We start from the raw sequence: 144179 nt of genomic DNA on the forward strand, positions 1-144179 counted from the left end.
GGATGACTTGATTGAAGAACTGGAAAAAATCCAAAGAAAAGCAGCTCGATTTGTTCTGGGTGATTTCCGACAAAAGAGTAGCGTTACAAAAATGTTGCAAAGTTTGGGCTGAGAGGACTTGGGAGAAAGGAGACGAGCTGCTCGTCTAAGTGGTATGTTCCGAGCTGTCAGTGGAGAGATGGCGTGGAATGACATCAGTAAACGAAGAAGTTTGAGTGGTGTCTTTAAAAGTAGGAAAGATCACAATATGAAGATAAAGTTGGAATTCAAGAGGACAACTTGGGGAAAATATTCATTTGTAGGAAGGGGAGTTAGGGATTGGAGTAACCACGGGTGGTGTTGAATACATTTCCAATTTCTTTGCAATCATTTAAGAAAAGGTTAGGAAAGCAACCGATAGAAAATTTGCCACCTGGGTGACTGCCCTAAATACAGATCAGTAGTGATTAATTGACTGATTGATTGACAGATTGATTAAGGCCACGGCCGCTTCCTTCTCTCTTCCTTGTCTATCCCTTCCAATCTTCTCATCCCCCCCCGCCACAAGGCCGCTGTTCAGCATAGCATATGAGGCCGCCCGGGCTAGGTACTGCCCTCCTTCCCAGTTGTATCCCCGACTAAAAATCTCACGATCCAGGCGGACACTGCCCTTGAGACGGTAGAGGTGGGATCCCTCGCTGAGTCCGAGTGAAAAACCAACCCTGGAGGGTAAACGGATTAGGAAAAAATTATAATTACAATATTAAAATATAAACATATGATATACATTTCAAACCATACTTAGAGGTGTGGATTAAGATGGTGATTCAGATACTGTATTTGAATACAATAAATATTTTAATCTACCTAACATTTTTCCAGAAACTATCTGACTTTTCCTCATCCAGCACCTTGGGCATCTCCTTGACTCAAAGTTTTACCCATGTCTTTTCATTGCTGTATCCCTAGCTCGGTTATCAACTTCCCATGTCAATTTCATTTCAATTAATTCTCCATCACCATTCATTTACTATCATGCCTCAGGTGTGATTCGGAGCTCATCAGTTGGTAATTTATCACGATGATCGTTTGGGCTACATTACCTGACGCAGCGTTTAGAATTAGATGAAGGTGAAGTAGATTACTACATTGAGAGTGGGGAGAAATTCATACATACAATGATAAACACTGCATTGAGACAAATCACAGGCATCTTATCCCTGGATGTGAAGGTGCAAGACCATGTATGGTCAGAAACACGGAGAGGCCAAAGAAATCCCGCAGGGTCTTCTTCTTTATCGCTTCAACCTTACATGGTTGGTTGGCAGCATTTTCATCCTCTCCATTGAGCTAACTTCTATGCTTCCGTACGGTCGTCCATCCTTGATGTCCGTCATATATTCTTTTCTTGGCCTTCTTCTCCTTTTGGTCTTCATCCTTCTCTCCGTCAGATTGGTGCACCAGTTTGAATGTCTTAGTAGGGGACCTATGCAACTATTTCTCCTACTTTGTAATATGTTTAACTAACACTATCGCACTAAAGCCCTGAAGGGCCTTGGCTTACCAAGCAACCGCTGCTCAGCTCGAAGACCTACAGATTACGAAGTATTGTGTGGTCAGCACTACGAATCCTCTCGGCCGTTATTCTTGGCTTTCTAGATCGGGGCCGCTTTCTCAGCGTCAGTTAGATCCTCAATTCTAATCACGTAGGCTGAGTGGACCTCGAACCAGCCCTCAGTTCCAGGTAAAAATCCGTGACCTGACCGGAAGTCGAACCCGGGGCCTCCGCAGACACGCTACCCCTACACCTCGGGGCCGGCTTGTAATCTTTTTACCAGATGGTATTTTTCATTCAAACTTCTCAGCACTTCTTCACTGCAGGGTATTTTTAGAATGCCGCAGGGTAATAATATGAAAACCATAACTGTATAAATTTAGATTTTGGCATCTGTAAAGCATATACATTATTTGATCCAAAACACTTGTTGCCTTAAGAAAGAACAGTAATAATAATTAATAATTTCGTGTGGCTATTTCTAGCCGAGTGCAGCCCTTGTAATGCAGACCCTCCGATGAGGGTGGACGGCATCTGCCATGTGTAGGTAACTGCGTGTTATTGTGGTGGAGGATAGTGTTATGTGCGGTGTGTGAGTTACAGGGATGTTGGGGACAGCACAAACACCCAGCCCCCGGGCCATTGGAACCATTCGATTAATATATATACACTTCACAGCGGTATTAAAAGAAACGAGAAGGTTTCAACAGCTGAAATTGGTACAAGTTATAGAATGTCATTTCTTCATTACAAGAAAAATACACTGAACCTTTCACGACCAGAACTTTTGTACTTTTTTTTATCTTGAACTCAGTCCACTGCCACATTAGCATGTCAACCAACTACGGAACACTTGACAAGATCACATGTGGTACCAACAAAACATAACCACTTCAACGGCAAAACTACAACACGAGTCCTCATACTTAACTCGACAAATCAAATCAAATCAAATCAAATCAAATCAAATCAAATCAAATCAAATCAAATCAAATCAAATCAAATCAAATCAAATCAAATCAAATCAAATCAAATCAAATCAAATCAAATCAAATCAAATCAAATCAAATCAAATCAAATCAAATCAAATCAAATCAAATCAAATCAAATCAAATCAAATCAAATCAAATCAAATCAAATCAAATCAAATCAAATCAAATCAAATCAAATCAAATCAAATCAAATCAAATCAAATCAAATCAAATCAAATCAAATCAAATCAAATCAAATCAAATCAAATCAAATCAAATCAAATCAAATCAAATCAAATCAAATCAAATCAAATCAAATCAAATCAAATCAAATCAAATCAATACTGATCTGCATTTTGGGCAGTCGCCCAGGTGGCAGATTCCCTATCTGTTGTTTTCCTAGCCTTTTCTTAAATGATCGCAAAGAAATTGGAAAATTATTGAACATTTCCCTTGGTAAGTTATTCCAATCCCTAACTCTCCTTCCTATAAACGAATATTTGCCCCAATTTGTCCTCTTGAATTTCAACTTTATCTTCATATTTTAAAGACACCACTCAAACTTATTCGTCTACTGATGTCCTCCCACGCCATCTCTCCACTGACAGCTCGCTACATACCACTTAGTCGAGCAGCTCGTCTCCTTTCTCCCAAGTCTTCCCAGCCCACACTTTGCAACATTTTTGTAACGCTACTCTTTTGTCGGAAATCACCCAGAACAAATCGAGCTGCTTTTCTTTGGACTTTTCCAGTTCTTGAATCAAGTAATCCTGGTGAGGGTCCCGTACACTGGAACCATACTCTAGTTGGAGTCTTACCAGAGACGTATATGCCCTCTTCTTTACGTCCCTACTACAACCCCTAAATACCCTCATAACCATGTGCAGTGATCTATACCCTTTATTAACAATCATATTTATGTAATTACCCCAATGAAGGTCTTTTCTTATATTAACACCTAGGTACTTATTATGGTCCCCAAAAGGAACTTTCACCCCATCAACGCAGTAATTAAAACTGAGAGAACTTTTCCTTGTTTGTGAAACTCACAACCTGACTTTTAACCCCGTTTATCGTCATACCATTGCCCACCGTCCATCTCACAACACTATCGAGGTCACCCTCCAGCCGCTCACAATCTTGTAACTTATTTATTACTCTGTACAGAATAACATCATCTGCAAACAGCCTTATCTCTGATTCCACTTCTTTACACATATTGATATATATAAGGAAACATAAAGGTCCAATAATACTGCCTTGAGGAATTCCCCACTTAATATTATTACAGGGTCAGATAAAGCTTCGCCTACTCTAATTCTCTGAGTTTTTTTCTAGAAATATAGCCACCCATTCAGTCACTCTTTTTTCTAGTCCAATCGCACTCATTTTTACCAGTAGTCTACCATGATCTACCCTATCAAATGCCTTAGATAGGCCAATCGCAATACAGTCCATTTGGCCTCCTGAATACAGGATATGTGCTATATCTTGCTGAAATCCTACAAGCTGAGCTTCAGTGGAATAACCTTTTCTAAACCCAAACTGCCTTCTGTCAAACCAGTTATTAATTTCGCAAACATGTCTAATATAATCAGAAAGAATGCTTTCCCAAAGCTTACATGCAATGCATGTCAAACTGACTGACCTGTAATTCTCAGATTTATGTCTATCACCCGTTACTTTACATACGGGGGCTACTATAGCAACTCTCTATTCATTCGGTATAGCTCCTTCAACCAAACAATAATAAAATAAGTATTTCAGATATGGTACTATATCCCAACCCATTGCCTTTAGTATATCCGCAGAATTCTTATCAATTCCAGCTGCTTTTCTAGTTTTCAACTTTTGTATCTTACTGTAAATGCCATTGTTTTCATAGGTTAATTTTAATACTTCTTTAGTATTACTCACCTCCCCTATCGGGACATTACCTTGTAACCAACAATCTTTATATACTGCTGACTGAATACTTCTGCCTTTTGAATATCCTCGTATACACATTCCCCTTGTTCATTAATGATCCCTGGAATGTCCTTCTTTGAACCTGTTTCTGCCTTAAAGTATCTATACATAACCTTCCATTTTTCACTAAAATTTGTTTGACCACCAATTATGCTTGCCGTCACGTTATCCTTAGCTGACTTCTTTGCTAGATTCAATTTCCTAGTAAGTTACTTCAATTTCTCCTTACTTCCATAACCATTTCTAACTCTATTTCTTTCCAACCTGCACCTACTTCTTAGACTCTTTACTTCTCTGTTATAATATAGTGGATCTTTACCATTCCTTACCACCTTTAAAGGTACACATTCCTCAACAATTGCTTTAAACCCATCCCAGAGTCTGTTTAAATTTTTATTTACTATTTTCCAGCGAATATAGTTACTTTTTAAAAGCTTCCTCATGCCTGTTTTATCAGCCGTATAGTACTGCCTGATAGTCCTAATTTTAATACCTCCCTTTCTTTCACGTTTATTTTTAACTACGACAAAAACAGCTTCGTGATCACTAATACCATCTATTACTTCAGTTTCTCTATAGAGCTCATCTGGTTTTATCAGCACGACATCTAAAATATTCTTCCCTCTGGTTGGTTCCATCACTTTCTGAATCAGCTGCCCTTCCCATATTAACTTATTTGCCATTCGTTGTTCATGCTTCCTGTCGTTCGCATTACCTTCCCAATTGACATTTGGTAAAGTGAGATCACCCGCTACAATCACATTCCTTTCCATATCATTTCCAACATAGCTGATTATCTTATCAAATACTTCTGAATCTGCGTCAGCGCTACCCTTTCCCGGACTGTACACTCCAAAGTCATTAAGTTGCCTATTATCTTTAGAGAAGAGCCTTACACCCAGAATTTCATGTTTTTCATCCTTAACTTTTTCGTACTTTACAAATTCTTCTTTCACCAGAATAAATACTCTCCCTCCTACTATTCCTATCTCTACAATACACACTCCAGTTCGTGAGAATATTTATGCATCATTTATATCATATCTCAGCCATGATTCAACTCCTATTACAATATCTGGTAAGTATATATCTATTAAATTACTTAATTCGATTCCTTCGTTTACAATGTTTCTACAGTTGAGCGCTAACATTTTTATGTCATCCCTACTTGATTTCCAGTTTCCTGTTCGCTTGACACCGCTCCCAAGGCCACTCCGTTTCCCTGAATGTACCTGCCTATAACTCTTCTAAACAAGTTTCCTAACTTATATGTACCACTGCGGTTTAGGTGAAGGTCATCTGGGCACAGATCCCTGTCTCCTACCCACCCATTAGGATCTAGAAATCTCACTCCCAGTTTCCCACATACCCACTCCATAGTCTCATTTAAATCCCCATTCACCTTCCAGTCAGTATCCCTCCTGCACAGTATTCCACTGATAACAATCTCCGCTTCCTTAAACTTCATCGTGCTGCATTTACGAGATCCCACACATCCCCAACTATGTTTGTACTTGTATACTTCTTGTCTTAAGTTGTTAGCACCAACGTGAAACACTACCACCTTCTCCTTTCCCTCTTCCCTCTCTTCTACTGTCTCAACCTAATTCCTGGATAATACTCTACCCTGGTTCCCTTTTCTCCACACACTTTCCCCACATGTCTAACGATGGAATCCCCTATGACCAGAGACTCAACCCTACCAATCTCATTTGATCCCCTCCCCTCCTGGTCAGCGCTATCTTCTCTCACTGCTGCAGAAGCCACTTCCTCCTCCCTTTTCTCCCTCCCATGACCCTGTTCCACCTGTCTTTTCCTTTCCCATTCCTACCTTTTCCCTTCCTCCTACTTCCACACATCTCAGCAACAGTTCCCTGTTCCCTGTTCCTCATCTTCCTTCGGTTGTTCTACCTAAAGGACTAAGGACTGTCACTAACAACTCGACTAAACAACCCAAGACTGTCCTTTTATATACCTTGCTTGGCCAGGATTTCTGAAAAGTATGACAACAATCTTTCTCGTATCTTCTCGAGTCTCCAATAACCTATATACAAATGGATAGGACATTCTGTAAAACTCGAGTGACAACGGTGAGTTGTTCTAGATTCTTACCATGTGTTGCACAGCATGGCATTGGATTTACACATCATATTTACAGGTATAATAATAATAAAATTAATAATAATAATAATAATAATAATAATAATAATAATAATAATAATAATAATAATAATTTCGTGTGGCTGTTTCTAGCCGAGTGCAGCCCTTGTAAGTCAGACCCTCCAATGAGGGTGGGTGGCATCTGCCATGTGTAGGTAACTGCGTGTTATTATGGTGGAAGATAGTGTTATGTGTGGTGTGCGAGTTGTAGGGATGTTGGAGACAGCACGAACACCCAGCCCCCGAGCCACTGGAATTAACCTTTGGAGGTTAAAATCCCCGACGCGGCCGAGAATCGAACCCGGGATCCTCTGAACGGAAGGCCAGTACGCTGAACATATATTAACAGGTAATAACAAATTATATACAATTAATTACGTGTTCTTACATTAAATACAGTTGTATAAATAATCATACAGCAGAAGTATCGTGACATAACCTCACAAGTTCTGTTACACAAGACAGATCATACAACACACGAATAATAAATGATACGACCACGATTTATCTATATAAATAAAATTGTAGGGGGTCCGCTGTCTGTAATTTCTTTTGTTTTGCCAATTTTTCAGATATTTATCCGTTTTAGGTCAACTCAAGACCGAATCGGTGGTTTTTACGTTTCGTGTCTGTTTGTTTGTCTGTTTGTCTGTTTGTCTGTCTGTTTGTCTGTTCCACCATCACGTCGAAACGGATCCCCACCAAACTTCATATTTAGAGTATACTCATCCCGGGGGAGGTTTCGATATGCATATCATTTTAAAATCTTGAATAGACGGGGGGTTTATAGGAAAACCAGAATGGTTTATCCACCATCACGTCGAAACGGCTGGATATATCTCAGCTAAACTTCATATTTAGAGTATACTCATCCCGGGGAAGGTTTCGATATGCATATCATTTTAAAATCTTTGAATAGACGGGGGGTTTATAGGAAAACCAGAATGGTTTTTCCACCACCACGTCGAAACGGCTGGATAGATCCCCACCAAACTTCATATTTAGAGTATACTCAACCCGTGAAAGGTTTCGATATAAATATCATTTTAAAATCTTTGAATAGACGGGGGGTCCATAACTCACACTAGCATAATTTATTGAGGGGCATTTGATTTTCCAATACATTCACTTGGCATTTACATATTTGTCGTTATCCGGCTGTCCTCAGTTATAATCCATTTTCTATTACTTTCGACTTTCTTAACTGTATTATTTTCTTCCTTAATTACGCCGTATGTACGCGAGTGCTAGAAACTACTGGATGTATTTCCACCAAGATTCGTATTTAGAATACATCTGTCCTTGATAGGTTTTAGGGCAAATATTGTTTTTAAATCCCTGAACTAACTGGGGGTTTATACGAAACCGAAACAATGATTTTGCACTTCCACAAAATATACACAACCAAACTTAATGGAAATCTACCTACCTTGGTAGAAATTAATTTCTAAACCATTTTTCTCATGTGCATCATTTCGATACGAGGATTAATAAGGGAGACTTAACTCACGAGCGGGTGCGTGTAAAGCGTATTCCTTACAACTTGAAAAGTACTGAAGACATTCGAACCAAAATTTATATTTAGCATCCACCTGTCCAAAAATAGGTTTTAAACGTAAATAACATTTCATGTTCCGGAATGGACTGGCGGTTTATAGGGAACCGAAATGGTGATTTTACTCTTCCACAATATATACAGAACAAGACCAACCTGACTGGAAATCGACCAAACGTGATGGAATTCAACCTCTAAACCTTTTTTTTCATGTGCATTTTTTTCGTCAGGAGGATTAATAAGGGAGATATCATGAATGGTCAGTTTTGCAGGTTAAGTCCAGCGGACATAGCCCAAAAGGTGTTAAATCAAATCGTAACGACTGTGTGCCTCTACACTCACTATTTTGGCGAAATTTTCGTACAGCTTTCCGTTTAAGGGGTAATAATGACCATCTCCATAATTTTTGGTTTAGTTTCCTGAAATTCCTAATTTTTACCCGCCTCGCCCAAAATTCATATTGCGGTATAATCTGCCAGAAGGAAAAGAAGATAATTGAAATTTGACAAAATTATACGTTTTAGCCTGTAGCGAACGGAAAACATCCAAGATCATTAAATTTTTCACTTTTTATCCGCGAAGAATATCGAAATATGCAGGCAATTCTAATGATGGTGCAGACCTTCGGAAATTCCTATCACATAACGGATTGCACAATCTCCGTTCAATTTGGAATGATCTACAACCTTGGTCTTATTTCTTTTGCCGTATCTGTATCCCTTTTACGTTTGATTTTTCTCTATTAAGTCAATTTGGAATTTTCACATGCATAATTCATACTTTCAATTAATTACATCAAATACAGAATCATCAAACTCTTCACGAAAATTGGCCCACCCAGTAGCCATATGTGAGCCAAATGCTATGTATGTAGCTGTCACATAATTATCCGAAAAGTAATGTAATGTGAGATAATCTTACAAAACCTTTACCCTGTTCCACGTTTCTAACTCAATCTGACCAAAGAATAGATGACATATCATAGGACCAGCCATTTAGGACACTAAATCAGGCGTGTCTTATGGTATAATCCTTTGTCGATATGACGTACGTTTAGTAGCAGTTAATCTGTAAATGAAGGTCTTCAATATTGCAAACACGCATATACTTTCGTATGTCGATCTATATATATTCACTGATGTCGATTTGTAGCGATCGAGAAAGGGTGGGTCTGCTATTGTAATCAGTACTCCCCACACCGACTTCGACTGGCAGTAGGAAAGGGTTCCTTCTCCAACTCCTGTGTAACTGTCATTAGTAAGAAAGGCCTACAATTGTAATGAATAGTTCACTTCTCGATTTGACTTGCAGAAGGCAAGTGAGCATGCAGTTCTGTTTAAAACTCCCCTACCCGATTGTGTTTGGCAGTAGGCAAGGGTGCCCGCCATTATAAAGAAATGTCCTCATCTAAAATGTGACTGGCATTAGGCATAGTGGCATGCTATTTTGATGGAAACTCACCAACTTGGTGTGACTGGCAGTAAGCTGGCTGGCTGGCAGTAGGAAAATGGGCCTGGCATTATAATGATAACTGCACAACTCAATTTCGAGTGATAGTAGGGTAATTGCCTGCCATTATAATAGAAACTCCTCAACTGTAATCTGTCTGGAAGTAGGAAAGGGGCTGCCATTTTAACGAAAACTCCCCAAATCTATTCTGTCCGCGTAGTAGGCAATGGGGCCTGCAATTATAATGTAAACTTCCCAACTCGATTGTGAATGGTAGTAGGCAAGTGAGCCTGCCGTTATATCACAAATCCGTAACAAACACTTTACATTGGAAACAACGTACGGGGACCTCCTCATGCTCTTTCTCGGATAATGCTAAGAGACATGCAATTTTAAAACAATCTTATTTACTGCATGTACACTATTTACTTCGATATTCGAATACAATGTAGAATACCGTAGCGAAGCACGGTTACATTCGCTAGTAGCAAATAAAGTCCATACTTACAACCTGTCGTACATAACTACGTAGATAATACAGTAGACGTAAACAACTTCATAAATCGAAATACCGGCGTATATAGTCAGACCTGACAAATAATAATAATAATAATAATAATAATAATAATAATAATAATAATAATAATAATAATAATAATAATAATAATAATAATACGTAGTAATTGAGCTCGATATTTTCACTATTTACCCATGGGTTTAGAGAATTGTTTCCAAGTTGTACTAGTCCATTACACACTTTCATGAGGTACACAGCTGTATCAATAATAATGTTATTTGTTTTACGTCCCACTAACTAATCTTTTACGGTTTTCGGAGACGCCGAGGTGCCGAAATTTAGTCCCGCAGGAGTTCTTTTACGTGCCAGTAAATCTACCGACACGAGGCTGACGTATTTGAGCACCTTTAAATACCACCGGACTGAGCCAGGATCGAACCTGCCAAGTTGGGGTCAGAAGCCCAGCGCCTTTACCGTCTGAGCCACTCAGCTCGGCCACAGCTATATCTATCGGCATGAAATGGAAGTGCGTACACCGTGGCTTCTGTTACGTTCCACAGATATATTTGAGAGACTTTATGTGGTACCAGTTTTGGGTTGTCCGCCTCTGTGGTGTAGTGGTTAGTGTGATTAGCTGCCACCCCCGGAGGCCCGGGTTCGATTCCCGGCTCTGCCACGAAATTTGAAAATTGGTACGAGGGCTGGAACGGGATCCACTCAGACTCGGGAGGTGAACTGAGTAGAGGTAGGTTCGATTCCCACCTCAGCCATCCTGGAAGTGGTTTTCCGTCGTTTCCCTCTTCTCCTCCAGTCAAATGCCGGGATTGTACCTAACTTAAGGCCACGGCCGCGTCCTTCCCTCTTCCTTGCCTATCCCATCCAGTCTTCCCATCCCCCACCAAGGCCCCTGTTCAGCATAGCAGGTGAGGCCGCCTGGGCGAGGTACTGGTCATCCTCCCCAGTTGTATCCCCCGACCCAATGTCTCACGCTCCAGGACATTGCCCTTGAGGCGGTAGAGGTGGGATCCCTCGTTGAGTCCGAGGGAAAAACCAACCCTGGAGGATAAGCAGATTAAGACAGACAGACCAGTTCTGGGATACAAGAACAAGGCAATGATGGCTATACCTCAACTGTTTATTGAAAAATACTTTTAGTGAACTGAATGAAAATATTTTTTCCATTCTGGGCTTTAACTCTGTTAATAAGCATGGAGCAGAGGAGCCGAACTGGTGCTAATGGTCGCTAACGCGCGAATTCTACATGGCCTGACACTATGGTTAGAATGTTCCAGTCTGGTTTGTTAAAAATATTTTTACCATCATAATGTTGATCAGCAGAGTAGGGGAGGTGGTGTGTAATTTCTAATCACTACAATGTGTTCCAAAAGCCTGAATTAAATTCCAAATCTCTCCACGGTACTCATATGGAGTGAGAGCTGTTGATGGTGATTCGTTTTGGGCATTCGTATGTACCTTTTCAAGAGTACGCAGATCCATAGACATCAAAGTATAACTCCGAGCTACAAATCGCACTCAGTGTGGTTTGTAAGGAAATACTACAATATCGGTTTCGATTCCATTCGTATGCCGTATAAAACCTGGAAAGTGTAGCGTTTATTGATAAGATCTGTTAATGTCAGCCTCTGTGGTATTGTGGTTAGTGTGATTAACTGCCACCCCCGCAGGCCCGGGTTCGATTCCCGGCTCTGCCATGAAATTTGAAAAGTGGTACGAGGGCTGGAACGGGGTCCACTCAGACTCGGGAGGTCAACTGAGTAGAGGTGATTTCGATTCCCACTTCAGCCATCCCGGAAGTGGTTTTCCGTGGTTTCCCACTTCTCCTGCAGGCAAATACCGGGATGGCATCTAATTTAAGGCCATTGCCGCTTCGTACCCTCTTCCTTTTCTATCCTTTCCAATCTTCCCATCCCCACACAAGGCTCCTGTTGAGCATAGCAGGTGAGGCACATGGGCGAGGTACTGGCCATTCTCCCCAGTTGTATTCTCCGACCCAAAGTCTCAGCCTCCAGGACACTACCCTTGAGACGGTAGAGGCGGGATTCTCGCTGAGTTCGAAGGAGCAACCAACCCTGGAGGGTAAACAGATCACCGGGCGTGCGGTTAAGGACGCGCGGCTGTGAGCTTGCATCCGGGAGATAGTGGGTTCGAATCCAATTGTCGGCAGCCCTGAAGATGGTCTTCCGTGGTTTCCCATTTTCACACCAGGCAAATGCTGGAGCTGTACCTTAATTAAGGCCATTTCCGCTTCCTTCCAACTCCTAGGCCTCTCCTATCCCATCGTCGCCATAAGACCTATCTGTGTCGGTGCGACGTAAAGCCACTAAACAGATTAAGATACAAGATCTGTTAACAGTCCATTTAGAATTTCCAAATACTTAATAGTAATTTCGACTGTTGAAGGCAGGCTTATGTACTAATTCTCTATAAATATGTTTATCATCGTCTGTGAGCAATCTTACCAACAGTACAGTGGAAGTTTGAACTATAGAGATGGCTCACACTGATTTATCAAATATACTGATCGAACTATCTTTCACAATTTTATCGATATAATTTTATTTGCATCCCACATCTGTTGCTATATCTTGACAGAAGCATTGTTTCCTCATCTGTCTCTTGGTACGCGCCAGAGCAAAATGTAGAATCCACTGAAGTTTCAGTCTCATTTAAGCCTGTGAGAGTATGAAAGCTGCTCACAGCAAAATTCATGCTGGAATTTAATTAACTACACGAGTCCGAGTAATTTCTAATATAATCAAAGTTGAGAATATTTAAATAATAAATACAGCGCAAGGAGTACACCTTTTACTCAAGAAGCTATCAAAAATGTTTACAAAGCAGAAAAACAGAGAAAGAAGTAGTTGACATTCCCTTTACTTACTAACTGTGAGCATTTAGCACTCTTCACAAAGGGAGTCTGTATCCATACTGATAATTACAGCCCATGGAGGGGAGGATGTTAAAAGGTTCCACTGTACTTTCTCTTAGCACTTATTGGGGTGGTGTTATTATCTCCATGCCCGGCCACAATTGCCCACACTCATTGCCTTGTTTAAGGATGAATAAAAACTAGATACATATACCTCTCTGGATATTCCTAGATTACTCGAAAATCCACTAGAACTTGAACAAAAATCCTTTTGGCTAAACCACCCCACCACCGAGCTAGCGGGTTCGAACCCCACTGTCGGCAGCCCTGAAGATAGTTTTCCGTGGTTTCCCATTTTCACACCAGGCAAATGCTGGGGCTGTACCTTACTTAAGGCCACGGTCGCTTCCTTCCTAGTCCTAGCCCTTTCCTCTCCCATCGACGCCATAAGATCTATCTGTGTCGGTGCGACATAAAGCCAATAGTAACAAAAAACCACCCCAGCAGGCAAAGGTAAGGAGGTAGGTGCACTTTTGAGAGAAAATAAGTAGAACAAATAGAAATAGCACAGAAAACGCTGAGATTTGTGAACTGGACTCAGTATGGGATAATAATTCCTCCCTTGCGTGCGCTCATGGGGTGAATGAATGACCTATTTTCATTCGCCAACATTCTTTCTTCTTCCTCTTTCGTTTCACCTTCTTTGGGATACGCTGAATCAATCATTTCCCTGTGTGTTGTTCTTTTCTTAGTGCCCGGTATTTCTTCGTTCTTTTTGATCTTCGTTTCCTCTCGTCTGCCGAGATAATACAGCAGGTTTGGCTTTTAATGTAGATTTGTCTTGGAACCTTATATTTTCGTCTTTAGTTAATACTTTAGCTGTTCGACCGAATAGTGATTTTCCTGTCATTTTTAATTCTACTAGATCTTTTTCAGTTTTTTAAACCAACTCGGTTTTGTTTTACCGTTGCGGAAAAAGTCAAATATTTGTTTGGTTAATGTACTAGAGTTCATTTTGAGAAGTTGATCGTAACATTCATCCTTCTTTTTCACATACTATCTGAGAGTATTTGTATGTTCTTGTAGAGTGTTACATTCAAGATGCACAGTATCTCATTATCTTGAAATTAAGCTCCTATGATCTTTCTTAAAATTTTCCTTTCTTTTAGCTCAAGTTTCTACATTTGGCCTATGAAATTCATGTTTAGTGTTCCAGCTGCGTATAGTGCTTCAGGTTTAATCACTGTGTTATAATGTTTAATTTTCGACTCCCATGAAAGGGATTTCTTGTCGTAGGTATCTTTTATTACTCGGAAGGTCAGTTCAAGTTTATTTGTCCTGGATTTTATTGCTTTGCATTCTACAGCATTCAATCTACGTAATCCATTCTCTGAGATATTGGAATTATTTTACTATTTTAGTCTCTTGTTCTTGGACTTTGAGGTACTTATGTGGGTGTTTGTTATGATTTTGTTTTTTCGAACTCTAAAATTTGTGTTGAATATTTGAACTTAATTACTCATCTATAAACGGATGATTAACATTTATCTTTACGACTTCCGTTGAAAAGGGACCTCACTCTCATCTCTTTGACCTCTCCAATGGAGGTTATCTTCTTCTTCTTGGTGGGTCTGGTCAAGATCTCACATACTTTCTCCTGAGTTGACTCTTATTGGTTTGTTCGTATTTTTTGAGAAAAGATGCAGTACTTTTCCAGCAAAGATTTACTCACTTTCTCAATTCTTCTTTTCTTTCTGCAACGTGTTTTACATCACACCGACACAGATAGGTCTTATGGTGACGAAGGGATAGGAAAGGGTTAGGACAGGGAAGAAAGCAATCCTGTCCATATTTAAGGCACACCCAGCATTTGCTTGGTGTGAAACTGGGAAAGCGAAGAAAGCCAGCTTAAGATGTGCGGACAGTGGCGTTCGAACCCACTATCTTCTGACCGCAAGCTGACCCAAATCGCGCAGCCTATTATTTAAATGGGATATTTCTGCAATATTTTTCTTTCAGCCCTTAATGCGATGTTCCACAAAGACGCACATAAAATGCTGTCAGTCGTGTACCCTATTTTATTCACAAATTATATTCACATCTTCTACATACACGCACTAATAAGCTTCTATCATAACAAAGCACTACACGAAGAATCAGAAGAAGACTGCAACAGATGCATGTCAATTACCAACCCAACAAAACCAATTCACATACTTGACTTCAAACATTCGGTTAGCATGACTTTCACACAAGTCTCATTAAAACAACTTCACTCTACCATTAAAACTGCCTCTTTATATACGTTGCCAGGCCAGGCCAGGCTTCTAGAGGAATATGACAAAACATACTTTCTCGTAAATTCGAGAGTTTCCAATAGCCTAGTTACAATGTAAAGAACTTTCTACATACATCTAGTCACGAACTGCATTGTTATGGACTTATTACAGTGTATTGCAAAATGTTACATTGGATTATACATCATATACACAGGTAATAATAAATTATATACTATTAATTAGGCGTTATTACATTAAATAAGCTCATATTAATATATATACAGCAGATGTTTCATGCCATAACCTCACAAATAATACGATCATGATTATAAGGTTCGTACACAACTCTGTAAATAATAATAATAATAATAATAATAATAATAATAATAATAATAATAATAATAATAATAATAATAATAATAATAATAATAATAATGTTGTTGTTGTTTGAGTCATCAGTCCATAGACTTTTAATGCAGCTCTCCATGTCACCCTATCCTGTGCTAACCTTTTCATTTCTACGTAACTACTGCGTCCTACATCTGCTCTAATCTGCTTGTCATATTCATAACTTGGTCTACCCCTACGGTTCTTACCACTTACACTTCCTTCAAAAACCAACTGAAAAAGTCCTGGGTGTCTTAAGATGTGTCCTGTCATTCTATCTCTTCTTCTCGTCAAATTTAGCCAAATCGATCTCCTCTAGCCAATTCGATTCAGTATATCTTCATTTGTGATTCGATCTATCCATCTCACCTTCAGCATTCTTCTGTAACACCACATTTCAAAAGCTTCTATTCTATTTCTTTCTGAGCTAGTTATCGTCCATGTTTCACTTCCATACAATGCCACGCTCCACACGAAAGTCTTCAAAAACATCTTCCTAATTCCTATATCAATGTTTAAAGTGAGCAAATTTCTTTTCTTAAGAAAGCTCTTCCTTGCTTGTGCTAATCTTCACTTTATGTCCTTCTTACTTCTGCCATCGTTAGTTATTTTACTACCCAAGTAACAATATTAATCTATACTTCCTTTAAGACTTCATTTCCTGCATCACCTGCCTTCGTTCGACTGCACTCCATTACTTTAATTTTGGACTTATTTATTTTCATCTTGCACTCCTTACCCAAGACTTCGTCCATACCATTCAACAGCTTCTCGAGATCTTCTGCAGTCTCAGATAAAATAACAATATCATCGACAGATCTCAAGGTTTTGATTTCATCTCCTTGGATTGTAATTCCCTTTCCAAATTCCTCTTTGATTTCCTGTACTGCCTGTTCTATGTAAACATTGAAAAGGAGGGGACAAACTGCAGCCTTGCCTCACTCCTTTCTGGATTGCTGCTTCTTTTTCAAAGCCCTCGATTGTTATCACTGCAGACTGATTTTTATACAGATTGTAGATAATTCTTCGTTCTCGGTATCTGATCCCAATCACCTTCAGAATCTTAAATGGCTTGGTCCAATCAACATTATCGAATGCCTTTTTTTAGATCTACGAATGCCATGTACGTGCGCTTGTCCTTCTTGATTCGATCCTCTAAGATCAGACGTAAAGTCAGGATTGCTTCACGTGTTCCTACATTTCTTCTGAAGCCAAATTTATCTTCTCCCAACTCAGCTTCAACTTGTTTTTCCATTCTTCTGTAAACAATACGTGTTAAAATTTTGCAGGCATGAGATACTAAACTAATCGTGCGATGGTTTTCACACCTGTCAGCACCGCCTTTCTTGGGATTAGGTATAACAACATTCTGCCGAGGATCGGATGGGACTTCTCCTGTCTCATACATCTTACACACTAAATGTAATAACCTTACCATGCTGGTTTCTCCTAAGGCAGTCAGTAATTCAGAGGGAATGTCATCAATTCCAGGTGCCTTGTTCCTATTTAGGTCGCTCACAGCTCTGTCAAACTCTGACCTCAAAATTGGGTCTCCCATTTCATCAGCATCAACAGCCTTTTCTTGTTCCAGAACCAAATTATCTACATCTTCACCTTGATACAATAATAATAATAATAATAATAATAATAATAATAATAATAATAATAATAATAATAATAATAATAATAATAATAATAATAAATATTTGCATTATTTACTCATGGGTTAAATAATATTGTTTCCAAGTTATATTAGTCTATTGCACTTGCGTCAATATTAGTATTATGCTGTGCGTTACAATACACCAACATGTCAAAAGCATCACGACTTGTCTCTGTTAGTCTGTATTCTGTCCGTCTCCATGGCTAACAGGTCAGCATGCTGGCCTTCCGTTCAATGGGTGCTGGACGTGATTCCTGGCCGAGTCAGGGATTTTAATCTCCACTGGTTATTTTCTCTGGCTCGGGGACTGGGCGTCTGTGTCGTCTTCAACACTAGATTTCATCGTAGATAGGCCCTAATCCTCACAGACATGTGGGTCACTGATGGACGTAAACTCGAAAGAACTGCACTGGACCTCACCAGAGGTCACACGCCATTAATTAAACTCTGCATTCTGAGGAACTTGTGAGAGAAATAGTGCTGAGGGCTTTGCATACTCATAACTACGCTAACCGGACAAAAAAATAGTTACCCCTGGAGAAATCAGTTCAAGCATTATTTAATACTGTGTAATTCGGCCTATGGACTTGATAACCGCCTGGATTTGGTACGGAAGTTAGTCCGCAAGGTTATGCAGGTACGTTGCATCCAGGTTAAGCCGCTCGCTAAGGAGTTGATCGTGTAATTCCACCAAATTTCGGGGGTGCTGATGTCGGGGTTTTATCCGCTGTTCCAACATGTTCCACGGATTTTCAATGGGATTCAAGTCAGGTGATTTTGCAGGCCAATCGAGATGTAATAGGATGGGGGAGTGTTCATAAAACCAGTCACATATGCGTCCAGCCCGATGAACTTTGCTGTTATCATCTTGAAAAATCAATAGCGTACCCATCATGGTGATGTTGACTGAAAGGCAACGCCTGATCATCCAGAATGTTTAAATAAACATGCTAGTTCATGTTAGTGGTTACCTCAGTGAGCGGCTCCAATCCATGATATGAAAAACACCCCCAAAAGATCACAGACCCACCTCCGGCTTGAACCAAATCGTCGAGCTGGAATACTGTAGTGCGGCGAGCCACCGTGCTGTTTTTGACGAGCCTAAAGTCTGAACCACATAAGACTAGGATACTCCAGAAGGATTTATGTTCGAATTCCACTGGATGTTTGAGTAATTTAGCAGTACACAGGGAGGTACATGCACCTACTGTTCATCACTATCAACAGAGTGGATTGAAAACTGGAATACAGTAGAACTGGGTTCGATTACCTGTCACGAATTAGAGAAATTTAAAAACGAGATTTGGACTTCAGGAGAGGCATACAGCCCTGAGGTTCACACACCAAATATGAGTACCACATTAATTCCTGGGGATAAAGGCGGCCGGGCAAAGAACTAATCTCTATAAGCCATCTAGAGCCAAGGTTACGGATAGCGGAAACCTTTATCTTCAACTCTTCCAAAAGCTTTCGTTATCGATACGGAGATGGTTTTGGCTTTCCTAGGTAAGTGGCTCAAACGGAATAGAGTCCTGGATTTCTGAGTCTAAGCTGAACTTTATTTGAAGGTGCACAGATAAGTCAGCCTCGTTTTGGTAGATTTACCGGTATGTAAAAGACTTCTTTCCTTTTCATTCATTCATTCATTCATTCATTCATTCATTCATTCATTCATTCATTCTTTCTTTCTTTCTTTCTTTCTTTCTTTTTCTTTCTTTCTTTTTAAATCCGTTTACCTCCCAGGGTTGGATTTTCCCTCGAACTCAGTGTGATGGATCCCGCCTTTACCGCCTCAAGGGGAGTGTCCTGGAGCTTGAGGCACGGGGTCGGGGTATGAAAATGGGGAGGAGGACCAGTACCTCGCCTAGAGGGGCTTCTTGAGGGGGGGGGAATGGAAGGATTGTACAAGAAAGAGGGAAGGGAGCAGTCGTGGCCTTAAGTTAGGTACCATCCCGGCATTTGTCTGGAGAGGAAGTGGGAAACAACGGAAAACCACTTCAAGGATGGTTGAGGTGGGATTCGAACACCCCTCTACTCAGTTGACCTCCCGAGGCTGAGTGGACCCCGATTCTATAGCAGAGCGGGGGGTCGAACCTGAGAATCCGGGGGTTGGCAACTAATTACACTAACCACTACACCACAGAGGTGGACCTATATAAAAGGCTCACAAATGTTGTTGTTCCACGCCCGCGGACATATTTTCCTCTCTCTGGTAACTGACTAGAGACCCCTGATCGAGAATATGTCATAATGGACGTTCAGTTTACATGTACAGACTGTCTGGCACTAAAGTGTAAATATTTGAGATTCTGAAAATAAAGGAAATACAGAAGATAAGTCCCACGATGTGAGGATATGTTCTGTCAAAACAACAAACAATATGTGGGAAAGATTCCAGAGGCTATCGCAAGAGCAGAGCGAGCCAAAGGTCTCCGTGTTCTCAACGTAGGGGTCAAGACCCAGGGCGGAGCACTAACACATTCAAGGCTTTACGCAACGCAGGGGTGGGAAAGGGCCAGGACTGTTAAGGAAGCGTCCAGGCCTTAATTAGGGTACAATACCATCATTTGTCTGGTTTGAAAATGGGAAATCATAGAAAACCATCTTCAGGGCTGCTGACGCTGGAATTCGAACGCACCATCTCCCGAATGCAAGCTTCGAGCCGCGCGACCAAAAAACCGCATGGTTAACTGACTCGGTGGACGGAACTCTGTGATTTCGACTGCCGAAACTGAGTTGACGACGTGAGTGCCAATTCCAACGTCTACTAACAGATTGCGGCATTGTAGTTGATTAGAGTAGGCAGATTATTTTGTCGAATGAATCCGTAACGTGTTGAGGCCTACGTATTTTGTTCGGATAATAATAATAATAATATTAATAATAATAATAATAATAATAATAATAATAATAATAATAATAATAATAATAATAATAATAATATACTCTTCAACTGTGTTCTTGAAAATATTGACGAACGGGCTAAACCGAGACGAGCAACCGAAGAGAAGACAGGGTGCCCCTTGGACAGAGGAGCGTAAGCAGGCCCACTCTCAAAGAATGAGGGAAATTTGGGCTCTAAAGAAGGCCAAGTTCAGTGTCAAATGCAACAAGACTTAACGTGGTCCTTGATGGCCCCAGCGAATTATATAATAATAATAATAATAATAATAATAATAATAATAATAATAATAATAATAATAATAATAATAATAATAATAATAATAATAATAATAATAATAATAATAATAATAATAATATACTCTTCAACTGTGTTCTTGAAAATATTGACGAACGGGCTAAACCGAGACGAGCAACCGAAGAGAAGACAGGGTGCCCCTTGGACAGAGGAGCGTAAGCAGGCTCACTCTCAAAGAATGAGGGAAATTTGGGCTCTAAAGAAGGCCAAGTTCAGTGTCAAATGCAACAAGACTTAACGTGGTCCTTGATGGCCCCAGCGAATTATATAATAATAATAATAATAATAATAATAATAATAATAATAATAATAATAATAATAATAATAATAATAATAATAATAATAATAATAATAATAATAATAATAATAATAATAATATACTCTTCAACTGTGTTCTTGAAAATATTGACGAACGGGCTAAACCGAGACGAGCAACCGAAGAGAAGACAGGGTGCCCCTTGGACAGAGGAGCGTAAGCAGGCCCACTCTCAAAGAATGAGGGAAATTTGGGCTCTAAAGAAGGCCAAGTTCAGTGTCAAATGCAACAAGACTTAACGTGGTCCTTGATGGCCCCAGCGAATTATATAATAATAATAATAATAATAATAATAATAATAATAATAATAATAATAATAATAATAATAATAATAATAATAATAATGTTCTTGGGTCATTGGTCCATGCACTGGTTTCATGCAGCTCGTCATGTCACCCTATCCTGTGCTCACCTTTTCATTGCTACGTAACTACTGCATCCTACATCTGTCTAATCTGCTTAGAGGGACTGGTTCCCAACGTCGACTGTCCTGAGAATGGTTTTCCGTGGTTTTCCATTCTTCTGCACTAAGACGAATGCCGGGACAGTTCCTAGTTTAGGGCACGGCCACCAACCCTCTCACCTTTTCCGTACATCTCCTTCACCGTAACAAACCTCCCGGCCTGAGAGACGGCGTCACCGTCTAGGAGGCCCGCCTCTCCCTTCAGGGGAGGAATGAAAATATTTCGTAGTAGTAGTTCTAATCCGCTTGTCACATTCATACCTCGGTCTACCTTTACCGTTCTTACCACCATCACTTCCCTCAAATACCAACTGAAAATCCTGGATGTCTTAAGATGTGTCCTATCATACTATTTCTTCTTCTTGTAAAATTTTGCCAAATCGATCACCTCTCAGCAATTCAATTCAGTACCTGTTCATTCGTGATTCGATCTACCCATCTTACCTTCAGCTTTCTTCTGTAACACCACATTTCAAAAGCTTCTGTTCTCTTTCTTTCTGAGCTAGTTATTGTCCATGTTTCACTTTCATACAATGCCACGCTCCAGACGAAAGTCCTCGAAAACATCTTTTTAATTCCTATATCAATTTTCTCTTAAGAAAGCTCTTCCTTGCTTGTGCTAGCCTGCATTTTATGTCCTCCTTACTTCTACCATCATTAGATATTTTACTACCAAATAATAATATCCGTGTACTTCCTCTGAGACTTCATTCCCTGGATCATCTGCTTTATTCGGCTGCAATAATAATAATAATAATAATAATAATAATAATAATAATAATAATAATAATAATAATAATAATAATAATAACAATAATAATTGTACGGGTGGTACACCCGCTCCGTACATTTAAGACTAGGGCCTTGTATAAGGCCCTCTGAAACATACTCGTTGAAACAACTAGTACACGACGTTTGACCATTTCTCAGCAGATGTCGCTACTATAAACTTAGGTTGTGCCCTCTGCGGTGAAGATGAACTATTAAAATTCAAGAGTAATTTTCTATGTTAAGATTTCCTTAACTGGAACGTTTAGTGTTCGTTTTTGATGTGTAAAATTTATCAACACTTCTATCTCTTGCCGCCAACTTAAGGCGTTGGCTAATCAGAAATTTAGTACATTTATTTATTCACCAATGTCAAAATTTTGATATTTATTGGATTATCCAGTGAGAATTGGGTGTGTGTCAGGGCCATGACCCAGAGTTTTCTGGAACCTTTCCCTCTGCTATAAAGCTGGTACATATTCGGACCAGGTTGTCTTAGTGATCGTTTCAGTCTAGAGTGTGTTCGTAGCGGAGACGGAGGCCGCCGTATCCATCTTCGGGAGGTCCACCAGCTCAAGGTAATGGCAGATCTGTGATAGTCTTTCAAAGCTAGCTCGAAGGGAATGTTTCAAATCTTTAGTTGTAAGAACTTAAGTGAAATCAGAGAATAGAGAGTGATGTATCTATAATTTCCTTTTCTTTTTCTATCTTGTAATTTCTGTAACTTAAATATGTTTTTCCATCTATTCACAACCGTAGTACAGGCTTAGCCTCTGTAACGTCGGGCCATAAGCCTAAATAGGGTTTTGTGCATTTAATATAAATTTTAAGGAGCGCAAGTGTTCGCCTGCTCACCATTTTGGTGTTTGGGCCAGTAAATTTAACCTTTTGTTTTTACCAAAGACCTTGTAGAATGGGTACTTGTAACTCGTGTTTCATTCTTTTCATGTTAAAGATACTAGGCTGTTGAGCGTATAAGACAATGAGGACTGTTTAATTTTGTTAAATGTAGGGTGTGCCTGGATAGGCCTGGAAAGTGTTAAGTTATAGAGCAAAGATGCTCTTCCTATTAATGTAAAGGTTGAATGGTGCCTACGGAAGGCTGGTATGGTATAATGTTTGGAGAGTAGTATCCTGGATAATTTTGTGGAGCAGAGGTGCTTTTGTAAGATAGCATATCGTCGCTGTCGGGACAAAACCTAATATGTGAAATATTTTAGCTTAGAACTTTGGCCGGTAATGTTCTGTCATCTAAGGTCAAATATTGTGTGAATATTGTCAAGGCATTCTCGCTCTTCATAATGTACAGTATGTACTGCGGGTCAGTATATCTCCAAAGATGTTATCACATAGGAGGTTTGTTCCCGGCAACGACGATATTTTGGATACTCTGTCTACTAGAGGCTCTTGTCACATTGGCAAGGTATGGGCTTCAAGCTCGTATTGTTCATTATTGTTATTTAATTACTGTAGGAATTCATAATATTACTTCTCGAGCTCATTGTTGTACCTGAAATTCTGTTATTCGCTGAGCGAATTGTTTGTTAAAATTTAACATCTGAAAAGAAATAAGGAATACCGGAGCGTTGTGGGCGGCAGGGTGGAGATGGAAAGATTGAAAGATTCGTGCAGTGTCCGGAATCGAACCCGGGCCTCCAGGGGTGGCAGCTAATCACACTAACCACTACATCACAGAGGCGATAATAATAATAATAATAATAATAATAATAATAATAATAATAATAATAACAATAATAATAATAATAATAATAATAATAATAATAATAATAATAATAATATCACCGGGATGAGTGGCTCAGATGGTTGATCCCAACTTGCCAGGTTCGATCCTAGTTCAGTCCGGTGGTATTTAAAGGCGCTCAAGTACTCCAGCCTCGTGTCGGTAGATTTACTAGCACGTTAAAGAACTCCTGTGGTACTAGATTCCGGCATTTCGGCGTCTCGGAAAACCGTAAAAGTTCTTAGTGGGACGTAGAAGACAATAATAATAATAATAATAATAATAATAATAATAATAATAATAATAATAATAATAATAATAATAATAATAATAATAATAATAATAATAATAATAATAATAATAATAATAATGTAGTCTTCATGCAATAAGTTCATGTGTAGATTTGGTACACAAAACATAGATCTGTTTGGAAGAAGCACGCTTCATTTATGATTTCAGGGGAGTAATTGTGACATTGTTTTGTATGATAATTATGTGTTAGTGTTGTCTGGTGAATCTATGACCTTTCAGGATCATATTTGTTATCAATTTTGTGCCCTATGTGGCAACCATCTTGTTTTGACTATAATTGTCCATAGATAATACTAACAAGAGGGGGTGTTTGATTGATTTATTTGTTTACATTCTTGCCCTAAGTGTCCGACATCTTGTTTCAATTTGCCTTTACTCTCATAGAAATCACAAAGAAGACTGGAAATCTACGCTCTCTCCACGATGTTGCCAAAATCACAGAGTATGCATTGTTCTTTTACTACTTTTGACGTAACTAAGACAGCCATCTTTAAAACGGGCAACATGCAGTCTTCGCATGGTATGCATAGGACACATGATCTACATTTTACTCAAACCTGGCGGCAGGTATAAAGCGTGACCCAGTTTTATGGAGATTATGATAAAGGAAGATAACCTCGGAAAACAGCCGCTGCCTGGGGATCGCCAGGGCACTCTTGGAACCACTGCAAGGAGTGACAGCATGCAAGCCAGTGGTGGTAGGATGGTGAGCAGACGGCCTCCTACCGGGAGGAATCCGAAATAAATTACAGTCGCCGAAACCAAGGAACACAGTGTTGCGCAACACCTCTTGACAACAACCACTGAAGGTGCTTTTCAGAAGATGCAACCACCAAAGTGCGAAAAGTCCGTATTCGAATGAAATGAGAAAATTCTGTCAATGAGTTTATAATGAGGGCTTACTATAGAGTTACCAGACTGGAAAAGGACATGACAGTTTATCGACAGAAGCTATACACGGTTTTCAAAGCACAGTATCCAAACACTCAGGTCTCAAAACAACGAACAGCAGACCAAAGACGTGCAGTTGTCATGAAGAACTTTATACCAGAAACAGTTCTCAGTAAGATTAAACAGGAAATTGAAACTGAGCTAATGGGTTCCTTGGAACCTTCAAGTGAGCATGAAAGAATTGCATATGAAACGAACAGAGCCACACCCTACACCAACACCATGGCCCCACAAAATCTCCAAGAAACTGAAGTTTACACATACCAACAGAATGCAGAAAATGAATGGCAAACTGAAATAGAAGATAAATTCCAAAGAACACTTATTGAGTTTGAAGGTACAGATGCCACGCTCATACCTATATTACCCAGACAGAAGCAAACCAAGAAATTCACACAAATAATTGAAAAACTGAATACCAGCATTCTACCAATATATTTGAACACACCAGACTTTCCTCCAGGTACATACCGCAATCTACTGTGTTGCAGTGGCAGCAATCAGGGCAAATGGGGGAAAAGTAAGATCTGCAAATAGGTCAATGAAACGAATACATAGAGAACCACCATGGCAGCGCCGACTCAAATCACGAGTGGAAGACCTACGAAAGAACATCAATCGACTTACTCAATACACCAATGGTCATCGAAGTCCTCGGCTTTGCAATCACGTAAGGAAAATACTGAGGAATACCAAAAACCACTCTACTAAGGATGCAGAAAACCCTCTCATTACCGAATATCTAGATACAATGAAGCAAAAACTAACTACCCTTGCTAAACGTCTCAAGCGCTATACTAAGGCAACAGAAATAAAGGCACAAAACTCTCTTTTTAATCGGAATGAGAAACTATTTTACAACAGACTTAGGACACCTGAGACAGCTAACATGTAAAATAGCAATGGGATAGCAACTGCAGGGAGCATAAGAGAATACTGGTCAACTATATGGGATGCGTCCATAGAAAATGGAGGGGCACATTGGATTAAAACTATCAAGAAGAAAGCTGAGAATATTGAAAGCATGACCCAAGCAGATTTCACATTAGAGGAGGTTGTAACAGCGATTAACAATTTACACAACTGGAAGACCCCAGGAATAGACCGCATACACAATTACTACTATAAGAAATTTACTCACCTACCACATACAAATTTTCATCAGTAAACCAGATGCCCTCCCACACTTTCTCACTACAGGAATCACGTACCTAAAATCTTTAAATAACAACACGGCAAATTCTGCTAACTACCGACCAATCACATGCCTTCCAACTTTATACAAAATTATAACATCACTCGTAGCAAATAGAAACCAGAATCATTGTAAGGTCAGTGACATCATCGCTGAGGAACCAAAGGGCTGCAAGCGGTTCACAAAAGGCTGTAAAGAACAATTAATGATTGATAGTATAATCATGGAACAACCGAAATTTTCACGCTTGTTTCATAGATTACAGAAAGGCATTTGACTCAGTGCCACATTCCTGTCTTGTTGAGGTCCTTAGAGTATATAAAGTTGATCCTAAAATAGTGACATTCCTAGCAACTACCATGCAGACTTGGAAAACTACTATTAACCTCCACAATGGGGAAGAATGTGTGATAACTGACCCCATAACAATTAAAAGAGGCATTTTCCAAGTGGATTCCCCCAGTCCGCTATGGTTTTGTCTTGCTCTGAACCCACTATCAGACTTACTGAGTTCAACAACATATGGATTCACTATAAAAATAAGCAAAGAACAATCTACAAAATCTCACATCTACTGTATATGATCTGAAACTATATGCTGCATCACAAAGACAACTTGAACACCTGGTTTCAATTACCCACAATTTCTCCACAGACATCTGCATGAAATTTGGGCTCGAAAAATGTGCTACTCAGACAATTAGGAGGGGCTCTTCCTCGGCACAGGGCATCCACTCTGAAGCAACAGATATCTCACCACTGACAACAAATGAAACATATCGATATCTTGGATATAACCAATCAGCAAGGATTCAACATAAGGACACAAAACAGGCATTGAGACTGGCATATATTGAACGAGTAAGACGAATCGCTCATCGTTAAGGCCATCAATACGTTTGCTATACCTGTTCTCACATACTAATTTGGAGTCATAAAGTGGACTACAACTGAGTTGAAGGATCTTCAAACGAAAGTGAATGTATTACTGACAAAACACAACATGCATCATCCAAAATCAGCCTCAGAAAGACTCACTCTGCCTCGTTCTGATTGTGGTCGTGGACTAATAGACCTTGAGAAATTACACAATGAACAAATTACACCATTAAAGTGCTACTTCAATCATAAATCAGAAACATATGCCCTATAGTGCAATGGTTGTAGCAGATAACGGGTTTACACCCCTCAATCTGAACACCCAGGCTTCACTTACAATGACATTCTCCACAAATGAAGAAAAGATCGTTCTGTGGAAAAAGAAACCTTCATGGACTGTATCCAAATGAGTTAAATCAGCCATATATCGACAAACAAGCGTCGCATGAGTGACTGACACACTCGGATATATACCCAGAAACAGAAGGCTTCATGTTCGCCATACAAGATCAAGTCATTGCCACAAGGAACTACAGAAATCATATACTGCATGATCCGTCTGTCTATTCAGATCTGTGCCGACGATGTAATACGTCTCCAGAAACCATCCAGCACATAACCTCAGGTTGTCAATTAATGGCGAACACAGACTACAAGTACAGACATGACCAAATTTCAATAATCATTCACCAGAAATTAACCCGACAAAATACCCTAATCCATTGTACCACAGCATATTGGAAGTACAAACCCCAATCAGTCTTGGAAAGTGAAAATTACTAAACTTACTTGGGTAGAAGTACCATTACTGATAAAACTATTACCTGAAATAGACCAGATATAACTTTTGTAGATAAAAACAAGAAAATCTGCTTCATAATTGACGTAGCATGCCCTAATACAACCTCCAATCAACACATACAGAGAAGATTTCCAAATACACAGATCTGGCCACAGAGATAAAAACCATGTGGAAACTCAACAATGTTATCATAATTCCAGTAGTGATTGGAGGTAATGGTATTATACCAAAGACACTACACAGGAGCATTGAAGCTCTTACTATCCACCCTCTCACTTACAGAGAATTACAAAAAGCAGCAATCCTTGCCACTTGCCATATAGTAAGGAAGTTTATTGGCATGAACCATCCACCATATACAGAGGACTAATGAAAATCGTCCACTAATAATTTCGAACATTTATGTATAGTAAATATCTCATAGTCCGCCTCTGTGGTGTAGTGGTTAGCGTGATTAGCTGCCACCCCCAGAGGTCCGGGTTCGATTCCCGGCTCTGCCACGAAATTTGAAAAGTGGTACGAGGGCTGGAACGGGGTCCACTCAGCCTCGGGAGGTCAACTGAGTAGAGGTGGGTTCGATTCCCACCTCAGCCATCCTGGAAGTGGTTTTCCGTGGTTTCCCACTTCTCCTCCAGGCGAATGCCGGGATGGTACCTAACTTAAGGCCACGGCCGCTTCCTTCCCTCTTCCTTGCCTATCCCTTCCAATCTTCCCATCCCTCCACAAGGCCCCTGTTCAGCATAGCAGGTGAGGCCGCCTGGGCGAGGTACTGGTCATACTCCCCAGTTGTATCCCCCGACCATGAGTCTGAAGCTCCAGGACACTGCCCCTGAGGCGGTAGAGGTGGGATCCCTCGCTAAGTCCGAGGGAAAAACCGAACCTGGAGGGTAAACAGATGATGATGATGATGAAATATCTCATAAATATCTGTCAAATTTACTTGTCAACAATGTAAGTATATACCGATATGTATGAAGCATATGTGCGTATGTACTAAATAATACTTCTTCCAAGTACATTGTACCGAAGAAGGTCATAAACTCAATTATAAAATTGTGAATTATATATAATAATAATAATAATAATAATAATAATAATAATAATAATAATAATAATAATACTTAACCAGGTTGAGATAGAGAAGAAAGACGTCAAAAATAAAAAAGATAAAATGCAGAGCTATATGTACTGTAATATTTTTGCTAGGAGCTTTACGTCGCACAGTCACTGATATGTCTTATTGCGACGATGGGATAGGGAAGGCCTAGGAGTTGGAAGGAAGCGGCCGTGGCCTTAATTAAGGTACAGCTCCAGCAAATGCCTGGTGTGAAAATGGAAAACCACGGAAATCCATCTTCAGGGCAGCCGACAGTGGGGTTCGAACCCACTATGTCCCGGATGCAAGCCCACAGCCGCGCGCCTCTAACCGCACGGCTAACTCGCCCGGTATACTCCAAATTTGTTAAGAGGAAGCACTATCTGATGTCATCTGTCACGATGTCTAATACGAGAAGATCTCGAAGAATTCTCGATCTTACTGAGTGAATATGCCGTGCAGTTTTGGTCACGCACCTGTGAGCTTGCATTTCGAGATGGTGGGTGTGAGTCCCACCGTCGGCTGCCCTGTACAGTAGATGGTTGTCGGTGGTTTCCTATTTTTACACCCGGCAAATGTTTGGACTGTATCTTAATTAAGGCCACGGCCGCTACCCACTGCCATCCCAATCCTTATCACTTTCACATTCTTGCGACGTCAAAAATCTTCGATTTGTTATTGCGATGTTAAAGCACTTGTAAAAGTAATTCTTGATTTTTGTATGACTTGGAAATGAACCATTCCTTAGGAAACTGTAGTGACCGGTTCTACTGAGACACTAACACTCTGGTGAAATTTTAAATCCCAGTACCAAGGAGGAGTTGTGCTAGACCAGGGCCTCTCAAACGCCCAAAATCTCACACGTGCAAACCGAGGCGTAGAGGTTCTGTGCACCGTGCATCGGACAGACAAGGTTCGGCCCAGATCAGCGTTTTGTCTTGGGGCGACTCGGCTAATCTCGGTTAAACTCGGCTCAACTCTGCTCGGGTGGTGGAGCGCTGCAGAGCAAGTGAAGAAGGGGGAGACAGGCGGAGCGAGCGAGACAGGCGTAGGGAAAGGGAGAGACAGTGATATTGCTTATAATCCAGGAGCGGGGCTCTGCACTCTGGTTAACTAGCGAAGTCGTCTTTTGCACCTTGCGCCGTGCAATACACCGGTGCATGCACTGTGAGGGGCCCTGTGCTAGACAAACGAAATTCGGCAGTTTTGTTTTGCAGATCTGAAACATGACGCCTATTGAAATTTGCGCGCTAGTAGCGCCAATACGACCTTGCAAAGCTCTAATTACGTTCTGTATACTTTGTGAGCGTTAGTCATCGTCCGGTGTTGACGTTCTCAAGCAGGTGTGAGTCAGACATGCCTTTAAGGAGACGAAGAAGGCAGTATATGCAGCTTGCTGAGTTTAAATGAGGCCGTGTAATAGGTCTACAAGAAGGTTGATGTCCTTTCCGCGATATTGCAAAAAGACTTGGCAGGAATGTATCCATTGTGTTGGCAATATTGGTCACGGGACTTGTCTTTCTTTGGCCGATAACAAATTCGCATCCGGGGATAGTGGGTTCGAATCCCACTGTCGGCAGCCCTGAAGATGGTTTTCCGTGGTTTCCCATTTTGATGATGATGATGATGATTGTTGTTTAAAGGGGCCTAACATCGAGGTCATCGGCCCCAAATGGTACGAAATAAAATAACAAAAAATTAAAATTCATCCACTGACCAAAATAAAATAAAAAATGGCATGAAGAATGAATGGATGGACATGAACCCTACAAAAAAACAAAAAACAAACAAACAAAAACAGTGGATCAGACTCAAAAAGAAGAGAGTTAATTAGAGTATTACTGACCAAGGGTCCATTTATAAAGCACAATGATGCTTGATGTCTGAAGGGGTGCTAAATTCACGTCTAAGGCCCCACAGAATGGTGCATGTCGCGAGTAAAGTAGAACCATGGTATTTGTCATTTTGGGGTACTGATCAAAAGTAGCGAAGACTCACGGTGGTCCACACAAGATGGTACTACTCACAAGTATTGCAATTCGTACAGGGAACGCAGACCTATGGTGTTTGTCACACAATGGCGCCACTCATAACCAACGCAAACCGGTTAGGTTCCTCACCTAGGTGTACTAGTCACAGGCGCCGGTATTCCCGTGATGTTCCTCACATAGTGGGTACCAATCATAGGCAACGCTGACCCACGGTGTCGCTCATATAGCGGTACAACTCACAGGCTACGCCCAGACCCGCGGTGTTGCTCACATGGGTACAACGTACGGGTACTTGAATCCAACAGGTCAGGCTTTTTACTGAAACTTATCACAAACTTATTTCGTACCAATTTAGTGATACTACTCGCAAGTACATGCAACCCATGGTGTGCCCCGCATGATGGTTCGAATCAAGAGTAGTTTCATGGTTCTAATTCAATCATCCCTTGGTCGCCCCTTGTAGTCGCCTCTTACGACAGGCAGGGGATACCGCGGGTGTATTCTACATGTGCGTCTCCCACCCGCAGGGGGTAGTGTGTTTGGTCCGCGAGAGGTATTTTATTTCCCTCAAGTCCGCCGGCAAGCCGGTTAGGACCCCCCTATCTGCCACCTGGGACGCGCCACGTTGGAGTATCACCTCTCCCCCTGCTACGCCTGCGTAGCAGGTTCGTGGGTTTCCCATTTTCACACCAGACAAATGCTGGGGCTGTACCTTAATTAAGGTCACGGCCGCTTCCTTCCAACTCCTAGGCCTATCCTATCCCATCATCGCCATAAGACCTATTTGTGTCGGTGCGACGAAAAGCCCCTAGAAAAAACTTCAAATTTTTCTCTCTGATTAGTGTTGATAGAGGATGGTTGTTCAGTTGTACTTCCTCCTAAAACAATAACCACTATCACTACTTGTCTGAAACATTTCATCTTAATTACAAGACGATCGACACATCGGATATTTAAGCAATTGTTTCATTGTTTATTCTTCTTTCTTTCTTTCTTTCTTAATCTGCTTACCCTCGAGGGGTGGGTTTTCCCGGAATAATTGGTCTTTCATGTTGTTACCTAGATTTTTCAGTAATTCTGCTGGGATGTCATCAACACCGTTTGCCTTTCCTAAAGAGGTAACGGGAATTGTTGAATTGTTGGATTAAAAAAAACCCCACACAACACGAAAACAATGGACTCAAGCAATACGCAGTTAATTAAACGTAAGTGCATTATCGCACCGACACAGATACAGTAGGTCTTATGGCGATCATGTTTAGGAAAGGGCTAGGTGTAGGAAGGAAGTGGCCATGGCCTTAATTAAGGCACAACCAGATGTGAAAATGGAAAACCATGCAAAATATAATATTTCGATTAGCATCAATCTGCAGGGAAAAATGAAGAGGAGAATGATCCGCAGAATGAGCACATAAATTAATTTCACAACCTTTTAACGACATCAAGTCGCAGATCACTTCTGTCTGCATAACTGATGAATGAATGCCGTCAGGGCTGCCCTGTATTTGGTTAGGAATGGAGGTTTGAGAATGTCTGTAGAAAAAAACAAACAAACTCGTTAAAAACATAAAAATCGTTCCAAATTTTTTGACAATACATGTTGGTCCAATAGAGAAAGTAAATAAAATCAAATACCAGGGAGAGAAAATTGAAGAAAATTGTTTAGAAAAATCTGCTCTTCAGTACAAGGAGGCTACACACGAAGGAAAGAGCGTATGGCGTCAGTAAGAATTTTTACAACTACGGTGAGTTTCTCTCATCAGTTGGCTTTTCTGCCTCCCGTTGACTCATCACTTCCCGTTACATAGCGCAGCGACAACACGGGAATGCTCGCACTTCGGAGTTCAGGTCCGTGGTTAGAACGTGTATTAAGTGTTGGTCTGTCGCTCCAATGTTCTCGAGTTGTGAAGTGTTATCTCGGCGTATAATTCTCACAATGCCTCCACGTGTGTACTCGGTAGAGAGAAGAGAATTTATGTACGATAATTATGTGAAAACAGAGTCTTGCAGGGAAGTCGTTAGGTGATTTGTAACATAATTCACAGGTGTAAGACCTTCACATAGAGAGACCGTGCGGAAACTCGTAAGCAAATTTAAATGAACTAGTTCTTTACTCAATAAGAAAGAAGTGTTAAAAACGTGTTCTTAACGAGGAAAAAGTAAATGAAATCGCAGAAAGATTAGAACATACGCCTACAAAATCCCTAAGACGACTTGGACAAGAAGGGTTTCGGAAAGCTCAGCATGGCGTGCTACGAAAATTTTAAAATAATGGAGAATATTTCCAACATCTCCTATCATAAGGTACGAGTTTATTTTCCTAATTCTTAATTACTAATTTTCTTAATTCTTATTTTCTTAATTTTAATTGTTATCTCATGTCAGGATCAGCCTCTGTGGCTCAGGTGGCAGCGCGCCGGCCTCTCACTGCTGGGTTCCGTGGTTCAAATCCCGGTCACTCCATGTGAGATTTATGCTGGACAAAGCGGAGATGGGACAGGTTTTTCTCTGGGTACTCCGGTTTTCCTTGTCATAATTCATTCCAGCAACACTCTCCAATATAATTTCATTTCATCTGTCATTCATTAATAATTGCCCCAGAGGAATGCGCTGCTAGATGGGGGTTTCATTCATTCCATCCCATTCCTGATCTGGTCGAATGACAGGAAACAGGCTGTGGATTTTCATTTTCATCTCATGTCAGGCACGGATAAAGTGAGAGAAGTGCTGTCCTGGTTGCTATGCCGCGGTGCGGGGAGTGATGAGTCAACAGGGGGCAGATAAGTTGGTGGTCGGTATATGCAGAGCGGGTCTCGGCCCATAGGTGGCCACTTCTTTTTACGGAGGGCCCCCGTAGCCCGCTCCCCCGCCGTGGCAATCGACTCAATCTACATTGCCTCTGACATGCTATTAGTTTCTAGGTAGAAAAGAGATAGCAGGGAAGAGTGGGAAGTGATACAAGGAGTATCTGCCGGTTTCCGAGTTAGACTCGCTACCACGGCAAGAGTTTGTATTGGTTAGGTGTGTTGAGGTGTGGTGTTGAAGGGTCAGGGAAAAACCACATAGGCAGAAAGAAGAAAGAGCCTACATGTAAAACCTGACATCTTTTGATAGCACATGCAAGTATGTGGGCTGGAAAATGACCAGAGGTTGTGTTGGTTAGGAATATGTGTCATGCAATCATAACCATTTCCTTGCCATTGTCTGTTATTATGGGGATCAGTCCTTCTTATCACTGCCGGGTCGGCTCTGGTCCGCTAGCGTCTGGGCTTTGGACCACAGGTTCGTCCCATTGTCCAGTACCAGCAGCCCCTAGTGCCAAGTCTCCGTTTGGAGAGGGGGATTAATAGCCAAGCCTTACTTGGTGCAGGGGGCTATCTTCTTCCGCCTGTTGATGTCTCTCTATGCGGTTTGTTGGAACACACTTGTCGTTGCAGATCTGCAACTATGCTAAGGTTATTGGTAACATATGTATATATACAGGCACTTATTGGAGTGTCGGCTTGCTTGCCGGTTCTCATGTCCGGTGTTCTACCTAAATAACAGTGAGATAACATAATAAATAAATAACTATAATAGGGCGCGGGATGTTGTTCCGCTTCCAAGTCTCTGTCGGGTGGGGGGGGGGGGGCGGAGGTGGATTGATTCGTCCTTTGGGCGTCTGGCTGCGTTGCCGTCGTCTTCTTAAGTTGTGCTTTTATCAATATTTTCTCGCCTGGTCCCTGGAGATAAATACAGCTGTAATCAAAGGAACATATTTGCATATTTACATAGGTACATGTTGACTGCAGTGTGTGGGTTTATATGGTATATAGGTGTCAGCTTGGGGAGGGGGCTGGCTATCGGCCCCCCGTCCCGCCAACCCTGTGGCTGAACAGAATGTGTTTCGATGTGGGGTACTTGGTGTAAAGATCGACGTCGTAGCGTCCGATCCCGCTTACTAGCGGGTTGATCTTATTACCCCATGACTTTGTGAACATTCTTAGAGTTTGTTTGCGTATGTGATGCCTTATCGAGCTAACTTTCGCAAGATCGCGTAGTTGGCGTATTGGTGTGTTGAAAGGGATTCTGGCTCCTGCTCGAATGCATTTATTTTGTATTCGTTCTAGCTTATCCAGGTTCGTCTTTGCAGTGAGCCCCCACGCTGGAGCTGCGTACAAGATTATTGGCCTAATTAAGACCTTATACATGTTTATGGCTGCGTTTGTGTTTATACTAGACTTTTTGTTCGGCTCTCCAGATAGGATGTGATTAGCCTTATATAGCCTGGGTGGAATTCGAGGTCTGTTAGTTTCGCTAGTAGGCCTTCGTGCCAGACTTTGTCAAATGCTTTCTGTATATCAAGAAAAACCGAACCTGTGACCCTTCGTTTATTGAAACCTATGATAGCTTGTTCTATGAATCGCGTGAGTAGTTGCGGGGCAGAATGTCCGTTCCTGAAGCCAAATTGCTCGTTGCGAATTATTCCTCTTTCCTTGATATGCCCTATTTAACCTTTTCAGTAGTATTTTCTCGAATACTTTACTGAGGGCGTCCAGGAGGCTGATAGGCCTGTAATTGTTTGGGTCTGACTTGTCTTTGCCTGGTTTTCCAAATACGAGTATCTAGCCCTTTTCGATTGTTCAGGGTAGTATTGGAATCTGAACGTTGCATTGATGATGCTAGAAGTGGCCACTGCTAGACCATGGTCCAACAACTCTGCACTCTGACTGGACAACCGAGCAGAGGAGGAGTGGCCACGACTGTACTGTGGCTCTACGCTTCTGTACATGGGAGACGGGACAGGGCTGGACCTCACGGCTGGCCCCAACCGTCTGTTGTCCTGAAAATGGTTTTCCGTGGTTTTCCATTCTCCTGCAGTAAGGTTAATGTCAGGACAGTTTCTAGTATAGGCCACGGTTGCCAACCCCCTCACCTTCTCCGAGCATCTCCTTCAACGTAACAAATCTGCCGGCCTGAGAGACGGAATCACCGTCTAAGAGGCCCGCCTCCTCTTTCAGGGGAGGAATGAAAACATTTCAGTAGTAGTAAGCTGGGCGCGCCCGCCGGGCAACAGATGAGAGAAACTCACTGTAGAAATGCTTACCTAAAAATCTTAAAATAAGGCAGTACAATAAGTAGTGAAACCAGAGTGTCTTTGAACTATAGTTTACACAAACTGGAAGTACTAGACAAAAGAATCATGAGAAAAATATTTGGACCAATGAAAATAACAGTACAATGGACAATAACACAATAATAAAGAAATATACCAGAGCGTGGAAAATATAACACACAAAAATGGAGATTTACACTTTTTGGACATATCTATAGAATAGATTATAACGGATTGATAAAACTGATATACAAGTACCTTTGGGGTCAAGAAAGATTCGGAAATAAATAAAATAAGAAAAGGGGGAGTCCGCTTCTGTGGTATAGATATTAGTGTGATTAGCTTCCACCCCAGGAGGCGCGGGTTCGATTCCCACTCTGTCACGAACGAAATTTGAAAAGTGGCGTGAAGGCTGGAACGGGGTCCACTCAGCCTCGGGAGGTCATCTGAGTAGAGTGGGTTCAATTCCCACTTCAGCCATCCTCGACGTGGTTTTCCGTGGTTTCCTGGTTCTCCTCCAGGCAAATGCTGGGCTGGTACCTGACTTAAGGCCACGACCACTATCCAATTCAACCTTCTCATCCCCCCTCACAAGGCCCCTGTTCAGCATAGCAGGTGTGGGCGCCTGGTTGAGGTACTGGTCCTCCTCCCCAGCTGTATCCCAGACCCAAAATCTTACGCTCCAGGACACTGCCCTTGAGGCGGTAGAGGTGAGGTCCCTCGCTGAGTCCGAGGGAAAAAAACCAACCCTGGAGGGTAAAGATTAAGGCCACGACCGCTCCCCTTCCTCTTCCTTGTCTCTCTTTTCCAGTCATCCTATCCCCGCAGAAGGCCCCTGTTCAGCACAGCAGGCGAGGACGCCTGGACGAAGTACTGGTCCTCCTTCCCAGTTGTTCCCTCGACCCCAAGTCTCACGCTCCGGGGCACTTTCCTTGAGGCGGTAGAGGCGGGATCGCTCGCTGATCCAAGGGAAAAACCAACCCTGAAGGGTAAACCGATTAAGAAAGGAAGAAGAATGGGCTTGAGAGTACCAAGGGAAGACAAAACCATTGCCAGGGGAGGGATTTGAACACGAACCTCCAGGGTGACAGGATCGCGCCGTACTAAGTAAGAACGTTGACACCGGCAAAATCGGCTGATTTCTCGGCATGGCTCTCAAGCCGGTATTAAGCCACTACCGGGCAAGTAGGCAGTGGGGCTAGGGACGCGCGCAGCTGTGAGCTTGCATCCGGGAGATAGTGGGTTCGAACCCCACTGTCGGCATCACAGAAGATGGTTTTCCGTGGTTTCCCATTTTCGCACCAGGCAAATGCTGGGGATGTACCTTAATTAAGGCAACGGCCGCTTCCTTTCAAAGGTGGAAAACCAACTGTGGATGTGTTGTGTCAAGACGGCTCCTTCAACATTTCCCGCATGGTGCTAGAATTTATTATTGACAAGGCTCTCTCTTTTGTGAGGGATCGTCGGCCAGTGAACTGTGTACACAAGATAATCTCTGCCCTTGTCCAAAATCTATATAAGGAGTAGTAAATATTCTTAGAGCATACACAACGCCATGGTGCCGACATTCATTGTACTCTTAGGACTGGCGGTCACCCTAGCCGCCGGCTCCGTCATCCCTGTAAAGGAGAGGAGAGTGGGTGAGTGCTACGCATTATTATTATTATTAATAATAATAATAATAATAATAATAATAATAATAATAATAATAATAATAATAATAATAATAATAATAAATTAGAACATTTAATTCTTGCAGTAAATTATTCACACGTTGCATATTGAAAATCTGACTCATATCGGGTAGATAAATATGCCTATTGAGTTATATTTGAATAGAATCCAGAAAAATGTTTTTATGTCCGCCTCTGTGGTGTAGTGGTTATTGTGATTAGCGGAGAGCCTCGGAGGCCAGGCTCTGCCACGAAATTTGAAAAGTGGTACGAGAGCTGGAACGGGGTCCACTCATCCTAGGGAGGTCAACTGAATAGAGGGGGTTCGATTTCCTCCTCAGCCATCCTCGAAGCGGTCTTCCGTGTTTTCCCCACTTCTCCAGGCAAATGCTGGGCTGGTACCTGACTTAAGGCCACGACCACTATCCAATTCAACCTTCTCATCCCCCCTACAAGGCCCCTGTTCAGCATAGCAGGTGAGTCCGCCTGGGTGAGGTACTGGTCCTCCTCTCCAGCTGTATCCCCGACCTAAAGTCTTAATATTCAGGACACTGCCCTTGAGGTGATAGAGGTGGGATTCTTCGCTGAGTCATAGGGAAAAACCAACGCTGGAGGGTAAACATATAAAGAAAGAAAGAAAGAAAGAAAGAAAGAAAGAAAGAAAGAAAGAAAGAAAGAAAGAAAGAAAGAAAGTATTATATTTGAATAGAATCCAGAAAATGTTTTTGGAAAGAATATATAAATGTAATCATTAATAGGAACAATACTTTTACAAAATGTTTATAACAGAAAATATATTGCAAGTCAGTAATAATAATAATAATAATAATAATAATAATAATAATAATAATAATAATAATAATAATAATAATAATGTTTGTTGTTTGAGTCATCAGTCCACAGACTGGTTTGATGCAGCCCTCCATGCCACCCTATCCTGTGCTAGTCTTATCATTTCTACATAACTGCTGCATCCTATATCTGCTCTAATGTTTTTGTCATATTCATACCTTGGTCTCTACCGCTACCGTTCTTACCACCTACACTTCCTTCAAAAACCAACAGAACAAGTCCTGGGTGTCTTAAGATGTGTCTTATCATTCTAACCCTTCTTCTCGTGAAATTTGGCCAAATCGTTTTCTTCTCACCAGTTCGTTTCAGTATCTCTTCATTCGTGATTCGATCTACTCATTTTACTTTTAGCATTCTTCTGTAACACCACATTTCAAAAGCTTCATTTCTGAACTAGTCATCGTCTGTGTTTCACTTACATACAATGCCACGCTCCACACGAAAGTCTTCAAAAATATCTTTCTAATTCCTATATGAATGTTCGAAGTGAGCAAATTTCTTTTCTTAAGTAAGACCTCCCTTGCTTGTGCTAGTCTGCATTTTATGTCCTCCTTACTTCTGCCATCATTGGTCATTTACTACCCAAGTTCCAATATTCATCTACTTCCTTTAAGATTTCTTTTCCTAATCTAGTATTTACCGGGCGAGTTGGCCGTGCGCGTAGAGGCGCGCGGCTGTGAGCTTGCATCCGGGAGATAGTAGGTTCGAATCCCACTATCGGCAGCTCTGAAAATGGTTTTTCGTGGTTTCCTATTTTCACACCAGGCAAATGCTGGGGCTGTACCTTTATTAAGGCCACGGCCGCTTCCTTCCAACTCCTAGGCCTTTCCTATCCCATCGTCGCCATAAGACCTATTTGTGTCGGTGCGACGTAAAGCCCCTAGCAAAAAAAATAAAAAATAAAATCTAATATTTCCTGCATCACCTCACTTTGTTCGACTGCACTGCGTGACTTTTGATCTGTACTTATTTATTTTCATCTTGTATTCCTTAGTCAAGATCTATTTTTTGCTACTTGCTTTACGTCGCACCGACACAGAAAGGTCTTATGGCGACGATGGGATAGGAAAGGCCTGAGAATTGGAAGGAAGCGGCCGTGGCCTCAATTAAGGTACAGCCCCGGCATTTGCCTGGCGTGAAAATGGTAAACCACGGAAAACCATCTTCAGGGCTGCCGACAGTGGGGTTCGAACCCACTATCTCCCGATTACTGAATACTGGCCGCACTTAAGCGACTGCAGCTATCGAGCTCGGTTTAGTCAAGATCAATAATAATAATAATAATAATAATAATAATAATAATAATAATCGTAGGCTGTATATCATTTTACAATTTATTTGCGGCTCACCGACACAGATAGGTCTTATGGCGACGATGGGATAGGAAAGGCCTAGGAGTTGGAAGGAAGCGGCCGTGGCCTTAATTAAGATACAGCCTCAGTATTTGTTTGGTGTAAAAATGGGAAACCACGGAAAACCATCTTCAGGTCTGCCGTCAGGGGTGTTCGAAACCATTATCTCCCGTTATGCAAGCCCATAGCTGCGCACCCGTAACCACACGGCCAATTCGCCTTATAATAATAATAATAATAATAATAATAATAATAATAATAATAATAATAATAATAATAATAATAATAATAATAATACAGTAGTGAAGCCAGAATGCCTATATGCAAGCGAGTGTCTGGCATTAAACTATAATTTAGATAAACTAGAAATACTGGAAAGGCGAATCATGAGGAAAATATTAGGCCCACAAAACACAGCAGAAGGTTGGAAATTACGAAGTAATGCTGAAATATATCAAAAAATAGAAAATATATCAGATGTAATGAGGAAAAGGAGACTTATGTTTCTTGGACATTTATATCGAATGCAAGATAGTACATTAACCAGTAAGATTTTCAGATATTTGTGGGGTAAGAAATCAACGACAAGCTGGGCCAATGAAGTAAGAAAGGATTTAGAAAAAAACAATATAACAACAGAAGAAATAAATAATAGAGAAGACTTTCGGGAAAAAGTATTGAAAATAGAAGGATTCCAAGGTACTAAAGTAAAAAAGACTGGTTCAAAGTGGTCTGAAGACAGAAAGAAGAAACATAGTGAACAGATGAAAGCGTACTGGAAGAAAAGGAAAGAACAAAGAAGAAGGAATTGTAATTGGCACGTTGTCCTCTGGTGGCCCATTCGAAAGAATAATAATAATAATAATAATAATAATAATAATAATAATAATAATAATAATAATAATTTGACATTGTGTCCTAACATTTTTACAGTTTGCGTGCTATAAATACAACATACAAATCCGTGAAACACCTATACAAATATTACTAAAATCTACTTGCGGCTTTGCGTGCTTGAGTGCCATACCGAGAAATGAGCATCAAACACTAACACTCCGGGGATTTCAGCCATTGCCACCGTGGCGTGCTTGCTGTGGGCTGAGCCTATCGGCAGGGTTCCTTTGTTCAAAACCTTCCCCTGAAGAAGTGTATTTCTTTCATTGGCGCCCTCAAGCCGGTCATAAGCCCCGTGCAGATTTAGCAACGCCGCCTCGCAAAGCCCACCTGAAGCGATCCGATTGGCTGATATCAGCAGCTGATAAAATTACAACGGCGCGATATATCGACTTTTATCTCAATTATTTATCAGCATGACCAACCCTCTAACGCTCATATACCCTGTTCACGTTGTTTCCGAACAACCTGTATATTTAATTTTGTCCAGCACCTGCCAATATATACCAGGGGGTCCACGAGCGCCGTACTTTCTACTTATAAATGTTTCGCATGCACTAATGATGAATGGGATGTCTACTAAGTGATTTTTACAGGAGCAGTACTGTCAGCAGGCAGGTTACGGCAGAATATGAAGAGATAACAACCGGACGGTCGCTCGCAGCATGTTCCTCAGCGCTACCCGTCTAATGCAACCCCTTACATTAGTAAGCCTCGCCTTGGACCGCATTGTACTAGGCTGCTGTATGGTACAACAGCACTACATTTGCTGTCTACATATCGGCAACGGCCAGTGTGTTCAGCAACGTCGAATACACAGACATCGTTTTAATCTATGGAAAATCTGGTCGGAATGCTGCCGAAGCTCGCAGGCGGTTAGCACAGGAGCTTTCAAACAGACTTCTGCTTTCTACACACGTATTTCGCCGAATACTGTTAGTTTCAGACAAATAACTCTTTTATAGAGTGGAATGTCTGCACGTGTATAAATAAGTAATTATTATTTTTTGTATCTTTAGCGTATTTACAAATGCACCCGTGTTATGGAACGTGTGCAGTGAAATGACTGCTATCTATTAGCACACCTTCGAAAATAAGTGATTAGGCATCCCATGCAGCACTATACTAAGCGGCACGAACGATGACGGGTGGCGCAGACAGAGACAAAAATAGAAGGATGATACTAACTACAACGTTGCCATGCGTGAGAGAAAGCAATAGCTGCCAGTAATCCTTAGCTGAATATCCTCAACGGCTAGAACTTCCAAACTAAACTTACGAGATGATTATATACAACTGAAACAAAACGAAACACAATCAATCAATCAATCAATCAATCAATCAATCAATCAATCAATCAATCAATCAATCAATCAATCAATCAATCAATCAATCAATCAATCAATCAATCAATCAATCAATCAATCAATCAATCAATCAATCAATCAATCAATCAATCAATCAATCAATCCTGATCTGCATTTAGGGCAGTCGCCCAAGTGGCAGATTCCCTATCTGTTGTTTTCCTAGCCTTTTCTTAAATGATTTCTAAGAAATTGGAAATTTATTGAACACCTCCCTTGGTAAGTTATTCCTATCCTTAACTCCCCTTCCTATAAACGAATATCTGCCCCGTTTGAAATTTGAAATATCAGTTTGTTTCTTACTGTTTGTACTTGGCGCTTTATCACTTATAACTGAGTGACTAGCATTATCCATTTGAAATTTCAATTTGAAATTGGGGCAAATATTCGTTTATAGGAAGGGGAGGGAGTTAGGGATTGATTATGTTCCGTTTTGTTTCAGTTGTATATAATCATCCCGTGAGTTTTGGTTTACTCGGCCGGGCTGAGTGGCTCAGACGGTTAAGGCGCTGGCCTTCTAACCCCAACTTGGCAGGTTCGATCCTGGCTCAGTCCGGTGGTATTTGAAGGTGCTCAAATACGACAGCCCCGTGTCGGTAGATTTACTGGCACGTAAAAGAACTCCTGCGGGACTAAATTCCGGTACCTCGGCGTCTCCGAAGACCTTAAAAAGTAGTTAGTGGGACGTAAAACAAATAACATTATTATTATTATTGGTTTACTCGGTCTGCCATCTAGTGGGCCTAGAGTAAAACGGAACGTCGAAATTGACGAGCAGATAGCCAGATGGCGTAAAATTGAAATGTCTGCACACGGTAGCTGAGGCCATACGATTATTATTATTATTATTATTATTATTATTATTATTATTATTATTATTACTTTGGAAGTTCTAGCCGTTGAGGATATTTAGCCACAAACCTCCAGTATACAAGATACTTTTAACATATAGGCTATTTTTATGGATTTGTATTCACACCAACGCATATTTGAACGAAGAACCAATGTGAAACCAATAACAAGGTAAACTCTGTAAATGATGGATTCTCGTGTCTCGATACATTGTGAGAAATTATAACTTCACCATATCTCATTTATTATTCAGTGTCTTCCTCTCCGTCCACCTCTGTGGTGTAGTAGTTAGTGTGATTAGCTGCCACCCCCGGAGGCCCGGGTTCGATTCCTGGCTCTGCCACGAAATTTGAAAAGTGGTACGACGGCTGGAACGGGGTCCACTCAGCCTCGGAAGATCAACTGAGTAGAGGTGGGTTCGATTCCCACCTCAGCCATCCTGGAAGCGGTTTTCCGTGGTTTCCCACTTCTCCTCCAGGCAAATGACGGGATGGTACCTAACTTAAGGACACGACCGCTTCCTTCCTTCATCCTTGTCTATCCCTTCCAATCTTCCCATCCCCCCGCAAGGCCCCTGTTCAGCATAGCAGGTGAGGCCGCCTGGGCGAGGTACTGGTCATCCTCCCAGTTGTATCCTCCAACCCAGAGTCTGAAGCTCCAGGACACTGCCTTTGAGGCGGTAGAGGTGGGATCCCTCACAGAGTCCAGGGTAAAAACCGACCCTGGAGGGTAAGCCCATTAAGAAAGAAAGAAAGAAAGAAAGAAGGAAAGAAAGAAAGAAAGAAAGAAAGAAAGAAAGCAAGAAAGAAAGAAAGAAGTCTTTCTCTTCATCACTCGTATCTGCATCCGATGAAGAATTTTTCAGGTTGATGATTACGGGTTCAAAGACGTTGTCTATAATAATCTCCCGTTTGAAGTCATCTTCTTGAATGGTTTCAGCACGCCGAACACAGTCCACCCGTGCCTTTGTCGTAATACTTTCAATAGCTTCGTGAACCAGTTTCACCGTGTCAGCAATTTTGAAAGTAGTGTTTCTTTCTGCCACGAATCCCTTAACCTGTGACCATACAAGTTCTATCGGATTGTACAGGCAAGGATACGGCGGCAAGCGCACATCCCTATGGCCTTGCTCACGAGCGACGGCGTCAAGTTCGTAATCTTTTTCGCGCGACTTATGCTTTTTAACCAGTTGCAACAACTCCATGCATGTCTGTGAAGCCGAGTGTGGAATTGACTTACTGGATAGCCATGCTACAATATCAGCCTTCTTACTGTTTGTACATCGAGCTCGATAGCTGCAGTCGCTTAATTGCGGCCAGTATCCCGTATTCGGGAGATAGTGGGTTCGAACTCCACTGTCGGCAGGCCTGAAGATGGTTTTCCGTGGTTTCCCATTTTCACACCAGGCAAATGCTGAGGCTGTACCTTAATTAAGGCCACGGCCGCTTACTTCCGACTCCTAGCTCCTTCCTGTCCCATCGTCGCCATAAGACCCGTCTGTGTCGGTGCGACTTAAAGCAACTTGCAAAAAAAAACAAAAAAAAACAAAACAAAAAAAAGAACTGTTTGTACTTGGCGCTTTATCCCTTATAAGTGAGTGATATCCATCACAATTACGGACGCTGGAGCTAGTTAGGGTAAAAACTGTACTTTGAACTACTAAGCAAACGTCACTGCATTCATTTCACTATGATAGTCACTCTTACTGTAATGTTTGGACCTAAACACTAATTTGCTTTGAGGAATTAATCCAGAAACAGCAGTACCAGCGTGAAAAATTATTAAACGACTGCCCTTACCAGTCGAAACTTTCAGACTCCCCAAGCCACATTCGATTTCCAGCAAGTACATCTGGTACTGTTCTGATTTACCCAAGTTTCATCTAAGTAATAAATTTGGGCCTTTCCTTCTAACCTAATCTGATGCATCGCCCTTGCAGCAGCGATATCAGAACGTTACATGAGGAACTTTCTTCCGTCATTACACTTCATGTGTCTGAAACCCATACACTTTAAAATACTTCCCTTGAATCGCACAGATTCGTCTTCCTTCACCAATTTCTTTGCCGTTGGAAATTCACCTGCAGCACATATGTCGCGTATTTTTCGCCTAAGAACGTCTTGATTAAAACCATCTAAATTCATCACAGACTTCACGTTTGTGATGTTTACCTGGTGACAGTAATAGTACGCTACGACTTGCTTCTAGTGAACAATTATTTTCCTGAATTATTCTCAATACAGTTCTATGGCTAATACAACACGCTTCAGCTGTTCGTTCCTGTGATTTGGCAACGTCGTGAATTGGCATGCCGGCATCTGATTCTCGCTTAAAGTACTTATATACATTAATCACTTGCTCTCTGGCTTGTTTATACAGAACCTTACGCAAATGCTGTTCATCTTCCATGATTTAACACATGGATTTACAGTTAATGTCGCGAAATAACAACGGTTAACTTCCTATAAACTTTACATTGAGTAGTTACCTTGCCATCACAAGCTCAAAACGGTAAGTCAGCTGATTGGCTTTCTGGGGAGTAATGACTTAACTGCGCAGAACCTCGCTAAACTGGGCGGGCATCGTTCATACCGCGCAGTATAGTGCATACGGGACATTTGTAAGTAGAACATACGGCGCTTTGTCAATATGTCAATATAAATGGTTCCTTAAAAGAAGCACGAACAGACGCACAGCTACTTCGGCAATCGTGGCTACGTACTACCCTTGAGAGAAAACCTCTTCCATAACTCGTCATTTTTTCCGGTAATGTATACAAAATATTTTGTTTTGATGTTACATGCGAAAGTGACACGTAAAGTTGTCCAAGTGAAAATCATTCTCCACGTGACCCTGTGATTTGTTTATTGTCACGTCAAAGGTGGCTCTTACCGGGAACTGGACTCGTTTAAAATCAAAAGGCAAATCTAAAGGAATCATAGGGTTTGTCGGTATGAAGACCGTTTCTGCTGCATCATAGCCAGTTAAAATAGCAGTTTTTCAAAATGTTCACTACCAATCACGTCCCACCGCATAACTTTGTCGGGTGTAGATTACGCAACAATATAATAGGCACCTTACTTTCAAAATCAGCTTGTGTGGTGGAAAGTAGGGTTGAGCACTATGTCCCTGTTTCGGCACACTGTGCCAGTGCACAGTTTCTTTCCGTTGTTCCGGAACACCGATTGTCAATTGTTTCGAAACATTCTCAAACGAGCCCGAGACAGTGTCTCGTCCCGTCAACAACGCCACTATGCACCGCCCTTCGCCTACTAGCTGCCTGTGCGCCACCACGTGCTGGAGTATTGTGTGTTCTGTGAGTCCCTGGCTTTCGGTACAAGCGAATCACTTACTGTGTTCTGCTTTGTTTTCAACAGTTCTGTAAGAGTGTTTTCATTGAAGCCTAGAAACATGCACTATACGTACAAGAGACGGTAAGCTTTGCAGAATGTCACACCGCAGTTCTGTTTGTGATATTTGCAAACACATCTACTGACGGAGTAATTGTGACAGGTGTATTTCAGAATGAATGAAAACATTCTTATCCTAAAAGCAACACTTAATCATGATTATTTTCGGGTACATATTTCAGAGTTCCGATTGATTTTTCCCATGTCTTGAAGCTTTATCCTGGCCCTAATTGCTCACAATGCAGGCCGATACATTTCAATCGGTGAAAGTATCTTTGGAATAGTTACTTTTAAACACCTGTACTGTCGCTGTAACCGTGGTATGTGTATTTCGTATTTACTGCAAAATCTTAACCTAAAATCAGCCTTTAAACGTGATTATTGGGCGCGAATTTCAGTGTTCCGACTGTTCCTTCACGTTCCGTGCAGCTTGACACTGGCCGTAACTATACAGCACGCCCGGTTCAGGCACTTTGCCACTGACTAGGAGCACGCCATGTTGCCTCACGAAGTGATCTCTTCACAGACATATAGATTTAGACTGGCAATGAACAGGAGGATTCTGAAGCCGGAAGCGTGCGGCTGCCGCCATCTTACGTCCCTACACTATTCCGTCCGACTTGTTGGCTGAATGGTCAGCGTACTGGCGTTCTATTCAGAAGGACCCGGGTTCGATTCCCGGCCGGGTTGGGGATTTTAACCTTCATTGGTTAATTCCACTGGCCCGGGGGCTGGGTGTTCGTGCTGTCCCCAACATCCCTGCAACTCACACACCACATATAACACTATCCTCCACCACAATAACAGTCAGTTACATACACATGGCAGATGACGCCCACCCTCATCGCAGGGTCTGCCTTACAAAGGCTGCACTCTGCTAGAAATAGCCACACGAAATTAATTAAACACTATCCCGATGCATTAATATAAAATAGTAGCCGAAACGGGAATATTGCACAGGAGTTAATTAAAATAATTAAAAGCATATCGAAATAATAACAATAATACTGATTAATTAGACCTATTAGCTCCTTTATTTTCCTGTTAAAACATTGGTACATCAATTTAGAAATGCTTAAAAATCGCCATCCTCTTAAGACCGATCTTTGATCAGATCTGTTTCCATTGAACTCTCTTACAGCATGATTCACATGTATTTTCAAGAACAGTGATGAAATTATGTTAATGAGGCAATAAACATGCGTGTCCATTGGGTTTAGATCTAAAGCATATGAGATTAACCTTGAAAAAAAAATTCTTTCATACAAATGAGCTGTGGCTTCATTGGGTGCGTTCCATTTTATGACTGAGCTTAAACTATTATATGTATTCTCTCCAAAATTCATCTAAGTTTTCACATATGAACAACATCTTTCGTAGGAACATAGAGATTACCCCTATCCTTCAAAGAAACGAATGGATTAGGATTTTCTTATTGTACAGCTGCTTCCTTACAAGTATCACACTTTAGAGAATTTACTAACATTTTTACCACAAATACTAAGAAATATTCAATAATATTTTGTGATAATGAACCTAACACCTATCGATTTATATAAGTTTACTAATCCTTCCACTCTGAATTTAACAGTAATTCTGACATCCTTACAACATATCCTTAAAGAATAGAAGAGACCAAGACCCACTATCATTTAATGACTAATATAAGCAAAACAAAAACTCAACCTATGACCACATGTTGCAGTAACATTATTATTATTATTATTATTATTATTATTATTATTATTATTATTATTATTATTTCATCCATTTAAAAAGGCTCGGGTTGTGCCGGTTACATAATGGGTTAACTCGGCCTAAGAATGGAGTTCCCCGTCTTGATTATGAAACTATTCAGATATCTACAAATATTTACAACGGATTATTATTATTATTATTATTATTATTATTATTATTATTATTATTATTATTATTATTATTATTACTCCGCACTTCATCACAATGGGGCTGACGCCAACAAATACACATCGGAAGGAAGTTATCTCTGTCTCCTACATAATTAGGCATCTTTAATAGTTAATAGCATTAATAACTAGACAAGCGTACATGAGCACATGTGAGCCACTTACCGGTGTATTGAGACTCCTGTTCCTTCGTTCGCGAATAGGAAAAACCTTACCCAGACACTACGCAGTAGTTTGCCGAAAGTAAAAGTGAAATGTGCATAAAAACAACACAAACCAAAACTGCACGTAACACAGTAGCATATATGTTTAGAGTGGATCTGTAGTGTCGTAAGATGGAGGCGGCCACAAGTTTGCGGCTTCACAAGCACCAATGCTATGGGATACAGCGCTGCCAGTCTATTTACTATATGTCTGTGAATCTCTTCAGTGCAGTTACAGTTCCGTGTGCCGGCACAGTGTACCGAAGAACTCCACCTCAAGCTCCTAATGTTTCGGAACAGCTGACTGTTCCGGTCTGCCCAACCCTAGTGGAAACCCGGAAGGATATAAAGAATTTAGAAATTCTGTACGATAATGAACAGCTTTTTCACTATCGACTGAGTAATAAACTTGAACCTGCGCAGTGAATTTGGAGAAATATGACTCCCTTTATCTTTGTGAAGTCGTTCTTTATATCTCCTGTGACATTCGAGAATCCCTTTGTTAGTCAGTTTCATTGTTACGTGATAAACCACTTTTTGGAATGGCTAGTTGCTTTACGTCGCACCGACACAGATAGGTCTTATGGCGACGATGGGACAAGGAAGGGCTAGGAGTGGGAAGGAAGCGGACGTGGCCTTAATTAAGGTACAGCCCCAGCATTTGCCTGGTGTGAAAATGGGAAACCACGGAAAACCATCTTCAGGGCTGCCGACAATGGGGTTCGAACCCACTATCTCCCGAATACTGAATACTGGCCGCACTTAAGCGATTGCAGTTATCGAGCTCGATCTTTTTGGAATGCAATGCACTATGACCTATACTCGCGTTCCGTCTCGGCAGGATTTTTTATACGACTAAAAAAGCAAAGCAAAGCAAAGCAAAGTCATCTCTGTACAGGCCATGAAGGCCCTGGGAGTGGTGGAAGGTAAAGGCTTCCACTATTCGTAACCTCGGCACTTGATGGGGTAGAGTGGTTAGCTCTACGCCCGGCCGCCTTTGCCCCCAGGAATTAACCTGGTACTCATTTTGATGTAGGCTGAGTGAACCTCTGGGCCATATGCACCTCCTGAAGTGGAAAACTAATTTCTTAAATTATGCGACTTCCTGACGGGGATTCGAACCCACGTCCTTCCGGGCGAACCGAGTACGCCTTTACCGGCTCGGCCAGGCAAACCCTTTTATGTACTAGTAGATAACGAAAAATCACTGGAAAACAATTAATTACTAGCTGTATCCCGCGGCTTCACACGCGCGGATTTCGTAATTTGATAATAGTAATCGTTTCTCGATACTACACTAAGACATCTCAAAATGCCTTAAGTATAGAAAATGATCGAAAAATTGAGTTTCATTTACCCCAGAACATTGTTGTAAACCACGTTTATGGCAATGCCTTTTGTGCCTTAGAGGACCAGGCTACTAGCAGTGCTAACTCTGGAACATGTAACAGAACTGTACATGTGAGAAACAGTCCTCTCTCAAGTCGAAAAAGAAAAGCGAATTTTCTTATTTTTAAAGGAGATTTCAAATACTCATTTCCACGTCTGACACATCTTCAGTTTTTCGTTATCCTAATAAAAGGAATTCAACTCCTTCACTAGTTTTCACCACCCTCCCCCATTGAGTGGACTTTCCGATTACAAAAGTACGTTTTTCTTAATTTTAAAAAGAGATTCCAGATAGAATTTTTCGCATCTGTAAGATCTTCAATTTTTGAGATATAAGTATCCTCATAAATAGAATTCAAACCCTTTTTCGGTCCTTTTCACCCCCTTAATTGATATTCCGGAAACAAAACAAAAATACATGTATGTAACATGTTAAGCTTTAGAGATATTGTACACTCATTTTAAAAATTCACCCTTTTTAACTCATTTTCACTTCATTAAATGTACGGCTTCATGGCTAAATGGTTAGCGTACTGGCCTTTGGTCCAGGGAGTCCCGGGTTCGATTCCCAACGGGGTCGGGGATTTTAACCTTAAATGTTTAATTCCGATGGCTCAGGGGCTGGGTGTGTGTGTGTGTGTGTGTGTGTTGTCTTCATCATTAGAAATCATCCTAGGTAGGGCCCCATCCTCACAGACGCGCAGGTTGCCTGTACCCTGTCAACTCGAAAGACCTGCACCAGGCCTCTCCGGAGGCCACATGCCATTATTATTATTATTATTATTATTATTATTATTATTATTATTACCCCATTAAATAGATTTTCCAAAAACGCAGTAGTAATTACATCCTTCCATATAGGGGTTGGTGTCAGGAAGGGCATCCGGCTGTTAAACAGGGTGAAATCCTTATGTGCGACAGTTCGCACCCGCGACCACACAGATGTGGGAAAAGCGGTAGGAAAATAAGAAGAGGAAGGAGAAATAGATTTCCCGAAAATAAAAAAAATACGTGTTTCTTTACTTTTAAGGAAAGTCCAAATACCAAGTTTCACGACTGTAACATCTTTAGTTTTTAAGATATAAGTATCCTCATGAAAAAGATTCAACCCTCTTTTCACCTATTTTTGCCCCTTTAAGTGGAGTTTCGAAAATAAAAAAAATACGTGTTTCTTTATTTTTAAAGGAGATTCCAAATACCAATTTTCAAGTCTTTAAACGATTAAGTTTTTGAAATATAGATATAGTCATTTTAAAAATTCAACCCCTCTCCCTTTTCACCCCCTTAGCGACCGAATATACAAATAACCCTTCCTTAATAAAGAGCTACACTGTAATTAAAATATATTCCCAACTTTTTATTTTCTTTGTGTCCAGAAGTTTTGGCTCTGCGATGATAAGTCAGTCAGTCAGTCAGTACATGTTATTTTATATTGTACTAGCAAATGTACCCGTGCTTCGCTACGGTACTCAATATTGTATACGGATATCGAAGTAAATTAGTGCACATTAAGTGAATAAGATTTTTAAATTGGGTTTGTCTTGGCTTTATCCGAGAATCAGTATTGTGAAAACCACAGACGTTGTTTCCAATGAAAGTGTGATTTGCGGAATTGCGATGATAACGGCAAGTCCACTTGTTTACTGCAATTCACAACGAAGAAAGTAACTTTCGTTTAACGGCAGACCCCATTGCCTAATGCGCGGCCAAAATCGATTTGGGGAGGTTTCATTACAATGGCAGACCCCAATTCATACTTTCAGATAGATTACAGTTGAGGAACTTTTATTTTATTTGCAACGACCTTCCTTACTGCCAGTCAAAAGTGAGTTGCGTTCTTATCTTTATAATGGCAGACGCATTTTCTAATGCCAGTCAGCTTCCTGCCAGTCACACCGAGTGGGTGAGATTGCATTATAATTAGCAGGCCACTATGCCTATCGTCAGTCACATTTTAGACGGGTCAATTTATTTAAAATGGAAGACACGCTACCTAGAGTTCTGCTAGTCGAATCGAGAAGGGATTTATGCATTAAAATAGTGCACAAGAGATGGAGAACGACCCCATTCTTATTGCCTGTCAAAGTCGATGTGGGGAGGACTGAAAACAATAGCAGAGAGTCACTATCGATCTGCAATGTATTTAATACCAATGGCAGACAAACCCTTTCTCGATTGCTACAAATCGACGTCAATGAAAGAATATAGTCGTCATACGGAAGTATAAGGATGTTAACCATCATTTACAGAATAACTGCTGCTAAATGGTACATCAAATCGAAAAACAGATTGTACGATAAGACGAACTTTCTGGCCATATCTTGGGGTCATCAGCTTACCCGTACCAAGTTTCACATTTCCGAGATTTCTGGAAGTGCCTCATTAATTCACGTCTTTTTTCATTTTTAAATATTTATATATACATCGCTCCAGCCCGACTTGCTTTTATATATATAGATGACGAATAAGCATGAGCACGTTGTAAAGTGCAGACTTCCACTTCGAGATTCATATCTCCTAAACGGTTTATGATATTAAGAAACGGTTTGCGCCATCAGACGCCTCATTTATCGCTCTAAATGTTTGTTTCTAAACCATATCCTCGTATCTCCCATATTAAGGGGGTAAATTGAGTTCAAATGTTGAATAGGGTGAAATTTGGGTGCATTTTTAACATTTTACATTAAATTTTGCCTACTTATGTATAAGCTAGAATCATGAAATTTGGTACACATATGTCCCTTAATCGTGACAATGTGCACACCTAACGCGATCATCCTATCATTCTTATAAGTGTGTCAAACATTGAAATTTACTTGTAAAAATCACCAAATTTACGAACAATCAAGAAATACGGCCAAATTTAACGTATAAGGGAGAGAGATACGACAAAATGTCACAGGACCAAAGTTGTAGATCACTCCGAATTGAAGGGACATTGTGCCATCCGTTTTGTGATACGACTTACCGTTTAGCCAAAAAATAGCTCAAAAGGAATGTCTGCACAGTCATTAAAATTGCCTCCATATTTCGATATCTTTGGGGGTAAAAAGTGAAAAATTTGAACATCTTGGAATTTTCCCGTCCGTTAGGGACCAAAAGCTATAATTTCACCAAATTTCAATTGTCTACCTCGTCTGGCAGGTTGTGCCGCCATCTTGATTTGGGGGGATAGGGGATAAAAATGAGGAAATTCCCGAAAATTTTTAAGCCCACGAAACCTATAGGTTATCGTTTTGGATATACTATACGACTGTGTTCTTATGCTGAGCCCAAAATTTGAGCCCCCCCAGCGTGCCCCCTTCAGGGAATTTTGAGAATTTCCGATTTTTCTAGGGATCCTGGGGTCATCAGTTTCCCTCGTACCAAGTTTCAAATTTCTGAGATTTCTGGAAGTGCCTCATTAATTCACGTCTTTTTTCATTTTTAAATATTTATATATACATCGCTCCAGCCCGACTTGCTTTTATATATATAGATTGTAGCATGTTCAACGAATGCTGGCCGAAGTCGTTGATAGCTCGCAGTCTTCTCGGTCGCTCTGAAGCTGGTCATTTACATTCCCATATTTCGGAATGGAGATTGCGCGGAAAAATGAAAACGACCTTATCTCCGGAAGTATAGACCAAAATAAAATTTGGTAAATTATATTTTCTTATACATTAGTTACTTGAGGGGAATGCATTTATTTTGATAAGGTAATTTATTTAAAATGCTTTTCTTTCCTGCAAACTGCCTGGCCGAGGCGGTAAAGGCGTACTCGGTTCGCCCGGAAGGATGTGGGTTCGAATCCCCGTCAGGAAGTCGTAAAAATTAAGAAATGAGATTTCCACTTCCGGAGGTGCATATGGCCCTGAGGTTCACTCAGCCTACAACAAAAATGAGTACCAGGTTAATTCCTGGGGGCAAAGGCGGCCGGGCGTAGAGCTAACCACTCTACCCCATCACGTGCCGAGGTTAACAATGGTGGAAGCCTTTACCTTCCACCACTCCCAGGGCCTTCATGGCCTGTACGGAGATGACTTTGACTTCTTTCCTGCAAAGTGTAGCATAAAGCAGTTATGTATTGAAGATAGATATGTGCTGTCGAGGACATTTTAATATTGAAAACATTAATTCTACGAAAAACGTAAAATTAAGCGATTTCCTTAATTATGCCGAAGGTTGAAGGGATAAAGGGCCTGAAAAGCTTTCAAAATGTGAGTCTTGGATAGCTCTATCAAACTAAAACAATATTCGAAAACGATTTCCGGCCTACATGCAATTCCAGAAAAAACAGCCTAAAATCGCTTGTTTCCTTTTTCTTTTTTTATTCAGATCCTGGACAAATTAACTTATTTACATAATTCTTTCTGTAATGTATTCCTTGGTTCAATATCTTCAGGAATTTTTTGATTTTTTGAAAAATGTTCAAATGGAATGTAGTTATAAGGGCTTAAGTGAATCTCTGCATTGACCCTCATTAACGCTCTTCGTGGTAGAAAAAGGCAAACTGCTAATCTAATCGACCGGATAACGATGATTAAGAAAAGGATTGTAATTCTTCTTCTTCTTAATCTATTTACCTTCCAGGGTTGTCCTTTCCCTCGGACTAAGCGAGGGATCCCACCTCTACCGCCTCAAGGGCAGTGTACTGGAACGTGAGCCATGGGGTTGGGGGATGAAACTGGGGAGAATGACCAGTACCTCGACCAGGCGGCCTCGCCTGCTATGCTGAACAGGGGCCTTGTAGGGGGATGGGAAGATCGGAAGGGGTAGACAAGGAAGAGGGAAGGAAGCGGCCGTGGCCTTAAGTTAGGTACCATCCCGGCATTTGCCTGGAGGATATGTGGGAAACCAGGGAAAACCACTTCCAGGATGGCTGAGGTGGGAATCGAACCCACCTCTACTCATTTGAGCTCCCGAGGCTGAGTGGACCCCTTTCCAGCCCTCGTACCACTTTTCAAATTTCGTGGCAGAGCCGGGAATCGAACCCGGACCTCCGGGGATGGCAGCTAATCACACTAACCACAACACCACAGATGCGGACAAAGTATTGTAATTTTTAGGATTAAATATAGAATATATTCTCATATACACTGACTGACAGAGCAAATGCAACACCAAGAAGGAGTGGTCAGAACTTTATGCCAATTGCAGGGTAGACTGACGTCACTGAGGTATGCTCATGATGTGAAATGCGCCGCTGTTCTGCGCACGTAGCGAACGATAAATGGGACACGGCGTTGGCGAATGGCCCACTTCGTACCGTGATTTCTCAGCCGACAGTCATTGTAGAACGTGTTGTCGTGTGCCACAGGACACGTGTGTAGCTAAGAATGCCAGGCCGCCGTCAACGGAGGCATTTCCAGCAGACAGACGACTTTACGAGAGGTATGGTGATCGGGCTGAGAAGGGCAGGTTGGTCGCTTCGTCAAATCGCAGCCGATACCCATAGGGATGTGTCCACGGTGCAGCGCCTGTGGCGAAGATGGTTGGCGCAGGGACATGTGGCACGTGCGAGGGGTCCAGGCGCAGCCCGAGTGACGTCAGCACGCGAGGATCGGCGCATCCGCCGCCAAGCGGTGGCAGCCCCGCACGCCACGTCAACCGCCATTCTTCAGCATGTGCAAGACACCCTGGCTGTTCCAATATCGACCAGAACAATTTCCCGTCGATTGGTTGAAGGAGGCCTGCACTCCCAGCGTCCGCTCAGAAGACTACCATTGACTCCACAGCATAGACGTGCACGCCTGGCATGGTGCCGGGCTAGAGCGACTTGGATGAGGGAATGGCGGAACGTCGTGTTCTCCGATGAGTCACGCTTCTGTTCTGTCAGTGATAGTCACCGCAGACGAGTGTGGCGTCGGCGTGGAGAAAGGTCAAATCCGGCAGTAACTGTGGAGCGCCCTACCGCTAGACAACGCGGCATCATGGTTTGGGGCGCTATTGCGTATGATTCCACGTCACCTCTAGTGCGTATTCAAGGCACGTTAAATGCCCACCGCTACGTGCAGCATGTGCTGCGGCCGGTGGCACTCCCGTACCTTCAGGGGCTGCCCAATGCTCTGTTTCAGCAGGACAATGCCCGCCCACACACTGCTCGCATCTCCCAACAGGTTCTACGAGGTGTACAGATGCTTCCGTGGCCAGCGTACTCTCCGGATCTCTCACCAATCGAACACGTGTGGGATCTCATTGGACGCCGTTTGCAAACTCTGCCCCAGCCTCGTACGGACGACCAACTGTGGCAAATGGTTGACAGAGAATGGAGAACCATCCCTCAGGACACCATCCGCACTCTTATTGACTCTGTACCTCGACGTGTTTCTGCGTGCATCACCGCTCGCGGTGGTCTTACATCCTACTGAGTCGATGCCGTGCGCATTGTGTAACCTGCATATCAGTTTGAAATAAACATCAATTATTCGTCCGTGCCGTCTCTGTTTTGTCCCCAACTTTCATCCCTTTCGAACCACTCGTTCTTGGTGTTGCATTTGCTCTGTCAGTCAGTGTATTTTATTTACTAAAATTCGTAGTTCTTATCCCTAGGATGCTTTCAACATTGAGTTTCTTGCCCGAAGGGCTAGAACTGTGGATTCTTGTAGAACTTTTTATACTAAGCAATTATTACTCTCACAGTACCGGGCGAGTTGGTCGTGCGGTTTGGGGCGCGGGGCTGTGAGCTTGCATCCGGGAGATAGTGGATTCGAATCCCACTGTTGGCAGCCCTGAAGATGGTTTTCCGTGGTTTCCCATGTTTTGCTAGTGCCTTTACGTCGCATCGATACAGATATTTCTTATGGCGACGATGGGATATGAAAGGGCTAGGAGTTGGAAGGAAGCGGCCGCGTCTACCTGTCACCCGGCGGCCCCGGGTTCGATTCCCGGCCGGGTCAGGGGTTTTTAATTGTAAATGATTAATATCCCTGGCCTGGGGACTGGGTGTTTGTGTAGTCCTAACGTTCCTGTCCTCACATTCAACACTTCCGCAATTTCCAAATACACGATGGTTCATAACATATGGTGCAAGTAGGGCAAAAGGTCTTTCTAGATCGACGCCCCGAATAAATAGCATTTAAAAAATGCACGTATCTTTTAACGCTGTAGCCAGGTTAAGGTAATAAGCGCATGAACGGCCATTTTTTCTACTTGTTTCACTATACCAGATGTATGCATACGTTTTTGCCGGTTTTGTGGTAAAGAAAACACGGTATTTTCAAGAGGAATTTAGTTTTTGTTTATTCAAAATATTGGCCTTCGGCTTCTACACACTTCGCCCATTTTTCAGGTAAGTTATGAATACCATGCCAGAAAAACTGCTTGTCTTTTGCGGCAAACAATTCGTCGAGCCATTTTCCAACTTCCTCGAAATTGTTGAAGTGCTGCTCTGCGAGCGCGCTCCCGATTGATGCGAAGAGGTGATAGTCAGATGGCGCCAGGTCGGGGCAGTACGGCGGGTGCGGAAGGATGTCCCATCCAAGCGATTTCAAGGTGTCTTCCACTGGTGTGTGAGACGGCGCATTGTCGTGTAGCAAAATTACTTTGTCATGTCTCCTGGCCCATTCCGGTCGTCTTTTGATCAATGCGTGATTTAAATTAATCAATTATTGGCGATAGTGTTGTGCATTAACGGTTTCGCTGGGCTTCAAGAGTTCAGAATACACAATACCGCTCTGGTCCCACCAAACACAAAGCATGGTTTCCTTGCCGAAGCGATTTGGCCTTGGTGTTGAAGGACCGGCTTCGCCAGGTGACAGCCATGATCTTTTCCGCTTCGGGTTTTGAAAATAAATCCATTTTTCGTCTCCCATCACAATTCGGTACAAAAATGATTTTCTTTCGTGGCGTTGAAGCAGCATTTCACAAGAGACTTTGCGATTTTCCATTTGCTGTTCATTCAAATCGTGTGGGACCCATTTACCGAGTTTATTGATCTTCCTCATTGCCCGTAAACGACTGCTGATTGTTTCTTGTGACACTTTTAATGCTTGTGGCAATTGCTGTTGCGTTTGAGTTGGGTCATCATCCAGTCCTTCACATTTAAATCACCACGTTTAAAAAGTCGAAACCATGTCTCACATGTTCTAAGCGACGGAGCGTGTTTACCACATGTTTCTACCAGCAAACGATGACTTTCCACAGTCTTTTCCTTTTGATTAAATAAGAAAAGCAATGCGTGCCGCAAAATGTTCGTTTTCAGGCACAAACGTCGACTGATCACTGAACGATACAGCACAGACGCTAGCGTTTGGCGGATTTAACTTGTGTGTGTTAGTAGGTTAATGTCAGGCGAAGAAACTGACGTATGTTTCAAATTCATACGCTGCGTACTGTTCGCTGGCGCCATCTCTTAGTGAAACCGGAAAGGACTTATGCATAAATCTGGTAATCGTTACTGTTCGGCTTCCTTTGGTCATAGATAAATTATTTATTTCGTTCGTTAAGGTCATCAATGAACCACATTTACACAGTTCACCACACTTCTATCTCTCAAACGTATTCCCTTTTCTTGGCACTCCTTCCAGATTTCTTAAGTCTTTTACTTCTCCTTTGTCGCTCTTTAACCGAGATGTTGCGTGACTTGGCGAGTTTCTCTAGTGAATCCCTCATTCCCGCAATTTTCTTCCTAAAGATTGTTCTTTCTTGTATATCTCCCTCCTGGATTCCCACTTCTTCCAAGTCCTTGTGAACCTCCAAGCCATAAAGGTTGTGTCTTCCACTTTTCTTTTAATCTAAGTATCCTGTGTGCCTGTCTCTTGGGATTCATCCTCTCAATGTGCCCATAAAACGATAGTCTTACTTTCCTCATAGTAGTTGTTATCTTTTCAAATTTTTCATTAAGTTCTCGATTCGGTCTCAATCGGAACATGGGTTGTGAATCTGGTGACTTCTTTTGACCTAATATTTTCCTAAGGAATCTCCTTTTTTTTTTTCATTGACTGAGTCCGTTACCCTCGTCATGGTTTTCGCCGCATATAGACACTGTGCTCTGGCCACTGTACGATAATGTTTTAATTGTGCTTGGATGGATGATTCTATATAAAAACTTTTCTCGAGAAATGCTTAATAGAATGGTGAAAATCGCATCAACATCCATCCATCCATCCATCCATCCATCCATCCATCCATCCATCCATCCATCCATCCATCCATCCATCCATCCATCCATCCATCCATCCATCCATCCATCCATCCATCCATCCATCCATCCATCCATCCATCCATCCATCCATCCATCCATCCATCCATCCATCCATCCATCCATCCATCCATCCATCCATCCATCCATCCATCCATCCATCCATCCATCCATCCATCCATCCATCCATCCATCCATCCATCCATCCATCCATCCATCCATCCATCCATCCATCCATCCATCCATCCATCCATCCATCCATCCATCCATCCATCCATCCATCCATCCATCCATCCATCCATCCATCCATCCATCCATCCATCCATCCATCCATCCATCCATCCATCCATCCATCCATCCATCCATCCATCCATCCATCCATCCATCCATCCATCCATCCATCCATCCATCCATCCATCCATCCATCCATCCATCCATCCATCCATCCATCCATCCATCCATCCATCCATCCATCCATCCATCCATCCATCCATCCATCCATCCATCCATCCATCCATCCATCCATCCATCCATCCATCCATCCATCCATCCATCCATCCATCCATCCATCCATCCATCCATCCATCCATCCATCCATCCATCCATCCATCCATCCATCCATCCATCCATCCATCCATCCATCCATCCATCCATCCATCCATCCATCCATCCATCCATCCATCCATCCATCCATCCATCCATCCATCCATCCATCCATCCATCCATCCATCCATCCATCCATCCATCCATCCATCCATCCATCCATCCATCCATCCATCCATCCATCCATCCATCCATCCATCCATCCATCCATCCATCCATCCATCCATCCATCCATCCATCCATCCATCCATCCATCCATCCATCCATCCATCCATCCATCCATCCATCCATCCATCCATCCATCCATCCATCCATCCATCCATCCATCCATCCATCCATCCATCCATCCATCCATCCATCCATCCATCCATCCATCCATCCATCCATCCATCCATCCATCCATCCATCCATCCATCCATCCATCCATCCATCCATCCATCCATCCATCCATCCATCCATCCATCCATCCATCCATCCATCCATCCATCCATCCATCCATCCATCCATCCATCCATCCATCCATCCATCCATCCATCCATCCATCCATCCATCCATCCATCCATCCATCCATCCATCCATCCATCCATCCATCCATCCATCCATCCATCCATCCATCCATCCATCCATCCATCCATCCATCCATCCATCCATCCATCCATCCATCCATCCATCCATCCATCCATCCATCCATCCATCCATCCATCCATCCATCCATCCATCCATCCATCCATCCATCCATCCATCCATCCATCCATCCATCCATCCATCCATCCATCCATCCATCCATCCATCCATCCATCCATCCATCCATCCATCCATCCGTCCATCCATCCATCCGTCCGTCCGTCCGTCCGTCCGTCCGTCCGTCCGTCCGTCCGTCCGTCCGTCCGTCCATCCATCCAGTGGTTCTTGAGATTGGCCGTCACAGACGGATAGGCAGATATAGAGACAGAATCGAAGACTTGATTTTATACTTAACAGAGATTGGTGAATAGAAGAAACCCAAACACCCACCAAGAGAGATGAATTGACCATGTGCAGTTAAAATCTTCGGCCTGGTCTGGAATCGAACGTGGGGTTCTCTGAACCGAAGACCAGTACGGTGACCATTCTGCCAAAGAAGCGGACGCTATAATAACATGTTAATAATTATTAAAACGGTCCGCCTCTGTGGTGTAGTGGTCAGTGTGATTAGCTGCCAACCCCAGAGGCTCGAGTTCGATTCCCGACCCTGCCTCGAAATTTTAAAAGTGGCACGGGGACTGGGACGGGGCCAACTCAGCCTCGGGAGGTCAATTGAGTAGAGGCGGGTTGGATTCCCACTTCAGCCATCCTTGATGTTGTTTTCCGTGGTTTCCCCCTTCTCATCCAGGCAAATGTCGGGATGGCATCTAACTTAAGGCCATAGCCGCTTCCTTCCCTCTTCTTTGTCTCTCCTTTCCATACTTCCCATCCCGACATAAAGCTCCTGTTGAGCATAGCATTGAGGCCACCTGTGCGAGGTATTGGTCCTCATGTCCAGTTGTATCCCCCGACCCAAAGTCTCAGGCTCCAGAACACAGCCCTTGAGGTGGTCGAGGTGGGATCCTTCTTTGAGTTTGAAGGAAAAACTAACCCTGGAGGGTAAAGAGATTAAGAAAGAAAAAAGAAAGAAAGAAAGAAAGAAAGCATTATTAAAACGAGTGAGATTTTAGAATAGCCTTTTTTTTTACAGTCGTGCTTTAAGTCGCACCGACACAGATAGGCTTATAGCGACGATGAGGTAGGAAAGGGCTACGAGTGGGAAGGAAGCCCAAGTATTTGCCTGATGTGAAAGTTGGAAACCACGGAAAACCATTTTCAGAGCTGCCGACAGTGGGTTTCGAGCCCATTATCTCCCCGATGCAAGCTCACAGCTGCGCGCCCCTAACCGTACGGCCATCTCGCTCGGTTTTAGAATTGTCAAGGAAACTGTTCTAATCCACTGAAATGAAAATGTTTCATGGAAATTTCAGCCAACCTTCACACGACGTATAAGGCAGACGACTTCCAGGGCTTCCTTTCTGAACGTAGCTGCAATCTAAGTCTTAAATGAATGATGGTACGAATATCTGGGTAACGAACCATGGTCGCACTTTTCCAGAAAGTGCCAACAATTCAAACTCTTGGCGGAACTTTGCGGAATTAAAATGATAATAGACTGGACAGAACATAAGACGAGAACATCCATCTCAATCAATGTAGTCTCCGCAGCAGCGAATGACCACACTAGACAACTAGCAGTTGTCGAAATAACGAGAGCAATGAACACTCAAAAGCACACCTCAGTCACCTTCCATTGTGTCAAAAGACACACTGAGATACAAGGAAATGAAAGGGCTGCTTATCTAGCCAAAACAGTTGCAAGCTATAGAAACACTGTTGATTACAACGAAATTTCAGTGAGCGCGGGAAAGTAGCTACTGAAGAATTACTATACAACAATCTGGAATTCAATGTGTATTAACTCTGGAGTTGCAGACGACACAAAATTATTCATATCCACTTTTTCCACAGACTCTCCCTAAAACTATGGCGAAACAATGTAGTTACTCCATTTTTAACAAATCATGGTAGTTTCCAATTCTGCCTACGTGGAATAAACAAGACTTCCTCATCAAATTCTGATTGTCCTGAACAAGCAGTACAAAAGGCACATCATCTCATGACGGAATGCACACTATTTTCTAGAGAAAGACCAGCAGATTTTTAGAAATTTCCCATTACATCAGGTGCTGAAATATCACATTAACACAGCCAAATTTACCAGCTTCCTGAAATCCATGGAATTGATTCAGGGCATGTCGTACAGACCGTCTATCTTGAAGATCTGATATTCCTAGTTCTTCAATGTCTTTCTCAGTTTCTATCAGGCAAGTGGTACTGATCTTCTTGTTCTGGCAGAAGATGAATAGGTGTTTGGTCAGTCTTTTGGGAGGTAGTCGTACTACATGGCCATAGAAAACTACTCACCTTTTTCTAGCAAAGAGCTTCTCTATATGCTCGTAAAGGTCGGAATTGTGTCGTCTGCGGAATTCCTCATCTTCCTTTACTGGACCTAATATCTTTCTGAGAATCCTCCTCTCCCTAACTTCCAGTTTCTCCATCAGACCTATTCGGTTCAATGAAAGACTTTCCATGGCACACAGAGCTTCTGGTCGTATGACTGACGTGTAGTACTTTGCGTGAAAGGCATTTGTTTTTATTTCTTTGTCAGTCGATAGGCCAGTGCCAACTTGTTGACTCTTATGGATAATGATGCCCTTTGTGATAAGTTTGGTTCAATCCATTCGCGGAGATTCTTAAATTCCTCAGTACTATTGATTTGAATAGTTTGTTATTGTACATTTGAGTGCTTTCTGGTTCACAGCTGACAAAGAATTTCTGATGAGGCAGAAGAATGTCATCCAGCTCCTCATCCGGCCACATCAGATGAACATGTTCGAGGAGCAGGCTGAAATTGGAAACTCGTACGAATTGGAAGCTAATCTCAAACACTACCGCAACCCTCAAGAGGTGAAGCGTTTCTTATCCCTTTACAAGCACGGACACATGCTGCCCCGAGGGGAGGTGTTTTCTGTTTTGTATAAGGAGCATGTGTACCAACTGGAGCGTGTCTTTGACTTGCTGTTTCTGGCAAAGGACTACGACACTTTCTTCAAGACAGCCTGCTGGGCTCGTGATCGTATCAATCACGGTATGTTCGTGCTCGCCTTCTCTGTAGCCGTGATCCAGCGTGATGACACTCGTGATATCATCCTCCCACCCCCCTATGAGGTGTACCCTGAGTTGTTCGTGGACACCACTGTCATCCAGCAGGCGTATGAAGCTCGTATGAGGAACCAGAAAGGCCCTGTCATAATCTATCACAATTTCACGAGCAACATCAACAACTACCACGACCTCCTCAACTACTTCACCGAGGATGTAGGACTGAGTACATACAACACCTACCTCAACTATGAGTACCCCATCTGGATGGACCTCCACAAGTACGGCATGACTGTACAGCGCCGTGGAGAGATCTTCTACTACACTCGTCAACAACTCCTGGCGCGGTACCAGATGGAGCGTCTGTCAAATGGACTGCCTGGTGTTGAGACCTTCCACGTTAACATACATAAACCAGTCATGGTAAGTTAAAGGATCACATATTATTCAATTTAAATTAAAGTTAGTAACGACATTGTAATGGAAGTAACAGGAATCATTTTCTATTACACATTTCAATTCCGGCTCAGCTCTATGGTGTTTGAAAGTGCTCAAATACGTCAACTTTGCGTCGGTAGATTTATCGGTACGTAAAATAAGTCCTCCGAGACAAAATTTTGGCACCTTGCCGTCTTCACAAACTGCAAAAGTAGTTAGTGAAAATAATCACATTTACTACTATAATACACATGTTCGGCGAGTGAAACGGGATAAAGCTGTAGAAATCTTGACGCGGAGCTCTTTCCAAGATATTTCGGAGGTAAAAGCTTGCTTGTTTGCTTAATCCATTTACCCTCCAGTGTTGGTTTCTCCGTCGGTCTCAGGGAGGTATCCCACCTCTACCGCCTCAAGGGCAATGTCATAGAGCGTGAGACCTTTGGTCGGGGATAAAACTTCTAAGAAGGACCAATATATCGTCCTGGTGGTCTCACCTGTTATGCTGAACATGGGCTTTGTGGGGGACAGGAAGATTGGAATGGATAGGCAATTAAGAGGGAAGGAATCGGCCGTGGGCATAAGTTAGGTACCACCCCGCATTTGCCTGGAGAGTAATAGGGAAACCACGGAAAACCACTTGGATGATGGCTGAGCTGGAATATACTCGGTTGACTTCACGAGGCTAAGTGGACCCCGTTCCAGTCCTGTACCACTTTTCAAATTTCGTGGCAGAGCAGGAATTTGAACCCGACCCTCCGGGAGTCGCAGCTAAACACGCTAACAACGCACAGGCGGCCGGAGATAAAAGCATGAATAAAATTCTATCAACATTTCTGGTCCAGATTTGAGCCATAAATTCATGAGATACGTGACTTTCAATTTCAGCACTTTGAACTTGGAATCTAATTGGTAATTACTGTCCAGAAGCTATGCAGTAACGAGTCTTTGCTTGGCGTGATGTCTCGTAGAGTTCTCTTTGGTAGCTGATAACTGTAATAGAATTATAATTATAATTCCATTTCACAGTCTCTTCAAAAAGAAGAATCATAAGATAGCTTCAGTTACCAAGTAGCAGACTTTCTGAAGTGGTGTCATCCACGCAGCCTGCCTACCAATTTCGACATTCCAATTGTGCTGCTATTTTATTTTCGACCGAGCTCGATAGCTGCAGTCACTTATTTGCGGCCAGTACCCAATATTCAGGAGACAGTGTGTTCGAACTCCGCTGTCGGCAGCCCTGAAGATGGTTTTCCATTTTCACACCAGGCAAATGCTGGGACTGTACCTTAATTAAGGGAACGGATGCTTCCTACCCATTCTTAGCCTTTCCTAACCCATCATCACCGTAACACCTATCTGTGTAGGTGCGACGTAAATCAACTTGTAATTAAATAAATAAATAAATAAATAAATAAATAAATAAATAAATAAATAAATAAAATAAATAAAATAAATTAAATAAATATTCTTTTCGAAAGGTTCTATTTTATCTACTAACACTGTGTATGCTACCGGATATGTCAACAATGACATGGAAAACCAACATTTATGACCCACTCCAAGACATCAAGTACCTCAGGCGGGATCGAATCCACGAACTTGGGATCATGAATCGGACAGTCCACTACTGATTCACCGAGGCAGCTATTTATGCAGAATTAGGTTAGAATGCAAAACCTATCGACCGAGTAGCAAGTATGGTCTAACCTACGTAGTGGTTCTGTAATGAAAGTCACATAAACGTTAGGGTACAGCCTTTGAGTTGCCTCCAGATACGATGTGTTAGTTTTTTATTTAGGGTTTTTGTAGGGGAAGTCCGTGTAATATGGACCGATAATATTTTTCGTATTTGCAAGTTTGGTCACCTCCTGTCTGAGACAAGGTCAGTAAGACAGCCGAGGTTAGCTTTCTTCCTGGAACTTGTGTTTCTAGTCCGCCTCTGTGGTGTAGTGGTTAGTGTAATTAGCTGCCACCCTCGGTGGCCCGAGTTCGATTCCCGGCTCTGCCACGAAATTTGAAAAATGGTACGAGGGCTGGAATGGGCTCCACTCAGTCTCGGGACGTCAACTAAGTAGAGAGGGGTTCGATTCCCTCCTCAACCATCTTCGAAGTGATTTTCCGTTGTTTCCCACTTCTCCTCCAGGCAAATGCCGGGATGGTACGGCCACTTCATTCCATCTTCCTTGCCTGTCCCTTCCAATCTTCCCATCCTCCGACAAGGCCCCTGTTCAGCATAGGAGGCGAGGCCACCTGGGCGAGGTACTGGTCATCCTCCAGAGTTGTATCCCTCGACCCAAAGTTTCACGCTCCAGGACACTGCCCTTGAGGTGGTAGAGGTGGGGAAAAAACCAACCCTGGAGGGTAAACAGATTAAAAAATAAATAAAGAAAGAAAGAAAGAAAGAAAGAAAGATAGAAATAAATAAATAAATAAAATAAGTTGTTTTTCTAATGGACTTAAGATTGAATGCTCACATTCCTTGTAAGCCTATACGGTGACAAGTATGTGTACTGTGAAGTAGTTATTTGAGCCAAGAGGGTGTTTAGCTTTTACAAGTACTGATGAAATATCTAAGTAAGTTTTAACATAGTTTCATTCATAAATTTTAAATACTTGATATATTATTCAGCTTTTTATTAAATCTTTGCATGTCGTGTAATTTGGACCGTCGAAACAATTGTATTAATTACGTTTTTTAGTACTTTTATTGGTGATTCTAGAAAAACTTTTTTATAACTTGAGGCTGGCCGCATGGTGTAGGTGTAGCTTGACTTCCTCTTAACAGAAGGCCCCGGTTTCGATTCCCGACCAGGTCAGGGATTTTTACCTGGATCTGAGGGCTGGTTCGCGGTCCACTCCGCCTACGTGATTACAATATTTTTTTTTGATAGTTGCTTTACGTCGCACCGACACAGACAGGTCTTATGGCGATGACGGGACAGGAAAGATCTAGGAATGGGAAGGAAGCGGCCGTGCCTTAATTAAGGTGCAGCCCCGGTATTTGCCTGGTGTTAAAATGGGAAACCACGGAAAACCATTTTCAGGGCTACCGGCAGTGGGGTTCGAACCCACTATCTCCAGGATGCGAGCTCACAGCTGTGCGCTCCTAACCGCACTGCCAACTCGCCCGGTTAGTGATTACAGTTGAGGAGCAATCTGACGGCATTGTATGTGACAAGTATTATGATGACTATTGGATTAACTGCAATGGTTACAAAACGTGGGCTTAAGGAAACTGCGCCAAAATTCAGGATGAATTATTTTATCATTGTCCTTCATGCCAAAAGTGATGACCACAATTCATAGTATCGTATTTTATTGCTTAGTATTTCATAATTAATTATTTAAATAACTATCTTTTTATATTTACCATTCCATATTATACGATCACCTGGTCCAAGTTACAGGATAATAAACTTTAGAATAAATATTACCTTTAACCAAATCCTACAGGTAATATTAACCTTTATTTTCTCCAAATAATTTGATACATTATACTAGTTATAGTGCATAACATTTGAGAAATTTTCATCAAGGTCAATAGAGTTATTGACGTTTAACGTTAAATGGTCCAAATTACATCGACTCCCCCAACATTTGATTGCTTGTTTGATCGTATGGCATCCGATGTTTGAGCAGTCGTTCAGAATTAGTATGATTTGAAACAATTTTCCACATAGATTGTTCTTGTAAAGTTTGATGTAGTCACGCTGTCCCTACTTCTGTCGAGGCGTACTATTCAGAGTGTCAAACAACGGATGCATTACGTTAACAGCTTATATAATATTCAGTTTAGTTTATGTAGTGAAGGATAGAATCTATAGCATTAAGTGATCATAACTGTTATTTGGTATTGTGTAGAATGTATTTGCTTTCCTAGGCTGGTCTGAATCCTCACCTACGATACAGAAATGGGCAGGAGGTTCCAATTCGTCCCGAAGGAATGTCTGTTCGAGACAATGACATTGCAGCGATCGAAGAAGTGAAGAACATAGAAAGGAGGATACAGGATGCCATCGACAGTGGAACTTTTCTCCAGGTGTGTTACTTGATCGTCTTGACTAGTTACAACGTGTAAGTACCACCATGAGAAAGTTCTTCATATATATATATATTTACAGCAAACCGCCGAAGGACCTAAGAGAGTGTTCTTGAAGGATCTCGATGTGATGGACGTTCTTGGGAACATAATTCAAGGCAACAAGTGCTCACTGAACAGGAAGTATTTCAAGTCGATCTATGCTATGGTGCTCTCTCTGTATGGGCACATGGTTGACCCTAAACACACCTATGGAGTAAGTAGCTCTTTATGGTATAAATATTGAAAGACTAGCTTTGCCCACATTTATTAATTTAACCGCGTTAGATGTTTCTAAATAGTCTAATTAAATGCAAAAGAAAAACTATTAACATGCATCGTTTTCACTTTTAAATTTGTTCGTTTTCTATTATTTTAAAATTTCACCCCCTTTCCACTCCCACCCATAGGGGTGTCTTACTCTACAGTTTTCTTTCCCACACAGTAAGTCATATGAGTATCATGTTTGGTTGAGAGCTATGCTGGAACATGCACACGAACATGCATGATCGTGGTTATTTTGGACTTTCCTTTCATCCCTTCTAACCCCCATCCCGGTTGGGAATTAAATTTGGCTCAAACGACATCCAGAGTGTCACGGTTCATCTCAGCTACCCCAAAAGACTATGAACTCGCCACTAATATAGGTCATTTTTCGGATTTATACATTTCATCCCTTCCTTTAGGGGTGATAGGGGTTTCTTGCCCCGACAGTAATTTTTCCAGGTAGTAAGTTATATGTGTATCTAGTTTGGTTGAGAGCTATGCTGAAACATACACACACACATTCACCTGTAACCTCTGTCATTTCCGAAATTTTCTTTCTTCACTCCTCCTTACCCCCTATGCCTTGGGGACTGAACTTGGACTTTTCAATTTTATATTCCGTTTATAGAAGTAGAAAAAGAAGAAGAAGTTACGTTTTAAGAAACACATCATAATCTTTACCTACTGTTGGTTAGGCAACCCGCTAATGAGACTCGTCATGCGGTTTACTTACCTTCCTCTATTTTTTTTTTCCACCCTTCTCACTGCCTATGGCGAACTTCCTACCAGATTTCGTTGAAACCACTGCCTAAACCCTCCCAGGGGAAATAAGAACAAATTGTAAAATTTTCAGCGAAATCGGTCCAGTAGTTTTTAAGTTCATTCGAGACATACATACAAACGAATATTCATTTTTATGCATATAGATAGTATACAATGGGCGAGTATTTTGGTCTATTTACACATTTACGAATTCAAAATAGACTGTTTATGTAGTAGGTGTTGCACGCAGAAAGTTTCCTCTACTGAGCAACTTGGCTACGTGGTACGGGTCTTGTAGCCATAACATTGCATTCGGAAAATGATGGGTTCGAGCTCCATCGTCGGTGGACCTGAAGATGGTCTTCAACATTTTTCCACTTGAGTACTCTTCTTAAATTCAATTCTTGATCTTATTTCGTTTTGGATGACTGGACCACGTTAATTCGATTTAAGCTTCATCTGCTTTAGGGCTTTAATCCTCGTCCAGAACTAGTTCATCCTTTCATTCTGCAATCTCCTCCTTTCTACTGTCCACGGCACTAGGGTACGGGATCTAACTTTTCCTTGAAATCTCTTGGTGGCCTTGAACCTCGACTTGTAAGCATCCCTATTGCTGATTTCAGTTCCTTGTATTCCCATTTTGTCCAGGCCCTTCTTTACCTCCTGATATCAGCCAACCGTAGTTTTCCTGATCTCAAAAGTCATATTATCCGACTGGTCAATCTTCCCAGGTTCATTCTGTAGACCTGTCCGAAGAACATGGCTGTTTGAAATCGGACACCCTTCTTCAGTGCCTTTTTCCCTCTTATACGGCTTTTAGTACGCTTGTGGGGGCAAACTCTAGCGCACAAGTGGATTTGGCTCTGCTTTACGGCCGTATGTCCTTCCCGATGTCAACCCTATATGGAGGGATGTAATCATTATTGCGTGTTTCGGTGGTGCTTGGTAGAGCGGTGTATTGTCTGAATATGAAGAGGAGAATGTTGGAACAAACACAAACACCCACTTTCCAAGCCAGAAAAATTAATCGGACTCAATTAAAATCGCCGACCCTGCCGGGAATCGAAACTAGGGTCGTTATGTACCGAAGGCCTCAACGCTGAGAATTCATCCGAGGAATCAGGCAGAAAGAATTTTACTTTCTGTGATAAATATTAATAATGATGATCAACTATTCAAGAAACGTTTAATTGTAATAACGATATTTTGATAATTTGTATTTGTGTTATATCAAAAGCCACTCTCCGATTGAAACCTTGTTGAACTTGCTTTGATGCTTGTACTTTATTGAAGTTAGGCTCAAAAGGTGCAGTGACCAATGCTGACCTAAATCTGGACTTATATTAAGCTTTCTGAGGTATTTATAAATATAGGTCTAAGAAGGAAGTAAATACGCCATTCACATGTTCAATATTCGAAAATGAGGTATTTCAGTTTGTTCTAACACAGCACTTTGTATTCCTCACTCAAATCCACGCACAAAGTAACACAAAGTTAGTGATGATTCAAACTTAACATTTAGTGTCCCATTATAAACATTTCCATATATTTTTACTTTTCTTGTTTTACCGACATTACTAGTAATTTAGACGTATACCTGAACACAAACGACTTGTCACTTTAAGTAATGCTAATATTGTTATGTTTATATTTTATAAGTGTGTTGGCTATACCATAAGCTAAAAAAATTACTGGTGAATGGCCCAGCTCGTACCCTTGGGCATATCGCCGATTGCAAACGTATACTTCAGTACACCATGTAATACATAACTATTTAAGCACCTAAACACACGGAACTAATGGGCACATTATGTTTCTAGCTAGTAAATAAATTATCAATGATAATAGAAATATCCAGAGGAAACGACTGGAAGGAAATGAAAGGAACATTGGATTATATCAGCATTATTTTCTCGACTAGGACTTATCTGTAATATTTCGTTTTGTTTCAGGTTGCCCCTGGAGCTCTTGAGCACTTCGAGACAGCGATAAGAGACCCCGTCTACTTCGGCATCACAAAGCGTGTGGTTCAGTTCTTTGAGATGTACAAGAACCAGCTGAAGAGCTACACCCGTGATGAGGTGAGGTCATAAGCAAAGACTTAAAGACTCCCATAGTTTGGAATCTGAAGCGAACACTACCACGTCCCTCCTCTTACGAATTCTCGTTGTTGATAACTTTTTGAATATCCTCAGGTAAGCTAAGGGATGAGTTGATCCGGCACTGCAAGTAGTAATTCACTTCCCGAAGATTGGCCTCCTATCCACTCCTCGATCAACCAGCAGTATGCGGCCACATACTCATGTACTGCTTACGCTCTAATATTGATCAACTTTGGATTTTTCACATGGCTATACCACTGACCACTTATTCATATTCATGTTATTGTAGGGCATAATTTTTCAAGCTTTCGGTTGAAAGCCTAAATACTGCCAATTTTTGTTGATTTGTTAATCTCAATAGCAAAATTAAATGATGGCTCGTAATATGTTGATTTTTTGTCCGCCTCTGTGGTGTGGTGGTTAGCGTGATTAGTTGCCACCCCCGGAGGCCCGGGTTCGATTCCAGGCTCTGCCACGAAATTTGAAAAGTCCACTCAGCCTCGGGAGGTCAACTGAGTAGAGGTGGGTTCGATTCCCACTTCAGCCATCCTGGAAGTGGTTTTCCATGGTTTCCTACTTCTCCTACAGGCAAATGTCCGGAGTGTACCTAACTTAAGGCCACGGCCTCCTTCCCTCTTCCATCTCTATCCCTTCCACTATTCCCATCCCCCCCACAAGGCCCCTGTTCAGCACAGCAGGTGAGGCCGTCTGGGTAGGGGTACTGGTTATCCTTCCCAATTGTATCCCCTACCCGATGTCTGACACTCCAGAACACTGCCCTTGAGGCGGTAGAGGTGGGATCCCTCGCTGAGTCCGAGGGAAAAACCAACCCTGGAGGGTAAACAGATTAAGAAGGATAGGTTGATTTTTAATAATGAACTTTATTGATTCTTGAAAGGATCTCTTATTTGACATTCGTTTCGTAAAAAGTAGATACCCAGGTTAACCTCACTGAGCACTTCCTTGTGGGCTTCAATTCTAATGGTCGTCTTTCTGTACTCTCTTAGCTCGTCGTTCCTGGAGTGAAAATAGAGTCCGTGGACGTCGATAAGATTATCACTTACTTCGATGACTTTGAGTTCAACCTGAACAATGCCATGGATGTGAGCACCCTTGAGGAGGCCGAGCAGTTGGACATACGTGTTCGTCAGCAGCGCCTGAACCACAAGCCAATCAGCGCTCACATCACAGTAAACAGTGAGAAGAACATGAAGGTACTGGTGCGTGCCTATGTGGCTCCAAAGTTCGATTATCTGGGTCGTGAGTTGACCTTGGACGAGAAGAGACATTATATGGTAGAACTGGACCGCTTCCCCTACGAAGGTGAGTTTCGCAGATTTCTCTTTTTTAATATCATTTTGGTATGATCTTACAAAGGAGCAGCTTGGGTTAGAACAAAGCAATTGCAGTCAAACTTGCTACGATGATTAATTAACCCTTTATACAGGATGAAGCTGAACTCCACCGACAAACGTTTTGAGGCTGTTCGGGGATACCTTCTGAGTATGTTGGTATACGGGACCCGTAATGCTTTTCCGTAATGTAGAGAGAGGGGGATTTAATTAACCGGGCCACTGATGTTTATGCACATCTCATAGCAGAACTGTTGGCCGGTTAGAGTGTACTTGACACTTGCTTCAGCATTCTACACTGCAAATGCGTAAACATCTGGACTCTATAAATATATTAATTGGTCATTCACCAAATTTCATTGGAATCTGGTCCAATCCAAACAGTTTGCTTGTAAGTGGAGTTCAGAAAGTGTGATAGATGAATGACATCGTCTCTGGTTACAAAAATGTTGCACAGTTCGTGCTGGGAACACTTGGGAGAAAGGAGACGAGCTGCTCGACTATGTGGTATGTTCCGAGCTGTCAGTGAAGAGATGGCGTGGAATGACATCAGTAGACGAATATGTTTGAGTGCTGTCTTTAAAAGTAGGAAAGAACACAATATGAAAAAGTTGGAATTCAAGAGGACAAATATTCGTTTGTAGGAAGGGGAGGAATTAGGGAGTGGAATAATTTACCAAGTGAAATGTTCAATAAATTTCCAATTTCTTTGCACTCATTTAAGAAAAGGCTGGGAAAACAAGAGATGGGGAATCTATGACACCCAGGTGACTTTATTACATGTACATTGTAAGCACTCAGGTGACTGCCCTAAATGCAGATCAATGTTAGCTGGATGATTGCTTGCTTGCTTGCTTGCTTGCTTGCTTGATTGATTGATTGATTGATTCACGTGCATACCCAGATGTGCGAATTTTTCTTTTGGTTTACTACCGACCGATCAATCTTGGCTTCTTCACCTTATATATAATTACAATTTGATAGTTTGAAGTAGTTATAATAATACTGCAATTGGTGTCTTCTTTCAGTTGTTGCAGGCCAGAACGTGATTGAACGTAACAGTCGCGACTCCAACGCAATTGTCCACGATCAGCTCATCACCAGCGTTCTGTTGAAGAAGGTGAACGATGCTCTGGAAGGAAAAGAACCCCTATACATTGGCTCTGTAAGTTAATGGTCCATCATTTTCTGTTCTGATTAGTTGAAGTTTAAACAATAATGAAGACTTTTAGACTGTCATCAAATGGCATAGTTCGAACTAAAACGTTAAATGAGCAAAGAATAACATAATGGCCAAAATACTTCTTTCAGAAATGAACTCCTGCGATCTACAGAAAGCGTAAAAGTTCGCAGGCCGCTACTGTTGGGAGATCAGAAGAATGCACATGCCCGGCGAAGCACGGGGCGAAGGGGTTCTCACCAGCAGAGCCAGTGACGCAATGGTTACCATAGCAACTCCGCTACTACCCAGGCGACTTTATATTACCTTCTACTGACAGCTCTTCGCTCTTGTCAGTTGTAATCCAGCAAACTCCAAAGTGTGAGTCAATGTTTTCGTGTAACCAATCTATCTGGGCAGAACAGGAAGTTCGTGCTTGCAGGCCACATTCCCCATTCTGGCATTCTTCTCATCTCCACACAGTACTCCCTACTCGCACTGTCCAGCAGCTGATTTGAGGCCACTCTGATATACTGTACGCTTATAGTCGTTGTATAGGGCAGTATGGAACTGCGCCCAAGCTTCACTAAGGATTCTGGTCATTAGCGTCAACCTTCAAAAAGTGGCAACCAACTTGACTATGGGCGCAGTTCAATCGACCTAATTAAAGAATATGGAAATAGCACTGACCATGGTCGCAGTTCTATATCCCCCGTGATTAGCGGTCAGGTAGGTTACTCACTCCTCCCCTCTACCGAATTATGTTGTATCTAGTGATGTCAATTTTAAGTGACTCACTTCAAATCCAGGTAAAATTGCATGTGGAAAATATGAAACACAGGAATTCGTTGTCAGAAACACACCAGAATCTAATAACAAGAATACTCGCGTTCATTTTCTCATGCTCATGTACAGGGAATCAATTCAAGAATGACTACGACATCCACAAAAGAAACATCACTGCTAAACCGACTCTATAAAATCTTCAACAGTGCCTTCTTTGAAAATAATGCCTAATATTTCACTATCTCTTTGGCAAAGATTTTAGCAACATTTAATAAAACCAACAAAAAAAGAATATATTTCAATTAGTAGAATATTCAATTTTGGGCTGTTATTCGATTTGTTTAGCTTTTCATTTCCATTCCCAAAATAAATTACCAAATTGATAAAAGAAGTGTTGGGAGACATGCCGTAATTTCCCCTTAAACTGAGCTTGGGCTAACAACCAACTTGACTATGGGCGCAATTCAATCGACCTAATTAAAGGATCTGGAAACAGCACTGACCATGGTTGCAGTTCTATATTCCCCGTCGTACGGGACAAGTGGTTGTTTGTAGTGATGGGATAATCGATTACAAAATAATCGCTTATTCGATTATTTCATTTTAATCGATTATTATTTTTCACTCGATAATTTTTTTGGTTATTCGATTATTTTTTTCCATTCGGTTATTTTTTCGATTATTCATTTGAATTTCCATTCGAATGATTGGGGCAATTGAATAGTGAGTGTTTTCGAAATAATCGAATGACAAGTAATCTTAATGATGTCATCAACTCATCAACCTCATCACAAGGACATTAAAATTACTTATCTCCATTCCCTTATGGGAATTTTGTGAGAAGAACGAACGGTCTCTGATAAGCCTTCCGAAAATAATAAGATCTCATGCTCCACACGTAGGAATGAGTGATGCATTCAGATGCCATTACTTGAAATGCATAATTAATATACCGCATCACGTGCCCACGCGCCCGCATTTGGAAGAAAGTCGTTATTTCTATATTTCGTAAAAGTTTATCTATTCGATTATTTCAATCGATTATCCACCTGACACACTTAAACCGAAAACTTTATTCATGATGCATCCGATTATTCTATGCGATACAACTGAATAATAACAAAAAATATGGCTTACGATTGAGACAGCTAAAAAAATCAATTTTATTCAACTGAATAGTAGTTGAAACACGTAGGGTTATTTTATTCGATTATTTATTCGAATATTTAAATAATCGGATGGAGGTTATTTGAATATTAAAACTATTCAATTATGCCATCACTACAATTGAATGATACTTGAAGCTCTTTTGATTACTTTATTCGATTATTTATTCTAATATTTTATTAATCGGATGGAAGTTATTCGAATATTAAAACTATTCACTTATGCAATCACTAGAACTGTATGATATTCGAAACGATTATTTATTGAAATATTTAAATCAGGGCCTCTCAAACGCCCCAAATCTCACGTATGCAAACCGAGGCGCAGAGACTCCCTGCGCAGTGCATCGGTCCGTCTCGGCTCAACTCGGCTTCACTCAGATGGTGTAGTGTGCTGAGAGCAACGAATCGTTCGGTGATAGACGGCTTGTTTATCAGTGAAATAGATAGGCGCAAGACAACAACATAATAATCGAGCAACCTGTTTCGAAGAAAGCAAAGACTTTCGAAAATCCATTTCAATCGAACTGGGAACTTTCGTATTTTTTGTCAGTCGTGACGTTGAAGTCAAATACTTAATCCGTGGGACAATAATTATGTGATAAGTTAATCAAAAAGATCTATTTTCCAATACAAATGCTTTGCTCAAATTCTACGAGAATTTGTCGAAGGAAGATTTCCCTAAGCTGCATCGGGAAGCAGCCAAGATTATTTCTATGTTTGGTTCCACATGCATATGTGGAAGGTATTTTTTTCCTGTTTTGACTTGTACGAAAACTAGATTGCGTGCGAGTAGGGCTATTTCTGATTGTAATGTAAAGAAAACTCTCAGAATTGCTGTCAGCCGGTCCCTTGTTCCAGGCATAACTGGTATCATTGCAAAGGTAAAGGAAAAGAAGAGCTAGAGAAGATAAATTGTCTGCTCAAACCAAATTGAAAGAGTGCTTTAACACCGGTAACATTGTCCCATACAACAGTGTCATCGCTCACCGCACATAAACATTTCGCAGTGAGGGGAGAATCAGCGGGGAAGGTGGAGAAGACGAAGACAGGCCGAACGTGTGAGACAGGTGTAGTGGAAGTGCATTCTGGGCAACCTAGTGAAGTCGTCTCCTGCACCTTGCGCCGAGCAGAGCACGGATGCATGCACTCTGAGAGGCCCTGATTTAAATAGTCGGATGGAGGTTATTCGATATTAAAAGTATTCGATTATAGCATCACTAGTTGTTTGTATAATGGTAATCAACATAGGCAAAGTTATTTTTGCGTTGGAAGGAAAATATGGAACATGTAATATTATACCCTTATCATCACTTCGTTAGGTTTAGTTGGTGTAGAACCGCTTTGTGCTTTCAGCAGTTCTACCACGAGCATCATTGTTGCGGAAGGTACGAGAAGTAATTTTCTTTTGCGTGTAACGTCCCTTGTTATAGTGATTGACCTTTATTTTCACTATAACAATCTTATTCTATTGCGTTTATTGGCCCACAATCAATGCAGAAATGAAATTATTACTCTTATTACTCTTAATACCACTACATCAGTTTTGCGCAGTGCTACCCAATTACTAACGGAATAGAAAAGATCTGTGGAGCTGTCCCTCGACGAGAGAACCCAGCACGTGGCCCAGCCCTGCTTAGCCAGGCGTGCAAACCCAAACATGCGAATTTTAACGCTTTCTGTAGGTCACATGAGTTAATTTCCCAAAGAAATTTGTTGGCTGTTGTGTTATTCTTGCCTCATTTAACGTGTGTGCAAGATTTACGTAAGATCGGTGATTCCTCACTTCCCTAGTACTGATCAGCTGGTAACTTGTCTGAATTAACAGTGTTAAATGTTATCTTTCAGACGTACCGCCACTGTGGATTCCCCGAGCGTCTGCTCATGCCTCGTGGAACGAAGGATGGACTTCCCCTAACACTATACGTTGTGCTTACACCCTATGAGGCGCAAGACCTCAACTTTCACCCCTCCGTCATCTCCTGCGGACCTGGTATCAACTATCAGGACGTGGACAACAAGTCTCTGGGATACCCATTTGATCGTATCATCTACGAGCCCCACAACTTTGCTATCCCCAACTTCTACGAGAAGGACATCATGGTGTTCCACAGGACCCAGGAGGAGATTAACAAAGCCTAAAGAGAAATAACATTCTTCTTCTTTGTCAGACCTTCACTCACTACAGAACATAATGAGACACGTATAGTATTTTATACAATATTATACATATCATACATATACTTCTTCTTTTAGTTATACTAAGTACACTATTTTATTTGTAACTGATAGACTGAAATAAAAGACTGATTTTTTAAAACAATATTTTCTTACTTGCATAAACAAAACCATTTCTATCGTGAATTCAGGAACTCCGATTAGTTACCGTTTAAGGGGGGAGACCTAGTTCAACACGGGGAAAATAGGCCAATATTCATTGGATTGTTATATATGCTACAAACGTTGTTGACAAATGCTGCACATACCCCAGGCTTGGCATGCTTAAGAGCAATCAGAAGCCACTTCAATAATGTAAAAATTCTAATTATTACATTTTAAAATATAATGTTCAAAATTTCCCGCCTTTTTAACAATATATCACGGTTTCCTTCATAACTCTCTTACTGATTCACGGATAATTATGATTTTTTCAGAGTTTCCTCCCATAACGTTGTACTGCAATCTGTACCTCATTCAGATCAATAGGATTTAAATTCGATTTTATATAACATTTTTATTTTAAAAAGCTATTCATATTTTGTGGTGCTCGGAATAAAAAAGCGACAAAAAATCCAAATCACAGTCTATGTTAATGATTGAGGTTCATTTTGTAGCTGGAGTTTTGATACACACTTTAAAAAAGGAAAAGTACGAAAATTCTTATAAACTTGGAATTTATAAGGGAAACAGTGATATACTGTTAAAAAGGCGGGAAATTTTGAATATTTTATTGTAAAATATTAAAATGATTAAAATTTTGACATCATTGATGTTGCTTCTGGTTGCCAGGAACCATGCCAATACTGGGATATGTGCAGCAATTGTAAACAACAATTGTAGCATATTTAACAACCGAATGAATATTAACCTATTTTTTCACTTTGTTAAGCTTGGTCTGCCCCCTTAAGATGGCGAGATTCAGTGGTTCAGAGAGTTGGATGCTGGCTTTCTGAGCCTGGCTCAGTCTGATGGTATTTAAATGAACTATATACGCCAGCTTCTTGTCGATAGATTTATCGGAACCCAAAAGGATTCCTGTGGGAATTCCTCCGGCACTCGGCGTCTCCGAAAACTGTACAAGTAAAACAAGTTAATGAACAAAAGATACAATTTTTCCACTTCGGTTTCGCGATTAAAATACTAATATTGTGAATAGATTTTTGGACTCAAAATTCATTGGTTTGAATCCACGTATAGAGCATAGTATGGATTTCTGTGAAAAAAATCCCCCTGCAATTCACCTTTTTCTTACAATTTGCTTTACGCTGCACCAGCACAGATATGTCTTATGGGGACGCTGGAATAGGAAAGGGGTAGGAGTGGAAAGGAAGCGTTCATGGCCTTTATTATGGTACAGCTCCAGTGTTTACCTGGTCTGTAAATGGGAAAACATGGAAGATCATCTTCAGAGCAGCCGACAGTGGGGTTCGAACCCACTAATTCCCGAGTTCAAGTTGAGAGCTACATGTCTCAAACCACGCAGCCACTCTCTCAGTATAATAATAATAATAATAATAATAATAATAATAATAATAATAATTATTATTATTATTATTATTATTATTATTATTATTAGAACAAATTTGTTACTTTCGCTGATCTGTCTCAGTCTCATCCTTGGCTTTGACAACATGAAAGTGACCGGGGTATGAATGATGCTAGTAATGTCATTCCTTATGCAGCCAGTCCGTGCTATGAATGGTGTAAAAATGGTGCTCATAGGGTCGGTTGGTGCGGGCATTTCAGTGGGCTTGGCAGACTGGTATGTAATAGGAACTTCTTGCTCAATGAAGAAAGCAACGGGAAACTACATCACTCCTTATTTCTCTAATACGCCTCTTCAGTGATGCCTGGGCCACTTATGACGGCTGATGGCGGAGCTGTTGAGGTCAAAACCAACCTCCGGGACGAACACTCAATATACATACAATAACAATTGTACCGGGGATACGCCCTCCCTTCCTGTTTGTTCTGTGCGTCTTTTCTACTATGGCCATCTCTGACAGCAACTCAGATCCTCTGCACTAGTGTCAAAGATTTTGCGCCGATCGTTAGATGGCTCTGACGTAGATTTTGAAATAAACTCTGGAGGGCCAAGAACAAACTAAAATTGTGAAAAAGTTTCAGTGTTGAAGTTGGCGAAACTATCGTTACGCTGATGTTATATTTTGTGTTCCCAAAGTTGTCTACTATACCCCTGACGCCTTTTACAATTCTACCAGTCTATGCAAAGCTTGAACGGTAAATTTATCGCCAACCGTACCTGTTTTGTAACTTGTGGCCGCCCAATCATTTCCTTGGATTGTAAAATACTGCGTACGTATAGAGCAGCTCCCGTGTGAGAATAAATCCAAATAAGTGACTGTTCCGACGTGTGAAGTACTGGGAAGACTTCAGCGAGTTTTCATCCAGCATTCAATAGTTAGATTTTAATTTCCGAGTAATGTAGGACCTTTTTCACAGTCTTCGGACTTAGAACACTGGGAAATTAATCAAATGTAGGGGAGCGTGAATGGTTACCCTCGAAATTCTCCCATTCTATTCGAATCGGGTGACTAAAATTTCGTAATTTCTAAATTCCGAAATCCGTTGTCGGCCTGAAATGTTCTTCCCCTTTTAGTCACCCTGTAGCATGTGTTAGCCCCTGTTTCTTTGGACCTTAAGCCCGCTTACCTTTCTCTTCCTGGTATTTGTCGGAGTGCTCGTTCTTCGCCTCTATTCCTTTTTTTGAATCCGGCCTTCAGTACAAATTCCCCTTCTCGCACTCTCGTACTTAGTGGCCGCGTAGTATGGGCCACATTCCTCTGAATGTACTTGTTTGTTGAGGGTAACCTTGACTTTAACTAAATTATGGTATTGCACAACACGGGCATTCTTGGTGGTATGTACCACCGGGTGGTGACTGTTCAATTATAAGTGTACCAAGGGACAGGCTTTCCTTTCTGCCAAATAATTCCATTTAAATGAAGGATAGCTTTTGTAAATACGAATTTGTAATCTGATGATTGTACCTGTAACGAGTTAACATTCTCTAGTCTATTATAGAAGAGATCGGAATTCTCTCCCTGAAGTTAGTACTTGCTTGACGCTATACTCTTATTATTGTACCTGTTTACAGTTTACGAGCTCTTTTTCATGAAGAGCTCCAGTTGTATTGTTAACAATCATTTTGATGAGCACTGTTATTCATTCGTAACAATTATTTTAATCAATTTGAAAGTAAATAAATATAGTTTCTCGAATTTTATTAGGGTAACTTGTACTCCAATTTGTTCAATGTCCAGCCATTCACCCCACACGCTTCCTTCCCTCTGCTGACTACATAAATCCCTGCAATAAAGTTATAGAAATAATAATAATAATACACTAACTCAAAAATCCATTAACGAAGCAAAGGAAACGCTTAGTATTACGAAGTATTTGCGTAAGTACGGTAGTAGTATCATAAAAGCCACAGAACAGTAACTCATTTGACAAAATAACCGCCAATACTTACTTACTTACTTAATCTATTTACCCTCCAGGGTTCGCTTTTCCCTCGGACTCAGCGAGGGATCCCACCTCTACCGCCTCAAGGGCAGTGTCCTGGAGCGTCAGACATTGGGTCGAGGGATACAACTGGGGAGAATGACCAGTAACTCGCCCAGGCGGCCTTACCTGCTACACCGAACAGGGGCCTGGGTGAGGAATGGGTAGATTGGAAGGGATATACAAGGAGGATGAAAGGAAGCGGCCGTGGCCTAAAGTTAGGTACCATCCCGACATTTGCCTGGAGGAGAAGTGGGAAACCACGGAAAAACACTTCCAGGATTGCTGAAGTGGGAATCGAACCCACCTGTACTCAGTTGACCTCCCGAGGCTGAGTGGACCCCGTTTCGTACCACTTTTCAAATTTCGTGGCAGAGCCGGGAATCGAACCCGGGCCTCCGGGGGTGGCAGCTAATCACACTAACCACTACACCACAGAGGCGGACAATCACCAATAACTACACAGAATTTTCAAAATACTAATGTAAGAAATGGGGTAAACCGCCTAATATGGAATTATCATGTATCATTTTTTTTCTATTTTTCCTTACGTCGCACCGACACAGATATGTCTTACGGCGACGATGGTATAGGAAAGCCCTAGGAATTGGAAGGAAGCGGCCGTGGCCTTCATTAAGGTACATCCCCGGCATTTGCCTGGTGGGAAAATGGGAAACCACGCAAAACCATCTTCAGGGCTGCCGACAGTGGGGCTCGAACCCACTATCTCCCGATTACTGGGTACTGGCCGCACTTAAGCGACTGCAGCTATCGAGCTCGGTATCATGTATCATGAGCTAACCATGAATCTTAATACGACCATACACAACCAAAACTATATAAAGCACCACGCCAAACTGCATGCCATGACTCAGACTACTGCACCATGCTGGCCAGTTTGATGCAATAATTATCTGAATTGGAAGAGGAGGGTATTTCCTTGGATTGAGTATCTTGTGCTAAATGAATGAATGGGAATCCTCAGCCTGTTTCCAGTCATTCGACCGCGTCATGGATGGAACGAATGAAGCCCACATCTAGCTGCGAGGATAGGAGCTGTTCTGGCTCCCGGAGCCTGTCGTACTCCTTAGGGACAATGATGAAACGAAATTATATTGGAGAGTATTCCTGGAATGGAGAGCCTCCGCGGCTCAGGTGGCAGCGCACTGGCCGCTCACCACTGGGTTTCGTGGTTCAAATCCCGGTCACTCCATGTGAGATTTGTGCTGGACAAAGCGGATGCGGGACAGGTTTCCTATCCCATCGTCGCCATAAGACCTATCTGTGTCGGTGCGACGTAAAGAAAATAGAAAAAAGAGCCATACGCCATTTCATTTTCTTCATTGTAGTTGTCATTTGGTGATTTTAGGATTGCTCAATTCTGATTGATCTTAGAGACCTGTCATTGCCTGATGATTCACCGACAGGTAATTCCGGGAAGAATAAAACAAAACTGAAGCAAATCTTTTATTTCTTCATTTCACCAGTAGGGGAAACTTTATACTAATTTATCTCCGAACTTGATTTGTTGAGTTCTGCGGTTATTCCAGCCATGGGCGATCTGGCGTATGAAATTTCGAAAAATATCAAATATATAGGCTATATAACTAGCCATCCGTGTCGATATGTGACCAGTTAGTTCGCAAATTATAATAACAATAACATTCGAACGGTATAAATAAAATCACTTAATCCGCAAGATAGCGGGTTCAAACCCGGCAGAGGTAGTCGGATCTTTGAAGGGTGGATATAAGTCCATTCGACACTCCGGGTGGCATGTTGTGAGGAATCACTGGTGATACATGCGGTTTTTATCTGACAAAATTAATTAAAACTCAGCCATAGACGCCCAGGAGAGATTCGATTTACTCTGCCATTTATTGGGTCTAGCGTGAAACGGAAACTTCGAAGTTGACGATCAGGCAGGCAGGTAGGCAGATGGTATCAAATTAAAATGCCTTCACATTGACATAGAAGCCATATTATTATTATTATTATTATTATTATTATTATTATTATTATTATTATTATTATTATTATTATTATTATTATTATTATTATTCATGGATACGGACATCTGCGGGCCTCAGCATTGTCGTAAATTTTTCTATGGTTTTATAAAGTTCCTGGCTTGATCTCAACCGGAAAAGATGTTGGTCATTTTGCGAGTTCTTTGGATCCAAAATTTTTCGAAAAGAATTTCCTTTCTCACTTTTCATGGTCTGAGTCTGCCACCCTTGTCAGTGTTTCTGCCGCATACAGGAACCCTTTATGACCACTGTGCAGTGATGTCTTACTTTGGCTGGAATGGAAATGGACTTGGCTTTTATGTGTTATAGCAATCTCCATCCTCCTCACCTCCCTTGTAAGGCTTTCTTTTCCTTTAAGAGTGAGAATTTCTCCCAGGTATTTAAGTTAACGAACCCGCTGGATGTCTTCAAACTGAATTACAATTCTGTCAGTGTCATATGGTTTCTCTAAGTCTATGAACACTGTTTATTCAAAGGATATTCTTAAACCTGTTTTGGCCGCAATAATTTGTAGTTCTTCCACTTGCTTCTTGGCTGTGTGAGGATTGTCTGTTATCAGAACGACGTCATCCGTGAAGGATAGACAGTCCAACATGAGGGCATTCTTCCCACAACCTATCTTTACCCTATTCTGAGTTTCATTTTCAGTCATTCGCGATCTCCATTCCCTGATAAGCTTTTCTAGGATGAAATTACAGGGGAGTGGAGAAAGGCTATCTTCTTGCCTTAGGCCTATTTTAATTTCAAATGGTTTAGAGAGTTGACCCATAAATTTAACTTCGGAAAAGGTGTCTGGGAGGGTTTGCCTAATAAATTATAGCCAAGGATTTTTCATTAGCTCCAAAGTCCAGGAAAATGTTCATGAGCACTGCACGATATACAGAAACATACACCTTCCTAAAATCTACCAAGGTTAAGATTGTCCTCTTATTATTGTTATTATTTCACTTTATTTATGTATTTATTGACGTGACATTTGAGCACCATGATGTCATTCATCTATTACTGTACTTATAAATAAAAGCAAATTTAATTGACTATATACGTGTTTTTCAATCACTCAAAGTCACGAATGACGGAATCCTACTTCTATGTGAAGGGCCAGTTGACTGAGCATAAGAAATGCAATTTCATCGACTTTATGGGGCTTACTGAAGAAGAAGAAAAGTACAACTTGCTGATTTAGAATATGAGATACATGAAGGCATGAGGAAATAGCATTAGTCGGATAAAGAGGAATAAAGGGAAAGAGACTGTATTTCCGTAACAAACGTAAAATGATGTAGGGAAGTGGGATTGTTCGTGCCAGAGACAGGTCGTCGGAAAGGAAAATCTCTTATTCAGTTAACATATATCCCCTTAAGTGTACTAAGTTTTAGTAATAATAATAATAATAATAATAATAATAATAATAATAATAATAATAATAATAATAATAATAATTTTTGCCAGTTGCTTTACGTCGCACCGACACAGATAGGTCTTATGGCGACGATAGGACAGGAAAGGGCAAGGAATGGGAAGGAAGCGGCCGTGGCCTTAACTAAGGTACAGCCCCGGCATTTGCCTGGTGTGAAAGTGGTTTCCGTTGTAGTTTCTGAACTGGGTCGTTTTCGACGCATTTTTGTTTCCCTATTGTAAGAAGTGTGAACTTTCTCTTCTAGAGGACACTACTGAAGATCAACAATAGTGCACCCTAGTGCGAAGTGAAAGAACTGTTTTTTTGGAGAAAATTTTTATTTCAAAAGTTTGTTTCTTGTTAAATTTCTTTCTGTTATTGTTTAAGTTGGCTGTATACCCCTTTCTTTCCCCTTGTTTTGAATTTAGCCAATCCCGAATTTTAAAAATTAATTTCTAACCAATCAGGTGTATCTTCTCCAAAGGGGACATGTTGCTGTACCCTAGCCAATAAAGTGATTGTGGGCGGGTGTTTTCTTACCTGAAACGCCTCGAACGTTCCGAGAGAGTATATAAACTGCTGATTTTAGGGTCTCTGCGCCACTTCAGTACCATCTTTCAGTGTGTAAAGTACATAGCAGGGGGCGGTAAGCGCCTCTTTCTTCGGGGAGCAGTTCTACACCAAGGTAATGGCCTTTTAATAACTTCTTTACTTGCTAGCTCAGCAGTTTAACTCTCGGGGCGGGTCCGAAGCGTTTCTACCATGTAACCGTTTCCTAAATGTAACTACTCTTAGCATCTATTATCTTTTAAAGCTACATATTGGGATAGAGAGTGCTTAACCCTCTCGAGCTCCCACTCATTTTGTTTTGAGGTGAACTTATTTCTCACAACCGATTCTTCCTTAATGTAAAGTAAATTGTTCTTTTCTAAAGTCACCTCAGTAGTATGGGATTAGCCCTTGCATTTGTGTCCTAGAGCCAGATTAGTTTTAAAAACAAATGCATTAGGAGTGCAGATTGCCTCCTCTCAAGTTGTTATTTTAGAGGTCATGTAATTAACCTTCTTCTCATTTAATAGACCTCAGTAGGTTGGGTATTTTACCCCTGTGTATATGTCCTTAGAGGACAGCTTGAAGGTGGAATTAGGTGTGGCCTTTGACAGGCCTAAAATTTGAGAGCAAGTTGCTCTTTCTTGAAAATTTTGTATTCTGCGCGCCTCAAGGAGGCCTTACTGTGTAATTTGGAGCAAGTGCTCCTAGGCATAAATGGGGTTTTCTGCCCCTCTGTTGAAACTTGTGTTTGGGGTAAAACTGGGCTAATGGCTCAAGAATTATGAGGTTGGGGCTCGAAGCCCAAATCCTGTAAATATTGTAATTGTACTTTTATTGCCTTGCTACTCTGTACCTGTCTTTCGTGTTATTCCTGAATTTTGGAAAGAGAATATAACCTTGTTAAATTTTACATTAACTTTAATTTCGTAGTTTGAGACCCGTTCACACCCGCACCTTCTTTCACCTCTACCTACCACCAAAATACGGTAACAACAATAATAATAATAATAATAATAATAATAATAATAATAATAATAATAATAATAATAATAATAATAATAATAATAATAATAATAATAATAATAATAATAATTTCATTTCATTGTCCGTTTAACTTCCAGCGTTGGCTTCTCCCCCGGAATCAGCGAAGGTTCGCACCTCTACCACCTCAAGGGCAGAGTTCTGGGCCACTCTGGGTCGGAGATACAACCGGGAAGGAGGACCAGCACCTCACCCAGGCGGATTCACCTATTATGCTAAACAGGGGCCTTGTGAGGATATGGAAAGATTGGAAGGGATAGACAGGGAAGAGGAAAGGAAGCGGCTGTGACATTACGTTACGTACCATCCCGGCATTTGCATAAAGAAAAAATGAGAAACCACGTAAAACCACTTCGAGAATGGCTGAGGAGGGACTTGAACCCTCTCTGAGCTGCAGAAAACCACCCTCCTGAGCACCTACCACATAGTGAGAAGTTTCTAGGAACGACTTATCCTCTGAGCATGAAGTTCCAGGCCGCAGTTCCGGTACTACTTAAAGACAGATTCCCGAAACCGGGAGATAAAAAGGCGTTTAGTGGCATCGTATGTGCACATTTGTTGCATATATGTATGTTGTAATTATTTATGTTGTAAATATTTGTAGATATCTGTATAGTTTCATAATCAAGAGGGTGTCTTCTTGCTTAGGTCGAGTTAGCCCATTATATTACCCGCACATGCCGACCCTTCCTAAATGAATGTAATAATAATAAGAAGGGACATATCCGACTCATTGGCTGAATGGTCAGCGTTGAGGCCTTCGGTTCAGAGGGTTCCAGGTTCGATTCCCGGTCGGGTCGGGATTTTAATCACGTCTGATAAATTCTTCCGGCTCGGGGATTGGGTTTTTGAGTTTGTCCCAACACTTTCCTCTTCATATTCAGACACTACACTATCAACCACCGCAGAAACATGCAATTCTTCCATGTAGGGTTGGCGTCAGGAAGGGCATCCGGCCGTAAAGCAGGGCCAAGTCCAAATATGCGACACAGTTCGCACCCGCCACCCGACAGGCATGGGAAAAGCGGTAGAAGAAGAAAATAAGAATAAGGAAAACACTAAAAAGACTTCTTGGTCCAAATAAAAATGCAAATGAATCGACGAAAAGGAACAATAAACTTTATATAACAAATGCTTATGGCCATTTGGTCCGGATGAGTCTAGAGATCATAACGATTAAAATATTTGATCATTTTTAAATAAACACCAAAACACAAATCGATGATTCATGGAAGTTTAAACAGGATATGGCTGAGAAACGAGTTATCAGATAGAGCAGTTTCCAGAGAAAGCTGATAAAGGAGTTTGTAAGTTTCTAGGAGAAAGAGAAGACGCGAAGAAAATTTGTCTGGACGGGGGAAATAACGAGGGAATGCAGTGAAAGAATGAAGACATAGTGGTAAGGCAGGAAGGCAAAGAGAGGAAGAAAATCGTAATGCTATTTCGCATGGTCCACAGTTGGCTAAGATCGAAGACAGAAGAAATAGGCCTAATAATTACACTGACTTGTGATGGTTTCATTGCCCCCTTTCTGTACTGTTTTCTAGGATAACTTTTGCATCCTAAATTAGGATCCGACGTCAATTTTCCCACATCATAAACATTCCTTTAAAATCTGATATTATTTTTTTATGCACGTGCACTAATGCAATAGTTACGTTGTTATAGATATTTACGGATTCATTTATTAATGCGATCTCCTGCAGCTATCTTACAACCCTCTATAACCATGCTCACAGCCTAGAGCCGACAACAATGGCAGGTTTTACTGAGTGGTCCCGTTCTGCGCCACAGTCTGAGTTATACGTCACCTGCTAGTGAAAAGAGATTTTTGCCTTCATCATCATCATCATCATCTGTTTACCCTCCAGGTTCGGTTTTTCTCTCGGACTCAGCGAGGGATACCACCTCTACCGCCTCAAGGGCAGTGTCCTGGAGCTTCAGACTCTTGGTCGGGGATGAAACTGGGGCGAATGACCAGTACCTCGCCCAGGCGGCCTCACCTGCTATGCTGAACAGGGGCCTTGCGGGGGATGGGGAAGATTGGAAGGGATGGACAAGGAAGAGGGAAGGAAACGGCCGTGGCCTTAAGTTAGGTACCATCCCGGCATTTGCCTGGAGGAGAAGTGGGAAACCACGGAAAACCACTTCGAGGATGGCTGAGGTGGGAATCGAACCCACGTCTACTCAGTTGACCTTCCGAGGCTGAGTGGACCCCGTTCCAGCCCTCGTACCACTTTTCAAATTTCGTGGCAGAGCCGGGAATCGAACCCGGACCTCCGGGGGTGGCAGCTAATCACGCTAACCACTACACCACAGAGACGGACTTTTGCCTTCATAAGTGTCCTATATGTCTAACATACTGCACCCTTGAAAATTGGTTATTGGTTTGTATGGAAAGAATATTTTATTACTGGTGTGGAACAATGCATAAAATTATCATCCAGGAAGGTGATTTCAACTCTGCACTGTCTGCTAGCCAGCAGGGAAACAGGTTTTTCCCGTGCCGTGTGTGCGAGTCTGGGTTTTTTTTGTGCCTTGTTGAAGACATCAGAGGGGTGGCACGTGGACAGGAACTCGACCAGATTAAAAGCGATCAATACTTTGAGATTTTGACGTCATGATATTTAACCAATTGGACCGCAAGGTTAGCCCGATCGCAAAATCTCAGCCAATAAAAAATAATTAACGAACACACCTACGTCTTGAAGAAATAAATACCCATGTACTTGGGGAGATCTTTCTCATTCGGCTCATTCTCATTTGCTCACTGCTCATTTTCATTCTGTTCTGCTAATTCGCTCAGTTGCTCAGTTGCTCAGTTATCTACGGGAATAATTGTTCGAGCACATGTGTTATTGGAAACGGCGTATCCGATGTGGAATATTACCAGCATTCATTTGAGGAAAGACGATAAATTTTCTGCTTCTGAGGAAATTTTATATCACAGAAATATCGGAAACGCCGCAGTTCAGATTTCCTTACCTTTATAAATCTGAAGAAAATTTTTTAAAGTAGGTAAAAACTGTGCCATCTTGAAGAATCGAGTGTGTGTTATGAACTATTTCTAAGACAGATCTTTTAGTTTCAGCTTTCACCAGAAGACGCAAGATCCCTAGCAGTCCTGAAATACTTTGGAAGAATGGAACTTCAGCATTACGACGGAGTTTGTAATTGTCCTAAGTCCTCGCCTGCTGCAGCCATGTATCATTAAAATGTGAGGCATAATTCAGCCCGGGAGAGAATAACATCGGAGATGGAGTTTGGTTAAATATTCACTGATCATCAACCGAGTCCAGAAGCCAAGTCTACTACAGCTAAGATTTTAAATTATACTTTTCTCTATTTTCTGTTGTAATAATTGTGTAGACGTAGTCCTTGCTTGAATATTTGAGTTCATTTCTAATAGTCTTTGTAGTTAGGAATTTCACTCTTCTTTCACTGGTGTTGGTAGATTTGATGTGTGTGAGAGTGTATTTGGGACCTATATATCTGTTCTATTTGAGTGAGTGCTTCGTGACATGTTCTCACTGGCCCATCATAAGTCGAGGAAAATGTTAAAAATATTTGACCCACGCGATAATAATTATTAATTTATAAATTAATGATGGAATAAATTTTTGAATTATTTGGGACAGAATATCGACGTGTTCTGTGAATTTAGGATTTTTCCTTGATGTTTTGTGGTTTACCATAGATTCGAGATAGAATAGAGTCATCTATAATTTCATTAAACCATAGCCTGCGATGACGCGACCGCGCGCGTATAATAATAATAATAATAATAATAATAATAATAATAATAATAATAATAATAATAATAATAATAATAATAATAATAATTGACATTATTACGGTCTAATAGAATGTTTAAAGGTCATGAGTGTAATTATTACTGTGCTTATAAGTGATTAATGTGTGCTATATTGAAGTAGATGTTGGCCTGGAATATTGGTCGTGGCTTGAATGTCCACAAATTTTGCATTTACTGTTATTGGTATTTTTGAGACTTGTAAATGGATCTTAAGATAGGATTTTATTTGTGTGTCCATTACACGAGTCAGTTAAGGAAGAGAGTGTGTCTTTGAACATAATTTCTTCTTATGCAGCACATGTTGATCAATAATTTGAGATAATAAGAGATTAAAAATAACGTAGTCGTGACTCATAGACCGTATGCGCGAATGTTTATTTATCTGTGACGGTAGGCAGTTCTATGGAATTTTTAGTGATGATTTATACTGTAAAATTATCCTGGAACATCGTTGTGGAATCTATTTCATTGGAAAAGTGATAATCCTGTCACAATCACACGTCAGACGATCGTAATGGTAGCCCTTGTCTGATATTATCATCGGGAGAAGCTCTCATATTTCAAATAAAATTTAAAATTAAAAATCAAGAGATAGGGTTCGATAAATCTATTGGATAATATTACCGTGGACCAAAGCTTGAATGTGAGATGGATGAATGACTGATTTTGTTTATAATTGTGATTTCCATGGTTATATTTCGTCATGATATGTGTACGCTGAGCGCGTAAAGTTTCGATTATTTTGTTGTTTTGTGGCGAGCATATTTGGCTCAATTATGAATCTTTAAGGGCCTGTACTACGACTGTCAGATAAACAGCTAGATACGTAGGCTGCAGTTTTGCAAACTAGTAGTTAAATATTTTCTTGCGTACTACCAACGGATTTTAATGGCGGGATTGTAATGCGGAAGATGTAGTAACATTTTTATTGGGTTGGTAATAAGGTTACTGAAAATATAGTGAAATTTAGCGCGGTGGTATACGTGTTCCCTGGTGTTTTCGTTTGTTTAGCTCTATTCCTTTTGAAATTGTATTACTAGAATACAATATCAGACTCTTATTAAGCTATAATGTGGAAGTCCAGGTCAAAAACAGAATTAGGACTGAAATATACACATACGAAGGAATGTTAAAATTAATTAACTGTATAACGAAATTGAAACTGTTATAGAAAATAAAAAGACTGAAAATGTAACCTGGACGCAAAAGTAAAGATTCAGGTTATGTATCTTTTTTGTCTAGTACTATTTACGAGGTTGTGCGTTACGACGAAAGTAAAGTTTATATTCGTAATTAATGCTACTGATGCAGCGTGGGATCATTAATTTTATTATTAATTCAATTTATTGTTTGCTCATTGAATAAGTAGTTAGTTTCTTTCTTTTCAATACAATGTGAGAATAGTAACTGGCAAGCATTTAACTCACTTTAGCGTAAATACTTTTGTAGCAAGTTGTTAGGAAGTAAAAGAAATATAACCTCCTTAACATCCTCATTCGACGGACGAATCGCCATGAACAAAGTCGTATACCTTTACTCCATATGTGCGTCGCGGATAGATTTGGAATAGAACCCACGCTTTTGACACGCATTTTAATGATTAGGAAATGTGTACTATCACCTCTAGTACCCTACCGACGACCATTTACAAGGTAAAAAAATGTTAGACTATTGGGACTCGAACGCGCAAAAAACTGCTTAACAGCAAACTCTGATGCCCTAACGACCACGGCTACCTATGAAGTATGAGGTTGACTGCTTGTGTACTACTGATATACTCAGTAGCAACAACTTACTAGCTTGGAAAATTTTTAAGAATTCTGTGATAGCTGGACAGGAAGCATGACATACTTTATAAATATATACATAAATTACATTGTAACAACTTAATTTCGCACAGCATCATGCAGATATAGATTCATCTTCATGAGTAGCCATCTTGATTCTTTACAGCAGCGTCCCCGATAAGAGCTAAGTCCCAGATAAGAGCGTTAACAGCCTCTCCAACTTCGGCATAGCTATACTCGAGAATATTTTCCCAGATTGCACATAAACGAAAGTCGTAGTACGCGGTTTGAACCGAACTTCCAGATAAATGTCCAAACTGCCAAATAAATTTATACCGCACTTTTATCTGGCTGTCGTAGTACAGGCCCTAAGTGATTTTATGACGGAATAAGATAGATTAGGATCTTTGCTTTGAGGGAAAATACTTAAGCAAGGATCGCGTCAATGAACTAAGCTCACAAAATGTAAAATGTTTAACGCTACAATGCGAGAATTTTAAGTCTTTATTGTGAGTTGTGCACAACACTAGGTCAATTGACATAAAAATAAGAATTTAATGAGTTGGATATTTGATTTCAAAATAATTTTATTATATAATTTGAAGCTTAAATAATTAATTAGAATAATATTTAATTAATGGAAATGATTTATTTGATTTTTTTTGGTGTGAGGTAAAATTTTGACTCACGGTAAAATTAATCGAAGAGTATTGTTAATTTAAATAACCATTTAAAAAAGGAAAATAATTCAGATTTTTTATATTTTGAGACAGGATTTTCTCAAATAATAATTTATTTAATTTCCTAAGACGATTTATTAAGACCCACTTTCGTATCTTTACAGAATGAAATTTAATGGAGAACTGCGGGTGAATTCCAGCAGGGAAGAGATAAATATTTTATTTCAAGATTTTGAAAATATTTATAGAATCTGGAAAGTGCTGATATTTTATTTAATAAATGTTAAAACCCATTTCTTTTCTCTGTTTTCATTTGTCGCCAGTCCTTAGATTGTCCCTGACCCCTATAATTTAGCGTTGCCTGTAAGCGAACGTTCCGCCTCTGGGACTTTTGCTTACCGGCTGAGCTGCCCGGCAAAACGGGGGCAATACTGTTATCTCCGCCTCATACCGAACTAGGGATTATGAAGCAATTCGTTAAAGCTGTACACAATGAAGGCGAATGCTTCTAGTAATTGTGCCATCGCTTCCCAGGCACCGGTAATACCAAATCAAAGAGGGTATCTTAACAGGTTCAGATACAGGTAAAGTTCTTCCTTATGCTGATTTTTGAAGACTTTCTGCGTGCAGCAGAACAAACAGCATGGAAAGCATTTCGGGATGTAGTCAAAAACTTCCTTGACAACACAAAGGATACAGACTGCAAACATATGGTGTAGAGAATGCTTGTTTCTTTCCAATATTTAGGCTGCAGTGTGAATTTAAAAGTGCACATGTTACATTCACATCTGGACTATTTCCTTGAGAACCTAGGAATGCTGCGCGGAGAACAAAGACAAGGGTCACCGCGTAGTGTTTGACAACACATCCGCTCGAATTACAGATGTGAACGATAGCACCTTATACGCTGCACACAGAAAAAGCGGGCTTAATTACGTTAATGGGTCGTGCACCGAAGAACAGTGATAAATTGCCCGAGCTCAAGATGCTGAACAAGGATTGTGTGTGCTGTATTAAAAAGATTCTGTGTGGCTTAAAGGAGGCCGGTCGCTGTTTACATCAACGCTTGAACGTGCAACTACTAAGGCTTGGTGTTAAACCAACGTCCTGCGGTTCGAGCGTCTGTCTGCAGGTTGCAGATGTTGATCTTCTCCTAATCATAGTTTATGTTGATAAAATCTTAGTTTTGTCACGGAACTCGAGAGGAATTGACGAGATCTACAGAAATCATTTGATTCCATCAGGATCTAAGGTAAATGGAGTGCAGACATTAATGGAAATGAAACAATAACGTGCTGGCATATTACTCCTGGTTGCTGAAGAGGGAAAATACAACTACAGCTCACAAGCAAAAGGCGACGCAAAGAAATAGGAAATATTTCCTATGGCATACTTTATAACGGAATCCATGGATTGTGAATCGTGTTAAGGTGTGTCTCAGTTCGTACCCTGGATTTTTCCACTCGGATGTCGTCATTGCATCTGTTAGATAAAAGTCTCCCCATGTGTCAGCCTTCTTCGCTTGTAGTTCCCGGAGTTCGCTCTGATATGGGCGTGTAGCTGGTAAGCACCTTTTTGTTCTTATCTCCTCGATGTAAAATTGTTCTCTCTTGAGCTCATATGTCGATATTGACAGTGCAGTTCTTGCTATGCGTAGGGATTTGTTGAGATAGGTGGCTTTGATTTTTTCTATGTCCATTAAGACTTTTTTTTGCAGAAGTCGAGAGCATCATTTATGTAAAATGGCAGCCAGTCTACTGTCAAGAAATTGCCTGCATATAGATGATAACCTCTCCAGATCAGAAGCAATACAACATACAGTAGGGGTCTTTGAAGGAGACCCGCTAAGGCCGTTAATGTTCATTATTGCAACGGCGGACGTTCAGTAGGTCCAATGACAGCAACAGCAGAGGTCTCTATATACATCTATGCAGAATTTTAAATGTAACATTTTTTGGAGGCTCGATGCCTCAGAGTACTTACCGACGTATTCCTGCCCATTCTAGAATCTGCTAGCAGTAAAACAGTAAGTGGAAAGCGGTGTAATGCTTGTAATTAGTACAGATGAGAATTATAGACACGAATAAGTTAGACTGCAAACGTATTTATCCAAGGCGCAAGTGTCTACTACCCGCACGACGGTTCTGCAGTGACATTTGCAGAAATATTAGCGACTAGCGAATGTACCCGTGCTTCGCTACGGTATTCTACATTGTATTCGAATATCGAAATAAATAGTGTACATGCAGTAAATAAGATTGTTTTAAAATAGCATGTCTCTTAGCGTTAACCGAGAAAGAGCATGGGGAGGTCCCCGTACGTTGTTTCCAATGTAAAGTGTTTGTTACGGATTTATGATATAACGGCAGGCTCACTTGCCTACTGCCATTCACAATCGAGTTGGGAAGTTTACATTATAATTGCAGGCCCCATTGCCTACTACGCGGACAGAATCGATTTGGGGTGTTTTCGTTAAAATGGCAGCCCCCTTTCCTACTTCCAGACAGATTAAAGTTGAGGAGTTTTTATTATAATGGCAGGCAATTACCGTACTATCACTCGAAATTGAGTTGTGCAGTTATCATTATAATGCCAGGTCCATTTTCCTACTGCCGGCCAGCTTACTGCCAGTCACACCAAGTTGGTGAGTTTCCATCAAAATAGAAGGCCACTATGCCTAATTCCAGTCACATTTTAGATGAGGACATTCCTTTATAATGGCGGGCACTCTTGCCTACTGCCAAACACAATCGGGTAGGGGAGTTTTATACAAAACTGCATACTCACTTGCCTGCTGCAATCGAGAAGTGAACTATTCATTACAATTTTCGGCCTTCCTTACTAATGACAGTTACACAGGAGTTGGAGAAGGAACCCTTTCCTACTGCCAGTCAAAGTCGGTGTGCGGAGTACTGATTACAATAGCAGACCCACCCTTTCTCGATCGCTACAAATCGACATCAGTGAATATATATGGATCGGCATACGAAAGTATATGCGTGTTTAAAATATTGAAGACCTTCATTTACAGATTAACTGCTACTAAGCGTACGTCATATCGACAAAGGATTATACCATAAGACACGCCGGATTTAGTGGCCTAAATGGCTGGTCCTATGATATGTCGTCTATTCTTGGGTCAGATTGAGTTAGAAACGTGGAACAGGGTGAAGTTTTTGTAAGATTATCTCACATTACATTACTTTTCGGATAATTATGTGACAGCTACATACATAGCATTTGGCTCACATATGGCTACTGGGTGGGCCAGTTTTTCATGAAGAGTTTGATGATCCTGTATTTCATATAAGTAATTGAAAGTATGAATTATGCATGTGAAAATTCCAAATTGTCTTAACATCGGTTAATAGAGAAAAATCATACGTAAAAGGGATACAGATACGGCAAAAAGCCATAAGACCAAGGTTGTAGATCATTCCAAATTGAACGGAGATTGTGCAATACGTTATGTGATAGGAATTTCCGAAGGTGTGCACCATCATTAAAATTGCCTGCATATTTCGATATTCTTCGGGGATAAAAAGTGAAAAATTTAATGATTTAGGATATTTTCCGTTCGTTACAGGCTAAAACGTATAATTTTGTCAAATTTCAATTATCTTCTTTTTCTTCTGGCAGATTATGCCGCAATCTGGATTTTGGGCGAGGCGGGTAAAAATTAGGACTTTCAGGAAACTAAACCAAAAATTATGCAGATGGTCATTATTACCCCATAAACGGCAAGCTGTACGAAAATGTCGCCAAAATAGTCAGTGTAGAGGCACACAGTCGTTACGATTTGATTTATATAGATAAGGAATCTGCTGCATGTAAAACACCTTTAGGGCTATGTCCGCTGGACTTAACCTGCAAAACTGACCATTCATGATATCTCCCTTATTAATCCTCCTGACGAAAAAATGCACATGAGAAAAAAAAAGGTTTAGAGGTGGAATTCCATCACGTTTGTTCGATTTCCAGTTAGGTTGGTCTTGTTCTGTATATATTGTGGAAGAGTGAAATCACCATTTCGGTTTCCTATAAACCGCCAGTCCATTCCGGAACATGAAATGTTATTTACGTTTAAAACCTACCTTTGGACAGGTGGATGCTAAATATAAATTTTGGTTCGAATGTCTTCAGTAGTTTTCAAGTTGTAAGGAATGCGCTTTACACGCACCCGCTCTTGAGTTAAGTCCGATGGGACTTGTACAGAAAAACGGTCCGTTAATGATATCTCCCTTATTAATCCTCGTATCGAAATGATGCACATGAGAGAAAAGGTTTAGAAATTAATTTCTACCAAGGTAGGTAGATTTCCATTAAGTTTGGTTGTGTATATTTTGTGGAAGTGCAAAATCACTGTTTCGGTTTCGTATAAACCCCCAGTCAGTTTAGGGATTTAGAAACAATATTTGCCCTAAAACCTATCAAGGACAGGTGTATTCTAAATACGAATCTTGGTGGAAATACATCCAGTAGTTTCTAGCACTCGCGTACATACGGCGAAATTAAGGAAGAAAATAATACAGTTAAGAAAGTTGAAACTAATAGAAAATGGATTATAACTGAGGACAGCCGGATAACGACAAATATGTAAATGCCAAGTGAATGTATTGCAAAATCAAATGCCCCTCAATAAATAATGCTAGTGTGAGTTATGGATATAATAAAGCGGTAACAGGGGAGAAATTTAGGTCCAGTGATTCTTAGGTAAACAAATAATAAGAAGATGACTAATGATGTTATTACTTAATCTATTCGAGGGCGGTTATAACCTCCAACGATATTCCGCCAATATCCCGCAGATGGGCCGATTGACGCCTCTCTTGCCATCTACCCAAGGAACAACCACGAATTTAAAAGCATGATGAGGAAAATGGCAATACGTTACTTCCCTACTGGCATGCAGTCAGAGACGTTGCCATGGTAACCTGTAGGTTCGTTGTCGGTCTGTTGGTCACTAAATGCAGAGCATGATACCAGCAGAAAATTGTAAATTTCTCCATCATGCGAAAAGTAAGGTAAATTATGAACATAAAAAAGTTGTTTATGATGAAGAGACGTTTCACGTACGGTAAACGAAGTTTACAGACAATCAATAGTATAAGAGAAAATGGAGGAAAACCACTTTGGTTTTCCTATAAACCAAATCTATTCAAAGATTTTAAAATTATATGCATATCGAAACCTTCCCCGGGATGAGTATACTCTAAATATGAAGTTTGGCTGAGATCTATCCAGCCGTTTCGACGTGATGGTGGAAAAACCATTCTGGTTTTCCTATAAACCCTCCGTCTATTCAAAGATTTTAAAATGATATTCATATCGAAACCTCCCCGGGATGAGTATACTCTAAATATGAAGTTTGACTGAGATCTATCCAGCCGTTTCGACGTGATGGTGGAAAAACCATTCTGGTTTTCCTATAAACCCCCCGTCTATTCAAATATTTTAAAATGATATTCATATCGAAACCTTCCCCGGGATGAGTATACTCTAAATATGAAGTTTGGCTGAGATCTATCCAGCCGTTTCGACGTGATGGTGGAAAAACCATCCTGGTTTTCCTATAAACCCCCCGTCTATTCAAAGATTTTAAAATGATATGCATATCGAAACCTTCCTCGGGATGAGTACACTCTAAATATGAAGTTTGGTTGAGATCTATCCAGCCGTTTCGACGTGATGGTGGAAAAACCATTCTGGTTTTCCTATAAACCCCCGTCTATTCAAAGATTTTAAAATTATATGCATATCGAAACCTTCCCCGGGATGAGTATACTCTAAATATGAAGTTTGGTTGAGATCTATCCACCCGTTTCGAAGAGATGGTGGAAAAACCATTCTGGTTTTCCTATAAACCCCCGTCTATTCGAAGATCTTAAAATGATATGCATATCGAAACCTTCCCCGGGATGAGTATACTCTAAATATGAAGTTTGGTTGAGATCTATCCAGCCGTTTCGACGTGATGGTGGAAAAACCATTCTGGTTTTCCTATAAACCACCCGTGTATTCAAAGATTTTAAAATGATATGCATATCGAAACCTTCCCCGGGATGAGTTTACCCTAAATATGAAGTTTGGTTGAGATCTATCCAGCCGTTTCGACGTGATGGTGGAACAGACAAACAGACAGACAAACAGACACGAAACGTAAAAACCACCGATTCGGTCTTGAGTTGACCTAAAACGGATAAATATCTGAAAAATTGGCAAAACAAAAGAAATTACAGACAGCGGACCCCCTACAATTTTATTTATATAGATCTGAACTATCAGAACCTCTAAAATTTATGCAACTCATGTACAAAACTGTAGAGCGGATAAATCACAGTTGCGCCTTGTTCAGATACGTTTGTATTCTGAACTATTCGTGCCCACCTCTAGTAATTACTGTTTTCTCCTCAAACCTGTTTACACAGTACATTACTTATTTTTATATTATTCTCAGTGTAATGGGGTTATGATGTGTGTTATGCATGTATGTTGGGTATTCATCCCGAAGGCTAGTCTGATGCTTTACAGTTCCACCAACAGATATCACAGATAGCCTAGGTGTCACCTGAAGAGGCATACTAGGGAATTGAGGAATGAGGTAGTTTCCCGTTGCTTTCTTCACTTAGCCAGAAGTTGCTATTACATATGAATCTCGAGAAGTTGCTAAATTGTATGGGCGAAGTCTTGGGTAAGGAGTACAAGATAAAAATAAAAATTCCAAAACAAACGTAATGGAGTGCAGTCGAACAAAGGCAGGTGATGCAGGAAATATTAGATTAGGAAATGAAGTCTTAAAGGAAGAAGATGAATATTGTTAGTTGGGTAGTAAAATAACTAACGATGGCAGAAGTAAGGACATACAATCCAGACTAGCATAAACAAATAAGGCCTTTCTTAAGAAAATAAATTTTCTCACTTCAAACATTGATATAGGAATTACAAAGATGTTTCTGAAGACTTTCATCTGGAGCGTGGCATTGTATGGAAGTGAAACATGCACGATAACCAGCTCAGAAAGAAAGAGAATAGAGGCTTTTGAAATGTGGTGTTACAGAAGAATGCTGAAGGTGAGATGAATAGATTGAATCACAAATGAAGATATACTGAATCGAATTGGTGAGAGAAGATCTATTTGACTAAATTTGACTAGAAGAAGAGATCGAATGATAGGGCACATCTTAAGACACCCAGGACTTGTTCAGTTGGTTTTTGAAGGAAGTGTAGGTGGTAAGAATAGTAGAGGTAGACGAAGGTATGAATATGACAAGCAGATTATAGCAGATGCAGGATGCCATAGTTACGTAGAAATGAAAATGTTGGTACAGGGTAGGGTGGCATGGAGGCTACATCAAACCAGCCTATGGACCGTTGACTCGAACAACATCAGTCTACCAAGCCCACTGAAATGCATGCACCAACCGACTCTATGAGCGATATTTGCACACCGTTCATAACAGAGACTGGCTGCGTAAGGAACTGTATTACTAGAATCGCTCATACCTCGGTCACTTTCATATCGTCAAAGCCAAAGATGAGACTGAGACAGGTCAATGAAAGTAACAAATTTATTCTAGCCCATACCGGAAGATATAGTGAACTGTATACACTACATCTTCCAAGCAAAGGCATGTGTGTGTGTGTTGTAATGAGTAAAAATATTCCTTACATGTAAAAATAGAGTGGATTAATCCTGTGAGAGTCGTATATTCATTTTGATTTTGGAAAGGATTTTGATGTGACGGAGAAAAACGGACCTTAGATCCAGATTCGGCATACGTGAAATATGAAAAGTCACTATTTGAACATTAGGCTATGCAATGATTCGCAGGCCAGTTATTATTTTATTGGTTTTACGTCCCACTACTTTTACGGTTTTTGCAGACACAGAAGTGTAAAACTATTGTTCTGCAGGAGTTCTTTTACGTGCGGGTAGCTCCATCGACACAAATACCAATGCACTGATCCGGGATCAACCTTGAGCTCAGAAAGCCACCGCTTTACCATCTGAACTACTCATCCCGGCGCTCTTCCACTCATTACTAACGAAGGATAAACTGGAAGAATGAAAATAGCGGCAAGACAAAGAAAAAGGAAAAAAAGAAAGGGGCATGAAAACTATTAAATATCTTTTTTGCTAGTGGTTTAACGTCGCACTAACTCAGCGAAGTTTTTAGATAAGATTTGCTGTGTAAAAAAGGGAAACCATGGGAAGCCGTCTTCAGGGGTGCGACGGTGGGATTTGAATGCAAGCTCACAGGTACGCCATCCTATCCGCGCGGCCAATTCGCGTGATAGCGAAAAGTTCTCTAGACTTCATAAACCTAATATCATCGAGATCGTATGAGAGTGAGAGTAGGTCAAGGAAGTCGGGTAATAAATATGAAAGTGAGGTGCAATGCCAGACTGAGGTCTCTTTTTTTTTTTTTTTTTTTTTACAATTTGCTTTACGTCGCACCGACACGGATAGGTCGTATGGCGACGATGGGACAGGGAAGTGCTAGGAGTCGAAAGGAAGCAGCTGTGGCCTTAATTAAGGTACAGCCCCAGCATTTGCCTTGTGTGAAAATGGGAAACCACGGAAAACCATCTTCAGGGCTGCCGAAAGTGGGGCTCGAACCCGCTATCTCCCGCACAAAGTCTACTTAATACCAACTGATATTGTGTAACAGAGAAAAATGCATAGAAGTCTATTGAATGTTAAAGCAGATCACCGAGGGTGATTTCTTAAAATTTATTGATGATTTCAAGACAGATATACCAATATCAATACTCGACGATTTTGCCCGATGTCGGATGAGAATAGAAGTTGAGCGAGGAAGGTGGTGAACGAAAAATTAAAGTGAGGCGCGTGGGAAAAGTAAGTTTAATTAATGCCAGATTCAGACAGGGGCCACACTGTTATCATTCCACACTCTGAAGTCTAGAGCCTTTGGGTGGGTGGGAGGTACTTTAAGAAGTCTTGCGAAGAACAAGTGGATATGTATCCCTTGAGAGGAAAGTTTTTAGAGTTTTATAGAACGTGATGTCTTATGGTGCCAGACGACCATGCTAGCTGCTGCTAAAAATGCCGGGGGCCGATTTGTCAGCCACGTTTTTCTTTCTTCAATTTCTGCTGCACGGAGCCAAGCATAAGTAATACCGCCGGTAATATTGAAGCTTTTACTCTCTGGTAATATCGATATCATGCGATATCGATATAATAGCCTTCTTTCCACTCATTGCAAGTTTCGCCCGTGGTAGCCCTCCACTCTGCCGTTTCGTGTCACTCGCTTGTTATCTCACGTGTTTATACGTTCGTTAATTTACCTCAATTAACGTAAAGATGGTTAAGTATATGGAAGATGATTAAAATACGCAATGATTTAACATTAAGTGATTCATTAGAGGATAATGTTTCGACTGACAAATGTTCGAAGTAAAGAATAGGTTAATGTGAATTTAACCTGCGTGTACATAATGTTATAAAAATTCGTAATTCTCAAAAGGTGCTATCAACAATTGCATATAACTTCAGTTTTTAATTCAAAATTAGGTTAATATTCTCGCAAAGGTATCACACCCCTGATAAAAATACATTATAAAAGTAAAAATTGGTCAAATTTTGAAATTTTAGTTAAAAAATTCGTACACATTTAAATGACGAAAATGAAACTCTATTGCAATTATATTCCTATTTACATGTTTTCTATTCACCCCTGTGGTGCGGAGAAAAGAACAGGGATTTACCTCCGAAAGTGTAAGTAGGAAAATGTTTTCCCTTAGTGTGTGCATTTTCATTAAAATTGTCTTTGCATTCTTGGGGCAACCACTACATTAAAGCCTGGCATCAGAAAGGGGTGCAGTAGAATATTCTATGATGCTAACAGTATCGATTTCATCACAAAATCTCCCCATACCATTATGAGTTTTCATGGCAACTCAGCTTCTTGTTGTGGCAGTCAATGGCCTCTTGCCGGCATTTGATGATAATCTCTGACCCTATCCGAATACTATATAAACTGTGTCCAGCCACTTCCTAGCTTGTACTTGTCGAAAGGCAACACCATGAGGACGGCAACCATTGTAGTACTGGCTCTTGTGGCAGCCCTAGCAGCAGGCTCCGTGATCCCACCCAGGGAGCGGAAAGTCGGTGAGTACTAGATCGTACACATCGTTCAGCATCATAGTGCATAGTGTATCATGTTACATGTACTTGCAAGTTATCTCTGTTAATATTGATATGAGAGGCTTTAGAGAGACATTAAGAGCCAACATTTATGTATCTAGCTGGCGGCTCTGATAGTACAGGGGCGAAGCGTTTTTTTAAATGGGTAGGTTGAGATTTATTGAATCTCGAAAGTAACAAACGTGCTCAATTCCTCAAAAATCACAGCCTTATTCTACTAGAAAGACTGTGTCTTTTAACCCATTAGAGGTCGAAACTTACTTCCCTTCAAGAGGTACACATGTTACGCAAACCAGGTATGGAAAACATTAAGAATAGAATAATTATCTTAACTAAATTATTTTTCACTTACACATAAATAAGAGAGTAGAAGTGTTATTTCAGATTAATAAAAGAAACCATCACAGCTCCGTAAGTGCGTAAATAAGTAAATTAGTGAGTCCTTGGAAAGTATCATACATTTTATTGCTACGCCTATTCTGTTTGGCAATCACTTAAAGTTAAAATACAGTAGTTTAAGACCAGTAAGTAAGGGTATATTATCGAAGGATTCCCCGATTGACGTGATCATGATGACACTTTTTAAATATATATGCACAACATTAATTTATGTACTGTTATATATTACATAGTAACACTTCTTCAATTTATAGGTTGCCTAAAAGACAAAGTACCGGGCGAGTTGACCGCACGGTTAGGGGCGCGCAGCTGTGAAATCGCATCCGGCAGATAGTGGGTTCGAATCCCACTGTCGGTAGCCCTGAAGATGGTTTTTATGTGATTTCCCATTTTCACACCATGCAAATGCTGGGGCTGTACCTTACTTAAGGCCACGGCCGCTTCCTTCCTATTCTTAGACCTTTCCTGTCCCATCGTCGCCGTAAGACCTATCTGTGTCGGTGTGACGTAAAGCAAATGGCAAAAAAAGACAACGTATAGGTAATACCAACTGATATTATGTAACATACATAGAAGTCTATTGAATGTTAAAGCAAATCACTGAATGCGGTTTCTTAAAATACTTATTGATGATTTCAAGGCAGGAATTCCAATATCAATACTCAAAGATTTTGCCAGGTGGAATGCCTTGCAAAACTCAAACGAATTTTCTTGTTATCGTACCCCCACTCCCAATTAGCAAGCCCAGGACTTCGAACATTTTTGGCTTGTATTCTTCCTTGTAAAAAGGAACTGTGGGCTCGTATATTTTCTTCTTCTCACGGTCAACGTCGTCAGGTTGACTCGCGGAGGATTCGAATCGGACGGTTGGATCAGTTATATATCCTACATTGTTGTCTTTGTAAGCAGTTATATCGATCCTTCGAGTGCTTCCGTTCTCTGCCAAACTATGGATCTCTTCATGAACGGTGAATGCAGTTCTTCTGAGGGCCTGGACGATGGTAGTTCTTATTTGATGATGCCTAGCGATGTGCAGAATTTCGCCACCCTGGCAGGAACCAAGGACGGGTGCAAGTGTTTCAATCTCGTTGAGGCAACACCTACAACGGTTATTGTCCATCGATCTACCGGGGACAGCACGAACTGCTGCTACATTCTCCGTCATTTTCAGGGCGTCCCTCCATTCACTATGCGATAAACCATCGTGCTGGCAAACCCATTTATTGGAACCTGGATGTTCTTTAAAAAGGATAACTCCTTTACCTTTGTGAGGGAGATCGCACCATTTGTTATATTCCAGGTCTCTTAATATCTCCCTGATATTTGAAGAGTTTATAAAACCATCCTCGGGATTCACCAGGTTGTCGTCAGGTAATACATTGAGTCTTGTTAGGCAAATTTTGCTTTCTTCTTCTTGTAGGTTCCTTGTACTGAGGATGTAGGGGTTCAGATATCTTTTCAGAATCCGCAGACCATTTATTTGTTGTAGGAATGCCTCCAACTGTGTACAGAATAGTCAAAGTCCCTTCAATTTTCTCTGACAGTATATCATGGCATCTGGGAGATCGGCTGGTAACTGAAGGATAATACGACAAAAAATATATACAATAAGAAATCTCTACCCTGGAACTTTAAATTAAGACATTATTAAACAGTGTCCCGGCCAGAAATTTTATATGCAGCAGAAACTCTTAAATTTACAAGAATTGGGGATCTTGAAAAACTAGAAACATTTGAAAGAATAATTTTGGGAAAAATACTGGGACCTATAAGAAAGAACAATGCATAATTTAGACTAGATCAAACAGAGAGCTATATTTAAAAGTTGAATAAACTGACAAATGTAATGAGGAAAAAGAAGAGCCCAGTTTTTGGACACATTTATAGAATGAATAACAATAGACTAAGTAAAGAAATCTTCAACTTATTGAACAGCTACAAATCCTAGCCAATGTAGTTCATTGAAATTGAAAAGGAATTATAATACTTACGATAGAAAACAGAACACGTTTCGGAGAAGTAACACGAAATGCCGGATTTCAGGAGAGAAAGTAATTAGCAACTGGAAGAAAATGGACTCAGAGGTAAAAAGGAACAACATTCTCAGTAAATGAAGGAAGTTTGGAAACGAAGAAAGTTAAATGCAAAGAAATGTAACCAAAATTGATTTAATTTGCCCTCAAAAGAGCTATTCGAATAATACTAATAATAATAATAATTGAGCCATGTATTTGATTTTCCCGCCCCTCTTCTACTATTTATTGTGTCTGTGTTTTTCAACTTTTATGTATTATTGTGTTTTTCGCCCGTTGTTGTCCCTTTGGGCAAATAATAATAATAATAATAAAATTATTCCTAAAAGATGCTCCCAGGGTAAAGGAACTATTTCCGCCCTGGGAACGGCCCGGCCTGTGCTGCCTCCCCTCTGCCTTCCCTCCCGTACCCCTGCGGATGCGCCAAGCTCTTTACGCAGACTCCCCGTGTCGCCTTGCGTCACGTGGTCTCGCGTCACGGCTGCTCTTGGCCAGGCCGTGCGGCCTGGCTGGGAGCAAGTGCCATTCTTGCCTCGCTCTCTGACTTGAGCATCTCACGCACCGCCTTCGAACCCCGGACCGCTAGGGGGTATGGGAGGTAAGCACCCTGAACTTACGTAACGATCACAGACGATGGGAGGACATTATTGATTGTAAACCACTGAATAGGCGCTGGAGTTGTTTCAAGTTGTTATAAAAGTACAGTTGCCTCTAAATCGTAATGTATGTGTGAACCTCTTGGGATCGTTTATTGCAGTCTTACTGCAACTTAACTTATTGGGCGCTTGTGCCCTTAGTGGTTGAAAGTATATATATGTATATGGTATCATGGTATGTCATGTTAAGGGAAAATTGCGCTCCTCCTTGAGCCACCTGAGGTGGCGCTTTATCAATAAGTCTTATCCAGAATTACCTTTTACACTGTTTTTTGGTGATGAACTGTGAACAGGGGCTGGATCCCTGTAAATTACAATAGGGCACGTGTCGGAGGAACCTGAGTGATGTTGGTGTTTAAATACTTTAAATCTTTTTACTTTTCTTGGTGTTTACCTATTTGTTTAATAAAATTTGTTAACCTGATTCCCTCGGCTATCTGTGTTCTTGCCCTCTGGGTTGTACTATATTCTCGGGAAGTCCAGACCCTATGGAGGCCGCACCTTCTGTAGGTTTCGCCAGTGATAATTCACGGTACAATAATAATAATAATAATAATAATAATAATAATAATAATAATAATAATAATAATAATAATAATAATAATAATAATAATAATAATAATAATAATAAGGCCGTATTATTCAAGGTCTGTAAGAAAAGTTTGTTTCAGCTCCTAGAACTATAACTTTCTCAAGGCTGCGATATTTCACTCGATAAGCATTCTAGTGTATTTCGTTTTTTAAACACGGCATGAAAGAATGATGTCGTGTATTAAACATCGTTGAAAGTTTTGTAGGCCTATACCTTATATTTCATTATACTGTACTGTTTTAATTCTCCCAAACACCTGCAGATTGGAGTAATTACTACAACAATCTGCGTTGTGAGTTTCTCCCACTACGATGAACAGTAGCTAAGCGCATATATTTACAAGATACAAACCCTCTTCACCCTGTCCTTCAAGTAATTGCTTCCGCTTGTGCGCGAAGCCCTGAAAATGGTTCTCCGTGGTTTTCCACTTTCACTCCAGGCAAATGCTGGAGCTGTACCTTAATTAAGGCCATGTACGCTTTCTTCCCACTTCTAGCTCTTTGCTATCACATCGTCGCCATAAGACCTATCTGTGTCAGTGCAATGTAAAGCAATGTGTAAAAACATTTACAAATGAAAGGTAGATACCATCCCGGCATTTGGCTGGAGAAGAAGTGGGTAACCACGAAAAATTACTTCGAGAATGGCTGAGATTGGAATCGATCCGCCTCTACTGAGCTGATCACCCAAGGCTGCGCAGACCCTCGTACCCATTTCTTCAGATTTTGTGGCAGTGCCGGGAATCGAACCAGAGCCTCCAGGGTCGGCAGCTAATCACACTGACCATTACACCACAGAGGTGGACGGATTATCATGTATTGCATTAAAATAGGAAACCGGCCCCGCCGTGTAGCGTGCCTGCCTCTTACCCGGAGGAGCCAGGTTCGATTCCCGGCCAGGTCAGGATTTTACCCGAATCTAAGGGCTGGCTCGAGGTCAACTCAGCCTACGTGATTACAATTGATGAACTATCTGGCGGTGAGATGGCGGCCCCGATCTGGGAAGTCAAGAATAACAGCCGAGAGGATTCGTTATGCCGACCACACGACACCTCATAATCTGAAGGCCTTTGGGTTGAGCAGCGGTCATTTGGTAAGCCGTTGCGCCATGGGGTTTAGTTTAATACCAAAATATAAACTATTGATCTTGGTTATGAAATAATCGAATTAGATTGTTTAATATCGATTAACATTTCTGTTATGATTTGAATGTTAGTACTGGATATAATCCATTTCAAGGAGCAGGAGGATTGATACAGACGTTACCAATATTTGAATAATGTACGGAAATAGCTGGGTAGCTTTCTGTTACTTATACTGCATTTTTTTAAAATGTGTTTTTGTAATTAATGTTTATGTCATTTTCTGATTCATTCACAGCTGACAAGGATTTTCTGATCAAGCAGAAGAACATAATTCAGCTTTTTATCCGCCCCCACCAACAGAACATTTTTAAAGAACAGGTGGAGATAGGCAACTCGTACGACTTGGAGGCCAACCTCAACAATTACCGTGAACCTCAGGAGGTGAAACACTTCTTAAACCTGTACAAACACGGCCAACTGCTGGCACGCGATGCAACATTTTCTATGGTGAACAGGGGTCACGTTTACTTGCTGGAACGTCTGTATGACGTTTTTTACCTGGCCAAGGATTACGACACGTTCTACAAGACCGCCTGTTGGGCTCGCGATCGTGTCCACCACGCTATGTTTGTTTATGCTCTCTCGGTGGCTGTAATTCACCGTCCAGACACCCACGATATCATCCTGCCACCCCCCTATGAGGTGTACCCCGAGCTGTTCGTGGACACCATTGTCATCCAGAAGGCCTATGAAGCCCGCATGACGAACCAGCAAGGACCAGTCATAATTCCTTACAACTACACTAGTCACATCCGCAACGGAAATGACCTTATCAATTACTTCACCGAGGATGTTGGTCTTAGCACCTATCTCACCTACCTGAACTACGAGTATCCCACCTGGATGGATGTCCACAAGTATGGTCTGAATGTCCAGCGTCATGGAGAGATCTTCTACTACACCCGTCAACAGCTTCTGGCTCGCTACCAGCTGGAACGTCTGTCCACCTACCTGCCAGGAGTCGAGACCATCCACCTGGACCTCGACAGTCCAGTCATGGTGAGTATTATTACAGATATTATACTTGTAAACATGCTATGGGCTTTTGCCATGTCAAGGAAACAAGGTGAAACTCTTTACGTTCCCCATCACCAGATGTTTCATTCCGGGCTTGTGTCAGAGCCATACTTCATATGTGTGTACACCAGTTATACCCTCCCTCCCCCTGTCCTCGCCCTCCCAGGACGATTCTGATGGTGCCGTCAGCTTCCGCTTCGAATGATGGCGCTGTACCGCGTACGGTGAACCATCAGGTGCTGAGTGAACGTACCACATACACTTCTATTACTAACGTCTAAATTCAAACCTTCATTACTGTAGAAGTCCTCCTCGTGACCAGTTGAGTTTTTCTACAGAAGACTTGGAGTTACGTTCTCTGTGAAACGTTGGTTTCTTGATACGGCAGAAGCCCAAAAGCGCATATCATGTTCACAAGTTCGAGCCGTGAAAGCATCAACGTTAACAGACATTGTACTTGTTGCAGTTTCTTCGTTAACGACCGGCACGCTTTTGAAACCTAACAGGCCGGCTGTGTTTACATTCTTTGTCTGCGGTGTGGCAGGATTTCCCTAACTCCAGGCATAGCGTTGTCAACTCTCCGTTTTAACTGCTTAGTCTCTGAGAGCGTGCAGCGAGACTGCAGCTGTGCAACACTGGAGACCTGACAAGCGAACGGCATGCTGTTGAATTACTCCACGTGGACTGTCACTGACAAAGCAAGCTTGCTATTGGTCAAGAGCCATCTGCTATTGGTCACAGCAGAGGTGACTGCAAACAGTCATAAATCTGGTACTGTCGGGGGGTGGTACTGCTTTACGTTTGAGTCGCTGGTCGTTAACGAGGAAACTGAAACAACTTTACCACTATATACAGGATCACCCATATAAAGTAAGACCGAACGCACAGTGTTTTTACTCTGCGCTACGGCAGCTGCTTCAGCCGAACTTAGGTGGTGCGCGGCCGCCCTGATTTAAGTGTGTATACAATCTTATATGTAATATTACTTTATAAAAGTTTCTGGAGGTGTTGTCCTTCCTGGGTAAATACATTGTATCTGGTAACCACATTCCGGCTGATGTGAGTGAGTTCTACCACTGTAATCTTTCTGATTTTATTCGTAATGTTTTATTTCACTTTCTCCAATGTGTGGGGATTTGTTCGATACACTTTTTCTTTCAGTTTACCCCACAAGTAAGAATCACACACTGTTAGATCTGGAGTAGGAGGGGGAAACAGATCAGCACTGATCACTCTGTCTGCAAACACTGGCAAGGTTATAAGAATGGAGTCTTTTGCTGTATGAGCGGGGCTGAATTTTGTTGAAACCACCCACGATTTTTCTTCATCCCTTAACTGATGGAAGAACGGCGTCACAATGTCGTCTTGGTACCTCTCTGCATTTACTGTCGTCTCGAAAAAAATAAGCCCAATTATTCGTCTTACACTAACAGCACACCAAACACCAATCATCCTATGATAATGAACCGAATTGAACCACATAGCACAACAGCCTTGAAGGGCCATGGCCTACCAAGCGACCGTTGCTCAACCCGAAGGCCTGCAGATTACGAGGTGTCGTGTGGTCAGCACGACGAATCCTCTCGGCCGTTTTTCTTGGCTTCCTAGACCGGGACCGCCATCTCACCGTCAGATAGCTTCTCAATTGTAATCACGTGGGCTGAATGGACCTCAAGCCAGCCGTCATATTCAAGTAAAAGTCCCTGATCTGGCCGGGAATCGAACCTGGGGCCTCCGGGTAAGAGGTAGGCACGCTACCTGTACACCGTGGGGCCGGCTCTACGATAATGAGGGACTTCATAAACAACATTAGGATTTTCTGCACACCAATAGCAAGAGTTATGACTGTTCCCATGAACATATGAAATCAGGCCTCATCCGAAAAGAACACAAACTGTGGGTCGAATAAACGATCATTCAATGATGCAAGATACCACTCACAATATCTCACTCTTGTGGCTGGATCAGCAGGTTTTGAGCAATGGGCTCGTGGTAAACATGTACGGTTTAATATGTAACAGCTTTGTACCTCTGTGTACAGAAAAACCAAAACCCCTACTTGTGCTAATTTTGTGAGTGATTTATTCGGTGACCGTTCAAGATTCGCACCAATGTCATCTAGCTTTCCCTCTGTTAAAACTGTTCGTGTAGGCGCATGTTTTCCATTGACCACTGAGCCAGTAGTTTCAAATTTATTTACAATTACATGAATCTGTGCTCGTGAAGGTGGCACTTCACCAGCAAATTGCTGAACAAGTGCATCGCGTACCCGTCGAGCCGACCTGTATTCCAAGTCCAAAAAGTCCCCAGGCCCGGATGGGATTCACAACGAACACCTAAAGACAACACTGATAGACATCATAGATCCACTGACTCTACTATTCAACGAATGCATGAAAAGAAAAACAATACCCAGCATATGGAGAAAGGCAAAAGTAATCACGCTATACAAAGGAAAAGGCAGCAAGTAGTTCATACAGGAGGATAGCACTGGAGTGTAATATATTCAAGCTCTTCTCAAAGATCATACTACATTGCATACGACCAAGAATAGCAAGAGAGATATCACCAAACCAGTACGGGTTCATGGAAGGCAAATCGACCTTACAGGCCATCGAAGAAATTATAGTTGAAATAGACAGCGCACTAAACAGCCAGCCCACTGTACGCCATTTTCATCGACTACGCAAAAGCATTTGATAGCATTGACAGAAAAATACTCATACAAAAACTCGAGAAAGCACTACCCGACGGGGAGATAATAAAGGCCATACTTAACGCAAACCAGGTAGAAATCTACGATGGAACCTCCACCACACCCGCCCTGACGCAGACGAGGGGAGTCCTGCAAGGAGACCCAATGAGCCCTATGCTATTCAACCTGATGACATCCGACATCATAAACGTACTGGAGACCGAAAGGATCAAACTAATAAAGTACGCAGACGACATGACGCTGATATCCAGGGATCCCACGTATATACAGACTGCATTCAATAACCTCAGAAAATGGGCGGATAAAAACTCGCTAACCATCAACAGTGCTAAGACAAAAGTTATCAAATTTAGAAGGGGAGGAAAACTGGCAAGATATGACGTTTTCCGTAACGGAAATGAACAACTCGAGATCGTGTCATCATTTAAATACCTGGGTATCACACTGCAGACCACAGGCTCAACCTTCACACTGCACTTAAAGGAAACAGCAGCGGCAGCAACCAAAGCAATGTACGAGATCCCCAAGCCGCAGAACCTCTCAGTGAACACTGCAATGGCACTATTCAAGCTTAAAGTGGCCCCGATAGTTACGTATGGGATACAATTGATATGGCACAAACTAACTGTTGCAAACATGAAAAGAATATAAAATATAAAGGCCAGGTACTTGAAACGGATCCTACAGATCTTAAAATTTACAGAGAATCGAATGGCATACATAATGCCAGACGAAACATTCTTTCTGGAAGACATCAAACAAACATTCGAGCTACCAGACACCGCCGCATCAACTGCCGTCCTCTAAGAAAGGAGACAGAAAGCCTAGCAGACACCTGAAGGTTTCTACGAAACGGAAGTAATGAAGAACAGTGAATGGAAGGCCCAAACTACAAACTACGCCATGTATACACACGCTTCGGTGTCCACGGATTCCACGGGAAAATATGCCTAACCACCAGATTTCACGCCCCAAACGAAGAATGTATCTGCCGTCTCGGCGGAATGACCTGTCCTAGGTACCACCGGATGAACTGTACTGAACAAACACAACGCATCAGCACACTTACCCAGGACTGGTAAAAAAAAACACAACGAAGTGATGTACCAAAAGAAAATAATGACAAATTGTAACCTCTAACACATATGTACACATTGTGTTTAATTTCAATAAATTAATAACTTTTACATACGAAAATACGGTGTTGCAATGATAACTGTCCCACCATGTTAACAGCTGAGATTCAGACTGGCGACTGATGCTTGCGAGGTCGAATACGTGCTCGTTGCTTGCAAGGTCAGGAACTATCCGCGCGCCTCCGATACTACAGCTTACTTATCGAAGAGTAAAAATGTCGCTTGGACGGTCTTAGCTTATATGGGAGAACCTGTATTATATTAGTGACATTTCTTGTCGTAGTTGTTTCTCTGCTAGCTAAGCAAAAATCACAGTCTTTTATTTGCTTAGCCAACTTATTAACCCTATGAGTAGGTGAGAACAACCTTAGCCTCTGCACTGAGAGATTTAAAGTGGGAAGTTTATGATCAAGTATTCTGTATCTCACCCACGGTGACCACGGTTGCCATCAATTAGCAGACTCGAACAGCTGTTATTCTTGATCCAACCATCCGGTTCGAAAGAGACTTATCCCAAGCCAAAGAGAAAATTTATGAACCATTCACCTCGTATCTGAATGAGCAACATAATATTCACCCAGAAAACTACTCTCCAATGGGTTTGCTATTTGGAAGCAGAGCAGTGAGTCTAAGCATACTTGGGAAATCTTGAAGAAGCTTGGAATCCAGCACGCGACTCTGGAAAAAATTGTAGTGGATGTTTTAAAAGATTCTGTGAATATTTCAAATAATCACGTATTCTTTCTTCCTTTCTTAATCCGCTTACCCTCGAGAGTTGGTTTTTCCCTCGGACTCGGACTCTATCGCCTCAAGGGCAGTGAGACTTTGGGTCGGGGGATACAACTGGGGAAGGAGGACCAGTACCTCGCTCAGGCGGCCTCACCTGCTATGCTGAATACAGGCCTTGTGGAGGGATGAGCAGATCGGAAGGGATAGACAAGGAAGAGGGGAGGATGTGGCCGTGGCCTTAATTAGGTACAATCCCGGCGTTTGCCTGGAGGAGAAGTGGGAAACCACGGAAAAGCATACCTACCGAGGCTGAGTGAACCCCGTTCCAACCCTCGTACCACTTTTCAAATTTCGTGGCAGAGCTGGGAATCGAACCCGGGCCTCCGGGGCTGGCAGATAATCACACTAACCACTACACCACAGAGGTGGCTTACATCACTTATACTACTCCTAAATGATAATCGTTTAGTGTTTACTTAGCTTTTAGAATATCTTTAACGTTTTCGGTTATCATCATCATCATTATCATCCTAATTTGAAGAGGCAGCCTTTACAGAGCAGACCCTTTGTTAATGGTTGTTATAAAAATTGCATGACCTAAGATATCCTGTGCAGGCATTGAAACCATTTCGGCTGCCTGCGTGTCAATTTCGACGTTCCGTTTTAATCTACCAGATGGCAGAGGAACGGAACTCTCTTGGGTGATGCACGACTGAGTTTTTGATTCTGTTGAGTGAACAACAATGTTCCACCAGAGATCATTTACATACCGACATCGTATGACGTGGAATGTCGAATGAACTTTTTTCAGCTCTTCAGATATCCCACTGTTTCCGTCAGATATGAACCCGCGATCTTGGTTGCGGAGGCCGACACTCATGCCTAGAGAGACCCTCCGATGAGAGTGGGTGGCGTCTGCTGTGTAAGGGAAAGAGTGTCTAGTGTTGTGTGAGCTGCAGCAATATGAGGAACAGCACAAACACCCGGAAGCCGAGATAAGCGAATTAACGGTTTACGATGAAAATCGCACATCTCACCCGGGAATCGAACCTGGAGCCCCGAAGCTCGAACGCCAAGGCACTTACCCACTTAGCCGTGGAGCCGTACTATTCTGTGCTCCCAGTATGTCATGTTCCACATCGCAAGCAAATATTTCAATATTTTCCTAGAATCTACTTCCCCGCCAAGATGTCGGAGAAGTTAAGAAACGAGATTTCCACTTTCGGAGGTGCACTTGACCCGGAGGTTCACTCAGCCTACACTAGTACTAGCTTAATTCCTGGATGAAAAGGTGACCTGTCGTAGAGCTACCTACCATTTTACTCCACTTTTTTTTTGCTAGGGGCTTTACGTCGCACCGACACAGATAGGTCTTATGGCAACGATGGGATAGGAAAGGCCTAGGAGTGGGAAGGAAGCGGCCGTGGCCTTAATTAAGGTACAGCCCCAGCATTTTCCTGGTGTGAAAATGGGAAACCACGGAAAACCATTTTCAGGGCTGCCGATAGTGGGATTCGAACCTACTATCTCGCGGATGCAAGCTCACAGCCGCGCGCCTCTACACGCACGGCCAACTCGCCCGGTCTTTACTCCACTAAGTGCCGAGTTTACGGATAGTGGAAGCCTTTACCTTCCACCACTCCTAGGGCCTTCATGGTCTGTACAAAGATGACTTTGTTTTGCTTTGTTATTTTCTATGGTTATATAGATGGCTGTACACTTTTTGTTCGTTTTGGTATTTCAGTGTACCATGCCTACCAGTTTAATGTGAAACTGTTTCGTCTAATCTTTCAACTACCGAGCTAGATAACTGCAGTCGCTTAAGTGTGGCCAGTATCCAGTATTCGGGAGGTAGTGGGTTCGAACCCCACTGTCAGCAGTCCTGAAGATGGTTTTCCGTGGTTTCCCATTTTCATACCAGGCAGATGCTGGGGCTGTGCCTTAACAATGACCACGGTCGCTTCCTTCCTATTCCTAGGCTTTTCCTATTCCATCGTCGCCATAAGACCTATCTGTGTCGGTGCGACGTAAAGCAAATAGCAAAAAAATCTTTCACCTACGGGTATCCTTAATTATTTTTGTATAATGAAGACTTTATTTTTCCCCCACTGCTCCTATTAAATGTTTTCATTCCTTCCCTGTACGCCTGCGTAGCATAACGGTTAGTGTTAGTGTTAGAGCTGCTCGACCAAGTGGTAAGTTCCGAGCTGTCAGCGGAGAGATGGCGTGGAATGACATTAGTAGACGAATAAGTTTGAGTGGCGTTTATAAAAGTAGGAAAGATCACAATATGAAGATAAAGTTGGAATTTAAGAGGACAAACTGGGGCAAATATTCATTTATAGGAAGGGGAGTTAGGGACTGGAATAACTTACCAAGGGAGATGTTCAATAAATTTCCAATTTCTTTGAAATCATTTAGGAAAAGGCTAGGAAAACAACAGATAGGGAATCTGCCACCTGAGCGACTGCCCTAAATGCAGATCAGTATTGATTGATTGATTGATTGATTGATTGATTGATTGATTGATTGATTGATTGATTGATTGATTGATTGATTGTTATTAGCTGCCGTCCTCAGGGGCCTGGGTTCGATTCCCGGTACTGCCAGAAATTTAAGAATGGCAGGAGGGCTGGTATGTGGTTGAATTGGTACATGGGGGTGTGCCTGAAACGAGCTGCACCACCTCAGGATGAGGAATCGAGTTTACTTAATCCTCCCCGGAAGGGGGAGGCGGGTCTCCTGGACGGTGAAGCCGTCTCTCAGGCCAGGAGATGCACGGAAAAGGTGAGAGGGTTGGCGGCCGTGCCCTATGCTAGGCACTGTCCCGCCATTCGTCCTAGTGCAAGAATGGGAAGCCATTCTCAGAACAGTCAACAGTGGGGACCAGCCCCTCTTCGTCTCCCGAATACAGAGGCGTAGAGCGACGGTAGAGCCGAGGCGGCCCCTCCTCTGTTCGATTGGTCGGTCGGAGTGCAGAGCTGTCTGACCACGGTAGAGCCGTTGCCACTTGTAGGTCGAAGCGTACTCTGTAGCCCCATATTGGTCGGATTTCCATAAGTGCGTTTGTTTTCTGTAATTTAACAGGTTGCAAGCTCGGACAAGTGCATGCTTATGATTCTTCTCCCAGTAATTTAAAATTACCAGTCGATTATGCCATAATGTATTGTTTGTGGTGTATGTCCTCTACTTGTGATGCTGCGATGTTCATGCCTTCTATTATATATTTGGTGATGTTTCCAGTCCGGCTACAATCCCCAGCTCCGTTACAAGAATGGCCAGGAAATGCCAGCCCGTCCTGAAGGTATCACCATACATGACAACGATCTCGTAGACATCGACGAGGTCAAGAACATCGAGAGGAGACTGCAGGACGCTATCGACGGCGGCACTTTTATCAAGGTGAGACCTGCTTTATATTTAACTATAGATCTTCATTCAAATTATTTCCATCCGAATTTATGGAATTATGCATGGATGACCTCCTTAACAATGTAGACACCAATGCTACTGAACACACATTAATGCAAACCATTTGCTTTGCACAGTATGATTAGTCCTTTGCTACGTATCAATTTATGCCTAGAAAAACCACTATTTCAGCTTAGATCTCTGGCCAGAAAGGTTCTGTCATCTAAGGTTCAGTGCTGCATGAACTATGTCAACGAATTATCGTTCTAAGTGACACGTGTGCCGCGGGTCAGTATTTCTCCCCTGAACATTGTATTTTGACTACATTTTGTGGAAAAGTGATACAATTTCTACTCGTTTGTATGCTATAAAAATATAATATTCTTGACAATTTTGACTTTTTTATAAACTCATTACTTCTTATTTTGTTCTTATAGAAAATTATTTTGAACTATTATCTCTCACTGTAGAACACTGCCTCTCAAACTTTGTGGGCCTGCGCCCCCTTCTTTCCGTAAATCATTTCACGCCCCGCTAATGAATTATTGATTTGCACAAGGTCTACTTTCCTGTTAGGGTTAATATCTCAAAAAATATTTTATAATTATTTTATTATTATTAATTATGAGTGCTAAATAAATAATATTTTCAAAGTAATAATTATAATGCGATCACTGTACAAAGAGTCATGAATAACACAAATAATACATGCATACATACATACATACATACATACATACATACATACATACATACATACATACATACATACATACATACATACATCAGCATTATAGACTATTATGCCTTTCAGCGTTCAGTCTGCAAGCCTCTGTGAAATTAAATGCCGCCACAATCCTCTCTTTGCAACTAGTGCTGTGGCCTCATTTAGTTCTATACCTCTTATCTTTAAATCGTTAGAAAGCGAGTCTAACCATCGTCGTCTTGGTCTCCCTCTACTTCTCTTACTCTCCATAACGGAGTCCATTATTCTCATAGGTAACCTATTCTCCCCCATTCGCCTCATATGATCCCGCCATCGAAGACGGTTTATGCGTATCGAGTTCATTCCTAACTTAGCCTTTATCTCCTCATTCCGAGCACCCTGCTACCATTGTTCCCACCTGTTTTGCCAGCAATCATTCTCGCTATTTTCATGTCTGTTACTTCTAACTTTTTAATAAGATATCCTGAGTCCACCCAGCTTCGCTCCCGTAAAGCAAAGTTGGTCTGAAAACAGACCGATGTAAAGATAGTTTCGTCCGGGAGCTGACTTCCTTCTTACAGAATACTGTTGATCGCAACTGCGAGCTTACTGCATTAGCTTTAGTGCTCCTTGATTCGATCTCACTATATTACCATCCTGGGAGAACACACATCCTAAATACTTGAAATTATCTACCTGTTCAAGCTTTTTATCCCCAATCTGACTTTCAGTTCTGTTGAATTTCTTACCTACTGACATCAATTTAGTCTTCGAGAGACTAATTTTCATATCATACTCATTACATCTATTTTCGAGTTCCAAGATATTAGACTGCAGGCTTTCGGCACAATCTGCCATTAAGACCTAGTCGTTAGCATAGGACAGACTGCATACTACATTTCCACCTAACTGAATCCCTCCCTGACACTTTATAGCTTTCAGCAAACTACGAACAATAAAGGTGAAAGATTACAGGCTTGTCTAATCCTTGTAAGTACCCTACAGTAAGAGAATAAAACAAATTATAGAAAATATACGGAGGATTCTACACTGACTGCAATTAACATTTCAGACTACATCATTTGATATGATTTTGTTAGAACAGAATTAATGATTAATTAATTTTCTTTCACAAGGTTTTTAATGTTTGGTTCTGACTGTGCTAGTGCACACCGCAGATCACTTTCAACATCTAACCGTGCTCGGTATTTTGATTTGATATAACGCAGCGTAGAAAACCCAGATTCACATAGATATGTTGATGGAAATTACACAATACAAATGAAAATAAAATAAAAATGTTAAAATTATTTCCTGCAAATTTTTCAAATATTCACATTTTTTACTTTATTTTCATTTCTTTTGTCATTCTATTGAATTTCTTATACACGTAGAAAAAGTTTGTGGAAACATTCCAAAAATGCAGTAATTTTTAGACCACGGTAAAAATTCTTGTATTTTTGTAACTTTTTACACATTTCATCACACAATTCATAAACACGAATTGATTGTCCCAGCGTTACTATGAAGTATAATAGTTTTAGGAAAACCTTTTTTTTCTACGTGTACTATTTAGCGGCGACGAAAATAACTTTTTGTAGTAAATTCTTTTCTTTGTCACAACTTTTTACTGTTTAGCAAATTCGTGTGTGTTTTTCATTGCTCACCACGCCTCGCCTGAAATTCTCCAGGTTGAGAAGCGTTGTTGTAGAATATTCTTAGGTTTACATTGTTGACTTTCATCGGTCTAAAGCAGTGGTTCTCAAGCTGTGCTACGCGTACTCCTAGGGGTACTTTTAGAGGGGTACGCGAGCAGCCTTAGGGAGAAAATGAGGAAAAATTTAAATATGGAAATAAATAAGAAGAAAGTTAAGTAAGTATATATGGAGCTAATCTTCTCTTGAAAGTTTCGCCTGGACTACGGAACATCAGAAAGCTGTGTCACGCCATGCAGGCACACACATCACATTGACATTCTGATAGTTCGCAATCTCTGAATTACAGAATTAAGATCGAACATGTTGTTCATCGTTATTTATTAATTTGATATTGAGACTAAAATCTAGCGTTTTTTTGAAACTTTCATACAAACAGGGTATCCTGTTTTAGTTTATTATCATTGCATTATACTTGTTACAGACACAAACTCTTCAATTTCTTGTGATGTGTTATAAAAATGTATTTAATTTCATAATCTCGTCTTATTTACGATGTGTATTTAAAATAATGGGGGGTGGGTTACATTGAACTTTTAGCCATGAGTGAGGGGTACAATTCATAATAGTTTGAGAACCTCTGGTATAAAGCAAAACCTACCTGTGTTAGTATAACGTTAAACAGATGAAAACTAAAGCAAGTAGCAAAGCATTAAAATTCTTAACTAATGCATGTTTAGGATGATTATGTATATTTTCTTATACACATTGAACAATATTGGATTTTTATTAATAAATCTTAAGTATATAGTGTAATCTTTGTCGTAGTACCTAATAACGGACTAAATTTCTTATATGTAATCTTACAATTGTAGCAAACTCACGAAGGACCCCAGAGAGTTTTCTTGAAGGATCTGGACGTTATGGATATCCTTGGGAATTTGATCGAAGGCAACAAGTGCTCCCTGAACAAACGTTACTTCAAATCTCTCTTCCTGATGCTGCTTTCTCTGTACGGCCACAGCGTGGACCCCGAACATTCATACGGAGTAAGTAATGAGAAATTAAAAATTACAAACCGTAATTATACTAATGTGTGTTAATGTGTGAACCTGGAGTTACGAAGCTATATTATGCCTTATTTGGTTATTTGAAGGTTGCCCCTGGAGCTCTTGAACACTTCGAGACAGCTTTGAGAGATCCCATCTACTTTGGCGTCGTTAAGCGCATCGTGGAGTTGTTCGAGAGGTACAAGAATCAGTTGAAGAGCTACACCCGTGATGAGGTAAGATTCCCCAGTCGATGATCCATTAGAATTCGTTTGGTTATATCAGGCGCTCCTAGTAACAATGATACATTCAGAAATATATGAGCAGGTTCGAACCCGCTTTGGACATTAGTTATCATTCGAGGGCATTGTGTTTTCTTTTCTTATTTCCGGCAAGGGCATTTAATCATGCAAGTATATGCACTTGCACACATCATCATCATTATCATTTTCCAACTCTAGTTTCCCGGGTGCGGTGTTCAAGCGCTCGCCATTTATTCTTGTCTGCATACATATTTTATTCGAGGACATCTTCTCATTTTACACCCCTGTCCCCTACATATGATTTCACTGTGTGTATCCAGCTTTTCCTTACCTATCTCCCTAGTCTTTCTCCTTGGACAGTAAGTATTTTTTGTAAGTATTCTAAGTACTTTTTGGCAGGTGTCACACTCTTCATTCTCACAATGTGCCCATACCACTGAAGTATACGCTTCTTTATTACACTGGCAATAGGGGCTTTCCTGTTTTCTTTATTTCTGATTTTGTCCTTTCGAATTGTTTGATTCATAGTCCTAATGAATTTCATTTCTGTTGCCTGAATTCTGCTGTAGTCATTATTTAGTAGAGTACAAGCTTCTAAACCATATGTGGTAACTGATACGAAGTAGGTCTGGTACAGGGTTCTTTTTTGTGATATTTTGCAGTCGCAGGGTATATTTCTGACTTGATTGTAGACGTTTGATGCTTTCTGTATCATTCTGTATCATTTCCTTTTTGACAGTCCTGTCGTACTTCCGAGGTACTTGAAGAGAAAAAGTGATTCTAATTTTGCTCCTTCCAAAAAGAGGTTTGAGTTTGTTCCTTTCCTGCTGATGGTCATTTCTACTGTCTTTGTTTTGCTCATCTTCATCTCAAATTTATATGTTCCCCTCAGTTAGTTTTTCTGTACTTCAGCTTCTATTTCTCCCCATAACAGCACATCATCAGCAAATCTTCTTCTTCTTCTTCTTCATCATCATATGTTTACCCTCCAGGATCGGTGGTGTAGTGGTCAGTGTGATTAGCTGCCACCCCCGGAGGCCCGGGTTCTATTCACTGCTCTGCCACGAAATTTGAAAAGTGGCATGAAAGTTAGAACGGGGTCCACTCAGTCTCGGGAGGTCAACTGAGTAGAGGTGGGTTCTATTCCCACCTCAGCCTTCGTTGAAGTGTTTTTCTGTGGTTTCCCACTTCTCGTCCAGGCAAATGCCGGGATGGTACCTACAAGGCCACGGGCGCTTCCTTCCCTCTTCCTTGTCTATCCCTTCCAATCTTCCCATCCCTCCACAAGGCCCCTGTTCAGCATAGCAGGTGAGGCCGCCTGGGCGAAGTACTGGTCCCTCCGCAGTGTATCCCCCGACCCAGAGTCTGAAGCTCCAGGACACTGCCCTTGAGGTGGTAGAGGTGGGATCCCTCACTGAGTTCGAGGGAAAAACTGACTCTGGAGGGGAAGCAGATAAAGAAGAAGATTAATAATATTTGGTTAGTTTTTAAAGTATGCTCACCGAAAAAGTTGGCCATGCGGTTAGGGGCACGCAGCTGTTAGCTTGCATTCGGGTGATAGTGGGTTCAGATCACACTGTCAGCAGCCCTGAAGATGGCTTTCCGTGGTTTGTAATTTCCACACCAGACTATGATCGTTTAATTCCCACTCCTAGCTCTTTCCTATCCCATCGTCGCCACAAGACCTACTGTATATGTGCCGGCGCGACGTTAAGAGTAACTTGTAAAAGTTAACAAAATAAACTATGCTCAAATTCACCAAATTTCAGTTGCATTTTTCTTGTGTTTTCTGATAGATCTCGGAGGGACGAATCATATTATATCTCACTACGCCCTGAGCTACCGTACGTTAACTAACTACTTGAGTGGAGCTTTCAAAGTGAGAAATTTCATAATAATGAAGATATACTTAGTATTCAAGAGGAGAAATTTGGGTAAATGTTCGTTTGCAGGAAGAGGAATTAGGGATTGGAATAATTTCTCGAGGGAGATATTTGATAAATTTTGAACTACTTTAAAATAATTTGAGAACAGTCCAGGTCAGAGTTTCACAAACCTTTTGTGTCTGAGGCCGTCTCAGCATATCGCACTCATGTCCAAGGACCCACTTGCCACGGAACGTCATACTGAATTATTCTTCTTCTTTATCTGTTTACCCTCCAGGGTTGGTTTTCTTCCCTCGGATTCAGCGAGGGAACCCACCTCTACCACCTCAAGGACAGTGTCCTGGAACTTCAGACTCTGGGTCGGAGGATACAGCTGGGGAGGTTGACCAGTACCTCACCCAGGTGGTCTCACCTGCTATGCTGAACAGTGCCTTGCGGGGGGATGAGAAGATTGGAAGGGATGGGCAAGCAAAAGGGAAGGAAGCGGTTTTGGCCTTAAGTTAGGTACCATCCCGGCATTTGCCTGGAGAAGAAGTGGAAAACAACGGAAAACCACTTAAAGGATGGCTGAGGTGGGAATCTAACCCACCTCTACTCAGTTGACCTCCCGAGGCTGAGTGACCCCGTTCCAGTCCTCATACCACTTTTCAAATTTCGGGAATCGAACCCGGGCCTGCGGGGTTGGCATATTATCACACTAACCACTACACCTCACAGGCGGACCATACTGAATTCAGTGAACAAAAAACATAATTTTGTAACGCTACCATGTTTGATTGTATTCGGATTATTTAGGACTAATATTTAATTTCCCCTAAATTTGAATTTAACTTCATTTGCATAAAGATACTTTATATACGGATAGAAATTATAAAACATTGGAACATTATCATTTAGACATTTTAGATGTTTTCGTCACCAAGAAAGAGGATGGATCTTTAGCACGCAGCGTTTATCGTAAGCCTACACACACCAATAGATATCCCCACGCCGATTATCACCATCACCCTGCCCAGAAACATGGTATACTTACAACTCTAACTAGCAGGGCCAGGCGTATTTGTGAAGTGTCAGCTCTACCAGAGGGAATTAACACCTTGAGAACCATCTTTGAGAGCAACGGTTATAGCAAAACTTTCATCCCCACGACTCTGAAACCGACGAATAATCGGACGTCTGTCAAGAAGAAAGATGTAAAAAGAACTGCTTACCTACCTTACATACGTAACACGACGGATCGCATTGCTAAAATTTTACATAGGTACAATGTACGAACTGTATTTGGAACTTCAATTAAGATTAGGCAACTCCTCCGACCAACTAAGTACAGTTTGCCTAAATTGCACCAACCTGGTATCTACAGACTTTCCCGTACTTGTGGCAAGGTTTATATTGGGCAGACTTCGAGAACGAGATGTACACGCGTCAAAGAATCTAACAGGTGTATCAGACTCAACCAACCTGATAAATCAACTGTTGGTGATCATGCCTTAACACCTCGTCATGATGTCATACTCCAGGTTCTTGCCCGTATAAAACAATATCGCCCCAGAATCATCAGGGGGCGGTAAACACCCAGATAATTTCAACCGCGATACAGGCCTCAGCGGATCATTGCTACCTGTTATCAGAATCATTAGAAAATGATGCTTACAGTTGTCATTCGTTGTCTCTAACATGGGGATAAAATGGCGTCCATTTTATCCCCATTTTAAGTTCTTTGTTGCTTTCTCTTAGCAACCTTTGATGCGCCCCGTTTGCTTTTTCTGTTTCTCCTGATGAAGAAAGGCAAGGTTCCTTTTGAAACAAGTTGAGAGTGTTTATATAGTTCATTACACGGCATAAACCCAAAATATACATCATGAATAACATCGAAACAACAGACTGGATCTGGAAACTTACTTGAGAAAATTAACTTGCGACAGTTGTTGGATCAATAGGACGCATGGTGCTGAGTTTCAAAGATCAAGCGTTTTACAAGCGTAGTCAGCCGAACCGAAGTTCAGCCTCTACATTAGTTCCATTTCTGTACTTCGTTTTCATTTGTGTGAGAGCAGAAAAGGTAAACTCACAGAGGTATGTTGTTATGAAAGGCATTCAACGCAGTATTGCCTTTCTGGAGTATAGGGGATGTCACGGACCCGAAAGCCGACCAGAGACGTGGAGTCGTGATACAAGGTCTTCACAAGATACTGTACCATTTATCGGCCAAAAACTGCATGTACAGTACTGTATACAAGTTATACAACAGTGAACACATAGTTCATAAGTTTAGAATAATGTTCTATGAATTTTGTGTGTACATTAAAATTTCGCTCTTTAAATACTTACAACTTACAGTCGAATCTCGATATCTCGAACCTCCATCACTCGAATTTTCAGTATCTCGAACTAACTCAAATTTCCCGGCCGTTTGTCCTATTATTCACGTATATTTATTTCGCTATTACTCGAAATTCGGTTACACAAATTTATCAATTTCCTCCCCTGAAGAAAAAAATACTCTGTAACTCGAATTTTTGTGCAACATTAACTGCGCAATACGACATTTGTGGTTTGTGAGGAACAGTTGACGAGTAAAGAAAGGTTTACAGTGACGCTGAGAGTTAATATGACGGGAACCGAGAAACAAACTTCTAGTGATCGGAAAATCGGCGAAGCCTCGCTGTTTCTCGGGTGTGAATTCATTACCGGTCACATACGAAAGCAACCCCCCAAGTCGCGGATGATAAGCTCCATTTTGGAATCTCGGCTGCGAGGTATTGGTGAGAAGTTTCAACGTGAAGGGAGGAAGCATTAAGAGTAACGAACAAAATAGACTAACAGATTTTTTTCCAAGGGTGTTGACCGAAGAGTGTTTCTTGTTTCACTACTGTATGTACTGTGTCATATCTTCTAAAAAATTACTATAATAAGGGTTATAATTAAAGTGATGCCTAAAATAGAATTCATTTGTATATTTTTAAATACTGTTATATATAATGTATTCAGTATAAGCCCGTATATACATACGATTCAATTATGTGCTTTACATGCTCAAAAACGGTATTCTCTATATCTCGAAATTTCGATAACTCGAAATAAATTTATACTCTAGAGGTGATTCGAGATATCGAGGATGTATTATTGAGCCCCCTTGCATTATAGTCCCCCCACCCAGGTGGTCCGCGAACCACACTTTGGGAATGACTGGTCTAGATAAAGAAGTGATAGGGAATTTGCCACTCTGTTACTTTCCAACTCAGGCTTAACTTTTTTTCCTGTGCTCAATAGATTGCTTGGGACCCAGGCTAAAGCCCTGTATTTCCCTACTCTTTTCAGATTTCATTACAGTGGAACCTCGATATCTCGAATCACCTCAGGAGCTAAATTTTATTTCGAGTTATCGAAATTTCGAGATATAGAGGTTTTTTTTTTTTTGCTATTTGCTTTACGTCGCACCGACACAGATAGGTCTTATGGCGACGATGGGACAGGAAATGGCTAGAAGTGGGAAGGAAGCGGCCGTGGCCATAATTAAGGTACAGCCCCAGCATTTGCCTGGTGTGAAAATGGGAAACCACGGAAAACCATTTTCAGGGCCGCCGATAGTGGGGTTCGAACCTACTATCTCCCGAATACTGGATACTGGCCGCAATTAAGCGACTGCAGCTATCGAGCTCGGTGAGAGAGATAGAGAATACCGCTTTGAGCATGTAAAGCACATAATTGAATCATATGTATCTACTGGCTTATACTGAATACAGTACTTTTTGTGTTAAAAAATATACTAACAAACTCGTATTTTACGGCATCACTTTAATTATGACCATTATTAAAATAACATTTTAGAAGAGAGAATGCAGTACATACAGTAGTGAAACAAGAAACATACCTCTCTTGGGAACCTATTCGTTAGTCTCTTTTGTTTTTTACTGTTAACCTTCTTTCCTTCCACACACTTTTCAACAACATTTATTGCTGCGAGAAACACTGTCGTTTATATTCGACTGACTCTGTATGTAGGTTCAAAACCACGCAGCCAGGATTTGTAAATGGAGCTTGTCATCCACGACTTCCGAGCTTGCTTTCGTACGCGACCGGTAATTAATTCACACCCGAAAAACAACGAGGCTTCGCCGACTTTCCCATCACTAGAAGTTTGATTTTCGGTTCCCTTCATATTAGCTCCCAGCATCACGGTATCCTTTTCTTTACTTGTAAAGTGTTACTCACAAACCACAAATGCCGTATTGCACAATCAATATTGTACACAATTCGAGTTACAGAGTAATTTTTGCTTCAAGGGAGGAAAACTGCTTCGAGAAATCGAGAAATTCGTGTAACCGAATTTCGAGTAATAGAGAAATAAATACACGTGAAGAATGGGACAAACTGTTGGGAAATTGAAGTTACTTCGAGATACTGAAAATTCGAGGAATGGACTGTATTAAAAGTTAGCACGTTGGGCCCTAACTTACTTGAAGTACTTCCTTTCTCTCCACCAGCTCATTGTCCCTGGAGTGAAGATCGAGTCTGTCGATGTGGACAAGCTGATCACCTACTACGACGACTTCGAGTTCAATCTGAACAATGCTGTGGAGGTGAACTCCTTGGAGGAGGCCGAGAAATTGGACATCCGTGTCCGCCAGAAGAGACTCAACCACAAGCCCGTCACTACCCGCATCACCGTGAACAGCGACAAGGCCACGAGGGTGATGGTGCGCGTCTTCCTTGGCCCCAAATACGACTACTTGGACCGCGAGATGACCTTGAACGAGAAGAGGCATTACATGGTGGAAGTTGATCGCTTCCCCTACGATAGTGAGTACTCTCTTACTGTTCAGTTTTCTTCAACAAACATTTCCTTGTAGTTGTTTTAAGGAGAGCGTTCTTTCTTTCTTTCTTAATCTGTTTACCCTCCAGGGTTGTTTTCTCCCTCGGACTCGGCGAGGGATCCCACCTCTACCGCCTCAAGGGCAGTGTCCTGGAGCGTGAGACCTTGGGTCGGGGGATTCAACTGGGGAGGATGACCAGTACCTCGCCCATGCGGCCTCACCTGTTTTGCTGAACAGGAGTCTTGTGGGGAGGATGGGAAGATTGGAAGGGATAGACAAGGAAGAGGGAAGGAAGCAGGCGTGGCCTTAAGTTAGGTAACATCCCGGCATTTGTCTGGAAGAGAAGTGGGAAACCACGGAAAACCACTTCGAGGATACCTGAGGACGGAATCGAATCCCCTTTCTACTCAGGTGACCTCCCGAGGCTGAGTGGGCCCCGTTTCAACCCTCGTACCACTTTTCATATTTCGTGGCAGTGCCGGGAATCGAACCGAGGCCTCCGGGGGTGGCAGCTAATCACGCTAACCACTACACCACAGAGGCGGATAAGGGGAATCATGACTGAAATGTTGCGATTTTTCACCAGAAAATCGAATTTTTAATTTTAACCATAAAAAAATCCCCCAATTCTTTCTCTTTCAAGTCCCATTGTGAGTTTTCCCTAACATAATTTTTTAAGCTCTACACCTTTCTTTTCTTTCTTTCTTAATCTGTTTACCCTCCAGGGTCCGTTTCTCACTCGGACTCAGCGAGGGATCCCACCTCTACCTCCTCAAGGGCAGTGTCCTGGAGTGCGAGACTTTGAGTCGGGGGATACAGCTGGGGAGGATGACCAGTACCTCGCCCAAGCGTCCTCACCTGCTATCCTGAACAGGGGCCTTGCGGAGGGATAGAAAGATTGGAAGGGACGGGCAAGGAGGAGGGAGGGAAGCGGCCGTGGCCTAAGTTACGTAACATCCGCTAAATACTCTCAGAACCATCTCAAGAGAACTGTAACCTTTCTTAACAACCTCGTTAATATGACTACCCCAATGAAGATCATTACTTATATGAACACCTAGGTACTTACAGTATTCCCCAAGAAGTACTATCACCCCATCAACACAGTAATTAAAACTGAGAAGACTGGAAAACAATGTCAGCAGCAATTATCTTGATTCTTCCTGAGTTTAAGCTACCAATACTCTTGATGTCATATTCAAACTAGTGTTACTCTCTCATTACATTTGTCTTGCAGAAAAATTCTGCAATCAATTTTGGGTAAGTGCTATGATGACAAATTAAATACACATGTTCTTTCTCAGTTGTTGCTGGCCAGAACGTGATCGAACGAAGCTCTCGCGATTCCAATGCCATCGTCAACGATCAAATTACGACCACCAGCCTGCTGAAGAAGATCGACAACGCTCTGGAAGGAAAGGAACCCCTGTACATTGGCTCCGTAAGTTTATATGTATTATCTCTGTGTTACAATGAGAATAGGAATCATGACGCAGACACATAAAAACCAAACCAAACCCCATGACGCATTAGCCTCGGAAGGCCTGCAGATTACGAGGTGTCGTGTGGTCAGCATGATGTATCCTCTCGGCCGTAACTCTTGGCTTTCCAGACCGGGGACGCGATATCACCGTCAGATAGCTGGCATCTAATTCCACCGTTATAAGAAATGTAGGAATTAAAATATTTAATTTTTTTTATTTCTTTCCTTCTTTCTTAATCCATTTACCCTCCAGAGTTGGTTTTTCCCTCGGACTCAGCGAGAGATCACACCTCTACCACCTCAAGGACAGTGTTCTGGAGCGTGAGACGTTGGGTCGGGGATAAAACTGCGGAGGAGAACCAGTACCTCGCCCAGGCTGCCTCACCTGCTATGCTGAACAAGGGCCTTGTGGGGGATAGGGGGATTGGAAGGGATATACAAGGAAGAGGGAAGGAAGCGGCCGTAGCCTTAAATCAGGTACCATCCCGGTATTCGCTGGAGGAGAAGTGGAAAACGACGGAAAACCACTTCAAGGAAGGCTGAGGTGGGAATCGAACCCAAAACTAATCCGTTGTCCTCCCGAGGCTGAGTGGACCACGTTCCAACCCTCGTAGTACTTTTCAAATTTCGTGGCAGAGCCGGAAATCGAACCCGGGCCTCCGGGCGTGGCAGCTAATCACGCTAACCACTACACCACAGAGGCGAACAACCGGAGTTCAACGTTTTAAATAAAAATGTACGTCAAGTAGGTAGTGAAGCTTAAAGTGTCATTTTTCGTCCACTTTTGAATGTGGGAAGAAGTCAAAATGGTCAAATTATAGAATAGAATGTTATCTGTTGCAGACTTACCGCCACTGTGGCTTCCCTGAGCGTCTCCTGATCCCCCGCGGCAGGAAGAGCGGACTTCCTCTGAACCTGTACGTGGTGATCGCTCCCTATGAGGGCGAGGACCTCAACTTCCACCCCTCTGACATCACCTGCGGAGCTGGCATCAACTACCAGAACGTGGACAAGAGGCCCTTTGGATACCCCTTCGATCGCGTTATCTACGAGCCTTACAACTTCGCTGTTCCTAACATCTACCAGAAGGACGTGATCGTGTTCCACAAGACCCAGGAGGAGATTAACAAAGCCTAAGAAGCGTTTCGATCAGGTCCTCCTCACAAGATGTCCGCATATAACCATTGTACAAACAGTACCTGACGTGATTGTATCACACATATGCATAAGTACTAGAGCTTTAACTGTCGACCGAATGAAATAAAAGACTGAGCCGATTTCTATACATGTCGATGTTTTATTTTAGGACTAAATCCTAATTTCCTGTTGTGATGCCACCACAAATATTCCAAGGTCTTCTTCTACTTCTTTTTACATCGCTTTTTCCCCACACTTATAGCTCACATGTGAACTCGGCCCTGTTTTACGACCGGATGCATTTCCTGACATTAACCAAATATGGAGGGAAACTTTCCCTACCGCGTACGGTGGTTAGTAGTGTGACCACAAATATGCTAAGATTTTCTACGTTAAACATGCATACATACATACATACATACATACATACATACATACATACATACATTATCATTATAGACCGTTATGCCTTTCAGTGTTCAGTCTGCAAGCCTTTGTGAATGTACTAAATGTCGCCACCATCATCGATTTGCAACTAGTGCTGTGGCCTCATTTATTTCTATATATCTTTAAATCGTTAGAAACTGAGTCTAAGCATCGTCGTGTTGGTCTCCCTCTACTTCTCTTACCCTCCATAACAGAGTCCATTATTCTCCTAGGTAACCTATCCTCCTCCATTCGCCTCACATGACTCCACTACCGAAGTCGGTTTATGCGTACAGTTTCATCCGTCGAGTTCATTCCTAACTCAGCCTTTATCTCTTCATTCCGAATATCCCACAAAATGTACAGGAGAATAGGGTTTTCCGAATAATTCTTGGAAATATTGCTACATTTTAATTATTGTTTCTCTAAGGGGAGTTATGACTGATATGTTGGGATTTTTGACAAAAAATCAAAATTTCAATTTTAACCTTACACCTCCCCCCCCCCCCATTTTTCCTCTTTCAAACCCCATTATCATTTTTGCCTTTATGCCTTGTTTGAAGCTATAAATACCAGATTTGGAAGGGTAGTGGCACAGCGTATAAAGAGCAAAGTCCACGCCCCTTTTTTCTCACGTTGTCAGACAATAGTGGCTTCAAAGCTCTTTCGGACTATCATTTCAACAATCCCGCTGGAATATATTTACCTTGTAGTAGGCCTAGGCTGTCCGTCAGAGGGAGTAACTCACAGTCCAGAACAGTTTTCATGCAAGTATGTTTCTTGAAACTTTCAATTGCATTTTTTAGCTTAAAATATTGTCAGCTCATTGCCATGTCTAAAATGTTCCTTACGACAGAGTTCTTATCAGATTCATCTGTAATTTTTTGATAAAGTTTCATAATATGCAGGAAATTAAAAGTAGTTCAGCATTTTTTTATCAGTTGAATATTATCTTCATTATTTTGTTCCTAAATTAGCGGCAAACTGGAGTTTTGCCTTTTTCTTCTTTGTCTCCTCAACCCGAAGGTTGGTGGACAGCATGATCTTCTCCCAATGACTTCCGTTCTTGAGCCAGGTGTTTAATTAGCTGGTAGGGGCGCCTTTTTTATGTCATCTAGAAATTCTGTTCTTGGTCGACCTCCTTTGGTCTCTCTTCCACTTTTACTTCGATCAGTGAGATGCACCAGGTTGAATGACCAACTCACCTGTTCCTTCGATTTTCAACAGTTGGTAACAATGAGCGTTTCTCTTTCACTCTATTCGAAACTTACCTTACTTGTACGTGCTATTCGTAGGATTCGATGCCAACACCACATTTCAAAAGCTCTGATTCTTACCTTGTCCGTCTTCAACAGTGTCCAGGTTTTTTGGGCGTAGGTTGCAATGTTCCAAACAAAGCTTTTAGTAAAATGTTTCCTCACTGAAAGTGAGGTAGCCTTAGATGTTAGTAGTCTTCTCTTCTTATTGAAGGTTTCTTTGGCCTGATCAATACGAGAGAGGACATCAGTTTTATATCTTCCATCTGACGAGATGAGACTTCTCAAATATTTGATCTGTTTCACTTGGGTAAGTCTTTCTCCATTCAAGTAGATATTTGCAGTCTGATTTCTGTCACGTGTGAACAATATTATCTTCGTTTTTTATTTGTTTATTTTCATGTTGCAATGTCGTCAGCAACGCGTATTGTTTTATATGTTTTGCTCATTGTATGAATAATGACAAACTGAAAAACTTATATCTCCAATAATTAATATCTGACTGCAAAATCCAGTATATGAGTATTTTTGAGAAATCTGTCAAATTATAACCCCACAAGAAGCATTTTCCACACAAAATAAAAAAAAATTATTTGTTAATAACTTTGCAACACATTAACTAATCAACTTCAAATTGTGTGTGGTGCTCTATCTTATTAATATATGCTTGGGTCTTATATTTGCCGGCCCCGTGGTGTAGGGGTAGCGTGCCTGCCTCTTACCCGGAGGCCCCGGGTTCGATTCTCGGCCAGGTCAGGGATTTTTACCTGGACATGAGGTCTGGTTCGAGGCCCACTCAGACTACGTGATTAGAATTGAGGAGCTATCTGACGGTGAGATAGCGGCCCCGGTTTAGAAAGCCAAGAATAACGGCCGAGAGGATTCGTCGTGCTGACCACACGACACCTCACAATCTGCAGGCCTTCGGGCTGAACAGCGGTCGCTTGGTAGGCCAAGGCCCTTCAAGGGCTGTAGTGCCATGGAGTTTGGGTTTGGGTCTTATATTTGGTTGTAAATGAAATGAAATGGCGTATGGCTTTTAGTGCCAGGAGTGTCCGAGGACAAGTTCGGCTCGCCAGGTGCAGGTAAGCGACCTGAACGTCGTGATGGGGATGAAATGATGATGAAGATGGCACATAGGCCTACATCCAGCCCCCGTGTCAGCGAAATTTACTAATGATGGTTAAAATTTCCGACCCTGCCGGGAATCGAACACGGGAACCCTGTGACCTAAGGCCAGCACGCTAACCGGAGCCGGACGTATTTGGTTGTGATATGCGGTGAATTGTAAAAGTTCCAAATTTCGGTCATAACTCCCCTTAACAGGTGTCATAGCAACAAAATGTATTAACATAATTGAAATATTTCAAGGAGAAGTAGTATTTGAAGTTTAATGGTGGTGGTGATTATTATTTTAAGAGGAAGTACAAGTAGGCAACGGTCCTCTGTTTAACACTTATTTATTTACTTATTTATTTATTTATTTATTTATTTATTTATTTATTTATTTATTTATTTATTTATTTATTTATTTAGTTTATGGCAAAGCAACTACAAAAAAGGAATACAAAAATACACAGAATATACACACACAAAAAATATGTACAGCGGCAAGAATGTTGGTAGCATTCACATTCACAGAGCAATGTTCACTTGATCCAGCCAAAGTAGGAAAGGAGGTGCAGCGTCAATGATATCCTGAAATGGTCCACCGTACTTCCTTAGCGGACATTCCTTCACTATGTTCTTCACAGTCTGGGAAGGAGCTCCACAGTCACAGGCAGGAGAATCCGAAGTCCCCACTTATGTAACATGGCGTTAACTCTGGCATCGCCTGTTCTTAAGCGGTTTAGTTTAACCCACTGGTGTCGTTTTAGATGGAATCCTGTTAGGACAGTAGTAGGGTCTTTGAACATTTGATGTTCTATAGGTGCAGAATTCCAGCTTTCGCAGCATTTTTCTTTGATATTGAAGTCAGTTAAGCCGTGGCATACTGGGTTCCTTGAGCTAAGACGAGTTGGTGGTAGTTCTTTAATGACCTCATGAATTGGGAGGTCTTGGGGACGGTGGGGATAGTGTAATTTTCTCCTCTCACATGTTGCGTCCTGTCGTCTTAGTTCTGGTGGAGATTTGTTGCTGATGGTCAGTAGCCAGGGTACTGGGGTGGATGTTAATGTGCCAGTTGCGATTCTCATGCATTCATTCAGGTGAACATCGATATTTCTTGTGTGAGCGCTACGTTGCCACAGGGATTTTAATGTGCCAGTTGCGATTCTCATGAATTCATTCAGGTGAACATCGATATTTTTTGTGTGAGCGCTACGTTGCCACAGGGATTATAATGTGCCAGTTGCGATTCTCATGAATTCATTCAGGTGAACATCGATATTTTTTGTGTGAGCACTACGTTGCCACAGGGATTTTAATGTGCCAGTTGCGATTCTCATGAATTCATTCAGGTGAACATCGATATTTTTTGTGTGAGCGCTACGTTGCCACACTGGAGCACAATATTCAGCCACGGGATAAACTATGGTGAGGGCAGCTGTGCGTAATGAGGTTGCATCAGCTCCTCATGAAGTGCCAGCTAATTTCTTCATGATGTTGTTTCGTTTAACACTAATCAGAGAGAAAAGTGAAAGGGATCCGCCATTTCGAAAAATGAAGGTATCGAACAAAGAAAGTCAAGGGCCACGAAGGGCTTGAAAATTAAAAACTCCCTAGGCCTCGAATACTCTAATACCGTCGAGGTCATAAAAGAGCAAGAGTTGACCAAGGGAGGTCGGATAGGATAGATGAAAGTGTGGAGCCTGGCACAAGAAAGTGGAAGCAATGCCAGGAATCAGCTCAGGGCCCTGTGATAGTAAGTCCACGCTCCCAAGTTGAGAGCCCCTGGGGCCCCTTTTAGTCACCTCTTACGACAAGCAGGGGATACCTTGGGTGTTATTCTACCGCCCCCACCCACAGGGGGATAAGATTTTAAAAATACAGCCAAACCTCGATATCTCGAACCTCCATTACTCGAAGTTTCAGTATCTCGAATTAACTTAAATTTCCCGACAGTTTGTGCTATTCTTCATGCGTATTTATTTCCTCTATTACTCGATATTCGGCTACACGAGTTTCTCTATTTCTCGAAGCAAACATTTTCTCCCTGGAAGCAAAAGATACTCCGAAACTCGAATTTTGTGCAACATTAACTCTGCAACACGGCATTTGCGGTTTGTGAGGAACAGTTAGCAAGTACAGAAAGGTTTTCAGTGATGCTCGGAGCTAATATGACGGGAACAAAAAAAACTTATTGACATGCATGAAATATCCGACCCAGGCAGGCTTCGACTCTTCGACTTTGTACACAATTCTGCTTTGTAATACTACGGCATCTGTAAGCACAAAGGGATATAGCTGAGTCCGGAATAAGCCTAACTCAACAGAGCTACCACAGGGGCTCACAACTTGTAAATTATGAGCTATTAGTTTTATCAGCCTGACAGTTAGGCTGCTAAATCTAATAGGCCAGAGCCCCTTAGGCAGCTCTCTAGTTAGGTCCATACGAATAGAGTATACCATCCAAATTGCACGGTAGTCCATGCCTCAGTTCTCGAATGTTAGGCTGATAAATCTAATAGGTCATAAGTTACAAGTTGTGTGCCCCTGAGGCAGCCCTCTAGTTAGGTCTATACGAATAGAGTATAGCCGTCATCTTGCATAGTGGCCCTTGCCTCAGTTCTCGAATGTCAAGCTGGTAAAACTAATAGGTCATAAGTTATAAATTGTGAACCCCTGAGGCAGCTAAGTAGAGTTAGGCCTATAAGAACAATGTATCGGCATTAGTTCCTAGTCCATCTCCTTAAAATTTGTCTCATATAACCAATGTATAGCACATAATGTCTTATCTTGCACATTTGCCACTGGCCCAGGGTCCAGGACTTAGTCCCATAAGAGCCCGTGTATAGCCGCCATCTTGCGCATTAGCCCCTGGCCCAGCTCTCTCATTTTATACCTGCTTTTATCTACACTCATTGTCTTCGTTGCTTGCTCATGGTTTTGTTTTAAAAAGCCTTGTATATTTCGAGTCTAACAAGGTACCCGGTATTTTCAAGGGCCTACAGGTTGCCCACATCTCAACTAAACTAGAAGCTTTCTGAAATTACATGAATGCTTGGTGACGTATATTTAAAATTGTTACACAATATGAACTATTAAGACAATTAATTGCTGGTTAATTTTGACAAGGCGATTATTCAATACTACCCCAATTTATTCGGATTCATCACGTCCTAAATCTGTTGCATAATCAGTAAGTAATTTCGTGGTTTCAAGTGTCCTTCGTGTACAAATATTTGAAACTAGCTGATGTGCCCGTGCTTCGCTACGGGATTCTCAGAAAGACTGTGTTTGTGGTTTTCCTAACTGAAGTCAACTTAGGCCATTACAAAAACGTCAGTTGGAATGTAGCGATTAAAAGGAACTGTATCATATAAAATACTCGATCAAATGAAAAACCGCACATTTTCTCACTTTTAACGAACAGTACTACGTTGTCGATCTAACAGTCTAAAGTTCCTGTCCTCGATTGCCTAGGCCGCAGACAGCCGTGAACACTCCTCTGCCATTATTCCGTTAAATATGCACACTGCTCATTCCAATCAGTGCCTCAGAGTAGGGCTTGAATAGCTCGAATGCTATGATGAACCTATTTGTTACGTACCAGTAGCATTAGCAAAAATTATGAACCAGAGGGATGGCATGCTAAAGAAGAAAGTTATCTAACTCCGCAGCTACTTCCGCCAATATTCAGGCAGGCTGTTATACTCGGTACGACCGGGCGAGTTGGCCGTGCAGTTAGGGGCGCGCAGCTGTGACCTTGCATCCGGGAGGTAGTGGGTTCGAATCCCACTGTCGACAGCCATGAAGATGATTTTTCGTGGCCTCCCATTTTCACACCGGGCAAATACTGGGGCTGTACCGTAATTAAAGCCAAGGCCGTTTCCTTCCCACTCCTAGCCCTTTCCTATCCCGTCCGCGCCATAAGACCTATCTGTGTCGGTGCGACGTAAAGCAAATACAAACAACTCGGTATACAGCAGTAATCCCATCTATCGGAGATGCGTGGCAACAGAAGACGTAAAGCACATCACAACAAACAATGGTCAATGTAGGTAATGTTATTGTTGATCAATATCATGAGCTTTCTATATTGTAGGCTTTCACATTTAGTTTTCTTTCGACTCTGCGATATTAGGGCGTCTTACAAAATTATTATTGCGTAGACTGTAGTTCATTATTCTCCGACTTTACATACCGATTTTCATTAAATTCTCTTTACACATTTTCTCGTGGCTCGGCGCTGATATGGACTTAGCAAAAAAAAAAAAAAAAATCAATATTCATCAATGTCACAGTTATCATAACTGGTACGGTAAAAATATATAAGACATAAATGATCGGAAATTTAATACTATATAACTTTAGTTTTGTAGCATTTGTCGATAGGACCAGTAATACAAATATTTGAGAATTAAATTTTAGGCCTTCCCCTAAACTACCATTTCTCTCAGCGTGAATAAGATTATTTTATTTTATTATTTTATTTTTATTGTTTATTTTATTATTTTATTTCATACCGATTTGCATTATGATGGGACCACTAATAACATAAATATTTGAGAATGAAATTTTAGGCCTTCCCTGAACTACCATTTCCCTCAGCGTTGTGCCATTTCACTGTCCTAAATGATAATTCATTGGAGCTAAAATGGACGCAATTGCCAATGCCAAAATTAAACATGATGCATAAACTCAGTCATTCATATCAAGGAGATTCGATATATAAGTAGATCGGAATAGAAAAGATCAATATGGCAGTGGCTGAGACAAAGAAAGGATTCAGAATTGTTAAGACACTGTACTACTCAAAAACGATAATTGAATGAGCAAGCTTAACGAACGGGCGTGTCAATATGAAGACACTAAAAACGCACATATAATCTCAAGAGTTAAAGGGAAAGTCGAATACGTTTAGTTGCAAGAGGGGAAAGAGGAGTAGAATGTGTTAGACAAGAAAATGATTCAGAAGAAGATATAATTACTTGAGGACAAAAGGACTGACTATCATAAGGGATAGAGTATAAGGGAAGTAAGTATTTATAATGACGGGTCAAAATCAGTACACGGCGTTGGAGCAGCCTTCTATATCCCTCAACCGTATACTCTCTCCGAATTTTCCCTCTCTTCTGCCTTTTCTGTTTTTACCGCCGAATTGTTTGCTATTCGACAAGCCCTCATTACCATCAGGTCACATCCGTATGATAAGGTTACGATTTTCACGGATGCACAAAATGTTCTGCACGCCTCTTTCTTCTCCTAATTGGTACTTATATAGCGTCAAGTATCTCTTATATATCCTTACTCGTTCTGGCGTATACGTAACTCTGGTTTGGGTTCCCAGTCACTCTGGTATCGTGGGGAATGAGACTGCTGATCAGGTAGCTAAACGAGCATCACAACAATCTCCCCCTCTTTCTCTAGCAATCCCTCCTTCTGACCTCATGCATGATGTGCGGGCTATATCGTATCAACAATGGAAGTCCGATTGGAATGAATGGTCACGAGAAAAGGGACATTTTTATCATGTATTACAACCTGTTATTCCTCCTAAACCGTGGTTTTATTATGACACGTACTCTCGGCGCCGCATCACATCTATTATTCGTCTACGTTTTAATCATGCTCTTACTTCATCTTTCTCCCCCAACTTCCTGTGTTTGTGGCTTGCCTGATACCGACAGTAATCACCTCCTGTTAAAATGTCCTGCTTTTGATGTTCTCTGCCAGCGCTTCCTATCCTCTTTGCTTAACATGGACATCCCCTTCCCCACAAGTATTTCGTGTTTACTATCCTCTCCAACTCCTACTCTTGTTAACAGAATAAATCAGTTTCTTGATGATGCACATATTGTATTATAATCCTTTAATAGCCTCTTTGTTCTCACTCTTCCATTGCAAAATGTTTGTCATATTTTTGGTTGGATATACATCACCTTAACCTGTGTCTTATTTATGAGATCATCATGGTTTATGTGAGTCCTATGGTGTTTTTTTCTTTTTTTCTATCAACTATACTTTTAACGCTCACTACGAGTGATATATGTGTTAGTGTTATTAATCTGGTTTCGTGACTGGACGATAACAAATGAGTCCAACCACACCATTCAAGAATAAGAATAAGATCAAGAGTTGCACGAAAATCATTAGAAGATTTGCGAGATCTACATCTATTAGAGGACGCGTAATTGCAAAAGCCGTAATATAAACCGCAAATTAAGAAGATAATTATAAAGAAATTTATACATTGAATTATCGTCAGGCAAAGAATAGGCCTCGACACAATCACATGGAAGAAGATTTCGAGATTACGCAGAAATAGCTAAATCAACTCATAAAATAACAACTACAATATATATATCTGAGACAAGGGTAGACGTTTTGGTAATCTGCAAACGTTATTAAGATTAAAGTCAAGACGAAAGAATTGTCAGTGAAACTAAAATGTTAGAAGGCTTTGGATTCATCATTATGATGCAACTAACTTCATAAATGTATATTTGTATCTTATTTGCGCAAGATCTGGCTGCCATGCATTTCTAAGAAGTCGATGGTGAGATGTCCGTTGGTGGCTGAGCTGAGATGACGGCAAAGGAGGCTTACATTCCCCATAGCATCCCGATGATCAACGGTAGGGTGTGATTGCCAAGCCTGAGCCGCTGATGTCGAGGAGAACCTAATTCAATCCCGGAGGAGCCGAAAGAAAAATATACGTTTTTCTTAGTAAAGTGAGATAAATAAATGTTGCAAATCCTAATATAATCATTTATATTTGTTACTGAATAGACGGTTAATCGTTGTAGTCTTCAAAATATCTCAAATATGTTAGATTCTCGTGGATTAACGTTACATTTGTGACAAAATACATGGATACAGGTAGTCATCTGAAAGACATAACCAATCCTGGTTAGTGAATCTGAAGTGAATTATACGTTAGTATTACTATGATATTTAAGCATATTGAAAGGTTATCCTATATGAATTGTGAGATATGTATCGGTAGAATATTTAAAAGTTATATGTGAGTGATGGTTAATATCTTGGAGTATGAAGTCAGAGTAGGATAATAAAATGGATATGAGAATAATTTGAAGTGGTAATGAGATTAATTGAGAATAGATTGGATTAATCAAGTGAATAATTGAGAGTTAAATGATCCCAAACGTCAAGTTGAGGTACAGTTGAGAATTATTTGGAAGGAAAGGAAGAAGTATGATATGATATATGAGAAGAAAGTGATATTGAAGTATAAAATGAATATAAGGAAGGATATATAATTGGAATATGTGTTCCTACGTCGGTAAAGAAGAAAATGATTAATTTTGAAGAAGAAGAGAAGAGTATTGACGCAATCCAGGATCATTAATATTCATGATACAGTGATGATCAATCGTTGGCAAGTAATCCATATCCTATGTTGGTGAAAACATATTGTGGTGTTTATAATAAGTTATGGCATAAGTACATCATTGAAATGAATCATTTTAGGGAGTGTTGAGTAGTATGTAGATTAATCTAAACCTAGATCTCTACTGCAATGTTGAATATTCATTGAAGAAGAACATGGCACACACCAAATAATATGCACAGGCATTATTATTTCTTTATAAATAATTCCAGGAGGTTAGATAATTCATAGACTCTTCATGAATGATATCCTTTACCTCTTTTAGTAAATGACACTAGGTAATGTGTTGGAATTCAGGTATTGATGTTAGAATATACATCTCATCAGATACAGTCATGTTTATGATTAAATTGAAGTGAAGATTAATGAGATGAAAGATACATTTGTGGTGACAAGTGATATTAGGTATTAATGTAAATATTAGCACATATTATGGCTAACTTGATACTTTTTCCTGACGCATTCCATTGAAATAATAATCCTACAACAAAGAAAACCTAATACTCATCCTAAGTAATTACGAGAAGAAGAGTGAGGTATGATACCGAAATATGATACTTTCCAAGATGCTTTGCAAATTATTTGAGAGATTTTTATTATAATTTACGAACATTTATTGTGGCATCTAAGTTCATTTCAAAAATTTCAAATTTAAATAATTTTTTATTGTACATAATTATTATAACTTAATTCAATCAACGATCCTAGTTACTACAACGAAACTGAATTGATGAGTTTTAAAATGAGATGATAATTTTCTTTCAATTACATCTTCTTTTCTTAATTTTTCTTGGAATTTGAATAAATAATTATGACTAAGATGTATTGGTATTCGTATTCATAATCTAGTTTAAGCATTTCATATTTTTAGACTTAGGGTAAAATAGGAATCATTTCTTCACGAAAATAATGATTAATATCGGCAGATGGGTTGTCCGTTAAGAAATCTTTCGCATCTGTCCCGGAATTCACGTTAAAAAAAATCTTTGACAGTCAACTAATCCTGAGAGTATGCTAGTCTGGATTTTTTCGCGACCCGCCCTGGGCGCAGGAAAGGCGCAGCCTGAATAAGATTATTTATGGCCTAGATTGTAGCGACTTATTTCCTGTCTTTACATACCAATTTTCATCAAATTCTCTTCAGCCGTTTTCTTGTGATGCGTGTACAGACAGACAGACAGACAGACAGACAGACAGACAGACAGACAGACAGACAGACAGACAGACAGACAGACAGACAGACAGACAGACAGACAGACAGACAGACAGACAGACAGACAGACAGACAGACAGACAGACAGACAGACAGACAGACATTACGGAAATTTAAAAAGTGCATATCCTTGTTACTATTAACACGACCAATGCAGAAATACCATCGTTTTTTAAATTCTGAGCAATGTACAGACATAACTCTTATTTTATTTAAATAGATATTTTACACTATTTATCTGTGAAAATTTGTCCTTAGCTACAAGGAACACATAGGCTTTGTTACTTCAGAGGAGGCTCTTGTACATGTGATATTCCTTCTTCTCACCAGTTGAACTTCAGAAATGGCTTGATAATCTTTAAATTATCAACGTAAATGTGCTTACAAATGACAAAATATCACTTACAATATTGAAAAACGTGGAGCAATTATGATTTAAAATACATTTTATAACTATGAGATTCTGTCTATACTGATGTCAGAAACGTAGAGTGGCCGGCCTAAGTGGCTCAGACGGTTGAGACGCTGGCCTTCTGAGCCCAACCTGGCTCAGTCCGGTGGTATTTGAAGATGCTCAAATACGTCAGCCTCTTGTCGATAGATTTACTGGCACGTAAAAGAACTCCTACAGGACTAAATTCCGGCACCTCGGCGTCTCCGAAAATCGTAAAAGTAGTTAGTGGGACGTAAAACAAATAACATTACTATTATTAGAAACGTAGTGTTAGGCAATGTCCATACAGCGAATGTAAAAGGCGACAATGGAAGGAACTTAATATTGTTCGAATAATGAGAGGACTAATTAAATTAATATCTTATCTGCGCAAGCGCTTAACGTTGACGGTTAACATAAACCTAGTGACACGGGTCTCCTTCATTTAAACACCGATCGCACTGGGGATCGAACTCGTATCTTGAGCAGCTAAGCAATTGGTTGAGTTCAACTGGATGGCGAGTCAGCTGTCCTGATGACAGTTTTATGCTATTTTCACACCGGACAAATGCTAATGGTGTACGTCAGGGATGCACATAAAAACATACGCTCGCAGTCACTACAAGGAACAGAACTGTCTTATCAGCAAAACCAATTAAGGTTAAAATCCCCGACACAGCCGGGAATCGAACTCGGGATCTCTTGGACCAATGGAAAGCACGCTAAACATTTAGCCATGGAGCCGGATTATTCAATGGTACTACGTGGTCAACTGTAGATAAATTTCGATGTTCATCTTACAGAGTAGCCTCCTTACAGATCAGATCCATTCATTCATTCATTATCATTATAGACTGTTATGCCTTTCAGCGTTCAGTCTGCAAGCCTCTGAGAATTTACTAAACGTCGCCACAATCCTTGATTTGCAACTAGTGTTGTGGCCTCATTTAGTTCGTTACCTCTTATCTTTAAATCGTTAGAAACAGAGTCTAACCACCGTCGTCTTGGTCTCCCTCTACTTCTCTTACCCTCCATAACAGAGTCCATTATTCTCCTAGGTAACCTATCCTCCTCCATTCGCCTCACATGACCCCACCACCGAAGCCGGTTTATGCGTACAGCTTCATCCATCGAGTTCATTCCTAAATTAGCCTTTATCTCCTCATTCCGAGTACCCTTCTGCCATTGTTCCCACCGGTTTGTACCAGCAATCATTCTCTACGTCGTAAAAACACACATACCGCACCCTATCAAAAATAAATCTGCTCACTCTAGTCTTGTTCTAATGTGCTTACGCTTGGCTGGGTGTCATCTGCCTCTACCCCTCCATCCGCGGTTCTCCAGCGACTTCGAGGGGCAACTCCTTCCTTCTCCCTTCCGCTCAACCTCCACGGAAGACCAGTAGTTGTAGAAGGGAATAAGATTACTTCCGCAAAACGAGACTCCATCTGGACATACGGAAAACCACCATGAATCTGATGACACGTCCTCCCCCTTCTCTTATCGGGATTCAGACACCTACGCATGCGTACCACCTAACTTTCCCCTACTCGAAAACCTTGGAGCTAGGGGGTTCCTCTATCAACACTGTGCAGAGCTGGGATGTCACTTATCTATTATACCATTTACTTGTCTTTCAGCCTAACTATACACAACTTTCTCACTACCTCAAAAAATATTCAGGGCATAGAGTCAGTCGACGACGTAACGCAAAATTATACACAGTTTGAAATAAAAAACGAGCTAATGATCACGGTTTCCATACTGATACCACGTTTCTCTGTTAAGTCATCAGCTAACAGTTTGATTGGATCCTTAAATACTACAAACGAACATTAGGCTGTTTCAAGGAAATCGCAAAATAAAGATGACGGTGCCATAATGAGGTGTACAAAGCAGAATGAGGAATGAGGTAGTTTGCCATTGCCTTCCTATCTGCGCCAGAAAATTTTATCGCAGCACGCCTGGCCCTATGATTACCGCCTGTCATAACATGCAGTAGCACTAGTCGTGCCGAGAGTGTCGTTACTCAGCAGTTTCCATACTAATACTGGTGCCGGAATTTCGTCCCTCAGGAGTTCGATTACGTGCCAGTAAATCTATCGACACGAGGCTGATGTATTTGATCACCTTTAAATACTACCAGACTGAGCCAGGAGTTAGACAAGGCTGTAATCTTTCACCTTTGTTGTTCGTAGTGTACATGAATCATCTACTGAAATGCATAAAATGGCAGGGAGGGATTCAGTCAGGTGGAAATGTAGTAAGCAGTCTGGGCTATACTGGCGACTTGGTCTTAATGGCAGATTGAGCCGAAAGCCTGCAGTCTAATATCTTGGAACTTGAAAATAGGTGCAACGAGTTTGGTATAAAAATTAGCCTTTCAGAGACTAAATTGATGTCAGTGGGTATGAAATTCAACAGAATTGAATGTCAGATTGGTGATACAAAGCTGGAACAGGTAGATAATTTCAAGTATTTAGGATGTGTGTTCTCCCAGGAGATTGAATCAAGGTGTAGTAAAGCTAATGCAGTGAGCTCACAGTTGCGATCAACTGTATTCTGTAAGAAGGAAGTCATTTTTTTTTTTGCTAGGGGCTTTACGTCGCACCGACACAGATAGGTCTTAT

The 144179-nt window shown here is 41.3% G+C and overlaps 2 protein-coding genes across 2 annotated transcripts; both read left to right on the forward strand.

The window, feature by feature from the left end:
* Positions 1 to 22594: 22594 nt before the first annotated feature.
* On the forward strand, positions 22595 to 77956 carry LOC136873667 (hexamerin). Its single transcript, XM_067146766.2, has 8 exons — positions 22595 to 22697; positions 63208 to 63971; positions 67867 to 68025; positions 68108 to 68281; positions 71046 to 71174; positions 72203 to 72518; positions 73576 to 73712; positions 77507 to 77956. The coding sequence occupies exons 2-8, from the start codon at positions 63225 to 63227 to the stop codon at positions 77798 to 77800; spliced, it is 1956 nt and encodes a 651-aa protein (XP_067002867.1). The 5' UTR covers positions 22595 to 22697; positions 63208 to 63224; the 3' UTR covers positions 77801 to 77956.
* Positions 77957 to 102748: 24792 nt separating this feature from the next.
* On the forward strand, positions 102749 to 129856 carry LOC136857550 (hexamerin-like). Its single transcript, XM_068225227.1, has 8 exons — positions 102749 to 102841; positions 107937 to 108700; positions 116543 to 116701; positions 119947 to 120120; positions 120228 to 120356; positions 126757 to 127072; positions 128391 to 128527; positions 129413 to 129856. The coding sequence occupies exons 1-8, from the start codon at positions 102757 to 102759 to the stop codon at positions 129704 to 129706; spliced, it is 2058 nt and encodes a 685-aa protein (XP_068081328.1). The 5' UTR covers positions 102749 to 102756; the 3' UTR covers positions 129707 to 129856.
* The last annotated feature ends 14323 nt before the right edge of the window (positions 129857 to 144179 follow it).

The sequence above is a fragment of the Anabrus simplex genome, chromosome 1 (genome assembly GCF_040414725.1).
Source record: "Anabrus simplex isolate iqAnaSimp1 chromosome 1, ASM4041472v1, whole genome shotgun sequence".
Lineage (NCBI taxonomy): Eukaryota > Metazoa > Arthropoda > Insecta > Orthoptera > Tettigoniidae > Anabrus > Anabrus simplex.

Bases quoted from the DNA above. Each gene is read 5' to 3' on its own strand.
- LOC136873667 (XM_067146766.2), top strand. From the start codon at position 63,225: ATGAGGCAGAAGAATGTCATCCAGCTCCTCATCCGGCCACATCAGATG. The intron at 63,972-67,866 runs GTAAGTTAAAGG...TTGCTTTCCTAG, and splicing joins ACATACATAAACCAGTCATG to GCTGGTCTGAATCCTCACCT. The intron at 72,519-73,575 runs GTGAGTTTCGCA...GTCTTCTTTCAG, and splicing joins GGACCGCTTCCCCTACGAAG to TTGTTGCAGGCCAGAACGTG.
- LOC136857550 (XM_068225227.1), top strand. From the start codon at position 102,757: ATGAGGACGGCAACCATTGTAGTACTGGCTCTTGTGGCAGCCCTAGCA. The intron at 108,701-116,542 runs GTGAGTATTATT...TGATGTTTCCAG, and splicing joins ACCTCGACAGTCCAGTCATG to TCCGGCTACAATCCCCAGCT. The intron at 127,073-128,390 runs GTGAGTACTCTC...GTTCTTTCTCAG, and splicing joins TGATCGCTTCCCCTACGATA to TTGTTGCTGGCCAGAACGTG.